Source organism: Pygocentrus nattereri, chromosome 18 (assembly GCF_015220715.1).
Source record: "Pygocentrus nattereri isolate fPygNat1 chromosome 18, fPygNat1.pri, whole genome shotgun sequence".
Lineage (NCBI taxonomy): Eukaryota > Metazoa > Chordata > Actinopteri > Characiformes > Serrasalmidae > Pygocentrus > Pygocentrus nattereri.
In genome coordinates, this window is record NC_051228.1 from 25164252 (window position 1) to 25308430 (window position 144179).

The 144179-nt window shown below is 39.6% G+C and overlaps 6 protein-coding genes and 1 long non-coding RNA gene across 16 annotated transcripts; 3 read left to right on the forward strand and 4 right to left on the reverse strand.

Annotated features, from left to right (window-relative positions):
* Positions 1–14477: 14477 nt before the first annotated feature.
* parm1 (prostate androgen-regulated mucin-like protein 1) lies at positions 14478–21890 on the reverse strand. The gene is made up of 4 exons (XM_017700229.2): positions 21749–21890; positions 20787–21458; positions 17120–17198; positions 14478–14992 (listed from the first exon to the last, which is right to left on the reverse strand). The coding sequence occupies exons 1-4, from the start codon at positions 21795–21797 to the stop codon at positions 14911–14913; spliced, it is 882 nt and encodes a 293-aa protein (XP_017555718.1). The 5' UTR covers positions 21798–21890; the 3' UTR covers positions 14478–14910.
* A 3462-nt stretch (positions 21891–25352) lies between these two features.
* Positions 25353–26093, forward strand: LOC108428841 (claudin-23-like). Its single transcript, XM_017700179.2, has one exon. It carries the CDS (start codon positions 25353–25355, stop codon positions 26091–26093), a length of 741 nt encoding a protein of 246 aa, XP_017555668.2.
* A 5161-nt stretch (positions 26094–31254) lies between these two features.
* On the forward strand, positions 31255–34291 carry LOC108428874 (claudin-23-like). The gene has a single exon (XM_017700227.2). The coding sequence runs from the start codon at positions 31275–31277 to the stop codon at positions 32082–32084; it is 810 nt and encodes a 269-aa protein (XP_017555716.1). The 5' UTR covers positions 31255–31274; the 3' UTR covers positions 32085–34291.
* Positions 34292–36081: 1790 nt separating this feature from the next.
* Positions 36082–39915, reverse strand: LOC108428873. 4 transcript variants are annotated; one of them, XR_001857957.2, is made up of 5 exons: positions 39711–39915; positions 39479–39564; positions 38723–38993; positions 38002–38073; positions 36082–37101 (listed from the first exon to the last, which is right to left on the reverse strand). It is a non-coding gene; the product is annotated as an uncharacterized LOC108428873 (long non-coding RNA). The 4 variants fall into 4 exon arrangements; XR_001857959.2 differs by having other exon boundaries at positions 38723–39000; XR_001857958.2 differs by lacking the exon at positions 39479–39564.
* A 5980-nt stretch (positions 39916–45895) lies between these two features.
* Positions 45896–70652, reverse strand: si:dkey-88l16.3 (low-density lipoprotein receptor-related protein 2). Of its 3 annotated transcripts, XM_017700224.2 has the most exons (53): positions 70584–70652; positions 70063–70182; positions 68838–69068; positions 68632–68745; positions 68274–68393; positions 68053–68175; positions 67759–67962; positions 67462–67630; positions 67175–67343; positions 66709–66931; positions 66468–66587; positions 66160–66378; positions 65736–66056; positions 65417–65635; positions 64063–64230; positions 63622–63870; positions 63332–63547; positions 62959–63219; positions 62709–62876; positions 61991–62206; positions 61729–61905; positions 61352–61555; positions 61094–61261; positions 60661–60855; positions 60216–60422; positions 59841–60107; positions 59349–59564; positions 59044–59196; positions 58689–58958; positions 58318–58533; positions 57786–57938; positions 57392–57658; positions 57097–57312; positions 56592–56768; positions 56306–56509; positions 56060–56227; positions 55266–55481; positions 54749–54978; positions 54394–54523; positions 53996–54189; positions 53606–53792; positions 53169–53384; positions 52785–52968; positions 52456–52657; positions 51961–52125; positions 51633–51836; positions 50218–50767; positions 49502–49627; positions 48592–48699; positions 48011–48247; positions 46811–47120; positions 46141–46276; positions 45896–45967 (listed from the first exon to the last, which is right to left on the reverse strand). In XM_017700224.2, the coding sequence occupies exons 1-53, from the start codon at positions 70648–70650 to the stop codon at positions 45941–45943; spliced, it is 10377 nt and encodes a 3458-aa protein (XP_017555713.2). In that variant the 5' UTR covers positions 70651–70652; the 3' UTR covers positions 45896–45940. The 3 variants fall into 3 exon arrangements, with proteins under 3 accessions (XP_017555713.2, XP_017555714.2, XP_017555715.2); XM_017700225.2 differs by lacking the exon at positions 60216–60422; XM_017700226.2 differs by lacking the exons at positions 62709–62876; positions 62959–63219 and having other exon boundaries at positions 61991–62159; positions 63501–63547.
* A 618-nt stretch (positions 70653–71270) lies between these two features.
* LOC108428852 (coiled-coil domain-containing protein 17-like) lies at positions 71271–81794 on the reverse strand. Of its 3 annotated transcripts, XM_037547262.1 has the most exons (14): positions 81561–81794; positions 80369–80459; positions 79715–79840; positions 79482–79584; positions 78826–78991; positions 77847–77960; positions 77574–77719; positions 75838–75972; positions 75616–75752; positions 74814–74899; positions 74093–74308; positions 73291–73513; positions 72892–73002; positions 71271–71941 (listed from the first exon to the last, which is right to left on the reverse strand). In XM_037547262.1, the coding sequence occupies exons 2-14, from the start codon at positions 80369–80371 to the stop codon at positions 71798–71800; spliced, it is 1710 nt and encodes a 569-aa protein (XP_037403159.1). In that variant the 5' UTR covers positions 80372–80459; positions 81561–81794; the 3' UTR covers positions 71271–71797. The 3 variants fall into 3 exon arrangements, with proteins under 3 accessions (XP_037403159.1, XP_017555687.1, XP_017555686.1); XM_017700198.2 differs by lacking the exon at positions 81561–81794 and having other exon boundaries at positions 74093–74254; positions 80369–81323; XM_017700197.2 differs by lacking the exon at positions 81561–81794 and having other exon boundaries at positions 80369–81323.
* On the forward strand, positions 81477–103641 carry smad2 (SMAD family member 2). Of its 3 annotated transcripts, none has more exons than XM_017700221.2 (12): positions 81477–81508; positions 81790–81893; positions 84314–84765; positions 91764–91853; positions 92519–92712; positions 93011–93145; positions 93358–93432; positions 94245–94298; positions 94458–94670; positions 97495–97632; positions 99093–99237; positions 101409–103641. In XM_017700221.2, the coding sequence occupies exons 3-12, from the start codon at positions 84527–84529 to the stop codon at positions 101530–101532; spliced, it is 1407 nt and encodes a 468-aa protein (XP_017555710.1). In that variant the 5' UTR covers positions 81477–81508; positions 81790–81893; positions 84314–84526; the 3' UTR covers positions 101533–103641. The 3 variants fall into 3 exon arrangements, with proteins under 3 accessions (XP_017555710.1, XP_017555711.1, XP_017555712.1); XM_017700222.2 differs by having other exon boundaries at positions 93358–93420; XM_017700223.2 differs by lacking the exon at positions 91764–91853.
* The last annotated feature ends 40538 nt before the right edge of the window (positions 103642–144179 follow it).

Genomic DNA, 144179 nt, shown 5'->3' on the forward strand with positions numbered 1-144179 from the left:
TGTGATAACAGTAGCCATATGTATGTCAGTGTTAACATAAGAACAACAGACCCAGCCATCACCATGTCTTGGGATGTCTTAAGACATTATGAAGATGTCTTAGGACATCTTGAGGCATGTCTTAAGAAATGAAGACTTGTCTTTAAGCCATTTTTTATGAAAATATTAAATGACTTTGCTTACATCGCAATTCCAAATCATGGAATTCCCCTCATGTTTCTGTTGCATTAGAAAAGCATATGGAATCAGTGAAAATTCATTTGTGAGTTCAGACCATGCCTTCAACCTGGTGGTAGTATGAGGAAAGACTCTTATGCAACTATTTTGTTATAAAATAGTTGCATATAATAATATAATTCAGTGCTTTTAAATACCTTTTTTATAGAAATTAACCCTTTATGTTTTAAAAATGTGTTTTCTACAATTACTATTTTACAGTTGCTTTGTTTTTTAGTGAAGGTATGATTTTATCAACTTTTAAAATAATAATAAGAAGGAGAACAATAATAATAATAATAATAATAATAATTACACATACATTACAGTAATGTAATTTTAAAGGATTTTGGAAAATCACTATTTTCAGTTTTGCTTTTCCTTGTTAATCTGTTAAAAATGTAGAATATACTTCTACATTCAAATAATTTACTCTGCTGTCGAAAGCATAGCTTATGAAAAAGCATCCACATAGCTTTCAAAAAATGTGTTAATAAAGGCATGTTTTCTGCAAATGAGCAAAAGGCTGTGACTGACTCTCATTGTAACATTTACCAGTGGAGATAAATGAAAAGTTATTCTACCATGAACTTCAATGAAGGTAAGGTAAATGGCTTAAAAACTGTTTTTTTCTTTTGCTTCTCTAAACACATTTCTGCAATAATCAAAAAACAAAACATACAAAAAAAAGTACAGCAAGCAAAACCTTAGTAAATGTTCTTATGGTAATATCACACAAAAAAACCGAAGATTCCAGCAGGCTGTTTCTTGAGGACGTACATGTTATATTCTGGTTATATTCTACATTAGGGAGTGCTATGGGAATCCTGGTAAGCCTCTGTTGTAATTTTCAGTTTGGCAGTACCACAGGAATATCACACTCATACCACAGGACTTTTTGTAATGGACCACTCTCTGGTCTCAGCTGAACTGTCTTGAGACACAACCTCTCTATGTCTTAAGACAAAATTATGTCTTAAGTTATGCCTCCTCTTCAAGACACACAAAATAATCACTTCTGTGTCTTAAGACATTAACTTTTATGTCTCAAAACAAAGACAGTGTCTTCACTCATACGTGTTAAGACGTTCTTGAGATGTCTTGACATAAGAAAATGTCTCAAGACATCTTATAAATACTGTCAAGCCATCTTAACACACAGTGACAGCTGGGTATGAAAGTATTAACCCAGGTACACTAGTACAATGAACCTGGTACAATTTCTTTATTTAAAATAGCCTAAGTCTGTGCCCATTTGAACTGTTAGCGGTATTACTGTCTTTGGAATATAAGCCATTCCATCAGCCATGCATTTCTTCCTGTGGAGTGTTTAAGAATATTAGTTTTAGATGTTGGTAGATGTCATTTACATTACAATCATGCTCTAAAGACAGGCTTTTTGTCCGACAAACCATGTTGACAAGCACACTACTGTCCCCTACTTTGAGCTCCACTTTCACAAGGCCTTGGGCTGGTTTTGTAATTTCACACTCAGTTTGCCTCCAGCCTAACAATTCTATGTTTCCACCCATATTTACCCACATTTTCTCATGGTTGTCTCCAGATGTTCTTGTCACGAGACCACTAAAGCCTGAATTCTACACTTTTGCAAGGCCTGCTAACAACAGCTAAGAATAGCATGAAGTCCATCATGATCTGAACTGATTTATGCTGGTTTATGCTGGTTTATATAGTCACCCAGTATGGTCATTTTGGTTGACCAGCATACCAGCATCCAAAATACAACTCATGATGGTTTGCTGGCGACGAGCTAAGCTTGTGTATGATGTTTTTTCTAGCAGGCAGTATTCTATACAGTGTCAGAAACCACATTCAAGTCTGCCTTAGATTTCTCAACAACTTGACTCAGTTTGAGGTATGCATGTCATGATTTGTGCAAGCAGTTTGCACAACTAACTGCTGACTATAAATTTCCATTACCATTATATGAGCCTCAAGCCCTAGTGCGAAACAAAAGAAACAAGCTTAAGACACTAAACATGCCTTGATCAAGCACATTTAGAATGAAGAAGAAAACTGTGTTAATGTGATTTTTGGCTGAACTGTTGCTATGTGCTTTCTGGCAGGGCTCAAAGGAGATATTTTATGTAATATATCCTAAAGCATATGACATGTGTGTGTGTGTGTGTGTGTGTGTCTCTGTCTGTCTGTCTGTTTTGGTATGTTCTTTGGCATTGGCTCAGACAGACAGAGGACCAACTCCTATGACCCAAAACTACATTTCCTTTACCTAAAGGGACATTTAGTAATGATTTTGTTATTTACTATCCATTATAGATCTACTACAACTACCCCAATGGTACTGCATGCACATTGCCACCTATTGTCATCAGTCTGTCAAGGAGGACTCCCTAACCCAGCAGACCTCTTACCTTCTCCATACAGACCTCAGCAGCTACAGCACTCCCCAGTGGCCACCATGAGTGCATTTAGTGTTCTGAATAAAAATCGCTATATCTATCTAGATCATCAATATTGCTCTAGGGCAATATTTATGTTGCATTTTTCTGAATCTCATCAACATCAGTAAACATTAAACAATAAGAATAATTAAATCTTTATAGGAGCTTTAATTTATAGGTTCCTTCTGTACAATAAAGAATACTAAAACAAGTGTAACATACTCATTAGTATATGTTCGCGTTCTGCCAAAATTAACCTTATATTCTATATCCTTACATAAAATTATATTCTGCTACTTTTTGTATATATATATATATACCATCCATCCATCCATCCATCCATCCATCATCTTCCGCTTCTCCGGGGTTCGGGTCGTGGGGGCAGCATCCTGAGCAATGAAGCCCAGACCTCCCTTTCCCCAGCCACTTCCACTAGCTCCCTGGGAGGGATTCCGAGGCGCTCCCAGGCCAGCTGGGCAATATAGTCACGCCAGCGTGTCCTGGGTCTTCCCCGGGGTCTCCTCCCTGGTGGACTTGCCTGTGACACCTCCCAAGGGAGGCGTCCAGGAGGCATCCTAACAAGATGCCCGAACCACCTCAACTGGCTCCTCTCGACGTGAAGAAGCAGCGGCTCTACTCCGAGTCCCTCCCGGATGACCGAACTTCTCACCCTATCTCTAAGGGAGAGTCCAGCCACCCTGCGGAGGAAACTCATTTCGGCCGCTTGTATTCGCGATCTCGTTCTTTCGGTCATTACCCAAAGCTCATGACCATAGGTGAGGGTGGGAACGTAGATCGACCAGTAATATATACCACACACACATATATAATGTTATGTGTAATACATTTACCTCATTACTTCCTTTGACAAGTAGACTACATTTGTGGTTAGTCGAGAATTCAGAAAATTTGATATTTGACTAAAGCTTTATTCACTGTTCACTGTTTATTCACATCACCAGCCCTTTATGCTTAAACCATATAACATTCAGATTCATACAGTCAATGATACAATGAGCAGATGGGATTTTCTGCATGAATCTTAGTGACCTACAATGTGCTAATAATAAAGAACCTCTAAGGTGCACACTGTAGAAAACTCTGCCCCAGTTCTCATGCAATTCTTTGAATGTTTTTCAAGTTCCACACTTATCCTCACCCATCCCTAATTACTGTCTTTCCATTTGTGGTTTATGTTACACACATAAAACGTCACAGCGAGGTCGAGCAGAGGAGGAGAAAACAACTCGGGTCACATCAGGACACACTAAAAACATTTTTAAAGGAAATGCTGACACCTGCTGATTAAACACTTGTAGTGACAAAATATTGTGCCAGTATGTTGTTGAAGGTCAGTCTTTCATTTCTTTACATTAGAATCATCCCAGATAGCAGGCACATTTGGGCCTAGTCTGTGCCACTTTTGGCACTTATGGCTCAGTTATGGCACCGGCAAGTGCTGTATGGGCCAAATGTGGGACAAATATCATGAGCTGGAGTTGACTTGGGTTGCGCGTGTCTTGTGCAGGCCAAATGATCTTCTTGCCTCACAGTGCTTACCATCCACACATCCATGATGAAAATGAAAGGTGATTGTACTTTTGCTGTCAGGGTACCATCTCACACCGAGGAAATTAGATCATCGTCTCTGTCAACTTTGAAGGTATGTTTCAAAAATAATTTTTATACAATGGCTTTCATCTAAGCAGATAGATTGTAGGTGGATCTGTGATAAATTGTCCTGGTCCATGTAACATGAACCTGTTTCCATCATCCATTTTCTAGGTCTTGAGTTGGTACCCAGCATGAACAAACTCTGAACTGAATTCCTCTGGCACTCTTTTGGTAGATAACTGACATCATTCCACCTGACACCTGGCATCCTTCAACATTGAAATGTTGTTGAAATAATATCAGTTCCAATGTTGAAAAAATGCTGAAACAACATGCAACAACATGCTGAGCTCTTTTGCTGCACAGGTGTGTTTTTTATTTAAGATTCAGGTTAGAAAGAACAAAATAAACTGAGAAGAATAAAAATAAACAGACTTAAGGTCAGAAGATGCAGAAAACATCGTTTAGTAAAAGTGGGAGATGGTTGGTGGTCTTCCTCCTGCCAGCGCTGGTTCCCTAAATAAATCAATAAATAAATATTCATACAGAGTCAATTTAAACAATGGTTGTGTACTAGGTTGTGTGTACTTGTGTTCTAGAGTGGTTAATCTGTACATACTGGTGCTGTAGAACTCTTTTCCTGCATAGGCGTGTTCTATATTTAAGATTCAGGTCAGAAAGGACGAAATAAACTGATTGAAGATCAGAAGATGTCCGTTTGGTGTAGCTTGATGGTCTTCCTCCTGACAGCTCTGCAGTCATAAACGAATTAATGAAAAAATAAATAAATAAATGTTCATAAAATATTAAATAAAACAACACAAAACTAGAGTAAAGCTAGAAGAAAGATTTGGTGTTGAGTCTACTCAGGTTCTAGTATGGTTATATACTACGTTGTATGCACTTGTGTTCTAGAGCTTCTAAGCTGCACACACCTGTGCTGTAGAATGCTTTTCCTGCAAGGGTGTGTCTTAAAGAAGGATCAGTTCAGAAAGGATGTAGAACAGAAGATAAATATAAACTGAGAAATTGAGTAAAGATGCCCATTTGATGGAGTTGGGAGATGGTCGATGGTCGTCCTCCTGTTAGCGCTGGCATCCTCACACTCTTTTGTCAGCTTTTTACTGCCAGAGGCTTCTGTCTTGGTAGGAAGTGGGATGTTTCTGGCCTGCAGGTCTCTGAGGTGTGACAGTCCAGGTCTTGGTTTATGCAGATCAGGAGTGCCGGCTGGGTTCTTGCCTTTGTTTCTCTGCAAGGCTTCTAGATGGTTCCAGCAACGTGGCCCTGCCGTGAAGGTGGTTGTGGGTGGACAGTCCGGGAATTGGGTGCAGGTCAGCTGTGAAAGTCACTTCCCTGCATTGTTCCTTTTTAACAGAGCTTATGAGCACTTGCTTGTGGTCATCAGTGGACAGCTGGCTGCAGGGAGAGGAAGTGAGTTCAGTATCCTGAGGTTTCACACCTGTGTCATCACTTTGTCCGTTAACGTCCTTTCCTTTCTCAGTCCCTCCATTTTTTCCAGCTCCTGATTTGATGAACAGTCTGAGGGTTCTCCTGAAGAACCATTTCTTCAGTTCCTTTCTCTGTCTCATCTTTCATGAAGTCCAATTCCGGTCATGCAAGATTCTACTGCGGTGATCCGCACGTTCTGAAGCTCCACCTCTGTAGCAGCTCAGGAGTAGAACCTTGTGCAGGAGGATGACCACCACTCAACGCTTCTCTTTCTTCTCCTTCTTCACCTTCTTCCTCCCTTCAGTCATGTCACTCGATCAGTTAATGTAAATTAAGCTTGTGAAACTCATGCAAACAGCTCAAGCCTTGATCTTGAAATGAAACGAAATGCTCTGTGTTTGGAGTGTTGTAGACATTGGCCACTGTGATGTTACAACAAGGCGTAGCATTTCGCACAGCCCAGGGGAGCATCTGCTGTGATGGCATCGAGGATGTGAACTTTAGGTGTATTTGTGACATTACTGTGCTCTGATTGGCAGAGCTTGCTTTCCATACTGATTATGAAATCTGAGCCCTTACTGTGACTCTTATATACAAAATAAACCTTCATTTAGAAAAACAGCTTCAGGAGCTCAAACAGAAGAAAAAGAATCACTCAGAAAATGAAATATGAACAGTGTAACAGTGAAAGTTAATGTTAATACCATTACTATAACAGAGCTGACAAAGCAGGGTCTGATTAAAAAATGCCAGAATAAAAATGAAAGCCCAAATTAAAGATATATTCACTTTTGGATGTTTATCAAGAAAGTCACCACCAAATGTGAGAATTGTTATTATTATTATTATTGTTGTTATTATTATTATTATTATTATTATTATTATTATATGAAAATTTTAAATTATTATTATTATTATTATTAGGTGTGTGTGTGTTACTCTGTTATATGTCTTAATTTTATTTTTGTGCTTGTGTTGTTTTTTTTAAAAGTGTTTTTTGTCTCTTGAGGTTTTTTTGGGACAGGTTAATTTAATAATAATAATAATAATAATAGTAATAATGATAATATAATGATTAATAAGCAACAAATAAAACAGAAAAGACTGAAAAATAAAGAAAGGAAGATTGAAACTTTGACGACTGAAACTCAATGGTAGAGACGAAAGAATGAAAGGAGAAAGAAGAAAAAGAATGACAGGAAGAAGGAAAGAATGAAACAATGAAGGAAAGAATGAAAATAGAGGAAATAATGAAAAAAGTGAAGAAAAAATGAAAGGAAGAAGGAAAGAACTGATATACTTGAGTGTATTGACTTATTGCTATAGTCATAACTAATGAATGTTGTGTTGCTAGCGCTCTGTCTGGAACCGCATACTAGCTCACTAAACAGTGTGTAAAAACAGGGCCACGAATGTGAACATAAACCCTTACTATTCAGAAACATCTGTATCCTGGTCACAAACTTCACAGGCCATGCAATGTCTAAAAATTCAGAATCTTATGGTGTGGACCAGTGTTGCATCCAAAATCAATGGCGAACAACCCTGGAACTATGGAAAGTGAAAAAGGTTCAGGAAATTTTTATGTTACGTGGCCATTTGTCAACCTTTCGACTGTACAGCCTTTGTTGAACTTTTTTGGTTTCCATTGCTGAATAGCGTTGATTTCTGTTAAGTGAATCCAGCTCTTGTGGACCTGATTGTAGGGGGGGACATGAATTTTGGGGGAAATTAATCTGATGCTACTCCATGACACTCCATCAGAGCCAGTTTATGAGGAGCCTGGCCACTTCCTGTTTCCCCATTATATCACAAAAATAGCTGCTAAACACTAGAGGGCGCCATGGGGCGGGTCCTCAATGAATGGCAGTAAATGGAGCTCAACAGCTGAAAATGAAAATTGTTTCTAATCACTCACCCAGAATTTCCTTTAATTTTAGAAAGTAGAAGGAGGTATTTGACTAAAAACCAGAGAAAACTCACCTATATGTTTTGTTTTTTTTCTACAGCAAATCGGTTTTGGGCAGCAGAAGGCTGGTGTTACTGCCAGTGAGTACTGATTGGTTGGTGCGCGGTGCAGCTCATTGGTTGTTCACGCTCATTGACCTCATGAACATCCATGAAGCCTCCATAAGGGCACTCCGAGCAAGTCCAAAGTGAACTGGTTAAGATGGAGCATTCGAGCAAAATCATAGTTTATAAATGCTTCAACATCCATCCATCCATCCAGTTTCTAAGCCGCTTCTCCGTCAGGGTCGCGGGGGGTGCTGGAGCCTATCCCAGCAGTCTTCGGGCGAAAGGCAGGATACACCCTGGATGGGCCGCCAGTCCATCGCAGGGCAGACACACAGACACAGACAGACACTCACACTCAGGGGCAATCTAGCATGTCCAATTGGCCTGACTGCATGTCTTTGGACTGTGGGAGGAAACTGGAGAACCCGGAGGAAACCCACGCAGACACGGGGAGAACATGCAAACTCCACACAGAGAGGACCCTGATCACCCACCTGGGGAATCGAACCCAGGCCCTCCTTGCTGTGAGGCGACAGCGCTACCCACCACGCCACCGTGCCGCCCTAATGCTTCAACATTTCTAGTGTAAAAGAATCCATTCTTTTCCTGAACACTGAGAAATATTAAATATTTTAACACCATTGTTAAATTTGAAGAGCATTTGAGTTATAGGAGTTTAAAACATAAGAAATATATTTAAAATATAAATTTAAAGTATAGTTATAGGAGTTTAAAATGATGAGACAAACACAGGAGTGAGGTGAGCCGCCTGACCTTGTGGTTTAGACACAACAATCTTCATCTGAACATTGAGAAGAATGTTGAAGGAGATCGTTGTGGACTTCAGGAGAATGTGCACCCACCATGCTCCTCTGGCCATCAACGGTGCTGCTGTGGAGAGGGTGAACAGCACCAATCTCCTGGGCATGCACATCACAGAGGACCTCTCCTGGGCCAACAACACAGCATCACTGGCCAGAAGGGCTCATCAGCGCCTCTACTTCCTCCGAAAACTGAGAAGAGCCAGAGCCCTAGCCCCCATCATCTTGATGGAACCTTCTACAGAGGTACGGCGTCTGCACCATGTCCTGCCACAAGACACTCCAGTGCATAGTGAGAGCAGCTGAGCAGATCGTTGGCACTTCCCTCCCTCCCCTCCAAGAGATATACAGCTCCCGTCTCGCTCGAAAAGCCCTCTGCATGGCAGGTGATCACACTCACCCACTACACAGCTTCTTCAGCCTGCTGCCATCAGGGAGAAGACTGCAGAGTCTCCAGGCCAGGACCAGCAGATTGGGGGACAGCTTCATCCACTAGGCTGTCAGGATGCCCAACTCTCAATGCAATTTCAGTACACTGTATGTCCTGTACATATTGTAGTATTGACAACAAAGCTGACTTGACTTGACTTCACTAAAATGACTGACCAAATCCCATTTGCTGTTTAAAAAAGGAAGCATACAGGCAAGTTTTCTCTGCTTTTTTAGTGAAACACATCCTACTGCTTTCTAAAATCGAATGAAAGTTCTGGGAAAGTGATTAGAAACTATTTTAACTTCTTGTTTTTAGCCATTTAGCTCTATTCACTCCCATTCAATGTGGACTCGCTTGCGGGCGCCCCCACACATTTTGCTCCGTCACACCCCCATGGAGTCAGCCAGTGAGAGACCTTTCATTTGAACATAGAGTCAATGCCCAGAAAACAAGCCTTTCTTCACAGATGAGTAAATTCTAGGTTAAAACACACAATGTAAAAAACTGAATTTAAAGAATTTCTTTCAAAGAATGCAGATATATTAGTATAAGTATATTCAATTGAGAAAAACAGTAAAATACTTCTCCTTTAAGGTACACATTTGGGCCTTAAGCACTATTCTGTACCTTTCAAAGTAGATTCACACAGTATTTTCTATTCTGACAGCGTGCTAATTACTTGGAATTACAAACATTTATGAAGCTGCACAGTTCTTGTACATAAGAATCAGATTATACATTTTTCTGGCACCATCCCTCTTTTATACTGTTAAAGACACATTGAAAAGTAGTGTCCTGGTGTAATTGTAGTTAGCCTTTTATTTCACTTTGTGTTTATTTCAGTAACTGCGTCATGTTTCACCACTTCATGTGTGCACCGCTAGAGGACACATGCGGCAAGAACAACAGTGTCAGAGGAACAACAGCCACATGTGTCATCATTACGGCTATTAGGCTCTTTCCCTTCTGCACCCCCTCATTAGTGTTGTGAGTTCCCTCTGTGTGCTTTAACCACCCAGTCAGGCCTGTTTTCACTAATGTGTGCACGTTCACTGGGTGCTCATGAGAACAAATGCATTCCACAGAGCATGTTAACCCCTTAGACTCTTATACCTTCAATGGAAATCTAAATGGTTGGGTTTTAAACGCTTTTATGAAATTTATTGCATTGTTAACGCATGATATTGTTCCCTTGTTTGACAAAAATAATCTTGACTTTGACATCAAATATTAACCTGTACTTAAACCCAAACTACATGGGATTATTATTGATAATTCATTGTATTTTCTTTAAAAATGATGCTATTTTTGATGGTGCACTCTTATAAACAATTGGACCTGCGGTTGTAGGAAACAACTTTAACTGTTATGGAACTTCTGAGTAACTTCAAAAAGTTTCTTCACACTCATAGATCTCATTACATTTTCACCCATTTATTGAAAGGTTCTTTAGGGATCTGAACAGGGTTCTTCTGTGGCAATGCTCAAAAGAACTCTGTTGGCACTTTTATGGTGCCAAATGTCTCAGGTATCAGGACATAATTTTTAATAACCATTTCATGTAATAACTGTCTATGAGGTAGCTTTTAAAGGGATTCAATTCCTGAGACTTTTGGTTCCTATCATCACCACTGCAAGTAATTCCTTTTCTAGAATGTAGCATTTCACATGAAATCACTCTGAATGACCTTTGTTTAATCACATGAAATCACTCTGAATGACCTTTGTTTAATCACATGAAATCACTCTGAATGACCTTTGTTTAATCACATGAAATCACTCTGAATGACCTTTGTTTAATCACATGAAATCACTCTGAATGACCTTTGTTTATCTTCTTTAGAAAAATTCCCCTTTAAACCCTAGGGGCCTGCCTGTAGGTCCAAACTCCAGTTCTTCGCTCTTAAAGATTAGTTTCATGGTAATTACTGAATAAGTCTTAAGAGGAAAATGTGAACTCCTAATTCTAATAATCTTAATGATTTAAATCATGTTAAAATATCTACCTTATTTTCAGTGAATGAATACTGTTTATCAACTAGAACTTCTTTAAATCTCTTGAATCTAAAGGCCAAAGCAGGTTTCAGTTACCACACAAAAAGGAAATGAAGATGACGGTGTTTTCATACAGGAAAAGCATCGCTTTCTTGCCCAACGGCTTTTGGCTCATCAACTATGCGGTGCTTCAAAATAACCTGTTGCTCCTTTATAACACTGCCCACCTTTTATTTTCCCAGTTGCTCAGAATCAACTCATTCACTATACTTAGAGACTTGCTTACATGTGTTGATGCACATTAAAGCATTATTGAGCACACTTCCAGCATGTGGGCTACAAAAACCTGTTGACGTTTTCATGTGGGTTTGAAACTGTGCTTAGAATCAGGTTGTATGTCAAACAGGAAGCAGAGGTGGTAAATGAGTCAGTAAACAGTGTAGCATGTTCATTGGGCAGAGAAAGGAACGAAACAGTTTCTTTCACAAAACTGCTACAAGCAGCACTGAGTCTATCTGATGGCCAGATGTTGTGACTCCATCTCCTCCTCTTGCTTAGTGGTTTATTTTAGTCTCTAATAACAGCCTTGACCATTTCCATGTGTAATTGCACGCTGTCTGTTAATCCCTATCATTATATTGACAAGCAAATAAAACTCTCATCTGTTCGGTTTTTTTTTTTTGAAGGTTGAAAAAAATTATTCTCAACCGACAGACTGTCTTAAGATGAATGGAGGGCGGGAAAGTGAAGGAACACAGCTGTGATTATGAGTCAGTGATAATACCATGAAGAGAAAAGGACAGGAAGGTGCACATATTTGAGACAGTGAATAAAAGTAGATTTGGAGGAATCAGATCACATTTTCAATGCACACTTGTGCTTGTTTTGAAGGCCCAAAACTGTGAAACATTGTCTCATCTGTTGCCTCCACTAATGTTAAGTTGTGCTGATTAGAACGCCACTATCTACCATCCACTTCAATACGGGTTTTAACAAACCCTCGTCCACTTGGCTTTGCCATTTCTTCTAGGTGGAAATCTCCACATCAACTTACGTCTGCTCTGCACAGCAAAACTTTCAGGCAATGCGTTGCATGCTGTGCATTGCCTGCTACATAATTTCTGTGCAACCTGACAGTTACACACAGAAGTTGTACTCAACACATCCAAATAATCCACTAAAATAGTAGCACATATTTTTTGATACACCATTCTATTCTTGCTATAAAGTGTGATTTACATATTTGCAGAATTGTTTTCATGTATTTTTTCCAACTCTCGTTGCTAATTTACACACATATATATAATCTGCATTTTATCTATCTAGGGTTCTTTACTACATATTTAAGTTGTGTGTATGATAAGTCTTTGAAACTTTATATTTAGGTTACCATAACGATTACAGTCCACTTCATATCTTACTCATTCTGTCCAAAAAAGTGCAAGTTCATCAAAAAGTGCATCTCAGTCTCCCCTTTTGTAATACTTTTCATCATTTTTATTCCAAAATAATCTAAGCTCAAGCATCAAGTGAGGAGAAAATGAATCTGAATCTATGTAGATAACAATATCAGAAGGCTAGAAGAATAAATGGTGCAACGAGCAGGCATTTTAAAAAGCCGTTAGCAATAGCTGGCTGGGAAACCCAGCTGGTTACAGAAACGGCTTTAACAATCTAACAATATGTCATGGCTTAGGAAACAAAATGGAAAGCTACCAACCTGGAGTCACTTGATTGGAGGATGGGTGTTTTGATTGGTTGTTTCATGAAATGAGACACTTGCATCTGTTACAGGATGATTAAAGTGATTTTATAGCCAGACAAAGCAACTATTACATTTTTTTGTATGTTATGTTTAAACGTCAACAACAAAGGTTTCGCCTTACAAATTGTCCTGGAAAGCTGATTAGCTCACTGAAGCTAACCTAGAAGAGGGTGATCAATTCTGAATAAATAATACAGTACTGCTTGATTTTCTGCGCTATTAGTGTGGTCTCTATTTCTTATATACTGTCCTAGAGTATCGGAAAAGCACAATATAAATAAAAATGATGATGATATAGAACAACATGTTAAAAATACACAAGCATGCTGTAATCTGCACAAAAAACAAGGAAAGCTTAATTAAGAGTTAAAACCATTTTAAACACCCAGGAATCACAAATACAATGACAAGTGATTAAAATGAAAATACAATGATAAGTAAACTATTTACACAGGGCACATGTCAATACGCCTGATCATTATTAATTACAACAGTTCCTGACTGGTACATTAAGTAATGAATGACAAAAAAACAAAACCATAAATTAATTTTTAATAACAGAAACAATGCACATAAATGTACAAAAAACATATTTAATATCTAATTCCTGATCTATGCTCCATAAAATCATACCTTGGCAAGCGGCAATCTGCAGGATCCATGCACAAATCAGATTAATGAGGTCTAATACGTCAAACTAGGGTTTTTTCACAGACAGAGAACAAATTATAGGGAGTCAGATTTAATCAAAAGTACTTTATGTTATGATTATGGACCAAGTTTAGTACCCAAATACTGACCTAGTGACACTAGTATATTAAGGTGCAGAAATTGAACATATGAGCGAAAATGGCAGACAAGCATTCAAATTTCTAACATAACTTGCGGTTGCCAAAAAAAAGTTTAAGAAGAAAATAATAGCAATTGAATTATTTTCAGGCTCATTTTACCTGTAGCCAATGAAGGCCAATCTGGCTCAAACTGTGAATGCCATAATAATAATAATAATAATAATAATAATATATTATTCAAAGTATTTATAACAGAATATATCATATATCAAAAAATATATATATTTTTAGGAAGGTTTTCCAGTTTTACGTGTGAGCCAAAATGTAAAACACTCTTTTGTAGCCAATCAAGCTCATTTCATGTGCCTGAGTAGTGGGATAAAGTACTGCCTATAGAACAGGTTTCATGCTTGTAGGTCTTACGGTTTGGTCTGCACGATTTGTTTTAGGAGAGAAAAATTATTTATCCAAACCTGAACAAAAACAGTAGAGATCCAGCACATTTGGGCTTGGACCCCTAATTATCTGTCAATAGTATGAGACAATTTTACTAATAGTAAGAAAATAGAGATAATAGGTACAGTCATATGTAAAAGTTTGAACACCCTGGTCACGTGACATGAAAATAAGCTAACAGCCTCTATAAGGGACACAATATAGTATATTCCTGCAAATTTTACTGCATAGTTTAGCGCTTTAGAGCAAATTTGCTGAGCACTATTTATTTGCTGGGCTAATTATATTGTAAATAAAATGGTAAAATATATTGGATAGAAAATACAAAATAAAATGTGATGTAATTTTTGCACAGGCACGATTTTATGTTTTATTTTTTCAGCCAATATGTTTAATTCACCGCGACCCTGACGGAGAAGCGGCTTAGAAAATGGATGGATGGATGGATGGATGGATGTTTAATTCAGCAAATTAACTGTAATTGTGCATTAAAAAATGCAGAAGTGTTTTCTCTGTAGAGGATGTGTGCATTTTCACTTAGAAAATCAACAAAACATGTAATCCCAAAACCTGTTCAAACCTTTGCATACAACTGTATACTGACTAGATTTAAGATGAGTTCACTCACCAAGATATCGTTTTTTTGCAGTGAATTTTCAAAGTAATAAAAAAACGAAAGCTTTCAATCATTTATCACTTCAAATCTATTGACTCATTTCTAATAAAATCACATTTTACATACCCAGTGATGTGGTTCTATATAACAATCACACAATATCACATTCATTAGAAAAACAGCAGACGGCACTGATTGTCAGATCGCACACCTTCTTCTTGCCCAAAGTAGCAGATGGGAGTAGAAGATTTGGACTCCTACAGTCCAAATGCTGACACCTGCATAAAGATCACTGGAGCAGGGTGAGTTCTACCCTTAGCCCTCAAACATGGGGTTAAGGACATTGCCAACTGATCCATACTCTGTGTCGTCCAGAAGACGGCCGTAGGAAGGTCGCCTGTCACATAGAGACAGAACACATGAGGGCATGGACTACTAGTTAATCTATAACATCATAACTAAAATGTTAGGCTTTTATGACATGTAAATTAACATTGAAGAATGCAACCTATACTGCTATTGGACAGCTGATTGGGACATAAGCTGATAACACAGTTTACTACATGTGAACTTTTAAGCTCTCTAATCGTTCGGGAAACTAATTTGCGTCAACAGAGAAGAAGGAGCTATATAAAGATGGAATACTCTGTCGGTATCATATCAAAACCTCATAACTAATTGTGTTTATTTTTTTGTATTATTTGAAAAAGCCAGCTGCACTTTACATTGGAGGATTTACATTTGTACTTAGTTAAAAGTGGAAGCATGGAGCCTGTGAAAGTAAAAAACTGTACATTAGGGGTGGGTGATATGGAAAAAAGTACAAACTTTAACAATACATGACACATATCACAATACTTTGACATAGACAAAATATGCTAGTTGTATCACTAAAAAATCATCATATTTCCCACCCCTAATCTACATTGCACATACTGCTATATATATGTGTTATATACTATGTATATATTGCATATATACATAGTATATAACAGTAAAAAGTCATTTTCTTTGGTGGCGTGTGATGCAGTGACTACAATAAGTAAGTACTGGTCTCCACACACAGACAAATTAGCATAGCAGTGGGCAGCTTGCACAGCTAATAAAAGAATAAATGAAAATGCTCTGGAACTTGACTGACTGACAAGTAATTTGAATGCCTAAATGAAAATGTAAGTATGTTTTTTTTCCTCTTGGAAATGAAATTGAGTAAGTTGTTTTATCCACTGCATTTTCAGAAACAAGAAATGGCCCAAAGGGTCCAACAAAACTAGCTCTTGTTCATTTTCCACCAGCACCACCATCAGAATGACTGCTAACTGGCTAACACTGCAGCGTCGGGGCAGAGCGGGCACTTTAACAGGCAGCAGGAAATGCCCAGTCCAGCTCTTCCCAAAATGAAACACAGAGAAGGGGTGGCACAATATTTAAGGAGGGTAGACACTTCTAACCACTAGATAACTGCAAAGCCCTCCTAGGACACAATTTAAACCAAGCAACACAGCTAACAACATTAGCAACAACCACAACTGCTACCACAGTCCCTTTTTAAACCAGGAGTGAGGTGTCCCCCCCGAGAGACATCCCCCTAAGCTCCTCATAGCAGCACGGCCAAAGACAGATGCCATAACATGAAACAATATTGCACTGATCTGTATGTACACACTCAAAAAACATCTTCATTCACTCTGAAGAAGAATCAAGCAAAACCTCCATTTGTTTTCCCTTGATAGCGTGAACTAATGCATTAGCCATCTCACTTTATAGTTAGCTTAGCTTAACACTAGCTAATACAGTATGTGTTTTTCTGCTCTTGCATACCCACACAAACGCCCACATTTACACAGAATTACGTGGAGAATTTTTTTCTCAGACAAAAGTAAAAATATGAGGGAAAACATAGATGCTAGCCTAAATGCTGATATTTTAGCGTTAGCTTCCGAACTGGCTTGTCACCCTAGCGAACGTTTTGCATAGTAATTCACACACCGACATAACATTCTAGTTAACATTCTGGAGCATGTATAGTGCTTGGTGATCTTATCTTCGCCTGGACAAGTAAAGGATTTGCTAAATTGTTGCTGCAAGCTTAAGCTGTAAGTGTTACCAAATGCAGAGGAGAGCGCTATCGAGCAGCATTAGGTCCTGCTGGTACCAACCTTGATCAGGTACCGAAAACCATGAAACTGGAACCAATAGCCTACTGGACTGGTAGCCAAAGGACAAAAGCACATTCCCTGTTTTGTGGTGCCAAAGTTTCTAGTACATTATGCAGTGGAAAAATGCCATAAACGTACAAGTATACAATTTGAAATAATACTCAAGTACAATTTTTTTATAAAGCAATTTACATTGAAGCATGAGAAATGGACCAACTGAAATGGCTCAAAAAAATGACTCCCATTAATTTACAGACCATTAAAGTTCAGGACATTTATCCTTCCCCTACAAAAAACATCACTGTGGAGATTTTGTACCAACTGCAATGACTTGCAGTATACTCACTATATAAGACCTTGCTTACCTCATTTTGAAGTAATAGGCTCCACCAAATAAGACTATCACAAGGATAATGAACACGATGACTATGGCTGCGACACTTGCTGTAGAGGAAACACAAAAACAGCCAAAGCATTGTCAACTGACTTCTGGTTAGTTTCAATCCTTAGCATGAGGTTACTGAATGAGTCAAATTCAGGATCTTCATATCTTACATGTTTATAAGGACTGTGCCAAACACTTATCACAATTCTTCTAATGAGCAAGTGGTCAAAAACAGACACATGTAACTGCCAAGGTTCTTTTAACTGATAAACCATGATTTGAGCAACAGAGGTGAGCCAGAGGTTGTAGCGTGCGAGTGAACAATCCACACTGAACCATCTATATAAGTAGAAACAATCATAAATCCAGTAAACTAGTCAAGTCGTAGTAGGCCAAAGTCATTGTAGAGATTACAGAAACAGGTCAACAGCTAACCACTCTGTCAAGACAAAACAGAGAGGCCTACAGTATATACAAACCCAGTTCATATACAGTTGAGACAGTATGTGAAATGTGAATAAACTCAGAAAGCGGTGATTTGTGACTCCACATTGACCTATAGTTAAACAAAAGCAGTACAAAGGTAATATATTTACAGCTGTACCTGATCAACGTCATTGTTTTTGTAAATATTCACCCACTCTGAAATAGATGCCTGCTACATGTTCCAAAAAAAGTAAAGACAGGAGCAATTTAAGACAAAGAATTACTGTTAAATGGACAGAAAACATTTTAAGAGTGATTCTGTAAATTTGCTTGGGTATAAACAGACTATTTGGGAAAGGCTGAGGATGGTTCAAGGCTCCTTGCTTTAGCAAAATTGCATCAGCCCATAGTTCCTCAACAAGTGATTGCAAGGATTTTAGGCATTTTAATCTTTACAGTGCATAGTATTACCAAAAGATTCAGGAAATCTGGAAAAACCTCTGTGCACAAAAAGCAAGGCCAAAAAACATTTACAGGATTTCTTTTACTGATGTGAATAAGATTGTTGTCATTGCATTAAACAATGGCATATTAAGACTGTACTTGGCAGAGTGAAATCCATATGTCAACAATGTCCAGAAGCACTGGCTACTTCTCTGGGCTTCAGCTCCTCAGGAAAAGGACTGATGCACAGTGGAAACACGTATTGTGGTCTGATAAGTAAACCTTTCAGACTATTTATAGAAATAACAGACATCACGTAAAGGACCATACACTTTGTTACCAGCATAAAAAACCAGTGTTGGTCATGGTATGGCAGCGTATTAGTGGGTGCACACAGGTGGTGTAACACAGCGGTAAACATGCTCCTGTCCCAAATTGTTTTGGGATGTGTTGCAGTTGTGGAACAAGCATATATTTACAAAAAAAAAAATCAAGTTCATAGAATAAAACATAAAATGTTACTAATCACTGCTTCCTGTTTTTCATTGGCATTTCGCAAACTGTCCTAACTGTTTTCCTTTTTAGAATTGGGTTTGTACATACACTCATAAAAAGATGCCATAAAGGGTTCCTTGCGCAATGCAATAGAACAACCACTAGTGATTCTCTAAAGAACCTTTCAATAGCTGGTTCTTTTGTCAACCATTTTTGAGCATGTAAAAACAACCATTTTAAAGGTTAAAGAACCTCTAGGAAGGAACCTTCAATTGGTACAGAACCTTTATATGATGTAAAGATTCTTTAAGCCTTTCAAAGGTTGGTCACACTCACAAAAATCTCTTTGTTGGCTCTTTAAGGAACCAAAAGTGGCTCTTCTACAGCATCACTCAAAAACCTCTTTGTGGCACCTTTTTAAGGTCTAATGAGTCCACAGACTAGGAACAGGTGCTGCTGATCATCACAGTCTGTACTCTTGTATACCCACACAAATGTCCGGATTTTCACAGAATTACATGGAGAATAAAACAAAATATTTTTTTCTCAGACAAAAGTAAAAATATAAGGGAAAACATAGATGCTAGCCTAAATGCTGATATTTTTAGCGTTAGCTTCCAAACTGGCTTGTCACCTTAGTGAACGTTTTGCAAAGTAGTTATTCTAAAAACAGCAATTCACACACTGACATAACATTCTAGTTAACATTCTGGAGCATGTATAGTGCTTGGTGATCTTATCTTCACCTGGACAAGTAAAGGATTGTTGCTGCAAGCTTAAGCTGTAGACGTTACCAAACGCAGATAGAACGCTATCGAGCAGCATTAGGTCCTGCTGGTACCAATCTTGATCAGGTACCGAAAACCATAAAACTGGAACCAATAGCCTACTGGACTCATAGCCAAAGGAAGCCAAAGGCTTGCGTGGGGCAGGCCTAGAAGACTGTGGTTGCTCTGTGGTTGTGTCATCCTGACATATGAGGCAATTTAATTAATATTTAATATATCAATAATCACCTAGGCATGTCCTAAGGTTAATCTGAATAGCTTATTTTTTTAATCTTAAATGAGTCATAACAACAAGAGCACAAGGTACAGGTATGGTAAACATTAACATTTGGCAAATGGTTAAAGTTTGAGGGACAACTTCATTTATTAGTAGACAAATTATCTTTTGCACTTCAGGATGTTACTAGTAACAGAAAATGGCAAACTGTGGTTTTCTATGTATTTCTATGCATTTAGCTAACATAGCTTCAACTGCAAAAGTACTAGACTCTAGTTTTTGGCGTTTGTTATCAGAAGAAATGTGTTAATGTCTGATGTTGTAAACAATCTAGGTCACGCTGACATCTGATGTTAGATATGCAGGTTGAGGTCAAAATACTTTGTACTTTTACAGAGCAAATTTGTGGTTTGACATGTTTAAAACTGCAAACAAAGCAATTTTGGGTAACATTTTCCTGAAGTCATTTCCCCATGATATCACAGTACTGGGTAATGGCTCAATAAAATGATTACTGCTTTTACAGATTGCAGAAACGTAACTGTTACAGACAGCCCCCTCCACACCTCCCTGACCCAAATACTGATTATCAAGCCCTCCTGGATCTGGATCAGGTGTGTTAAAAAGTTACAAGGCAGGGCGTCCTCAGGACCAGCATTAAGAAAAGCACAACTGAGGACCTTTCTATTCACTCACCTCCCTAATTCTTTAATCTGTTGTAAAGTGGGCTCGAGGAAGGCTCAGTTCAAATGAAGTATATTATAATTACTATTTTTAGTAGTAGTAGTAGCAGTAGTAATATTAGAAGCAGTAATAGTAGTAGCAGTAATGTGACCTTTGTAGTCTTAACTCAATCATGTCCAAGAACTAAATTTAGTATAATTAGGATAAAAAATTAGTTCTGATTCTGATTTTAAATGATGACATTTTGTATGGTTATACCCTGGAAAACACCCAACAGCACTCCTTTTATTGATATTCTATGACAAGTAAATCCTTTGCTTTAACTGACTAATGAATTTGCATTTTCTTTTGTTTTGTTACAAATAAGTAGTCATATATGACAGAGAAAACATGATAAAAGTGATGAAATCCCATCAGTGTCAAATGTCAGATGTGGACAGGAATGGGTTAGAGATTAAAGTGAACAGTTCTTCCTTCCCTTTAAATTTTGTCTGTAGCCTTTCCATCCATCAGTGTATTTGTTAAATCAAAGGTTTCAGAAATGTCACAAAGTATAGGCCCTAGACTCAAAAGATAAAAATCTGAGGCATTACCTGAACTCAGAGCCTTGGGAGGATGGCTGTTGATTGGCTTACTTGATGTTTTGTGTTGCGTTGTGCTTGATAAAGGTTTCGTTTGCGCCGATGATGTTTTTGTTACCATCTTTGTTGACGTCTCCTGAATAGCTGAAGTGGAGGGCTGAGGTTTCGTTGAAGGAGCACTGCTTTCAGTACTAGAATTCACGTCTTTTGTAGTTGAATTGAAAGATGGTGTTGTGGAGTTCAAGCTCACTGATGTAGGCGCTCCTGTTGTCATGGCAGTGGTTAGATTTGCAGTGTTTGTGCTGTTGAACTGCTCTGTTCCTGTGGTGTGATTTACAGCCAAAGTTGACACAGACTGTGTAGTTGTCCCATTGGCTGTCTGGTTTAAGGTGACATGTTGTGTAGTCTGTGAGCTTTGAGGGGAGATGGTACTTGAAAATGGAGATGATGTAGTTGACTTCTTTGTGGAGGCAGTTGGTGGAAATGGAGAGCTTTCAGCTGATGTTGGATGAGTAGATATCGAGCTAGTCGTGGATGTAGGTTTTGTGGTTTTCGGAGAAGCAGTTTCTGCAGATGAGCTCTCATTTAAGGTTGTTGCTAGTGGTGGTGATGAAGAAGGTGACAGTGATGTTCCCAGGGAATAGGTTTGTGTTTCAGTCGCGCATCCTTGACTGATTATCAAACCTTAAAGAGAGATCATTAGATATACACTTAACTTCCACACAAAGTCTTCAGTATTCATTTTATGTTTCATGACGGGATGGTTACAAAAGCATATCTATAATCTGATGATCGGCACATCCTTACAAAACTACATCAGGTTCATTCTCAATCAGTGACAGTGCTTCAATAAGCAAAGCTCACTATCAACCGTGAAGCTGTCGCCTTCATTATGTCCATCATAAACTGGCCGACACTGGCGTTGAAGTAGCGCGTAGTAACTTTACAACTTCACACTTTGTAGACAAACCTACCTGCTAACACAACAAACGAGAAGCTCACTGCTGGACGACAGTTCTTCATTTTGCGGTCCCGGCGCTGTTGGGCTGCTGTTCTCCTACTGTTGGCTACCCCACGACTGCTGGAGCACTTTGCGCGCTGCTGCGAAGAACAAACTGTCAGTGATGAACCACAATTTCGCTTTCTTTTTTCCCCACCCCTATTTCAAACAAGCCCCGTCTCCTTTTCCAAGCATGGCTAGTTGGATCTGGCGTACTGCGCTAGGATTGGCTGTAAGATTTGACGTCCTGCGCTAGGATTGGCTGAGAGCTCTGGCGTCATGCTTTAGGACTGGATCGTGTAATATTCATATTTTAAGAACTGCACCGTTCTGTTTTATCATTACATGCCAATACTTCAGCAATAGCTTTGTAAATAAAAAAAAAATTACAATACTTTATCAGCCTGGCATCGAGAGAAGTCCATCTTGCTCGTGTTTAGCTGTCAGTGCTTTTCTAAACACATCTTTGGTAAGTAGGGCTTGATAAATCATTTAATGGGAAGGAACATTTGCTTACACAAATAAAGGTGGCAGAAAGAAAGTGTCTGAAAGTAGATCAGGACCCTCGACTAGTATCCAATCCTAGCGCAGTACGCTAAATACAGTTAGCCAATCCCAGAGCCGGTTAGCGCAGGGGGCGTGGCCTGTCCGGAATTACTCAGGCCCAACGTGTTTCCGTCATGACATGTCTCTTATAGAACACGCCAACAGTAAATATAACCTCATTTACTTTTATTGTTCTGGGATTTTATACATGAGTGGATCTTTTGCTTTTTATGTATTTAGTTAACTTTTATTTAATCCTCGCTGAAACCTTGTTGAGGTTACAATCTGTTTTGCGAGGGAGGATTGCAGGAGCAGATAAACAGAGAGTTCACATACATTCATAATAAATATACAGACATAACAAACATCAGGGCAAACAATATATACAGCTGATGCAAAAATATCCACGCAAAATACTGGTTGTATGTGGGTTTTTCGTGGTATATTATAACATAGGCATCATCTTATATAACATGATATAATAATAATAATAATAATAATAATATACAATATACTTTATAATGACCACCTGTAGGAATATGACATAATGGGCAATACTGGCCATACTTTGTAAAAACGTTGAGAAGGCAAAGCCTTTTATAATAAAGTACAAAAAGGTTTTTTTTTATGTCAGAGTCAGCTTCAAAAGAAATCAGTGTTACTCGAATCACCACAAGGTGGAGACAAAGAGCGCTCTATGGGCCCTCAGCTGAAGACACACACGCCAGTATATCATTGTGAGTTATTTTGAATCATTTGTAGGATTTTAAGAAGTCAGTTTTATAAAGATGAAAAACTAAATAATTAGATGCATTCTAAGCAAAGGAGCTGTCAAACTGCTCCATGTGTGACAAAATGAATGTTTCTTTTGTATAATCCTGGCACATGGTTCGAGACCTCTTGACGTCTGGGATGGTGGCCTGGACTGAATGGCCCTCATTTCCTGGGAAGAAACTTTTGCAAGAATAAACAAAGTGGAACATGTGAACAGAGAGTGTCTCATAAACATGTGATATGGCTGTATGTCCATGAATATTTTCATTACTTATTTTTTCATTACTTTAATAACGATAATGATTTAGTCACATGTTTATTACATCACTTTCACATCTTCTGAATTCAAATGTTACTTGATAGTATTACTATGGCCTTTTTGGTGCAGAAAGCTTCATGAACATTAGATTAGTTATCACAGTGATGTTACACTGATAGAAAGGGCTCTAAAGTCTTCCTGGCAAGTCACCAATTGATGCAATGTATTTAAGTCAAGAACATTTCCAGGTATTTTAACTGTTCTCAGTACTTGCATTCCCGAGTAATGGATCTGAATTCAGGCCACTCCAAAACCACATGCAAGGATGTATTTGGGAAACACTGGCTAATCTATGCTAACAGTGTGGACAGATTTAGCAACTTAGCTTACAGAATTGTCACCTGCTTATGTTAAGTCAAGGCCTTGGTGTTACATTGCACAGTACGATTTTGAAACTGGATGTGAGAAAAACCTCTCTGGCTGACATGAGTGCTGAAATAACAAGCAGGTTCCACAATGGTAAACCAACTGCGTCATCATTCCATTAGCCTGGGAAGAGAAACAACAGCGAAAATCAGGTTCAGCTTGATTCCGCGCTTTGTTCTGTCTTGGTACAAGTTTCTTTTCTATTATTTTCTTTAAACTCAAGACTTAAGAAGTGTATTAGAAATATATTAATAACTGCTTAAATGTACAGCGGTTTATCTTTGTATGAAGGTACTGTACCTGAAAGACCAACTATCTGGACTGTCAGGAATTTTTTACAGTTGATCAAACCCATTTTATTTGCTGAGTAACAACCACTGGCATTCTGTTAGATAGCATTATCACGGGACGTAATCCGACTGCCAGAAATGACAGGCATGTAGCAGTAGTTTCGAGACACTTTACAACCATTGACATATGTGCCCAAAATATCTAAACTGAAACTGAACTTTTATGAAAATATAAGAAATATGAAATATGAAAATATATGAAAAAAATATAAATATATGAAATATCCTTCACGGCTTTCCAGACTAGTAATCACAATAAAAATTACACATTAAATTTAGTCAATTTTCACTGGGGTGGGCGTGAGGGTGGGGGTCCCATGTTGAACTGCTAATCCAGCACTAGCTGACTGCTCACTCATTGTAGTGGCACTGATCTTAAACGTAATAGCAGCAAAATGTTTTGTTTAACAAGTCTTCTTCTGGAAATGCTCTTTTTTAGCTTGGTAATGTGCTCTTCCATACATTCATTGATCTTACACATTTTACAATGACATCACAATAAGTTTATTTACATGGACCCCACAAAATTTAGATTTTCAAACATTCATTGCATCCAAGAAGTTAATTAGGGGTCCCAAACCCCCCAGAACCCCTGTATTTTGTACCTTGGTTCTAGAGAAAAACGTGGTGTAGAAAATGTATGTACTAAGCTAAAGGAGAAACCCAAGCTATGGCCAGTAATAGCAATTGATGAGACAGGCCTCAGCGAAAGTTATTACATGAAATGTTTATGAATAGGTACATGGGGGGACAGAGGTACAGGGGGGTGTTGTAAGGCATAATATTGAATTTTTTTAGTTTTACCACTTTTTTATCGTTATCAGCATTACATACAAAAACGTATTCCACAAGAAGCCATTTCACATCACCATTTCACACCTCTCTGAATCACTTTTGTTGACATTTCAGTGAAATTTTGAAAAATCCACATTAAGAGCTAAATTTCGGGTACATCTGGCTCCAGTTTTGTTTTGTAAGCCTACTAAGTCAGTACAGTACTGCTGTATTCCGTGCAGAGGCCAATCACCCCACAAACTACTCTAATACAGACCGGTTCTTATTCCCCAAAGACTGTAACAAAACACTGCTGAAACTGGAGGCGCTTTTCATCCTGGCTGAATAGTCAGTCATGACTCCAACCTACATCCCACTACCACTGCTGTTTCTACTGCTGCAGCAGGTTTATTTCCACAAGTATCTGATCAAATCTTTATAGTCCACCAATGCGCACTCCTGGGATTTTGATTTTCGGGCTGGTCTTGGCACCTTGCGGTTGGATCTTGGACTTGACGAGCACAGTCGCGCCAAGCTGGCGTACAATCCAACATATCACAAAACAACCTGAAGATCTGGTGCTGCAACAAGGACTATGGGACATATGCAAGACCTTCACAACATCCAGGAATGTGTACTGTAACCAACAGGACATTGAATACTTTTCCAACCGAGTGGTCACGACTGGCCAAAAGTTGATGGTGACGTCTCTGGTGGTCAACCTGATTGGTATGGTTGTGGTAGCAGCTGGAGTGAAGTGTTGGAGAAACAGACCACCAGACTGGACTGTGACTGGGGTTGGTGGTTTTCTTATTTTCTTCTCTGGGATCCTCACCCTCATCCCTATTGCGTGGTTTACCCACATGCTTCAAGATATCAAAGCACCATCTACAGATATCCGTGTTGGTTACTGCATCGTGGTGGGCTACATGGGGGGCCTTATGGAAGTTCTTGGCGGGGGTGCCATGCTTGCAGGAATACGTAGATGTTTTGATGGGCGGAACCGTGGAGAGAAGCGCAGCAGGAATACGTTTGGAGCAGTGATAGCACAGAGGGACATTGGGAACCAGAACAGCATGAGCCAGGAACCATATCCTGGAGTTTCCTCTCAAGACAATGTGAACTCCCCACAGAGAAGTCAAGGGAATGGACTGGTCAACACATCATACTCTTATGAGGCTGATTTGTGATTGAGGAGTGAGTCTTGTTTGGATGATGTTTTGTTTATATTGCCTAATGTAGATCAGGGGTGTCAAACTCACCTAGTACAAAGGCCATATTAAAAAACCTCATCAAATCTGTGGGCCAGGAAAAATGATTTCTTTATTTCATTTTTAATTAATGTGGTGCTAGAATCTGAACTGGTCCTTATTTACTTAAAATATCCAAAACCTTCAACAGTAAAAGACAAACACTTGTAGTAGACCTTAAAATATTACATGGACATTTGAAATATTTAAAATATCAATGTCCCCAGGAGCTCGGTCTGTTAAATCTCCCTATTTGCTTGAACTAGTCACCTGGCATCCTTTCGTTGCGAATTCATTGACACTTGGACTCTGCAAGTCTGGAGTTTGCAGGCTGCTGAGCTAATGTTGGGTGTTTATATTGGTTGTAGCTGAAAGGCATTTTGGTGATATGACTAGTGTGGATTTGTGCAGAATTGTGCAGAATTGTGCAGAATTGAGGTGTAACTGCTGTCCCATAGACTGTCGTTGGGATTGGAGAGTCAGAGCACATTATGTTGCAGTGCATGCTGGGGACTGTAGTGTAGCACACTGTGAAACAGGCTAATATTAATAGAAAATTAAAATGCTTTTGAGGGCTGGATAGGATTGTGGGACGGGCCTGGCCTTACCTGCACAACTTGTGTTTGACACATGGGATATAGATGTATAGTAATACTACAGGAATGTCTAAATAATTCATATAAGGAACCTATAATACATTTGAACAATTACAATAGATCACTACGATAGGATACAGATATTATAGGTTACTTATAATTAAGAATGTCTAGACTTACTCGTTGATTAAGGATTAACAATTGATGAAGGTGATTTTAGATCATTGTAGACATTGTAGATGTTGTACAACGATATTGAAATATTATAGTTTCTTATAGTATTACTATAGATCTTCTTGTTAGACAGTATTTGAGTAGCTCGCACACTGATCACTGTCAAACTCTCAAACACCTTATCTGGGCAGCTGTTCATCTTTTCGCTCATTATTACGGTTAGGCCCAAAAATATTTGGACAGTGACACAATCTTCATGATTTGGGCTCTGCATGCCACCACATTGGATTTGAAATTAAACAACTGAGATGAAATTGGAGTGTAGACTTTTAGGTTTAATTCAAGGGGTTGCACAAAAATATCCTATGAAATGTTTAGGAATAGCCACCATTTTTCTACAAAGCCTCCTCATTTCAAGGGCTCAAAAGTAATTGGTCAAATTAAGTTTACCATCAATAAAATGTTAATTTTTAATACTATGTTGAGAATCCTTTGCAGGCAATGACTTCCTGAAGTCTGGAACTCATGGACATCACCAAACGTTGGGTTTCCTCCTTTGTGATGCTTTGCCAGGCCTTTACTGCAGCTGTCTTCAGTTGTTGCTTGTTTGTGGGGTCTTTCTGCCTCAAGTTTTGTCTTAAGCAAGTGAAATACATGGTCGAACAGGTTGAGATCTGGTGATTGACTCAGCCATTGTAGAATATTCCACTTCTTTACCTTAAACTCCTGGGTTACTTTCTCATTGTCCATCTGCACTGTGAAGTGATGTCCAATCAACCTTGCACCTTGTGGTGAACCCTCTGTATTTGCTCTCATGATGTCTTCTCTTTATGTTAGACTGAAATACTGATACACCTACTTCCTGGAGAGTTTTCTTAGCTTGGGTGGATGTTGTGAAGGGTTTTTCTTCACCATGGAAAGGATTCTGCAATCATCCACTGCTGTTGTCTTCTGTGGACGTCTAGGCCTTTTTGAGTCCCTGAGCTCACCAGTGTGCTCTTTTTTCCCCAGAATGTACCAAACTGTTGATTTGGCCACTCCTAACATTTCTGCTATCTCTCTGATGGATTTCTTCTTTTTTTCAGCCTAATGATGGTCTGCTTCACTTCCATTGAGAGCTCCTTTGACCGCATGTTGTGGGTTCACAGCAACAGCTTCCAAATGCAAATGCCACACCTGGAATCAACTCCAGACCTTTTACTTGTCTAATTGATGATGGATTAATGAGGGAATAGCCCATGCAGCCCATGAAATAGCTTTTAAGATAATTGTCCAATTACCTTTGGACCCTTGAAAAAGAGGCAGCTACATTTTAAAGAGCCAAAATTCCTAAACCCTTCCTCCAATTGGGATGTGAATACTCTCAAATTAAAGCAGAGAGTCTGAACTTTAAGCTCATGCTGATTATACAACTGTATCTTGAATATGTTTTGGTAAACGGCTAAAATACCAAAACTTGTGTCACTGTCCAAATATTTCTGGGCCTAACTGTATGTCCATTCCAAAGGACTTCTATATTCTCTGCTGTTTTGTGCTCGCATTCTGTCACCATGCAAATGAAAATAATTATTGGGCTCAATGTAAGCCCACCACACATAGTTTTTTTTTAACAGAAAAAATGTTATTGCTTCCAAGTGTATGACAACTTACTGAACTTGTAAGAGAATCTTGCTCTTTAAATGATATTTTTGACATTTTGACTAGATGTCAGGCTATCTTGAATTAAGTCTAGAGAATTTAGGATAGAGCTGATCTGGAACCTGCCCAAACATTCATGGAAAATGCAGTACAGCAGAATTCTGGAGAACCTGATCCTGGATCAGACTCAAATGATTCAACTAGATCTCTGCTTGGATTTCACACCAATGCAGCTACTGGGCAATGGGCACCATGCATGTTTGTTATCCTCAACTCTAGTCATAGATGAGCTCGGAGGGCTCAATAGTGGCATCTCTGCCTATCTCTAGACCCAGTCCTGGTTGCTCTGTGGTTTGATTTTGAGTGTAGCTTTCAAGCATGTAGATAATATATTGCTTTTATTCTCACTTTCCGAAAGTTGGAGCACATTGCATAGATGAATCACATACTCTAGGCCAGGAGTCGGCAACATGCCACACTTTTATTGCCCTGTTGTGGCTACACAGAAGAATTAGATTTTTAGGTTAAAATAAAAGAATCCTCCTTTGCTGTAAAATAAAGCTCTGCTGTTTGTTCTAACATAGTTTTAACAATTAATGGTCTTAACCACTGTAAATCTGCAAATTCACTAACCTTTAATCCTAAATATGGGTGTGCAGAGTGCTGGTCACCATAGCTATGGAGACAGCAATCTTGCCTGGCTAGTTGCTAACGAAAAGGCGCCATTTAAGGTGAAATGGGAAACTTAGAACAAGAAGCTGATGAATGAGAAGCTGAGTTCGCTAAGAGACATTTTACAAGAGACTATTTCACTTTTGCTGGAAAGTTTTCTGCTGCAGATGTGAGAAAGAGAAAGATATGTTTGTCTTTATTGCTGTAGGAAGCTCAGTAGTACTACTGTTCATCCTTTTCATAAAGGCTCAGTATTTGAACTTGTTGAAAGTTGTCAGGTGCTGATGATACCAACACCACAGATTATTACATAGACCTGAGGGGCTTCCTACAACAAAAACAATCCTTCTGTAAAATAGGAAAATAAAAACTGAAAGTTATAGAACCAGTTAAAAAAGAAGGAGAGAAATGTGAGGTGAGCGAGCCGATACTGTGTCCACATCACGATGATTTGTAACATTTGTATGCCTGTAAACATGGCAATAATATTGCATGAATTGATAATAAAACAAAACTTGGAATATGAAGAATGAATGCTGGTGCTGAGTTTCGAAATGCGTTTCGGGGCCTGAGGGCAGATGCCTTTTCTTCATTTATTTCATTAATTGAATCATCTGCAGTGGACTTTCTGTAGCCTGCAAGCTGCCCCTGCCCACTTAGGAACCTAACAGTCAGAGACCCCTGGGCAGACCAGCTGGCCAGGTCAGTAATCCACCCGTGGATTATAATCTGAATGTCTGAGTTAAAGAAGGTAAAACAAGTTTTAGGTACACAGAAGAGCAGCAATGAATAAAGAACTGACACACACAAACACACACACACACACACACACACACACACACACACACACACATACACAAACACACACACATACACAAACACACACACATTTTCTAAGCCGCTTATCCTTCTGGGCCTCTGGGTAAAGAACTAACAGAGACTTTAAAAGATTCAAGTGCCAGTAAATCTTTCACCTTTACGCTAAAATATACAATGTTGTACGAATTTAATGATGCCACACATTTCCATCAAATCAAGCTTACATCAGTTTAAAAGGATTTTATTACCTCAGCTAAAATTCAGGTGTTGATGGAACAAAATTGAAACATTTTGTTGGAACTGAGCTCTATTTGCATCAACATACACAGCTTTTATCCACTGAAATGCACTTTACAAACCGGTTACTTAAAGACAACACAATTCATTTATTTAATGTCAACATATCTTCAGTCTGTAACTGATATTTTCAGTTTCAGTTTGTTCTGTGAAGTGAACCATGTTGGTTCAGGTTTTCGAGTGGAGAGAAAGAATGAGAGAACAAACAATAAAATACTGTTTTATTGACCGGGGATCTTTCCTTGTGATTCCACAGTCAAAAAGGTGTGAAACTCACTGAGGCAGTACCCCTCTTGTCGCTGGGGTGGTCTTCTCAAGGGTAGATCTCAGTAGCTTCAGTCAGGGAATATAATTGTACAATATTGTAATTTAATGTTTCTGTTCTGTTTTAAAATGTTAGGTTATGAAAAGGGAGAAACGAGAACATTTCCACTGGGGAAAAACTTACTTAGGGTACACAGTTAGACCTTAAAACCACTGCTGTACCTTTGAGGGAACGTTTACATTGTTTGTACCTTGATGAATGAAAAATGTACCCGCACATAAACACAAGAGTCTTTATGTCTAACTGCGACTCTTTCAGGGAGGCTCTCTCGAAACCCGGCTGTCGAAGCCACACTGACCTGAAGAATGATCGAACAAGCCTTAAAGAACTAATGCACTGCTGAACTCTTCACTGAGCTGCTGTCATGAAAGAACTTTGAAAAAAGAAAATAAACGACCAGTGGTGGCTGACCAGCCCAGCCCAGTCCAGTCCAGCTGTCGAAACTGCGCGCTCGGAAGCAGCTTCAGGGAGCTGCGCGCCACACCCCCCGCCGGGACCCACCCAGAGTTTCAGCCTTGTGTTTACTTAAAAGCACCGCGCGAGACAGTCGTAGTTGTTTTCTTTTCTGCTCGCGAGCTGAGCTCCGCGCTGGGACCGACAATGCGCACTCCCGGCATCGTCATCTTCGGCCTGGTGCTGTCTCCGTGCGGCTGGATCCTGGACCTGACCAGCACGGTGGCGCCCAACTGGCGCACGCTGACCAGCGTGTCCGGCCAGTCGAGCGACACGGTGATCAACCAGGGCATCTGGGACATCTGCAAGAGCTTCACCACGTCCAGCTCCGTTACGTGCAACCTGCGCAGCACGGACCAGACCTACTTCAGCAACCAGATCATCACGGTGGCGCAGGGCATGATGGTGGCCTCGCTGATCGTGACCCTCATCGGGCTCGCAGTGGTCACTCCTGGAGCGCGCTGCTGGCGGAACCGACCCCCGCGCTGGGCGCTCACGTCTTTCGGGGGCGTGCTGATCTTCTGCTCGGGTGTGCTGACCATCATCCCCATTGCGTGGTACACGCATTTGCTGCCCTCGCTCAACACCACCACGACCTTCACGAACCCCAGCAGCCCGGGGATCACGGTGGGCTACTGCATCGTGCTGGGCTACATAGGGGGCATCATGGAGGTGCTAGCCGGCGTCGTGCTCTTCGTGGGTGTTTGCAGTTGCTGCGGTGGGAAGAACCGCGGAGAACAGCCTGTAACAATCCCCGGCCCGACCAGGTACACCGCCAGGCCCAGACCCAGACCCAGACCCGAGCCCTACCCGCGTACCAACGTCCCGACCTCCACGAGCTCCAGCTCCAGCGTGTCTTACCCCAGAGAAGAACTGGACTTCCCCAGAGCCAAGAGCCAGTACAGAGGAACCGTGAACCCGTCCTACAGCGGGAAACCCTACGACGCAGATTTGTGAAACACGGTGTTTGTTTAGTGCAGAGGTGGGTAAAGGTAGCGAGAGCCCACCCAAGTAGCAGCCAAAGTGAAATAGTGTCTCAGGACAGAATGAAGTGAAACCACCCTAAAAGCTAAATGAAGTAACCGTATGAAAATTACTACAGAGAGAAGATTAAGACTGTAAAAACTACGAGATTAATATAATGCTGCATACTCCCTTCATAATCTATAATACTGACATAGAATTCTGTAATAAACTACAGTGATCGTCTGTCCGTTTATAGGTTATTAAACTGTCTGTAAGGGCTGTATGTTATGGAAATCCTGTAGAATGTCCTGCAGCATTACTGAAGATCTTTTTCAAAAGTAGATTCCTCACAGACGTTTCCATACTTAACGGTATCAAAAGCCAAGAAATAAAAAGGTGGCACTTTTATAACACTAACTTCCCAAGAGGAACAACGCTTCAGAGACAGACGCAGAAATAAAACTCATGGCCAGGGGTGCCACACCTATTTATTTAGATAAATAGAAATAAAGAAAGTATGTTTTAAATCAGGTTTTAAAAAGTATTTTACAATATTACAATATATTTGGTAATACATACTTCAAAAATACAAAATATGAATATCATCAATGTCCAAAGAAAAACAAGTAACAGGAGATGGCTTAACTTTTAGTGTAAGTTAATGTAAAGAGACTTTATTCTAAGTAATTTGGGAGCATTTTTATTGGTGCATTCAGGGTGAAATTTTCACACAATGTAAAGGAGAACTGCCATGTTCAAATTATGTAGAAAAATAAAAATCAACAAAAAATGGATATGCTTGTTATTCTTTGGACAGAGATGATATATTAAGCTACATAGTTCAAAAAATGTTTGCTTTCTTACTTGGGAGAATAGGGTAAACCGTCTGTAGGCTTTATGAGGGCAGTATAGCAGTGATATTTCTGTCAGTTTACCTATTATAACAAACCCAAGCAAACAGGTTGAGAATGACACACTCCCACCTATACGGTCTTCTTCTGTAAGAGGACTTTGAGTAAGGTTTGTTACATCAGTTAAATAATGTCTCAGTTCAAAGTAAAGCAGGTATTGAGCTCCATATAGAACTGCATGTTAGGTGCTGTCCTTCTCTTTTTGGTCTTAAATATAGAGCTACGGCTCCAAAGAAAGAGGTGTGAACTGACAGAAACAAATGAATCGGAACGTAAAAAATGTGAAAGATTACAATCAGGTAGAAATACTTGAATAGAAAAGTTATCGCCTGGAAAAGGAAAGTACAGACTGTAGTAAGTGGTCCATGCAACTAAGTGAATGGAATTAGTTACTACCCACCTCTGTCTTCCTAAACATCACCGTTGAACTTCCTCTGAACTTTTAAGCCCTTCATCTGAAGGTTTCTTATAACAATCTTTTAAACTGAATGACTGTTTACAGCTGCTTGAGCCACAACTCTCCTCCTGCACTGACCGTCTAATGAGGAGATTGCAGCAGTGGCCGGCATGAAGGATTGAGATTCATGCTTTGAAAGAACATCCGATTCCATAGTGTAGCCTATGCATAAGAGAACCTGTACTAGCAAATCAGTTTGAAGTTATTTATTTTAATGTTACCAAATCCTTTTATAGTATACAACATGACATAATAACACAGATAACATATCACTGCTGTTCAAAAGATCTCAAAAAATAGAACGAGAAGGCAGAAATGTTCTTAAATTTAAAATGAATGTGAAGTGACTTTATTCCTTGTGATTTTGGAGCACTTTTGTCAGTCCGTTAATGACGAAATTGTCATATAAGCCAACAGTTATAAGCTAATGCAACACAGCTGCTGTGTTCAAATGATATAGACAAGTAAAAAAAAAAGGATAAATGGAGCTACATTCTTTGGAGCAGCATTGATATGATGGTCTCTTGATCAGGGAAAGAGTAATTATACTGTATATATGGATCTATATCATTGTGTCTAACTGAGAAGGAACATCTGGCAGACTTAACTATAACTGACTCTCAGAGCAGTTGCATAGTTAGGTTTTCAAAAAAGGGCTAGTCAAATATAGGTCACGTGATGTTTAACTGTCGACTTTAACAATCCTATGATGCTTGAAGCTTTCACTTTGTAAATACACGTTCTGAATGAATTTGAGCCTTGTGGACAAACCTATTACTCAGGTATATTCGTACATGACGGTGTAAATAAATATTCATCTTTAAAATGTGCAGGTTGGCTTTCTTTTAGTTCATGCACGGAGATGTTGCTGAATGACTTCAGAGGATCTGTATTGCCCAAGAAAACAAGAGTAGTAACCATCCTACATGTTTAATCCAGTGCAGCAGGTTTGACTGGTATTTTTGGTGCGTCTCCACCTCAAGTACTGAAGGAAGTATGCCCAAGTTATGCAAACACAAAACTTGTCTTTCTTTTTAGTTCCTCATACTTCAACTTGTGATTTTTTAAAAAGATATAAAAACAATTTAGAAGATTTACAAGTGTTTTTCCACACACTCAGTATGTCGATCGCTCTACAAGTTAATGATCTACAGAACACAGCATTTGTGCTTTAACTACAGTCAAATCATTTCAGATACTATAATGTTGATGTTTTAAAAATATTAATCATGTTAAGAATGTGCTTTAAGCTGTAAGCGCTGCCATGTTTCTCTTAGAGTTTGTTGGTTAGTACATTGTGTGTTCTTGAGGGTGGTGAACCTCGCCATATATATATATATATATATATATATATATATATATATATATATATATATATTTTATATTATACACACACACATACATATATACATATACACACACACACACACACACACACACATATATATGTTCAGTTCACAGGTAAACAACCACACTAATAAATAAAAGTCTTTATTGAGAAAAGTACACATTTATGAAAAAAAATGTATCTAATATGGTCCACAGCCATGTTTTAGCCATGTGTTAAAAGAGCATCTGATAAATCTGCTTCAGCATGAAACTTGAATACAGTGGACTGTAAAATTCTAATGGATTTTAAGTAGTTTTTTTCACAAGGTTTAAATGAACCACAGTGGATCAATACACTGCTGTAGTTCATCATTCCAGAGAATCAACCTACAGTACTGTGTCAAGGTCAGAGGTCACCCTACATTTATTTGATTTCCAGTCAAAATGGCCTTTAAGTACACGTTATTCACTTTCTCAGGAGATATTTCTGAGGAGATTAGGTATAAAATGATTTACTTGCACAAAGAGAAATCAAAGGAATGAATGAATACACAAACACAAATACATTATACATGTATATAAAAATCCCGCTGCTGTCAGAACAAAACCTTGTATCTCCAAAATAAAAACTTTACAGGAGAAGGAAAAAAACTTACTTTACTTTTAATGTAAGTCAATGGGACCAGACTTTTTAAAATGTTATTTTGGGCTGTTTATTTTGGTCCATTCATCATAAAATTTACAGTCAATGTAAAGGACAACAGTCATTTTCAAATTATGTCAAAAATTGAAAATCAACAAAAATGGATATACGAGGTTTGTTCTGACAGCAGTGATATACATAACAGAAAACTGAGCTATAGAGGAACTGGAACTCCTAACAACTGAGCAAGACCTGCTAGACCACCAAAACTGTCACCATGACTTTGTCATATAACTGTCACCATTGGATAACTGGTACTTCCAATGTGAGAAGGCCACTCAACACTAGTGGGCTTAAAAGATGTGCAGCTGTCAAGAAGCCATTACAGAAAAAGGGAAATAGACAAAACTAGAAGATCTGCAAATTAGCCAAAGAAGCTGCTGGTGTTCTCAGAACAATGTTTAGATCTCAGCATCACAGAATGTGTTGGTGATAACTTGGATGGTGAGCACCAGAATATGCAACCAACTGCTAAGCCTGAACTTTAGAAGTGTGGAAAAATATCCCTGCAGGTTTCTTGGAAAACCTGCTAAAAGCAAGCCTATTGAAAAGAAGGGAAGCTGTAATAAAGAGTGGACTCACTAAACATTGAACATACAAAGTAATATTTATTTGTTGAACCTTCTGTATCTTTTTTGTTAAATATGTTTTCTGCTACATTTCTCTTTAAATAACTTGACCAGTTAAACTTGAAATTAAAGAAATGAAGGGTGGCCTTTGTACTCTGTAGACGTCTTTTGAACCGACCAGTCAGGTTTGAAGCTGTGTAAGGACAAAGCACTGAAATGCTTGGCATTTTAAAGAGACTAGTCACTCCACACTCGTCACAAGCATTTGTCTCCCTCACTGCCACATCAGTATCAGTGAAGCAGCACCTAGCAACAAGACATCTTTAAAATGACTCTGCTATTGAATTCGCAAGCAGTATCTTTTTTTAAGAATTTGGTTGTACCACTTTCAGCTGCAAGTTTTGCAAGTATGAGTTTTGATTAGTGTACCTGAACAAACCTCCAAAATAGGGATGGGCAATATGATGACATATCATGATAAATAATGTCTATATGCTTTTCTCATTTTTTATTGTGGATGCTGCCAGTACTTATACTGACAAACTGCAGGTTTTATTATAAAGAGAGTAAATTAGTCTTTCATCATCTTTAATCACAAATCATTTCAGCTGTAACAAAATGGGGGGATAGATTAGCTTCAGAGATAGAATGAAATCCTAAAACTTAAAGCTACAGTATGTAATATTTTGTGATTTGGAGACCTCTCTGGTGGAAATGAGTAATTGCACGCAACGTGGGCTGTGCTTTGGACCCCTTCCCAGAGTGAATGGATCTGAGGATGTGAGTGAATTATCTACTATTGTCATCCATATAATGTTAATTTTGCCTTTGAGCACTAAACATTGAGCCAGTGCGTGTAACGTTCATGCATAAAGATGTATAATGTGGTCCCTTCCCTTTCCTTAAATAATAAGTGCGTGGTGTTTTGCTGTAGGTCACCAAACGAGACACATTTCCAAGCAAGTGCGATGAGCGAAATGATGCAGCAGATGATCTGTTTTGTTGAGGTGGATGTTTTATACTGTTGGGCTCTTATTTCCTGTTGGGAGAGATAGAGGAAGTGATCAGCGAGATAAAGCACTGACTACAGCATGGAATACAACACAAGTGACTGCAATACTGCCCATAGAAGCATAGATCTATAGATCATAGATAGTATGAGTGCTATGCACGTTAACTTGTCTTTTGCAAAACAATATGCACTGTAAATCAGATACAGTCAAGTTTTACGCTGTGAAAAAGTGAATTATAAATTAGACATAAACTAAATATTGTAGCTGAAAGCATTTAGGGGACAACGGAGCACACCCTAACAAGGGGTAAAATTATCACATTATGCATTTATGTTGGAAAGCTTATCCATCTCAAACAACCTAGAAGTACATTGAATTAAATGTGTTTGCATTTTACCAGACTTTTTAGCAGCTCTTACACAATTAACCCCACCTATGTTTTTAACTCTCAAACAAAGTTTGCGTTTTCATTCAACACAGATATAAAGGTTACTTGTATATTTTAAAAAAAAGTCTGCAAATACTATCAAACTTTTTACATGCTCCGCCAAGATCTGTGTGTATTAAATTTGTCGTCGAAGAAAATTGCTTGTTTATGTCCTGGGGTCTGGTTTTGGCAGTTGGTCTTAATTTGGACTAGTTGACTAAAATATTAAAGCAAAATGAATGTTCTTTATTGGAAATGCGTCATATCATGGGATCATGGTGTTTGGTTACACCTCTATAAAGTAAGCAGTGGCCTTAAGCAGTGCCAGCAAACTGTTCTACGCATGCACACCTCAAATGTTCTGGTGTGTCTACAAATAAAATGTTGCCCGGAGCACAATATATGTCAGTGTGACTATATTACATGTAGCAAGCGTATGAGCCCAGGTCTGTACCTTCTGAAATATTGTGGAGAAAATAAGGAGTTAGTGATGACTAACCTGTTTCACTGTTGAAGGGAATGAAAGTCTCCATTTCTTTTCAGGGCCTCCTTTGCAACAGCTGCCTCCTCCCTATGAGCACAGTTCAAATAACAGATCGTCCATGATTGCGCTAAAAGTAAAAGAAGAACCCCACTGGTTCCTTCCAATTTCCAATGTGTGTTTTTCTAAAGAATCCTCTCTGCAAATATGAAATTTAAACTGGAAGTACCTTGTCAGAGAAAGACGTTTTCGGAGCAATGCCGTAGAAGAACCACTTTTAGTTCCCAAAAGAACTTTACAGTGAAAAGTTCTTTAAAGCATCGTTCTCGTAAGTGTGATGTGTGAGCGCGAAGAATTTTTTTAAGTTTAAAGTTTAATGAAAATGAAAGTCCCCCCAGTAGAACTGTACATTCAATCCAAGGGCAATTTAGAAACTATTGTTTTTAAGTGTGGAACCGTATGTCCAAGCCAAGAACCATGTAGGCATCCCTACTTATTTATGAATGTAGAACCACATGCCCAAGCCAGAAACTATTTAGAGACCTGTATTTTTAAGAGCGTAGAACTGTACATCCAACCAAAGAGCCATTTAGGAAACTTCCATTTTTACGAGTGTAGATCTTTTGTCCAAACCATTTAGGAATCTTTACTTACAAGACTGCAAATGTGCAGAAGAGAGAAAGACAGAAACAGGCAGGCAGGCAGGCAGACAGACAGACAGACATCACTGAGTTCGTACCTTATTTGTGCTTTTCTCTTCTGTCGAAAATACGCAAAGAGGAAAGCCACAATAATCAAGCCAGCGAGGACCCCCAGGACCCCCAGTGTGAGCGGAACAGACAGCCCGCCGTTCACCGTCTCCCTGCAGGTGTCCCCCCTGTAGCCCAGCATGCATTCACATGCTGGCAAGCCATCCACTGTCACACACTCGCCACGGCCATTGCAACGTTGAGCACCGCAGTCCATCAGTTGCTGAAGTTTGGCGGTGAGGCTAGGCATGTCACGCTTTCCTAAAAGCTCAACAGGGACAGAGAGACATGTGAGGAGAAACTTTTACTTTCAATTCAGTTTTTGCATTTGAGTAAAAAGCCATAAGTGTGAACAGGTTCAGTGCAGCACCAAGCATTTCCCAGCTTTTCCCAGACAGTTACATAACACTGACGGCTCCTATCCTATTCTTAACATTCTACACAGGTTTAGTAAACATTACACATGCTGTAATATATTTATTTTTCTAATGTGGAATTTATGTACACATTTAAATAAAGTTAACCGAATATATTCCTTTTTCAGTATGTAAAGTACTTGTAACCCCTGTCCAGTAATAAACAAATCATGGCATACAAAACCCACATTATGGCATCTCACACAGACCTGTGCAGTTTATCGTAGCCAGTGGCTGTGCATGATTTCTAAATGAATAATGTGGACACACCTATTACATTGCAAATCCCACACCATTAAAACCACGTCCAGCACGATAAGATCAACATACCTGCAGTGTATTCAGTCCCTGAATATCTCCTCGTCTGAGTTATGGCACCAGCATAACTCAACAAGACAGCAAAGCTGAAGCCAAACCTTATAAAAAAGCATACGCACCGAGGCACAATGTGTGTAGACGCATCAATCGGCCAGTCAGGTTCAGCAAGAACTTCACAATCTGCTAAGTACACAGCAGACTATAAACACAGCACACTAGGAATACACCTACAAGCTGTACTCACCGGCGCTCAAAGTACAGGGTGGATATATCAGGGCACTTCCCAGGTGAAAGTGGTAGTCAGCACCTTGTGAGAATCCAGCGTGAAGAGAGCATGGAAGAAAGCGTTTGTGAGGGAAAAACAGGAAAAAAGAAAAACAAATGAAGGAACAAGCCAAGTCTTGAATTACTCCGAACAAGGAAGGATCAAGCAAAAGTCCCCTCCCTGTTCCAACGGCGCTGTTTGTTTTCCCACACATATTCAGGCAATTGAACGCCAATTGGTGGGTAGTATCCCGCGTCCTTCGCCAGGATTGGCCAGAAGTTCGTACTCACGCGCGTGCTCTGTCTTACTCACCAATTCCAGCGCAGGGGGCGGGGCCTGTCCGAATAGAGGTGGGAGGAAAATGCTTCATTCCATCGCTGTGGGCCAAGGAGCCACCCAGCATACCTGCAATCTCAGGTGAGCTTCTCATCCAGACATGCCAGACTCCTGTCTAACGAGGCGAAGACTGCGCGGGTAGAAGCTTTTCTACATGTAAAGGATGCTGGAAGTTTACGTTGCCCAGACTGGGTTCTGCGTCTCACAGCAACCCAGTGTGCTAACCATTCAGTATTTCAGCCAAAAGGTTAAACATTTGACTTAATGCTACAGGCTAACAGGATTGCTAGGTGGAGAGCATGCAGCAGATCTGAGAAGTTTTATCTATTTATTTATTTATTTTTTTAAAAGTAGAATTCACTGCAAAACACCTGATGAACTTCACTCCCAAAAAAGAAAAGAAAAATGATTTAGGTTTATTAGTTTTATTATATATATATATATATATATATATATATATATATATATATATATATATATACACACATCTTCTTCTTCATATATATATCTTCTTCTTCCTCTTCTTTTTCTTTCGGGTGCTCCCTTTAGGGGTCGCCACAGCGGATCATCTGCCTCCGTCTTGCCCTATCCACTGCCTCCTCTACTTTTACACCAACCATCTCCATGTCCACCTTCACTACATCCATAAACCTTCTCTGAGGTCTACCTCTTCTCCTTCAACCCGGCAGCTCCATCTCCAACATTCTTTGCCCAATATATCCACTATTCCTCCTCAACACATGTCCAAACCATCTCAACCTGGCCTCTCTGGCTTTATCTCCAAACTGCTCCACCTTCACTGACCATCTGATCTGCTCATTTTTAATCTTGTCCAGCCTTGTCACTCCCAACGAAAATCTCAGCATCTTCATCTCCGCCACCTCCAGCTCAGCCTCCTGTCTTTCAGACAGAGCCACAGTCTCCAAACCATACATCATAGCAGGACGCACTACTGTCTTGTAAACCTTCCCTTTCACTTTTGCTGCTATCCTTCTGTCACACATCAGCCCTGACATCCGTCTCCACCCACTCCATCCTGCCTGCACCCTCTTCTTCACCTCTTTTCTACACTATCCATTGCTCTGGATGGTTGACCCAAGATATTTGACCTCATCCACCTTTACGACCTCTACTCCTTGCATCTTCATACATTATATATATATATATATATGTGTGTGTATATATATGTGTGTGTGTCAACAATTAAGTTATATGGTTTTAGGCACAATGCAGGCAGCCAATCAGAATGGGTCATTTATATACATCAGTCTTAAAGAGGAATTCCACTGATTTTTCTAAATTTCTGGTTGGGATGTAAACAAGGTCATTCAGATTTGTTTGATGTGAAAATGTTTGATTTGTAGAGACGCTTTCCGACTTAGATTTCTTTGCAGTGGTGGTGATAAGAAGCAGACATCCTGGTGTGTACAGTGCAAACATAACCAGTTTATTTACTATCCAAAATCACCAGGGAACCTACACTTTTAAATTTTTAGATATTTATATAATATTTATATAATATGTTTATATAATATGTGCTGCTAGTGATGATAAACAGTGGCCAATCTGAAAAATAACTTTCTTTGGGCACTGTTTTGTCTTACAACAACCTTTTTTTAATCACAAAACTATGGTGAAACAATGTCTCCGGCATCAGGCAATGTGTTCACAACCTTTCCGTGTTATAACTTTCTGTGAAGTAGCTTTTAGAGATGTTAAACTCTTCAGATGTCTGGGTCCCACTACCACCACTAGCAACAATTTTACCTTGATTGAAATTATTTTGTGGAAGCTTCTGATCATAAAAACCATGTTTGAAAGTAGTTTAAAATATCAAAACTGCTTGTATGATAAAATATGTGGGGTGATATAAAACATCCAGCCATGTTTGAATTGAAAGAAAAAGATGGAAACTTACTGGAAAAGTATAATATGGCTTAGAAATCAGTAGCTTATACCCTAACTTCTTCCAGCTTCTATATGGCGATGTCTTAAACAAGACTCTAATTCACTTTACTGCTTGATCTACATCCACTGAATGCCAGCATGACCAGTTGTATGAAATAGACAAATGGGAAGATAAATGGACGATCAATAAACAGACGGACGAGCTAGCTTGAGCTCACTTTTACATGCTAAGTTAGCTTTCTCTTCATAAGTCTGATTAACAAAAAGAGACCAAGGAGCAGTTTTGTTACAACTGTTTGGGTGGGACAAACTATTTCAGCCTTGTGATTGGTGGGGATACTGCTTAGATAAGCATTACCCAACATTAGGACTGCCCAGTTTACGTTCAAAGAGGAGTGGAAGTGGAATGTTAAACAGAACATACATGTGTTTTATGTGCCCACAAGAACAAGATCAACCTACCTGACCTAACTTTAAGGTCCTTTTTTATATCACTGCTGTCAGAAGAAAAATGGAGATACAGGTTTTGTTTTTTCAGTTTTTGACAATTTGAAAATGGCTGTTGCTCTTTATATTGGGTGTACATTTTCTAAAGAATGGACCAAAAGAAATGGTTAAAATGACTTACATAAAAGTAAAGTAGGTTTTTTCCCCCTTTTCCTGTAAAGCTATCATTTTGGAGATACAAGGTTTTGTATATATATATATATATGTATATATATATATATATATATTTTTTTTTTTTTTTTTTTTTGATGTAATGTCCTTAAAACAAGTCAAAATGAGGCTCAGTATTGTGTGTGGCCTCCACGTGCCTGTATGACCTCCCTACAACGCCTGGGCATGCTCCTGATGAGGTGGCGGATGGTCTCCTGAGGAATCTCCTCCCAGACCTGGACTAAAGCATCCGCCAACTCCTGGACAGTCTGTGGTGCAACGTGACGTTGGTGGATGGAGCGAGACATGATGTCCCAGATGTGCTCAATCAGATTCAGGTCTGGGGAACGGGCGGGCCAGTCCATAGCTTCAATGCCTTCATCTTGCAGGAACTGCTGACACACTCCAGCCACATGAGGTCTAGCATTGTCCTGAATTAGGAGGAATCCAGGGCCAACCGAACCAGCATATGGTCTCACAAGGGGTCTGAGGATCTCATCTCAGTACCTGGCAAATGCCAAGCGTCCTGCACAGTGATGGGCTGTGAGCACAACCCCCATCTGTGGACGTCGGGCCCTCATACCATCCTCATGGAGTCAGTTGCTAACCGTTTGTGCAAACACATGCACATTTGTGGCCTGCTGGAGGTCATTTTGCAGGGCTCTGGCAGTGCTCCTCCTGTTCCTCCTTGCACAAAGGTGGAGGTAGCGGTCCTGCTGCTGGGTTGTTGCCTTCCTACGGCCTCCTCCACGTCTCCTGGTAGCGCCTCCAGCCTCTGGACACTACGCTGACAGACACAGCAAACCTTCTTGCCACAGCTCGCATTGATGTGCCATCCTGGATGAGCTGCACTACCTGAGCCACCTGTGTGGGTTGTAGAGTCCGTCTCATGCTACCACGAGTGTGAAAGCACCACCAACATTCAAGTGACCAAAACATCAGCCAGAAAGCAGAAAGGTACTGAAGTGGTCTGTGGTCCCCACCTGCAGAACCACTCCTTTATTGAGTGTGTCTTGCTAATTGCCAATAATTTCCACCTTTGTCTATTCCATTTGCACAACAGCATGTGAAACATGTGAGAAAAGTGGACAGTTTGATTTCACAGAAGTTTGATTTACTTGGAGTTATATTGTGCTGTTTGTGTTCCCTTTATGTTTTTGAGCAGTTTTTATATATATATATATATATATATATATATATATATATATATATATATATATATATATATATATATATATATATATATATACACACACACACACACACACACACACACACACAACAAACAGCGATATTCACAAATATCATTTTGAATTTATGCATGTTAATCTTTATTTCTCCATTAACCATGTTAAGAATAAAAAACTAATTATAGTTTAACAGTTTACTTGGTTGACTTTGGCATGCTGTCAAATCCAGAATATCACTTATTTCATAACAATTCTATGACTGTTCAGAGTCTCAACTCTTTGGAGATGTAGTTTTACTGACATTGTCACACAAGAATAAACGCACCATAAAACCGTGCGTGTGTGAACTACTTTGATTTCTGATCTTTATGTTGGATACACAGAACATTCTAACTCACACCACACAACAGAAGTTCAAAGAAACAGAAGTCTTTGCAGAGAAAGAATGTCAGGTGACCACTCAGCCAGAGGCTAAAATGAAAAGGTTACACCCTCCCCAGGACTGGAACAGCAAGTCTAATTATATTTCACCCATGTAGCTTCCCCACACTTCAGGCTGCATGCCAGATTACAGAGTTGGTCACCAGTGCCGTGACTGTGGTGAAAAAGTTTGGCTTTGCATGACTGGACAAGACCTGTTTTGTATGACGCTGCACTTCAAGATGGTTAGACAAGATAGAGCACAGGCTGCACACAGCATGCAGTAGGGAAGTTCAGTATGTACTTGGCTGAACAAGCAAGTTAAAAACTGAAGTATCTGCTGTGTAATCCACACTATTATGAACAAAAAGTGAAAAATGTGCCGTTAAATTTCTACTGCAATTATTACAATTCTGCCCAGTATGGTAGCTTTTACAAGTCTGTCGGACAATGCAAGCGTGGTCACATTTTTCTACAATGTAAACAGTACCTTACAGCTTGCCCATAATAGTTCAGGCAGTGTATTTATAACTGCTATTAGTGTACAAGTATTATAGCCAGTTCTGCATTAGATATTTGTCCTAATTGCCTATGATAAGTATAGTGTAGCATGTTTTGCTAAGGCTCAAGTAGTAATTTACAAATTCACTATAGTACAACTTATTTTGTGCAAGAGGTTCATGTACTGCAGCACACCAACAACCTTTCATTAGTCTGCTTATAGTGCTCACCTTTCATACTGCTTTATCAACAGTGAATATTTAGAGTACTTCACAGTTTAAACAAAACCTTTAAGAACATGTCCTGTGTGGAAGGGGCCTAAAAAAAAAAAAAGCTTAGAAGTCACAGTAACTTTCTACAGCTCCAACTGGTGGAACCTTAGATTGTGGTCCAGTTCCTCCATCATTAATGAATCCACCAACACTACAAATTGTTCCAACTCCTAAAGTGATCAGTGTTTATCCATGTTTTGCCTTTATTATAGCTTCCATTGTTTTGGGGAGACTTCCCCCCCAAAAATATGCAGGGACATTCTTCCATGCCTCCAAAATTCAGCCATAGAAATTGGTTATATTTTCTGCTTCTTAATCCAAACACATCCTGACCTTTGGAGTGCCAAATTCAATGGGCCTCATTCAATGACTTCCTATATTTTTTCTTAAATTTGTCCTAGAGAAAGGTCCTAAGAAAAAAAAGTTTTCTTAAACCACAGAATTGTTTACAGCTTTGTTGCTCTTAAATGTAGTTTGTTCTTAACTAAAAACAACCATCAAATAAAACATTGGTAAATGTGAGAATCTTCATGAAAGCTGCACAAGTGGGTTTTAAGAAGAAATTTCAGTAAATGATCTAATTACTTCCCTTTTTCTTTTCTCAGTAATAGCTTCTTAAGAGCTACACATCCTTTCAGACCCATAGCATTTCTCATTGGGGAAACATGCTAAAACAAACCATAGGTAAGATATCTGAAGCTATTTAATTTAATTTATTTATTTTTTAAACTTCCCCCTTATTTATGGAGGAGGATTTTCTACCTAACCCTCTTAGGAGAATGGAAAAATTAAATGATCGTTAATCTCTTGGTTTTGCACTGTATTGTAATATCTGCCTGGTCCGTGACTGGTTGTTCAAATAAAAACAAATACACCAAGGTTTCTGGCCAGGTTATATCCTTTACTTAAAAAAAAAATCTTAGATTCAGTTCACTGATTCAGTTGCTTTTTCCTGTGGAAGAGAAGACACCACATAACAGAAGGTTATTCAAAAACAGACAACTAAACAAATCAAAAGAACAAACAATATAGTATCAACCATTTTACACCATATTTAGTTACAGCTTAGACTGAAATGAAACGATGAGTAACAATAACATACCACTTTAGGAAAAGTGAACATACCTCCTCTTCAGGGTTGTAGAGTTCATTGACAAAGTTTTGAGGGTGAGCTTCAGGTTCCTCAGGTTCCTCATGTTCCTCCATGTCCTTCATCAGAGTCTCCTTGTCAGTGGGCTGCCCATTTGCTTCTATGTCTCTTCTGTAACGAGAGAGCCAGAGAGAAGAAGCAGGACAAGTCAACAAAATATAAAAACAATCAACAACAATCAATAAAAAACAGCCAGTAAGAAATTACTTGGGCAGCAAAATGAAGCCTGTAAGCAAAAATGAAGCCATGCAGCCTGTAGGTGGGCAAAAGAACAATAGACACTTTGGTATATTGTGTGTTGTGAAAAATCACAACTTCCATTTTCTAAAGTTTGACAAGCACAATGCACAAGTAATGCCATATTTAGACAATTACCCCCCCCCCCCCTCCCATTCACTGATGTACAGCAGCATTACATCCAATTAAGCTGGGTCTGTTATACCTTCATGAACTTCTACCATTGTCGGACACTGAAAAACCAAAATGGGAAGCCTCTTCTAAACCTTTTTAATTAACTGTAGTTGTTCAGGTGTTGTGGCTACAGCAATTTAATGTGACGACAGCATCACACTGCTCATCTCTAAACTGACCATTTCTCCTGTTCATCTGATGTGGCAAGGCTTTGAAACAAAACAGACTGCATACCTCCTCTTTAAAATCACAGCAGCAGCGATGACTACGGCAATGATGAAGAGAACGGAAAGGACAATAGGAGCACTGCTGGATCCTCCTTCCTGACAGTACGTTCCACTGTAGCCCTGCATACACTCACAGCCTGGCTCCCCCTTATTCATCACACACCGACCTCTGCCATTACACAGCTCAGAATTGCAGGACTGACCGCCCAGCGTGTGTTCCAACACTTCATTATCCTGAGGTGAGCCAGCAATACCAGCTGAGCCTGGAGCAAAAGGCTTTTTGTGTTCGAAACCTGACTTAACCTTCATGTAGGCACCTGAGAGTGTAAAGAAAGGAATATCAGTCAGGCATATGGTCACTTGTGATGGGGCTAAAAGTCACAACCTCAACAATGTTGACCACCAATTATGTGCAGCAGCATAAATATAAATATTTGAACAAAAAAGGTATGTGCACTGGTGCAAGGGGTTTTGCAAGTTGGATGTTCTGAGTCAGTCACTTAGTTTTATGCTCCCAGATGTCCTCTAAATGGGTGTATTTTAGCAGAAGTTAGCTGGAACAAAGCCTGCGCTGTGTGGCATGTTTGGTCTGCTAAATAAAACCCTACAATCCCAAACACCACAGAACAGGTTCGATTTTGTCACTTGATTTTTGCTCTTTAGTTTTTATGATCTTAATTTGTCAGCAGAGCACTGCTTAGTCAATCAACCTTACACTGTGGTGATTGCACTGTTTATGTCTGTAGCCTGCTTGCTAAGCTAAAATGAACTAAACCGCAGGGATATGCTGCTTTTTCACCATGCTAAGAAGTCGAAATGTGTTGTACTGCCATTGGTGGAGGGTCCAAAGTTGAGTGCACTTTTAATCAAATAAAATAAAAAAATAAAAATCCAGATTTTTAGAAGTTAAGAATTTGTAAAAGTTTAACATTAAGACAAGTAAATTGAAACTAATTTTAGTCTCTGCACAAATTTGGGTCCATGCCAGCTTGGCTGCTTGTGGTAATAAAAGCAAAATTAGCACATGTAAATATTTCAAAGACTACTTATTTTTAAATAAACTTGTGCTGATAATTTGTAATGAAATGTTACATTAGAGTAAAAATGCAAAATAGAAAGATTTACACTACTGAATGTAAGGGCAGGCAATTCCCATACTGGTTCATCCTTAGTCAAATGTGTACGAAACTGCCAATATTAAACTTACAGTCCTCTTCATCTGAGCCATCATGACAGTCTGGAACTCTGTCACAAAACTTGATACTGGACAGACACTCTTTTCCATTTCTGCATGGCTTACTGCCTGCTGGACACTTCGGACTGGATACACATTGGCTTGTGTTCACGACGAGGTAGCCCTGCGTACAGTGGCATGTACGCCCACCAGGATATGCTAGACACAGCTGGCTGCAACCCCCATTGTTTTCAGCACACAGGTTGGATCCTAGTTTCAAAGAAGGGGTGGGACATAAGCAAATCATGTACACATGGCTTCTTTGATACATTAAGGCAGAGATAAAGAATAGCTCCGCTTACTATCAGGTTAATAAGTTGTATGCAAAGTATTCATTTGCTGAACTAGTTCTACAGCTGAAGTTATGCACAGATAGAGTGGCAAGAAGAGCTGAATTAAAGGAGAGGCCTAAATGTGGCTCTGTTTTGTAAGCTTGAACTTGTTCTGCATACCAAACACTGTCTCTTTTCAAGCCTTTCACAGAGAGGGACAGAAATAAAAAAGGAACAGAGGAGATGACAATAACAGATGTGAGCAGTGCACCATGAAGATACCTTTCTGGCTGTGTTTGTTGAAAGCTTTCAATGCAACAATGTTTGTCTGCACTTCAAACCACATCTTTTTAGGCTGGACGCCATCACTGTACCACACATTGGTTGTGCCTAGAAGGAATTCAAGTAATGTTAAATTCAGAGTTGACAAACATCTGAAAGAGGCATTCCACCCAAATTTTAAATATTGTATACTTCAATGTCAATTGTCTGTGAAATGGCCAGTACAAGAATCTTTGTTTGTTCACAAATCGTTGTAATTGGAAGCAGACATCCAAAGCATTTAATGGCTCTCAAAGCTATGCCCTGATGAAATGTTTTTCAAACTAAAATCTTTTTTAAATGTATTCATGGCAGAAAGTTGTAAGCATGTTGTAAGACAAAATGAAACCCAGTTAAAACTTTTCCCCCTCAGATTTGCCACCAACATTACATGTACAAACTCTGATCATGTAGGCATTTTGGATAGCAAATAAAACGGCTATATTTATGCTATGAATATTGCAACCCCTGGTTCCCATTACCACCATGGAAAAAAAAAAAAAAGTCGGCAAGTTTCCCTTTAATATTTTGTTTTACATCAAAACAACCTGAACTACCATTTTTGATCTTAATGATTAATTTATTTTTTCAAAATTTGCTTAATTTAATCAGGAATTTCACTGATTTAAGTTTTAATAAAACTGTACTCTAATCACCGTCCTGGAATAACAATGTAAAGTCTAGTATTTCCAATATGACTAAACCCTCTTTTTATGAAGAAAAAAAAAAAAAGAAAGGTGTCAGATTTATGATACGATTAAGGTACCAGGTTAATGAACGCAACAACGTAAACATTACACCATCATGCCATCTGCTGGTATGACCAAAGAATTGTATTTTATCAAAGAGTAACAAGTGCTATAGTAATTACCGTTGTAGAGTGTGACCCAGAAGAGGATATTCTCGCTTCTGGCAAAAGAGACAATTAAGGGAGGTCCAGTTTTATACTCTCTGTAATTGGAGCCATCAATGTCCACAGAGGCAATCATTTCAGCAGCTGGAGAAGAGAAAGAAATGAGTACAAATTCTGGGAAATGCACACTAGATGCTGGTGCATCATATTGAAACCACTGCATGCATGTTCCACACAACAGCAAGGACATTAAATGTTGTGGGAACAAAAATAATTTGCCTGTTTATTTAACAGTATGACAGTCTACATTCTGTGGAATTGACTGACTCGCACAAATTTTGCAATATTTGATTTTTTTTTTTTTTAAATCAACTGTGTGCTTTCCTGCAACAGAGAATTATGCATGTCTCTCCTCTATTCCAGTAAATTTATAACGATATACAATTTAAAAAAAACAACAATATACCCTCTTACAGGAAGCATGTGGGCTTACTTCTGGACACAGGAATGTTTACTAATGTCCTTTGGAGGAAAACTAGCATCTTCCATTATACTGCCATATTGTGTTGTCATTCAATTTTATCACAAACTTTAACAAGCTGTGGCTACACTATCATGTCTGGCCCCATAAGACTTTAAAGCCTTGCAATAATGCACATTGAATACCTTTTGAAATTATGTTTTAACATTTAAAGCAGAAGTGCTACCAAACTAACAGTGCACGTTAAACTCACCAATATCTGCCCAGTAAACTGTTGAGCCCTGGCTGGAGAAGGTCAGAAACATAGGCATCTGTGTCTTTTTCCACAGCACCATGCGATTCTGGCCGTTCATAGAGCTGCAGTCCACCTGTGGCAGGATTTTGCCATCTCCCACCTCCACAGCTGTAAAGCACAGCCTGCCTGTCGGTGGGTGTAGTGCAATGGAGGTGGTGTCCTGGAGATTAGCCTGCACCACCATGGTAGTGTACTTCCAGGTGGGTGAGGAGACGTAGATCTGGGGCTTCTTGATGCTGCTCCAGTACAGGTTGTGTGTGATCCAGTCCACAGCCAGAGCAGTCACTATATCTTCCAACAGCTGCAGTGGATTGCCCTCAGGCACGAGGCCCGATTCTTCTAGTTTAAGCTTGGCCACAGAAGACTGGCTGGAATCTGATAGGTACAGCATGTTGTCTTGGAGGACCAGGTCTATACCTGTAGCTCCATCTATGTCAGGAAGAGCCAAGGCACGGTGTTCGGGCCACTGCTTTAATCCAACCTCCCCATGCAAGCTTCTGGTATAAATCTACACAGGAGAAATAATTTTACATTAAAATAACAATGGGCCTATGATTTCAAGGATTTGGATCAAAATGTAGCCGACTACCCTAAGAACTGCTGAGCTAATAATGGTAGATTCTGTACAATTACAATATAGTATAGCTCAGCTCAAATGTTTAAATACTATGGGAGCTAGACAATTTATTGGGGGGTTCATTTCTAAAAATTAAATAGCCATATTTGCACAGGCCCCGCGACCCTGAGGGAGACGCGGCTTAGGGGTGTGTGTGTTTATTTGCACAGGATAAAATGTCAAGTAACCCAGATTGAAATCAGTGAATGTGTGTTAGGCAGCGTCATCTGTGTTTATTGGCTGAAATGGAGTTTAAATTGAGTTTAAAGCAGAAATTCGATTACTGTGTGACAAGTAAACTCAAATACCCATTATTTGATTAACCAAGTGAACTTATCCATCTGAATTAAGTGATACTGAATAACAGAACAGTGAAGAGGGAGGGGAATACTGCACCATTTATTATTGTTATAAATAAATGTCACTATGCTTTTCTGTGCATATTGTTCATCAGTACTTAATGAACACTGATCAACTATGTGCATGTTACAATGAGAGGGTCAGTTAGTCTAGTTTAAATAGATTCAGTACAGTACAACGTGAAATATTCATAGACTACACCCCCCCCAAATCAACAACCCTGTTACAACTGAACACTACCACAGAGAATCATGAATTAAATTCAGTACAAATGTATATTTACTTAAATTATTGTACCATCAGATGTAAAACAAGTTAGTTTAAATATGGCATTTTAGTTCAGGTTAGGCAGAACAAAGGCAACAGATTTATAATTATTTATAAAAACTGTTTGTACCTGAGTGAGCATAGAAGGAGCAAGCATTAGGAGGAATGAAGAGGAATCTTCAATTGGGCTACAAGTGACTCTATCCTCAGCCAACAGCAGCCCAGCTGGGCAGCGGCATACTGCCTGTAACCCTGGGTTCAGCAGACACATGTGGGAACACCTGAGGCTCTCACAGGGTTTAGACAGCCTAGGCTGCATAAGTGGGTGGACAACCTGAAGAATACAAAAGACCGTAACTAAACATGCATGATACTGTACATCACATTTTAAATTTGTGTTCCTAACAGATACAGGACAGTTTCACAGCTGTAAACAGTAATGGAAGGTAAATACTTACTCTGAGCCCAAACGGCTGACCAGCTCTTTTTAGAATAACTGTACAGTTCTTGCCACTAGTTTTGTGAGCCCCAAGAATTGCTTGCCTCTGGGTGTCGGACCAATATACCATGTCATTAAACACTGCCACAGAAAAAGGGCTTTGGATCTCAGTGAGCTGCAGGACCTTCACACAGGAAAGAAGGTTAAGAAAAAGAATTTCATTGCATGGACCCTTGGTCAGAAGGTGTAAATTTGACTTAAGATTCCATTACAGCTCTTAAAGGAACTAGTCAAAACATTGACACTAATTAATACTCAAATTAATGTACCTGAATCACCAACCTTAAATAAATGCATCACATTGTATCAACACTTTCACACCTTGAGAAGTTAAAGGGGTTCACAAGATTTTATACTTAAGATTAACCTTCAGAGCAAAGTGATCCCTCACTGATCTTAGAGTAATGATTCTCCTAGAGAGACTTCTCTAGGAAACAGACAAAGCTCCAATTACCCTGATGTCCTTTCCATCAAGAGTGGCTGAAGCAATATGTTTGAGCTTCTCATCCACCCAGTACATTCGGTCAGTCAGAATGTCCACAGCCATGGCCACAGGCCAGCTCAGACTGTGGCGTAGCACCACATTCCTCTGTGAACCGTCCATGCCAGCACACTCAATCCGTGGCTCACTGCCAATCTCTGACCACAGCATCATCCTGAAATATACCAGTTCAGGCAATAAAGCGGTTTAAATAAGGAAGGTTTTATATACATCACTTACATTAACAAATGTTTAACAAATGTGTACGTCTTCTATTTATGTGAGGAAGGACCTTTACTCACCCTTTCTGTGGTAGTAGCACCAGAGAGCGAGGCTGCTCCATGTCTTCATCCACAATCACGATGTAGTTCTGGGGCTTCACTACACTGTTGCCAAGTCTTACTGCCAAAATCTGTCTAGCAACACCATCCACCCAGTACAGGTTCCTCCCAACCCAGTCCAAAGCAATGGAGTCTGACTTAACACCTAGTAATGGATGAGAATGGGGAACAAGAATGCAGACTGAAAGGGCTGAAGTACTGAATTACAACACAAAACACAGAAATCCAGCTTAAAGTACCCCACTTCATTAAATGTAAACCCTACAATGCCAACCAAAAATTATAACCAGAATTATGCTCTGCTTTTAGTGAACAAATGAAGCAAGTGTAATTTGCGTTTCAGACCTTTAACAAGTGCCTTGATGTTGCCCTTGTCTCCATGGACAGCAAATTTGATGCTTTCTTCCTCCAGGCTAACCCAGAACAGTTTCTGGTCCATAAAGTCATAGTCCAGAGAAAAGATGGGTGTCTGCCCTGGAGGGAGCAGTATTTGGAGATTGCCGCTCCGCAGGCCCTTCAACAGCAGCTCAAACTGCACTGCAGCCAAAAGATGGGGCTCCTCTATACGTAGCATATAATAAAGAACCAGATTAATAGTGAACGACCGACCACTGTTTGAATTTCTAAAAATGTATAAATCCACATAATGTATATAAATTGTGAAAGCAACAATTTGGCAGGTATATATGCAAGTTATCACCATCATATCAAAACACAAACCTGAGCCGATGTGTGCACTGAACTTGGGTTTAAATGGTTTAAATCACTGACTTTGCACCTACTTGGGCTTTTGCATGTGCTGCCATCTGGCTCCAGTAAGAAACCTGGCTGACACTGGCACACATAAGAGCCATGCGTGTTATGGCATGCATGGCTGCACACAGGAGGCCGAGTATCCTTGCACTCATCTATATCTACGCAAAATAAACCATCCGCCTGGATCTTAAAGCCAGCCCGACAGCCACACTTCTAAAAGAGTAAGGACAAGACAAAAAAACAAAAACAAAACACACATTCTTTAACATCTTGTCTCATTCCCTAATCATATTACCGAAATACTTGTGCACAAAAACTTATTCACATAGACCTTAAGCAAAGAAAAATCAGAATACAATCTTAGTCAGGTCACTTAGAGCCAAATCTTCTATAAACATGCTGCATAAATCACTAACCGCTCCTTGTGGAGTACTGATACAGTAGTGTTCACATTGTGGCCTTCGTGAGCTGGAGCAGTTATTGACGAGACACCCCAAACCCTCGTCAGAGCCATCCCGACAGTGAGTAACACCATCACAAACCAGCTCAGGGTTCACACACTCCTCATTTATACACTGAAACAGGTGAGTGGGGCATTTCACCTTTCCACCTGGACAAAAACAGCAAACTTTACTTGCATTTTCCTTAAGGGATAACAGTCAGGCACCTACAATATGAAATGGCTTATAACACTGGCCTTTGGTGTAATGTACCAAAAAGTCTTAATTTCATATTACAATGCACTATGTCTATACTGTGCAGGCTTGCCAAACAATGGCGTTGTAGCTGCATCAGGAACAGAAAGTTTACTTACATCCAGCTTCATCACTTTGATCTTTACAGTCCTTTGTGCCGTCACACCTCCAAGATGAGGGAACACACTGAATTTTAGATGCACACGACCACTGGAACTCCCCACATTTCAGCACAGATGAATTGCAATTCTAAAATAACATTCACAAACAGATCAGTCTTTGTGGAATCCTGAATGACAGCACACAGTGGTCTTGTGAAACAGCATCTTTTGGGAAAATCAGTGTGGTTTCCCAACAAACCACAAAAACATCCTTAACCACATTTCAGATTTTAAATGTGCTAATAAAACAAATTCCTGCTGAAAAAAAGAGAAGTGCTTAAATGAAGTTGAAAGAAGCCAAACTGGTCTGAACCTGTTCATCAGAGCCATCAGTGCAATCCTTATGACCATCACAGAACCACTCCTTTAGAAGGCACTCATGGCTATTGGGACAACGGCCCTCCAGTGGGCAGTGTGGAGGTTTTTGACAACCCTTCTCATCAGAATGATCGTGGCAGTCTGCATGACCATCACAACGGAGCTTTATGGACACGCACTGGCCACTGACACACTGAAACAGCCCACTCTGACATGGCTTTGGTGCTGAAAAACAACAACTATTTTAGTGATACACAAATGATGTAGGCAACCCTCTTCAAGAATCTGTGAAACCATAACTATCAAAAAAATAAATTATATGATTGTAATATGTTATGAGGTCAAGTAATTATGCACTATTCCTTTTGGTCCATTTACCATAATGTGTTACAATATTCTTTTAAGTGTTGAAAGAAATACACAGGGGTATCTTGAGCAATAAAAAAAAAAAAAAAAAAAAAATACATGGCAACAATAGCAGAAGTGGAATGTCAATGCCTTCTCAAACTCACCACAGCCCGTCTCATCTGTACCATCAAAGCAGTCTCTCTCTCCATCACAGACAAAGCTTTTAGGCAGGCAACGGCTTCTGTTGTCACAGTGATGGTAGCAATCCTCAGACAGTTTGAAGCAGTTCATTTCATCTGAGCGATCCTGACACTGAGGAATCCCATCACACACCTGCTTCATATCTATACATTTCCTTCCATGAGCACACTGAAAACGCCCTGATGGGTCAAAGGGAAACAAAAATAGTCAGTCATTCTCAGTGCTCTCATGTTGCACTGAATTAAAGTTGAATGAATTTTACCAAGACATTTGATTGGCTGATTCATGCAAGATAAAAGGCCCGATCCCATTTCACATCTGGCACTTAACTACTTAGCCCTTACTTTGCACGTTCACACCTAGGGGTAGGCTGTCCTGATATTGAGAGAGTGTGTTAGGGTGAAGTGTTAGTCACAGAGGTTTTTCAAAGACTGGAGTGTTTTGAGGGAGATTTTAAAAAATAAAATTCAGGCACCAGAACTGCTGCAGAAAGATTTTTCACAGTGGTGGTGATAGGAACCAGACATCTGAAATATTTGGGGCCTAATACCCAACGCATCACACAGAAAGTGTGACTATGAAAACAATGTGCTGCCTGATGCATGATTTTGAGATCCACTGGAAGTGCAGTGCACTGCATGGCAAAAATAGTCCATAAAGGAAATGTATTTTTTTTTTTTCAAATCACCTGAACAAATTAATGATTTTAGGAAAAGGAGTGGAAACCCACTAATAAACTGACTGTGCCAACATTTACCTTTTTTACACTGCCGTTCACAGTCCTTCTCATCTGAGCCATCCTTGCAGTCCTTCTCTCCATCACACACATGGATGTTGAGGATACAGTCGCTCCCATCTCTGCATGGTTTGAAGCCCAGAGGGCACTTCAGGGTTGAAACTCCTGCTGCTATACGTCCACTGTTGACTAATTTAGAAATTCAGAAATTAAAAATATATAAAAGGTAAAAATAAACAATGGACACTTCATTACAGCAGAACATACAGCAGTTTCTTTCATCTGAGCCATCTCTACAGTCCATTTTCCCATCACACAACTGCTGGCTGGTCAGACACAAAGTCCCGTCATCACAATGCAGAGAACAAGTAGGACAGTGCAGCTCATCTGAACCATCAGGACAGTCAGCATTGCCATCACACACCAAAGCCTGCTCTACACATTTCCTCCTGTTCTTGCACAGGAAATTACCTAAACAAGGAACAGCATACAGTTAGAACCCATATCTGGAATGGAGATTACATTTGAGAGACACACCATCACCACATATTACCTGGATCTGAGCATGCATGTAAACAAAAGAGCTCATCAAATCCATCAGGGCAGTCCAATTTCCCATCACACAGCTGAGCCTGACTGACGCACAGTGATGTTCCTTTACACAGAACAGAGGAACCTGTACAGCTGATTTTAGTAGAGAATCTGTATGATGGAACTTTAGTGGTAGGAGCTGGAAAAAATTAAAGCGAGTTAATTGAAAGAACATTTATTCACACACAACCACCTCATGCTCTGCACCTTGCGTTTTCCCCACTCTACACACAGAAGCAATTTAATTAAAGCTTTATGTATCAGACATCGGCATCAGCCCACAGTTCTCATATCTGTGCATCCCTAATACCAAATGAAGGGTGTCTGCTGTAAAGAGGTGTGACTTTCAAATCAACTTAGCAGTTTTACTGCATTTTTATTGTATTTATTTATTGCTTTAAAAAAATAAATAAAAATGCCATGATAGTTGGTCCACCCCTTTTATGCCCATTCACAACAGTACTCACGGCAGTTGGCTTCATCAGTGCCGTCCACACAGTCATTCTCTCCATCACACAGGAAGTTTGCTGGAATGCAGCGAGTCGTATTGTCACAGTGATGGCTGCAGTCTTCACTGCGTGTAAAGCAGTTCATTTCATCAGAGCGATCCTGACATTGAGGAGTCCCATCACACACCTGCTTCTTGTCTATACACTTTCGGCCATGAGCACAGTGGAATTGATCTGGGAAAGATACAAGTATAAGTGTTTTAAAATAAATATACATGAAATACAAAAACAAGGGAAAAAATGCTGTCATTACCTGTTCTGCACTGATGCTCACATTCCTCTTCATCAGATCCATCTTTACAGTCCACCTCTCCATCACATACATGACTAAGTAAGACACATTCAGTGCCATCATTACATCGCTTTGTGCCCAAACGGCACCTCAAGGGAGCCACCAAGCTGGTCTTTGAGGCAACAGTAGGGCAACCCACTTCATCAGAGCCATCAACACAGTCACTGTGTCCGTCACAGACAAGAGACCTTTGAACACATTTCCTCTTGTCCTTACACAAGAAGTCACCTGTATACAATAATGAAGGGTAAACATCAAGAATTAAAATCCACCTGGTCTGGTTGCAGATTTTGAAGTTCAGGGGTGTGTATACAGGCTTTAAAAGACATGTATTTTGTCCAAACACTCCCATTACCTCGCTTCGGACATCTTTTGAGGCAAGACTCTTCATCGAAGCCATCTGGGCAATCACGCTTTCCATCACATACTTGAGTGCTAGAGATGCATAATTTCCCCCCTCGACACAAGACAGAGGGGCTATCACAGCTTCTGACCTGGGTAGGGTAGCCTAGACAAGATAAGATTAAGATATTATAAGAACTTAGTCACTTAGGCCTCATTTATTTTTTGTCTGCATAGCTCAAAGGGTCCATGTTCATGTCCTTGTGTGAAGTTTCAGGAGTTCATAAATACATGTGACAAATTAAAGTGAGAGGTTAAATATCTTCCAAAAGTTTTAATTTTTAGAGAAAGTGTAGTCATCAGTATTATATCTAATTCAGTAAATCGGTCAGAAACACACAAGCCAAACATAGAACAGGAAGTAGGGTATAAGCCAATTAAGCTAACAGGACATTTATGCATGGATCTTGGGAGGGGTGGGGGAGATGAGAAATTTTTAGAATAGAGCCCTGATTATTTTTTAAAGCAAATAAAATAAAAATAACCACAGTCCGCTTCATCGGTGCCATCCACACAGTCTCTCTCTCCATCACACATGAAATTGTCTGGAATGCAGCGGGTCTTGTTGTCACAGCGATGGCTGCAGCTTTTTGTGCGTGTGAAGCAGTCCATTTCATCAGAGCGATCCTGGCACTGAGGCTTCCCATCACACACAAGACTAGAATCTATGCATTTCTTTCCATGAGCGCATTGAAACTGCCCTAAAAAAAAAAAAAAAAAAAAAGGCAGAAAGAAAAAGAAAGAAACAAAGAAAGAGTAATGAAGAGGAATTTCACTGCAATATATACATAGACCAAAAAAATCTGATGGAAAAAGGTATAACCACCAATTGCCTGATTATACCCCCCACCCTCACCTGCTCTGCAACTAACATCACAGTCCTCTTCATCTGAACCATCCTTACAGTCAACTTCTCCGTCACACACATGACTATACAGGATACAGTCGCTGCCGTCCTTACAGGGCTTTAAGCCCAAACGGCACTTCAATTGAGCTGGAAACGTGGTGGTGTCAGTGGCAACAGTGGGACAACCCACCTCATCAGAGCCATCAGTGCATTGAAAACGGCCATCACAGACCTGATTCATGTCAACACACTTCCGCCTGTCTTTACACAAGAAGTCACCTGGAGTACAAAAGTGTAGTAAAATTAAAAAAAAAAAAAAAAAAAAAAAAAGATGAATTAATATTCGTTTACTGAAATGCACTACCATCATAGGGGCAGTTCTTAATACAGGGTCTCTCATCAGATCCATCTGCACAATCCTTTCTTCCATTACAGAGCTGTTCCTTGGAGATGCACTTTGAGTTCCCCAAGCAGGGTACAGAAGGGCTTTTGCAGTGGGAAAAAGCAGCTGGATTGCCTGCAGACAATTAGGACAGAAAAAGGGAATAGGATGTGCAAAGTTCAATCTGAAATGGAAGTGGAAAACAAGCTCACGAAGTTTTAGCCATCTCAGCAATACTGACAAAACTGAGTGCGGGGGAAAAAAAAAAGCCAGTAGAAAAGACTTGCCACAGTCAGATTCATCAGACCCATCCCAGCAGTCTTTCATTCCATTGCAGATAAAGACCTCTGGAATACAGCGGCTGTTTTGGTCACAGCGTAGGGCACAGCTCCTTGTAGCTTTCCAGCAGTTTGCTTCATCTGAGCCATCTTGACACTGATTAGTCCCATCACATACCTGCTTCCTTTCTATGCACTTTTTGCCACGAACACATTGAAACTGGCCTGAGAAAAAAAAAATGCTAGTTATTACATTGCCTGATGAACACAAAGCTATCAATGTACCCACTTCTAACAACTACTGTGACATGAACATCTTGCGTACTAAAGCAACATGTATATGCAATTTTCTTAAATAATTCAAACACATGATGAAAAAGCTGGCCTAACAAACATTATAGCTTCCTGCAGCATCTATGGAAATGTGGCATTTGTATAAAACTATATGTATATACATTTTTACACACACAAAAACAGCTGCTCCATTTTGTCACATCTTACCTGGATTGCACTGAAGGTCACATCCCTGTTCGTCAGAGCCATCCTTACAGTCCATTTCTCCATCACACACATGACTAAGGAGGACACAGTCACTGCCATCCTTGCACAGTTTTGACCCTAAACGGCACCTCAAGGGACTTGCATAAGTGGCCTTTACAGCAACACTGTGGCAATCCATCTCATCAGAGCCATCAGTACAGTCAGGTTGTCCATCACAGACAAGATAACTCTTAACACACTTCCTTGTATCCTTACACAAGAAGCCACCTAGTAAAAACAATACAGCACCCATTCTGTTAAGACTGGTTGCAATCCCTCTCCTTATTTTAGTGAAAAGTAGACCAGCTGTACATTATCCACATTTAAAAACATTACCTGTTTTTGCACAAGAATCCATACAGGACTTCTCATCAGAGCCATGGGGACAGTCTGGCTTTCCATCACACAGCTGACTCTTAGAAATACAAACTAACGTGCCTTCACACAAGACCAAGGGATTTCTACAGACTGGAGTCTGAGCAGGTAAGAGTGTTGACACACCACTGGAAGATATTCCATTTACCACATTTCCACTTGGTCTTGCTGTATAAACATTCAAAAAACATTTACAAGCCAGTCATTGTTTATAATAATTAGGAATCTAATTATATTAATAGTTACTTGAGTAACCGTCTGATTAATTTACTTTACAGTTTTGTTTTTAAAAAGAATTCAAACAATTAAAAAAATTTAATTTAGCACAGTGCTTCCCAACCTGTTCCTCAGGGCCCCCCAGATGGCCCACATTTTTCCTTCATCCCTATCCCATCATAACACTTACAACAGTCTGCTTCATCGCTGCTGTCTGCACAGTCTCTCTCTCCATCACACAAGAAGTTTTCTGGAATGCAGCGGCTCTTATCACAGCGATGACTGCAGCAGTTCACTTCATCAGAGTGATCCGGACACTGAGCAGTCCCATCACACACTTTCTTCCTCTCTATGCACAATCTCCCATTTCCACACTGAAACTGGCCTGATGGTTACAAGGAAACAGTGAAAGTTACAAGCTTCACAAAAACCATGTCCTTTCCCAGCACTCTGCTCTACACTAAATTCTAAGCAGCTGTTATTAGGAGTAGGCAATGGCAAATACAACAACTCTGGAAGTTAAGATGGAACTGTGTTAATCTCTACTCAATGAAGACAAAGTATAAAACTTTACAGTAGTAACTAAAGCTCTAAATGCTAAGTTATGCAAAGTAAATCTTAACCTTTTTCACATTTGCGTTTACAGTTCCTTTCATCTGAACCATCCTTGCAGTCTTTCTCTCCATCACATACATGACTGTTGAGGATACAGTCGCTTCCATCCATGCATGGTCTGAAGCCCAAAGGACACGTCAAGGATGAAGCTTCTATAGTCTTTTTGACAGAGTTGACTGCAAAATAGAAGCATTCAGAAAATGTAAGAAGAGTGGTGAGAGCTTGCTATAAAGGAATGATGTACAAGATTGTGACCAAGACCGTACAGCAGTCTCTTTCATCCAAGCCATCTCTACAGTCTACTTTTCCATCACAGAGCTGCTGGCTGGTCAGACACACAGTTCCTTCATCACAATGCACAGGACAAGTGGGACACTGCAGCTCATCTGAACCATCAGAACAGTCGGAGTAGCCATCACACACAAAAGCCCGCTCTATACACCTTCTCTTGTTTGTACACAGGAAATGGTCTACACAAGAAAAAGAGAGAGAGTCTAAAAAAAACACATTCTACCATACTCAAAAACATGTTAAAATAGAATAGCCCCATTAGGAGTGCATTCAGATTCAGCAATAATCTCCAAGAACAAAATGTGTAGAACGGAAACGCATCAAACAGTCAGAGACCTCTTTCATACATTACCTGGATCTGAGCATGCATATAAACAGAAAAGCTCGTCAAATCCATCAGGACAGTCCAACTTCCCATCACACAGCTGTGACTGACTAATACACAGCGATGTACCTTCACACCATATAGACGGGCTTGTACAGCTTGTTTCGATAGAGGGTTTAACTGAAGGAGCTGGCACGGTAGAAGCTGGAAAGTTACAAATAGCATTAATCATAACAAATGTGCAATACAAAATATTTTCATATCAGCTGGTGTCCATTTAAAAACTCACAACAGTCTCTCTCATCAGTGCCATCTACACAGTCTCTCTCTCCATCACACAGAAAGTTTTCTGGGATGCAGCGAGTCTTATTGTCACAGTGATGGTTGCAGTTTTCCGAGCGTGTAAAGCAATTCATCTCATCAGAACGATCCTGACACTGAGGAGTCCCATCACACACCTGCTTCTTGTCTATGCACATCATACCATGGGCACACTGAAACTGGTCTGGTGGGAGAGAAGAACAGAAATGAAAGACATTTGATAAGAGGATGTTATTAGGATTTTAAAATTGATTAAAAACAGTTCATGTTCAAAAAAGCACATACATGAAAAATAGACTAAACTACATATTTTTGCAGGGGGATGCAAATTTTTAGAAACTGCTCAAGACTAGTTCAGATTCAACACATGATGATGTGTATTTGGTTTGGCTTTGACAGAAAATTTCATGTCTTTTTGGGGTCAGACCAAAACTTCAGGGAAGATCAATACTCTCCTCCATTTATTGCACTTTTCTCTCTTCTGTGCTCATTAAATAGCTTGCAAGTTCAACAAGTCATGTCAAATTAGAGAATTCACAAATGTGCAGAACTCTAAAATCTCAACCCATCAATTCTTTATTTAGATTATACTACAAACATTGTGTTGAACACAAAGTTCTGCAATAAACATGCAAGGCTCTAAACCGTTCAAAAGGAGTTTACACAATCCTGTTCCAAATCTTTACCTTTTTTACAGTTGAGCTCACAGTTGCTCTCATCTGAACCGTCCTTGCAGTCCTTCTCTCCATCACACACATGACTCATAAGAATACAGTCACTTCCATCCCTGCATGGTTTGAAGCCCAGGGGACACTTTAGGGATGAGGCTCCTGCACTTTTGCTTCCTTGATTGTCTGAAAAAGACATTTAGAAACCAAAAATGAGTCCTGTTCAACATTTCCTAACAAAGAATTAACATTTAGAAACAGACCGTACAGCAGTTAGTTTCATCTGAGCCATCTCTACAGTCTGTTTTTCCATTACACAACTGCTGGTTGGTCAGACACACCGTGCCTTCATCACAGTGCAAAGGACAAGTAGGACAGGAGAACTCATCCGAACCATCAGGACAGTCCAGTTTCCCATCACACAGCTGAGATTGATTGAGGCACAATAATGTGCCTTCACAAAGTACAGAGGGCCTTTTACAGCTTGTTTCAGTTGAGGGTTTATCTGAGGGAGCTACCATGGCTGAAGCTGGAAGTCACAAGAAAAAAAAGAAAAAAAAAAAACAATTAAAAGGGATCCAACAAAAGCACAAATGAGTGTCTGATAATATACATTGGTGTTCATAAGACACCATACTCACGGCAGTCTGCTTCATCAGTGCCATCTACACAGTCTCTCTCTCCATCACACAGGAAGTTTTCTGGAATGCAGCGAGTCTTATTGTCACAGTGATGGTTGCAGTTTTCCGAGCGTGTAAAGCAATTCATCTCATCAGAACGATCCTGACACTGAGGAGTCCCATCACACACCTGCTTCTTGTCTATACACTTTCGCCCGTGAGCGCAGTGGAACTGATCTGGGAAACGTTAAGATGATTTCACATGCATCCTGTAAACTGGACATCATAAAGATCAGTTCTGTACTACCAACCTGCTCTGCATTGATGTTCACATCCCTCTTCATCAGAGCCATCCTTACAGTCAACCTCTCCATCGCATACATGACTAAGCAGGACACATTCACTGCTGTCCTTACAGGGTTTTGAGCCCAAACGGCACCTCAAGGTGGTTCCAATTGAAGTGGGGCAACCCACCTCATCAGAGCCATCAGAACAGTCACTGCGCCCGTCACAAACAAGAACCCTTTCAATGCACTTTCTGTCCTTGCATAAGAAGTCACCTGGACGAGAAAGGATTTAAAATTTTCAATTTTAATTTCAATTGATGTTTGACAGATGTTTTGCATTGTGGATGCACACGTGTATTAAACTTGTAAACGTGTTATTGAATTTCATTCGTTTGCTCCTGCAACACTCAAATTACCCACGGATCAATAAACTAAGTGTGCCAATCTCTCCTTTCTTTAAGTTACCTTGTTTTCTGCAGATATTTTCACAGAACGTCTCATCTGATCCATCAGGACAATCTTTCTTTCCATCACACAGCTGGATCTGTGGGATGCAGACTGATGTTCCTCTACACAAGACATAGGGGCTGCTACAGGTCACTTGAGTAGGAGACACATTCCTAAAGCCTTCATCTAATGCAAGAGGGGGTGAAAAAAAAAAAAAAAGCTTTACCAGAAAAGACCAGCATTACCTTCCATACTCCTTAAGGAAAGACAGTATACTCTCCTTTATGGGTATTTCTTTAATAGCTGACATTTATAACTTAATATTACTACTTTGTCTTTAAAATGTTAATAGTTACTTCCTACATTTCTGTCTTGCTCTCCTTATTCTACCTGCAGGTCTCTTGGATTGCCTTAAACGCTTTTCAGAGACCCAGGAGAGCTTTAAGTGGCACTGTGCATTCTCTGAGTCAGCCCCAATACTGCAGAACAATCTACACACTCAAGTCCTCTCGTTCTTAATTTTAAAACTGCTTAAAAAGACCCATCTACACTATATTATAGCAACCCTTTTTACCATGTGATCACATGTTTCTTTTAGCATTATTTCAACCTTTGTGATATTTTATCTACATGTCTATGTATTTTGCCCAATTGCAGCACTCCTTTGTTGATTTTAGACATGCTTTACAATATGGGTATAACAAAGTATTATAACATACAAAAATAAGACCGGTTGCATCATGGACATTCAGCTACATCATAGAAAAAATGGAAATGGTATTAATTTGGGTGTCTAAGACAGGTGCAAGTGATTTTTTTTTGTGAAGCCTGATGTCTCAATTAATGCATTTACTGTTTGTTTTATTATATTTCCCTCAACTACAATTGACATCTTGTTCAAGATGCTCAAACCTACCTGGTGGGGGAGTGGGGGGGAAAAAAAAAAAAAAAAAAAATCACTGCAGGCAGCTTATGTATCAATTGTGAGGCCCAACACCAAAGTTCACAAACAACCAGCACCAAAGAACTCGCATTCATGTTCATTAGTAAGCTGTGCAACAACTTTATCATTTGCTTTGTTTGAATTGTGATCAAAATATACTGGCAATATCAAACCATGAACCCAGCACTGAAACCTGATCAAAACATGAGCCAAACGTGTTGTTACGCCCCTACTTTTTGTAGCTTAAATTGACCACATAAGCCCACCAAATTGGTATAAAGATGCAGAGTAATCTGTGCTGCAGGTTAACTTAAAATTTAAGATGGAGTAAAGCTCTTCCATCTGCTTGATTAAAACAAAGTGCACTAAGGTCTAAGGGGGGGGGGGGGGGGGGAGAAAAAAGAAAAAAAAAAAGCTAGCTTTACTGACCTCGCTTCACTTCTTTCATAGCTATGGTAACTCCAACTACACCACTCCCCACACCGACCGCTCCAACACGCGACCCATCCTGCCGTTTCCACAATGTGATGATATCATTGAACATGGTAACCATGAAGGGCTCATAGGCAGCTACAATCTGATCTGGAATAGTCCATTTTTTACCAGCAGAGTACTTCCTCATCTTTAGAAGACTCAATACTTGCAGCTCTAAATCATGAGGGAAATATGGTGTGATTAGTCAACAGCATGTGTTTCATATCAAGGTGGAAGTTGTACATTTTAAAGATGGTCTGGAAAAAACACAAACCATTTTGAAAGTTCCAAAGGAAGCTGTTCGCTTTTCTATCCAGCACAACATGGTTGACACTCTTCTCCGCAAAACTGTAGATGGCCTTTGCACTCCCACCCATCAAGCCTAGCTTCATATTGATGATCTGACCACCCTCCAGCCAGTACAACTGGCCTCGTTGCCAATCCACAAATACATCGTTTATCTCTTCACTGGCCTGGTACAGCTGCTGAGAGATGCTCTCATCGGGGAGTATAATGTGTGTGACTCCAATAGAAAGATCATCACAAGACACCCAGTACAGATTTCCAGTCTTCTGGTCAACTTTGACAGTGCATGCTAAGAAAAGCACAATTAATGCTCAAGAACTTTAGGTAAATTAACAATTAAAATGGACAGAACCATTATTTGACCAATGACAAATACTAGACGTGCTACATACCAGGCTTCAAAGTTGAAATATATTGTGAACCATCTTCAGTGAAAAGTCTAGCCTTCACATGACCTGTGCCATTGGCCCAAATCACCCATCCTCTTTTCCAGTCAATATCAAAAGTCTGAATGTCCTCATATGAGGTGAAGAGAAGAGATTTTACAGGACCCTCTGCTGTATACTCCATTGTGTATATGCTTGTTGACGTTGCATAGGCAAGGTTAAAACCTGTTATGTTGAAGAAAGACAAAAATTAAGCACTGCTCAGCTTCAGCATCAAGACATCTCAGCCAGCGTACACAATATATACCACATACTTTCACATGAGCCCTGTGCCACAGGAAGCTTCTCTTCGGGGCAAGAGCAGGTAAAACTGCCACGACTGGCTAGAGAGGGCAAGCAAAGCTGGCAGTTTGACTTCCTACATGGAGAAGAACCTACAGCACAGAAACAAGTGTACTTCAGACAAAACGCCCTAATAATAATAATAATAATAATAATAATAATAATAATAATAATAATAATAATAATAATGCACTACTGCTGAAATTTGTTTACCTCGAGGCTGCTGGAGCTCATGATATACTGTTACGATTGGCAGTGCTGCTTTCAGAACAAAACTCTTTTGGTCAGGCTGGGCTTGAGGAGCTTGCCACAGACGCTTGCTGTCAGACCAGTAGAACCAGCCACTGAACACAGCCAGGCTCTGAGCAGACCTTCCATTAAAGAACTCTTGAAAGGTATGACGTCCTGTACCATCTGTTTTCACAGTTTCAATTGACTGCAACACACAGACTGAGCATTAAAAAGACTTTCATTGCGGTAAAAAAAAAACAAAAAAAACAAACAAAAAAAAAAAACGAGCATTTACTAAAACTGCTTTTGTCAAAATGCAAGGAAGCATGAAAAATGTTTTATTTCATAAAATCTTTCATGGAGAAGTCCTAGGCAACATTTCTCTCAGCGCCAATATTATAGATTGGCGATTGGGATAAATTTACAGATTTAAGTAAAGAGCACTCACCATTTTGAAATCGCTTATCCAATACAACCGACGGGCTGCCACATCCAAAGTAAGGCTTTTCGGCAACTGAGCAGTTACAACAATCAGAGTTGTGCGCATAGAGCCATCCATCCCAGCTCTCTCAACAGTCATTTCATCATTGGGTCCTTTGTTAATCCAAAACAAGGCACTACATGGAAAGAATGAAACGGTGCTGAAAAATCATAGCACTACAAGGACCAGAAGGAGGCAGTAATGCTTTAATTTACAGCTGCAGAGACTTAACACATAAAACTGACAATACATACCTTTCAAGTGGCAGAAGGACCAAATTTGATGGGTCTGTATCTTTGAACATAACTATGCCTACAGCACTACCATCAAATGCCCCTGTGTGAATGCTTTTTAGTAAAAAGTTGGACCAATAAAGTTGTCCATGGAGCCAGTCAACAGCTAGACTATTAACTCCACCATGTCCTAAGCAAAGAAAGAGTATTAAAGATCGATTAAGACTAACTTATTCAGACAAACTACAAATGACGTTGGAAGTGCTATTCTCAGTGAACCAAATAAATGCCTAAAAATGTCTTTGCAACACAGCTAACCTGAATAAAGCACTCTACTCTTCTGATCTTCAGCCTTATAGATGTTCCCTTTTCCATCAGCCCAAAAAAACAGGTTCCGTGCAAGGTCAAATGTCAGGGCTACAGGGTCACTATCAATCGCAAAGAGGGTCTTGTATACTCTGGATTTCACACTGATTAATCCAATGAATCCCTTCTTGGTGGTAAGAAGCTTGGTGACATTTCCTTATAAAAGAAAAACAAAAACATTAAACAGTTTGATTATTAAAAACACAAGACAATAACAACAATTAAAATTTAAATCTGAGAAAGTACCTTGAGCTTGACACACATCTTCCTGAAGTTTAAAACCTGAGTAACATCGACACCGAAAAGATCCTTTGGTGTTAACGCATGTGTGCATGCAGGGCCCATAAGGCTGAGCACACTCATCAATATCTATGGAACAGGAAAAATGTCCTCAGAGCAGCACTGGGTAACACACAAAGCATAGTTCATGCTTGCTTGTCATACTTCAGATGTCAGAGTGTGTCTACCTTCACACTTTGCTCCATTTGAAGAAAGCTTCAGCCCACTAGGACACGAACACAGTGCTCCCCAAAGCTGGTCAGTGCATGTGTGACTGCAACCACCATTTCTGACTGCACACGTTTTACCTAAAACGGGGCCAATAAATGAATTAATAAATGACAAAAGGCCATAGTTTACCACAGACCCTCAAAGAAAAGTTTATTTTTGTTTCTGCATCTTCATTTTTAATATAAGCAAACTACCTTATCCCCACCCGCCCCACCCCACCCTGCAAAAAAGGCATTAGTGTCATTTTTGTGTGAAGAACACCTCAAAGTAAGCCTTCCATTTAAACTGAAATACAAACATAAGACACCACTGTACCACAGGTAACTGGCTCATCCCTCCCATCAGAACACTGGGAAACGCCATCACATCTCTCTCTCTGGGTCAAACACATTCCATTTGGACAGCGCACACTCAGATCTCCACAAGGCCCTGACAAGATCAACACACAGTAACGTTCATTCAACAGTATGGGATACGTACAAACAAGATCTAAATTGACCACATGTTCCACAGCAGCTCACCACAACCCTCTTCATCTGAGTGGTCACCACAGTCATCCACCCCATTGCAGCGGAGCTCATGGGGGATGCAGATCCTATTCCTGCATGTCCAGTCACCCAAAAAGCAGCCTGAGCTTTGGTTGCAGTTGAGTTCATCTGACCCGTCGCTGCACTGGGGACGGCCATCACACACTGCTGACTTGGTCACGCACATGCTGGCATCAGCACACTCAAAGTCCTCCTGCGGGCAGGCTGTAGGGACCACATATGAAGACATTGGGGCACAACTGACATCCTTAAGACTAAAAGTGACAGTGAAGTGAGGGACAAATAGATGGAAATTGTGTATTCATGCCAGTGTCCAATGTTTTTCCATGTACATATCATGCAGTGGTGGACGAAGTACACAAACCATGCACCTGAGTTAAAGCAGAGATACCCAACATAAAATATTACTCCAGTAAAAGTATGTCCTATTATCATCATTTTTGTAACAAGACTCTTGCTTCATTAACTCATTTTAGGTGAAAATACTCTAGTGCCACTCTTGGTAAACAGTCACAACTACATGTGTGTACATATTTCTAAACTGTGGTCTATTTAAACAAAGTTAGGTTAGCACCATCATTTAGGTTGAACAGACACCCCCAAAAATGTATGCTGTTGCACCGACACTGTGTGTTTGCACTGGGTGGGTTTGTACAAGAGGCCAAAACAAAGTGTTCTTTCATTTCGACATGTTACATTTTTATACACACAAACCAAAATGAACAGATTTCTGATAAAGTAGGAGTTAAACGCAAGATTAGACTTTGAAAAGTAATGGAGTGAAAGCAAAAAGTTGCCAAAAAATGGAAATAAAAATGGAAATACTAAGCAACGTACAGAAACCGAAAAAAAAACTACAAGTACAGTCATTTACTTAGTTACTGTCCACCACTGATATGTACCACAATCATTCATTAAAAAGTAAAGAAATCTGACGTTATCTACTTTGATCAACACCCCTAAATATAAATATCAGCATGACACAAAAAGCACAATTAAAACGTGCTCCAAACTGCGGTGACCTGGAAAAAAGGTTACCAGAACTTAGAAAAATAGGAAACCCTAATAATCGATCTGAGGTGTGTAGGCAATACAGCTTTACATTTCAATAAACTGTTAAACATTCTAGCTAGTTTTAAATGTTGTACTGAAACGCTGTCATTTGGGTTTGGCTCTTAAAGCACACAAACAGACATACAGCAGTTCATCTCATCGGAGCCATCCAGGCAGTCCCCACTCCCGTCACAGCGCCACTTCCGAGGGATGCACGGACCATCATCGCACTGCCAGTGTCCATTCCCGCATTTCTGAGCCACACCTGGAGAGCGACACATTTATCCTCAGTGAGAACGCGGCTTTAACACTCTGGAAAGTTCGTCGACATCACACCAGTAAAACTCTGGAAACCTCGTCTACACCAGGTAGAAGCGTTTTGGCGCCAAAGCCATTTTCTTTTGCGCGCGCGCGTTTGACTCTGGCTTAAGGTTTAATTAGCAAATTTTGTTAAAATTTTACAGCTTTTTACCGACGAGTTCTCCATAACGAAGCGATTCCTTCAGTAATTAAAGACGGAATTTGTTTGGTTAGAAATTGGCTGCTGTTCGAGGGGTCGCACTCGAAGTCACGCTTCACACGAAGACAGACTTCTCTCTTATCTTTATATTGCGTCCTCGGTTACATGATTTATATTTACATCGGGATGGCGTGGAAAACCGTTACCTGTTGCTAATAATATATAAAAAACTGCGGTCAGTGTAGAGACAGGCAGCAAGGCCATGGCCACCATAAGTTTTGGCCAAACACTGTTCGACCAATCAGAAGCGGATTTATGAGTTCACGCGCCAGACGCGTCCAATCACGCACATGCGATGAGGGGGCGGGGTTTAAACTCGAGCCCCAATTGAGGCCGCGCTCTGAATGGTTCCCTCTTTAAGTCAGTTTAATTTAAGTCGCTTTATTCATACTTTTGCGTGTTCTACTTGTGACTTTAATTTCGCTGCTTTTATTTGTTGTATTTTTATTTGTTAGTCTGCTCTTCTTTTTTGTTGTTTTTATTTTGTCCTGTGAAGCACTCTGATCTGCACTTCTACTGTATGAAAGGTGCTATGTAATTAAAATGTTCCATTTAGCACCGATAAGGGTTCTGCTGTTGTTACTGTGTCAGTTACTACCGAATCTTCAAATCTTGATTTAAATACTAAACCTTTGGCCCAAAGCACGTAATTATATTTCATATTTAGATCATTTAATTGTCTGTCCCTGCTGTTCTTTCTTTGATCCCTCCATCCTGCCATAGCAACCCACAGATTTTGAGAGTCCTCGAATTTTCAGCTAGAGCAATATCTTGGCATAAAGATTAGACTGTTAAGCTAAAAACACACTTCATACTGACAGCACTTACTTCATTCATTTTTAATGAGGAAATGTTTAATGAATGCTAAGGTAAACACAATATAAACGTAATAAACTACATGAGACACAGAGCTTGAAACTATATATACATACATACACATAAATAAATCACATGTTGTGGGTGCATACATTCTGTTTTCTCATCAAACCATCAGTGATGTCATTATAAGTTATTTTTATGATTAGCATAAATCATTTAGAGGGAAAAAAATTAAACAAAAGAGTTTAAGGACAAATTGGTGTCCCAATATATGAGCTCTTTAAATTTTAGGTGCATATACGACTGCAATTATGCAGAAAGTAGACCTAGAGTACCTTTATTTAAAGGTAGCAAGTAGAAACGGTGCTTTCATTTGATTATATGTTATGTAATGTCACTTTTGAGCCATCAAAAATGCATGCTTTAAAAGTCATTAAATTTACAGTAATTACTGCACACAAGACAGGGATCTCTTTTATAATAAATGATGAGCGAAATGCCGCTGTGCTTCCTTTGATTTGCAGACAAAAGGTCCTGTTGGTCACTCAGGGTTATCAAACAGTCCTGTTGAAGGTGGGTCCAGGCTCTGGGTGCAGGGTGGTATATAAACCTGAGCACTTTGAACAGCTGGAGTTTGGACAGGTTCATGAGAGTCCTGCCTGGAGAAGTGGTGCCTTGCAGTTGTCTGCATATGAGAAGAGGAAATACCCAGTTAAGGAACACTATGAATTTAGAACATCTTATGAATGACCCTGCTGATTAGTTCAATATAAAGCCTCACTGGGACCATCATAAAAGCTGCCCACATCATATTCATAGAGAGGATAATGTATGCAAGAACCAGTCACGAAGCTACAAAACATATCATTCCTTTCATTCCTTTGTTTTTGCCACTGTAGTTTGAAGTGAATGAACCCCTCATGTACTTACAGTGAAATAAGATAATAGTAATATATAGTACGATTTACAGTGTTTTACATCTTCTTAACGGCGCTCTTGTGAAAGGAATGAAAATGAGGCGGACAATGAACGAAAGCTAGCAAGGTCCAGTTAGCATGATCTCACCACTGTTTGCAAACATCTTCCCGCTAACCTTCATTTATCGTGAGTATCATCAACACAGCAGGCTGAAGTTTCTGTTTAAGCTAACACCAATGGGAGAATACTGTTACTCTCAAAGCAAAAATTGCATCTGTGGTACTCTTTCTGGGCATGAAACCAAACTGCTGCTCACTGATCTGAACCTCTCGCCTTAGCCTTGCTTCAACAACTCTTTCCCATACCTTCATGGTGTGGCTCATCAACTTTATACCTCTGTAGTTACTGCAGCTCTGCACATCACCCTTGTTCTTAAAAATGGGGACCAGTACACTGCTTCTCCACTCATCAGGCATCCTCTCACTCTCCAGGATTTTGTTAAACAACCTGGTTAAAAAGTCCACTGCCTTCTCTCCTAAACATCTCCACAGGTATGTCATCTGGACCAACTGCCTTTCCATTCTTCATCCTTTTTTTTCTTAACACATTCCATATAGAAATAAGCAGATAACAAGACTGAAATAGTAGATACAGCTAAAAATATGAACATACTAAGCCAAACTAATAGAACAGTTGATTGAAATTTCAGATGCATACCACAGGAAAATATCTGTAGATGCCTGCAGTGTAAATGCTGATTGGAACAGCGCTCTGAATCTCTGCATCTCTTGCATTCACAATCCTCAGGTACAGATCTGCGTTGTCCAGCTAGAGTAAAGAGCACATTAATTTATGTATGATGCATCACCAGTCAATGCTGAAAATCAAACGATTACAAAATACTTAAATTATGCCTCTAATGTTAAACAAATATGAAATATGGGCATAAAAACAACTCAGATAAAGCATCTCAGATAACACCTCATGGTTCATTTGTCAAGGATGTGATATAAGGTGATGAACAACACAATACACTCTTATTCTGAGATACTGGATAAATATGGCCCAATAACACATTACCAGTGGTGAATTGATAGAAATTATGTTTGCATAAACCTGTGGAACAGTATTGACTTCTGCTGTTGTCATTGAGGGTTTGGCTGGAAGGATGCGAACAGGTATTTTCCATCTTCCACTAATGATGCGATTGTGATGGTCGAAGATATCCAGCTTCACCCAACCCCGTGGAGCTAGATGCGTAACTTCCTGTCCATAGATATCATATCCTCCCGAGGCCTGCACCTGCATCACTAGAGAGGCCGATGGAGCAGGCTGGACCCTAAGTGAGGTAGAACATCGTAGTCAGACATAATTTGTACACAAATTATATTTTAATTTTACTTTTGGTTGATTGCCCTAGTTACATCCCTTTGAAATTACTTTTGCTTTTTATAAAACATAGATTTAAATAGTGCAAACTCAACATCAACAGGTGTGTTTAGAGGTTTGATTCAAAATGTCATGTTTTCTGAGAACAACAAGAAATTATAAAATAATGAATAAATATGAGGCATTCTGGATAATGAATTCTGGATAATGACAAGCACTTTTGTAAGTCGCTCTGGATAAGAGCGTCTGCTAAATGCCATAAATGTAAATGTAAATGGATAACATTGTAACTTTATTCTTAACGTTAAACAGTTTAATATTAATGGTGATATTAATATTAAACTCAATTTTAGAATCACCTACAGCTCTAGTCATCAGTTAATTTCTTAAAGTTTCCTACTATTTAAAACGTAGTTCCTAGTACTTTAAAACTCATTTTATACCTTATATGCACCCAAAGAAATTTTATATTATTGAAACCATTCATTCCAGACCATTGAATAGTAGTGTACTTGCTGTTTACACTTACTCTGGGACCGCTTGCTTGGAGGCGAGGACTGCTTTTTGTCCTTGATTGTATCGAGAAGGGTGTGTGGATAAGATGAAGGGCTCACAGTAAACTGGGGGCAACACAGAAGGACTCCCCAGACACTGCTCTCCACTGTATAACCCCACCATTAAGCGACACACTCTGTATGATGGACATAAGCCTAAGAGGAAATCATAAAACACCACGAAACCTGCCCTGCAACAGCAAAACACAAGAGATAAAGTGGATTCTTCCATGTTCGTGCCTAGGATTAGCATCACTAAATACTGGGTTGCTGATTCATTTAATCACAAATTACTAGTTTGGTGAAAACAAATTCATAGTTCCCTTTACCAGAAATGTAGCTGGTCAAACAAGACATGTTCAGTGTCTGAAATTTTCTTCTTTGGTTCTGAAGTGGAGCTACAGTGCCAGTATAACTAACAAATAAAGGAAGCTTTTACCCAACAATTAGGGTTGTATGTTGTGCATGCATAAAATATATTTTTCTCAAACTGTGTTGATATTTTATGTAAAAGTTACTGTGTATGACAAAAATGGACAAAAGTACTGACAAAACTGTATAAGCTTCCATTATCCTCTTAGCTCTACTGCAAACTAAAGACACAAGCATGTCTTTGCTAATGGGCTACATTTGGGGTAGGGGACATATATGGATACGCGATTTTTTGCCGGTTCTTTTATTGAACAAAATACAAACATTGGGTCATAAGGAGCAGGACTTAAGCCCTCTGATACATCCATGGAGTATTTGGTGTAGGGTGGTGTCTGTAATCTGGGTTCCTCCTAAGAAGATCAGAAGAATAGTGGCAGTAGTATGACATGAGAAAATGCACAAATATTGAAGTCCTATATGCAAATTATGTAGAATCCTATCTTAAAGATACAATTTTGGTTTAAATTTGTTCAACTTTGTTCTCATGCATAGCTAAAAGTATATTTTTTCCTATTCTAACAATATCCAGTTTCCATTTTGTCCCACTTAAACACATTTCAAAGATAAATTATTTCATGTTATTTCAAATTATCTCATAAGCCTTTGTTATTCCATATATATATATATATATATATATATATATATATATATATATACACACACATGCTTACACACACATATGTTTTATTCAAATACCCACTTATGTAAACAAACTACATGCATCTACATATGCACATATTTAAATAACCTCCCTCACCATCCCACAGTGCCTCCCTCATGCGAGTCTCTGATCTGAGGGCAACACTGAACATGGTTTAAAGCAATGTGCGTTCAATAATTTAGGCATACAGTTTGCATAATGCTAAACGTAATTTTGCAATACTGGTGACAATAAGCTTCAATTGCTAGCTACATTAGCATCATAGCTTTAATGCAAAACTAAAGAAACAAACTTCAGACACCAAACATGCTTTGGCTGATTAACTTAATTTGGAGTAAGCAAATTAAACTGTGTAAGCTTGATTTTTCAAACTGTATATCTATACTGACCAAAATCCATACTGACCAAAGGAGGAAAAGTCGTTAGGGTTGGTTCCACCTTCCTGCTCCTAATCATCTTCCTCAGATGATTAATCTCAATCTCATTTTTCAACAGGTCAATGTCCATCTTCATACTCCTCATCTCCTGTTCACTAGGTTGATCTAAGGAAAACAAAGTCAAAGCTCCTGTTTCACCCAGGACTGCTGCAGGCAGGATTATGCAGCTTTTAAAGGGCTCAGATCTTACAGTCTGGAGTTTTTCTGGTCATTGCAGATCTTCTCTTTCTTAACTGCAGTCTCCTGATTTCCTCCTCCAAGTGCTGATTTTTGATCTCAGTGGAGATGAGCTCTCTGAAGAAATCTTTCTTATTGTCCTTTGGCTCTGTGTTACAGAGAGCACATAAAAATGTTTATCGCAAACAAAATGTACAATATTGTAAAACTGTTTTAATTGTAAAGTTTTAGTTGTTTAGTAGTTATATATATATGCACACAACCCCAATTCCAATGAAGATGAAAACAGAATACAATGATTTGCAAAGCCTTTTCAACTTATATTCACTACAAAGACTAGATATTTAAATGTTCAAATGGATAAACTTTATTGTTTTTTGCAAATATTCACTCATTTTGAATTTGATGCCTGTAACACGTTCCAAAGAAGTTGGGACAGGAGCATGTTTACCACTGTGTTACATCACCTTTCCTCTTAACAACACTCAATAAGCGTTTGGGAACTGAGGACACTAATTGTTGAAGCTTTGTAAATGGAATTCTTTTTCAATGGGAGACAGGTCTGGACTGCCGGCAGGCCAGTCTAGTACCTGCACTCTTTTACTACAAAGCCACGCTGTTGTAACACGTGCAGAATGTGGCTTGACATTGTCTTGCTGAAATAAGCAGGGACGTCCCTGAAAAAGACGTTGCTTGGATGGCAGCATATGTTGCTCCAAAACCTGTATGGACCTTTCAGCATTAATGGAGCCTTCACAGATGTGCATATTACCCATGCCATGGGCACTAACACACCCCCATAACATCAGAGATGCTGGCTTTTGAACTTTGTGCTGATAACAATCGGGACAATCCTTTTGGCCCGGAGGACACGACGTCCATGATTTCCAAAAACAATTTGAAATGTGGACTCATCAGACCACAGGACACTTTTCCACTTTGCGTCAGTCCATCTCAGATGAGCTCGGGCGGTGTTTCTAGGTGTTGTTTATATATGGCTTTTGCTTTGTATGGCAGAGTTTTAACTTGCACTTGCAGATGGAGCGACGAACTGTGTTCACTGACAATGGTTTTCTGAAGTGTTCCTGAGCCCATGTGGTAATATCTGTTACTGAATGATGTCGGTTTTTAATGCAGTGCTGCCTGAGGGATCGAAGGCCACAGGCATTCAATGTTGGTTTTCTGCCTTGCTGCTTACTTGCAGAGATTTCTCCAGATTCTCTTAATCTTTTGATGATATTATGGACTGTAGATGATGAAATCCCTAAATTCCTTGCAATTGCACATTAAGAAACGTTGTTCTTAAACTGTTGGACTATTTGCTCACACAGTTGTTCACAAAGTGGTGAACCTCACCCCATCCTTGCTTGTGAGCCTTTCAGGGATGCTCCCTTTATACCCAATCATGACACTCACCTTTTTCCAATTAACCTATTCACCTGTGGAATGTTTTTTTGAGCATTCCTCAACTTTCCCAGTCTTTTGTTGCCCCTGTCCCAACTTCTTTGGAACGTGTTGCAGGCATCAAATTCAAAATGAGTGAATATTTGCAAAAAACAATAAAGTTTATCCATTTGAACATTAAATATCTTGTCTTTGTAGTGTATTCAATTGATTTTATTCCATTTTAGTGGTCTATTTGTCATAAAATGTTCACACATTGCAAAGGACAGCTGGCGTTCAAACAGTGGAAAAAATAAAAAGAGTTATGAGGTTTTTCTATGACTTGGCCCTTGGTTATGAATGTACTTGGCCCATGTTTTGTTCTCTCAGTGTGATAGGTCTTGGGGAAAGGCAGAATTTCCACATTGAGGGCTTCATTTAACAAGTCCTGCAGCTGAGCCAATATGTGAGGATCCTTCCCACCGTTCTGGAGATAGGAGAGACGGAGAGTGCTGCGGAAGAGATTATCAGATTGCAGGGATCCATTTAGATAAAGCTCTGTTTTATTTCATGATTCAGGCCAAAGCAATGAATCCGAAATATGAATTTATCAGTGATCCTCAAATGCATATGCATTACCTGATTTCTGAGGAAAGGACTCCGCCCCCATAAACAGGCACATAGGTTTGTGTTACTTCCTCTCTAGTCTCAGGTATGAGCAGGTGTGGGTTGCTGCTTTGGAGAGTGTCTCGCCTATGACATAAGGTGTGGGACATGTTATTCACAGAAGTTTAAAGCAGCATTGAGTTTGAGGATTTGGAGACCTCTGTGGTGGAAATATAGAGCTGCAAGGGAAAAGGTTTTTGTAAAGTTAGCTGTGCTGAATAATCCACAGATGATTAATCTGGAAGCATTAGGAGTCCGGCCCAGAAAGTATGTGCTCGATAGTTGGGCACTTTTGAACCTAAGATTGTTACATCAGCACGTAAATACATACAACCATGCAAAAATAACCATCAAATTGAGCACTTTGAATTTTTTAACTAGGATTTTAGGCTTGCAGCAAACAAAAGATACTAGTTTTCCTCTATTGACTCAGTAATGCTACTTCTTTTAAAAAAAAAAAACATTTTATATAATACGGCTTTTAAAAATGCTCGAACCTTGAGCCCTGCTGATGACATCCCATATAAAGAAAAATAATGCACGACTACCCTTATTAACACATGGAAATGACTAAGTAAGATGTGGGAATGAGATTATTAAATTGTGGTCACAACTTAATAAAGCTTAGGAACTTACTAACCTGTGGCCATGCATTAGAATCTTGTTCCCATGCCTTATTAAATTGTGGCCATGCATTAGGATCTCATTCCCATGACTTATTAAGTTATTTTACTTAATTATGTTGTTCTCATGCTTTACTACGTCATGATTTTTATTCATACAGGATGTCATCAAAATAATAAACACACGTTAGACTTGCTTTTACTTAATTCAGGTCTCTAGAATTAAAACAAACATACACATTAGAATTACTTTAGCAAGCCTTCTGGTCATCAATGCATAAACATTTAAGAAGGCAAATTGTAAAAAATTAAAGGAAATTCTTTCAAACCCTTTAGAGGTAACTGCCGTAGGTTCAGTGGGATCGTGCTGTAGGTGATCTATGAGGGACTCCAGTAGCGTGGTGTTCCTCTTCTCTTGCTCTTTCAGCTCTAAGAGCATTTTCTCTAGTTGAGCCACTTTCCTGTTTTGAACTATGAGCTCCTGCTGATTAATCTCTGCAATCAGTAAAGAAATAAATTGCTGTTGTTGGATCAAAACCTCGTATCTCAAAAACTTTACAGGAGAAGGAAAAATATTTCTTTGCTTTTAATGTAAGTCAGTGGAACCAGACAAATAATTACAGTAATTTCCAAGTAATTTTTTGTCATTTCTTTTGGTCCATTTATCATGACATGTACATACTGTGTAAAGGGCAACAACAAAAATGGAGATACAAGGTTTTCTCTGGACAAAAGTTGTTGGCAGTTATAAAAAACACAGCTTTCTCTGGTAGTGTAGCTCATACTACACCCAATATACATATGCTTTTCATTTTTGGGATTACAATTTAACAATGCATAAGCCAAACAGACCTGATTTTAAAGTAATATTCTGTTAAATGTAATAGTTTTCCTCTTTTTTAGTTGTATGACATTGTTCTGTCCAACTGCATAAAACATTTCAGTTATATTTAGGTCTAAACATGTCGACTTAATGCATTATTACCTCTTCTTTGCTTGTTCCATTTTTTGCTGTCACTCGATTGTGGTGCCTGACGCTTAGGAATCTCAAACAGATCTTGAATTTGTGGATGTGTTCTGTCTGCTGTCTGTGCAAATTTATTTACACAACTCTTTATCAAATGAACTGAAATCACTGCAATTTAGGCATGTGGAGGCAATCACAATAAAAGGGGAGGCCATAAAACATTTGTGGGGCTGTTTATGCGTGTTTCTTACTGGTTCGCTGTTGCGTTTTCGTAGCTCGTGCTGAGTTGTTGTGTCTAAGTTCTGCTGGCTCCTTTGGGTTCCTTTATTATTCCTTTCCTGCTGATGTTTCCTTCGCAATTCCCTGATCCTCTCACCCTGTAGGAAGCTTTTGCAGTTATTATTTCAGAATAACAGCTGACAAAAAACATGTCAAAAATGCATTTATATTCCTCATATGCAAGTTATACTAAACCTACGTTAAACACATGAATGAAATACATTAAACACCATAACATTTATTATTTCTTTGACGTGAACAATTTATATCATATAAATCCTGTTAGAATTAAATCTTTTTACAATAACTGTAAAACTATAAAAAGAACATTTTCCTTTCCTTATACAGTTGCCATTTTGGAGATACAAGGTTTTGGTGTTCTGACAGCTACGCTACTCTACTCTACTCTACTCTACTCTACTCTACTCTACTCTACTCTACTTCTAAGTGCAGCCCAAAGGCCAAGGCATGGCTTTCTTTCCTTTCTTTAAAATGTTATCCATCATAGTCAAAACATAATGCCAAATATCTACCCTCACAGAAAGCAATGCATATCAACATCTTCCACAATACTTCCAGTGTAGTTATCACACCCAACCAGCACGACACATTTCAAAGAACAGTACCATGGTTTGAGTAAAATCAGACTCCTGTGTCTGATGATCAGCATCCCCAATACAGAACCTCTCCTTATGCTTCGCAAGAAAATGCGATGATCTGAAAGACATATTACATGTAGAACAAACTAATGAATCCATTAAGCTCTAAGTAACTCCGTTTTGTAAGCAGAAAAGCTGGCGTGAAAAGTCAATCTAGGCGCTTTGTGTACGGAGCTGCTCTTGACAACCACGACACAGAACAAACGCCCCCTGGAGGACGCGCGCGAAATAAACTGTTTAGCGTTCCCATTGCACTATAGTTTCAACGTAATTTACAGTTAAATGATTTTGTTGTCTTTTACGATTTCCTATAAATAAAATACCATCTGTAGCGACACTTTTCAATCTCGAAAGCCGATACACACATTCCTGCAGAGGTTCACTGACATCACTGGGGCTTACTAAAATGTTCGGTGTAGGCTACTAGAAGATAGATGTGAAAATTTGAAGAAGACTGCAATGCACATTAAGATGAAAAACATTTAAACATAGTTCACTGGGGGCTTTCTCTTTATTGTAAGAGTAATCGCATGGTACATTGAAAGCACCGAGCACAGGCCACATCACGAGTTGCTTGCAGCCCTATTTATTTCTTCTTTGTTGAATGGCGGAGGAATACGCTCGTTGTTTTTTGATGGAGCTGTAACCCAGTTTGCAGCTTCTTTCCTCCGTTCAGCTCTGTTTGTGAAGTGAACAGACGGACGGCCGCGTCGGCGAACCACAGCCTGCGCCCTGGAATCCGAACGTCACCGAACGAGTGATGAGTCGGAACGACCAATACAAATCGCGCTCCGTTTTGCATAATTAATACTGGCGATGATCGACGTCGAACTTAAACCAATAGAGGAGGGTCGTAGGCGCATGGGCTCTTCGTTTAGACCAATAGAAACGCGAGGGCGGGACATACCGCTTTCCGTGCGTTAAGTTAGGTTGTCCTCATGAGAGAGGCCGCCGTCGTCTGCTGTTGTAATTTGGCCACAGAGGGAAAGAAAATACAGTTTAAATCGATTTTTAGACACTCAAGAATAGACATAAAACTCGGGTTTGGCCGTGGAGTGTATATATATGTTTTTGCGTCTGCATAAAACCCGACCACTCATTGTTCAGGTGAGTTTTTCCCCCCCGAAAATGTAAACTGAATCGTGAACACGTCTCTAACCTGTTTATTTTTCTGTCAAACAAAGTGGCGAAGGCTGCGAGCTTAACTTAGCGGTTTTTCGGGCTCCGGCATCGTCACGAAAACGCACGAACACACCTCCTTCATCGCTAAAAAACTACCACAGCTCCCTCATTCACTTCGTTTACAAAAACCCCTTAAAATGCTCTTGTGTTTTTAATCGGGGCCGGTTCCAGCTGTATTCAAGCTCCGGGTTTGTTCTCGTTTGTAGCCGCTAGCATCAGCCCTCTCTCTCGCTCCGGGGACTCGGTCGGTCGGACGACGCTTTCATGCAGCCATCCAACTCCTCCATCTCCATCAGTCTGTCTGCTTGAGGTAAGTGCAGTATCTACAATCCTTTTTAAATCAGGGAATGGATATTTAACTCTTTTTGCATCAAGCTAGCGATTGCTAACGCTGCTTCGGCATTAGCCTGGACGAGGCTGAAGTCAGCTTCTTATTCGAATTTTCCCGTTCCACCTTAAACGGTGCAGCGCTCATTATTATAAAGCCTGGGGCTCAAGAATGTAACTGCTGCACCATTTAAGGTGGAACGGGAAAATTCGAACAAGAAGCTGGCGGATAGGAAGCCAACTTCAGCTTCGTTTAAGCATGGCCTATTGGGTATAATTTTTCGCTACCCCGCTACCGGTTTGTGGGTTTTGATTTGCTGTCTAATCGAGTGTAGAAGTTTGAGATGGGCTTTTAATCGTTAAGCTTGGTGTACTTTTGGCATTACCTAGCATTATTTACATGTCTGCTGTTTAGCTGCATCTGTCTTATGCTGCATGTCTCCTACACAAGTCAGTTTTGTGTAAAGATGCTCGTGCAATAATCGGTATAGACCGTTATAATTGAAAGGTTAGTCGTTGAACCAAATGCCATCACCAGACCTTCCCACACGCTCCACTCTCCAAACGCAGCATAAAGAGATTAATTAGGCACTAGGCTCTCCAAGACGAGCCATTAGCTCCACGGACTTAGTCCTGAAACAGTTGTATTAGAGGTTTTTAATGCTGAAATTTGGCTCGCTGCAATGCTCACATGCACGTGTCCTGCTTTCCACGACTCTTATGAAGTGTATGTGGTACCCCACCAACTGCTTGAAGTAGAATTCCAGCTATTGTATTGTATCTATGTATTGTCTAATTTTCTATAATTTAATCGTTGAGATGTAAACAGAATTATTCGGAGTGATTGGATGTGAAATGGCGTCTTGCAGAACAATTTGTCGACTCAGGTTGCTTTACAGTAGTGGTGATGGGAACCAGGTGTCATGATGCCTACAATGCAAATATACGTTAGCCATTTAATTTACCAACCAAAACCACCAGTAAACCACCACTTTTTTTGTTTTGTTGAAAAATGGTAAAATAGTGGTCAGTCTGAAAATAAGTTTTCTTTAGGGAGTGTTTTGCCTTGCAGCATCATGCATGCATGTCTTTGCCATCACACTTTATAAAAGTATATGGTTGAGGCCATAATGTTATTTCAGAGACATTATAAACACCTCAGGCAACATACTTGGAACTATATTGTGCTGTAACTATGAGGGAGCTTTAAGGCATTGGACATTTCAGATGCCTGGTTCCTATCACCACTACTGTGAGCAGTTCAGACTCAGTTTCTCAAGAAAGCATTTCACATCAAACTGCTCTGAATAACATTGTTTACGTGTTAATGAACAATTAATTATAAAGAGAATTTTGAGAAATTCTGCTTTAAAATATGGTCACTGGTTTCCACTTATGCCTGCTCATCAACTAGTGAAGTGTTTTAGCTTCTAAGCTTCTAATTCTTGAATGTGTGTGTTTTAGGGATGGAAGACAGCAGTAATTCGAATGCTGATGCTTTGTTATTTTCGTTTATATCCACTAATTTTTCCATTTATTTGGTCTCCAGCAATGTTTTTGCTGGTCATTTGGAAAGCATTCTTTCTTCATTGTGGCTCGTTTCCGCTATGATAAATAAGCTTATGGCAGCAAGGCTCTCTCTGGGAATTGGCCATTTTGTAAAGCTAATGCAGCAGCCCTGGATTCCTAATGTTTACTTCCACTTCCTCATGTTCACAATCACCATTTAACAGGCAGTGAGGTCAGAGGACATCACTGTCACTGCTGCCTGCAACAAGAAAGGCTGATCTTATCTAATGGCATGGTGTGTCTCCTTCTTGAGTGGAACCAATTTTAAAATTATACTGGGAAATGAAAAGGCTTGCATGCATGCATTCCCTCTCCATGAATCAAATGTTGAACTTTTGGCTTGCATTATCTGTAATCTGCTCTGTGGTCAGGCTTGTGCCCCCAAGAAACCCTGCTTCTCGTTCTTTAGAGAAAATACTGCTGCACTGCTTCATTAGTTCACTTGCAGCTCTTTTAACTAACCCTTTTAATGTATTGTTCATAAGAAATGTGGCTTTGCTGCAGTTGCTCTGGCTTAAAGCAAATCTAGTAATTGACAGAAATCATAGACCACTTGAACTAATTATTTTGCTGTTGCCTGCAGGATACCGTTAACCAAGTTAGTTTTGCTCCTCAGTTTGTTGAGGTTGCCTTAAATGAACCTAATAACCCTTTTTGTTTTATTTGTCTTTGCAATGCATGTGAATTGGTAGCAGTAGTGTTCTTGGCATCTAGGTTGCAGGGGTGTGCCTCGGGGTGTGGGAACAGTATGGAGGTTCTCCTCTAATCCCCTTTGAGCCTGTGTTTTGCACGGTCTGTCATCAGACTTTTTGATTTCTGTTTTTCTTCACTCAGGTAACCCCTCGCCCCCTCCCTTCCCTGTTCCATCTCCTAAGCGCCTCTTCCCGCCCCCTACCCCTCCCCCCCCACTAACGCTCCCACAGAACCCTAGCCCAGCGGCCCTCTTCCTAAATCCCTGTTAGGAAAGCAAGTTTCTCGCCTCCTTCTGCATCTGTAACCTACCTGTCCAGGAGGGGGCTGACCAAACACTTGCTTGAAATCCCAACGATGTCGTCCATCTTACCGTTCACCCCTCCGGTGGTGAAGCGCCTGCTGGGTTGGAAGAAATCTGCCAGTGGCTCGGTTGGAGCGGGTGGGGGCGGAGAGCAGAACGGCCAGGAGGAGAAATGGTGCGAGAAGGCTGTGAAGAGCTTGGTGAAGAAGTTGAAGAAGACAGGCCAGCTGGACGAGCTGGAGAAAGCAATCACCACACAGAGCAACAACACCAAGTGTGTGACCATTCCCAGGTACGCCAAAGTCAATGAGAACGCCATCTCCACGTAAACACACACCTTTTCATGCCTTCACACACCTTTTCAAGCCTTGCTTTCTTCCCCTGCTGTCATGCAGTTTGCTTGCTCATAGCTATCAAAAAATTATCCCCCTATGCTTTGAAAAGGTAATTCAGAAGTTTTAATTGGACATGTATTCAATCCCAACTGGCGTATTAATATTGCCTTACTTTTTAATTAAATACTGAGGGTGCACCTACCACATTGCCATTGCTTTATTTTGTTTCTTTGTATTGTGTCTGTACAACCCATCCACGCTGTATTCAGTTCAAGTCTGTCAGTTTGACTTTACTTCTCCTTGTACCTTTCCCATTTCACCTTATCTGCACTCTGAGGTTATCATGTTGAGTTTTCTAACCTATCTAGAGTGGAAGGCTGTAATCTGAGAGTGTTTAGACACAACACATTTGAATCCTTGTGTTTTACCAAAAAAAGCACATTATCAGTGTTTGAGCTAATTAAAAGAAACATTCCGTTCTTGGCATCTTGTGTCAATTAGGCATTACTGACATATCACACATTAATATTCATTAGAGATGCATGGTAATCTTGGTGATAAGTCAAGATTAGCTGAAAATTGCTTAAAAGATTGACAGGCATCGGGCAGATGTTTGCATTTGGCTGATGTTTCAGACCAGTAATTACTTAATGGACTCCGGAAAAGCAGAATGTTTAGGCGACGCTGAACTACTGTTGTTAAATTATTTATTTATTTTTTTATTATTAAATAGTTTGTGCCTTTTTGAGACCCATGATCGTTTTTCTTCACTTATCGCTGAGTTTAAACTGCAATCCAGTAAGCGATCAATAGCTGGGTTTTTATTCTAACATTATTTAATTTGAAGTGAATTCACAAAAAAGCAAGTTAAAGAACAGTTTTAACAGCCCTCTGTTAATTGTACATGGCTGTAACCCTAACAGTGTGGAGTTGGTGAGTGGGCTCAAGGGCATTGGCCCATTCAGTGAGGGCTGAAGCTGCTGTCCTGCTTTGTCACCCACTTAATCTGTAGGAATGTCCATAACATCAAAAGTGCTCTGATCATTCCTGTTATGTCAACACTTATTACAAAAATCTGTTTCCATCACAGACTTTCGCATTTCACTTTTATTGATAAACGTTTCACCTCATTGTTTTTTAATCTCTGGCTTTTCCATCCAGTTTTTTCCTCCGATTAAAACATTTTTTTTTTTACTCAATCTTTTTCACGAAATAGGTGGATGGGAAAACCCACAAGTTAAGTTTAGGTTTCTTTGAAAAAATAGAAACACGTATAAGTTTTTAATTTGTGCTCAACTTACGAATTATAAGCTTAACTTGCATATGAGATCATGAAATTTGTCAGAAAGGAGAAAAAGCCAAAATCTTAGGCGGTTCATACGTGAGCTGGAGTTTACAAAGGTACCTTTAGTGCTGGAGCCTATCCCAGCAGTCTTTGGGCGAAAGGCAGGATACACCCTGGACAGGTCGCCAGTCCATCGCAGGGCAGACATAATCCATTGAAATTTATTTAAGTTGTACTGACTCCACACACCCCGTCTCGTCTCCAGGCATTTTATTTTATTGCTCTGTTTTAAAACATTAGTTTATAAAAAGATGCAAATGTCTACTTTTCCACTAGGAAAAACTTATTTAAGGTACACAACTGGACCTTAAAACCACTGTTGCACCTTTGAAGGTACACTTACATTGTTTGTACCTTGATGAACGAATCATGTACCTGCATAGTACCTTTATTTCTAACAGTGTACAATACTTCGTAGGTCAGTCATCTTTAAGATTTTAGTTACCCTATACAGCAAAGACGACCCATGTCAGCTGATTGGGGTGCTTTAAACTCGTCAAACTTGGGAACTCATTCACCTTCTTTCTTCCCTTGAGAGCTTGTCTAGAGAGATTTCACAGGGTGGGAAAATTTACTGCCAGTGTGGATTTTTTTCTGCTCTAATCAGTCTGCTAACCTTGGAGATTGGTGGGAATGGCTGAAGACATCACTGTCTGTGCTAGTTCTCCTGTTTTGTAATAACTATCTCAAATGCCTCCCAATACAGACTGACCCCTTAGTCTTTATTACTATTTTCCGTTTTACACATGCTTATGGTCCTGAAAATAATAATTTTTTTTTTTGTGTGTATAGGTGCTTTTACTAAATTAAAGTTTCATATTTTGAAATTGTGTTGCTTAAGAACAAGAGGATTTAATTTAAATGTTTGTATGAGTGAGAAAAAAATATGGACATCTCTAGCAAGACATTGGTGGAAAGAAATATTCTCTCCCCCACTCCCCACCAGCAGACCTATTACCTTTTGTGGATGAATGCACCTACTGTTGGTTACCACACTGTTAACCAGATTTCACTTTAGGGTTTTGAAATGAGCACTCAAGCCTGAATAGTTTGATTAATGGTCTTGAGTCTAGTATGTGCTGAATGCTGATTTTCAGCTATTTGTGGATGGTAAATGTTTAAATTCTCTTGCTTAATCTTATTCAGATATTATTCATGAAATAGATGGGGAAGTTTGCCATTATAACCGTCTTAAACTAATTTTAATAACAAGTATGGTGATGGATAAGCAAATTTTCCCCTGATAAATTTGAGGACCCATTTTATTGATTTTTTATTTTTTTTTTTTTCTTTTCTTATTTGGATAATCTATCTCAATGTCAGCTGCAGCTGCTTCCCATTTGTTTCATTAGTCGTTTGAAACTTGGGCAATTGGTGGGATTTTGCTCACATGTAGTCTGCTAAACGCTTGCACGCAAGTGTTGAATCACAGACGTGTGTGCTTATTCACTGTTTTTGTTTGTTCTGTTTTAAGGAAAACAAACCCTTATCTGTGATAATGTAACTTCCGGTTGAAGCTCCTGGCAGCCCCTGCTATCAGGCCAGGTCCCTTTGAGAAGAAGCACTGATAGGGTATCTGCAGACATGCCTTCAGCGAGTGCAGAGAGTTAAAGAGCATTTTTTCCATCAACTCTCCTAGTGAGAGTGATGAGGTTGCATTTCTAAAGCTTATTGATTGTAACATTAGCACTCCATTGTCTGGCTGACTCTGTGTGGTGGTATTAAGACCCCGTTTTCATCCACTTTGATAAATCCCCTGAGAAAGGAGACTGTATGTGCACGTATAATTCCATCAATTGCTTATGAAGGAGGGCATAACGGTCTCCAGGTCAGTATTTACGTAGAGCAGATGACATTATCTTCTAAGCAGACAGGATATCACATCAGTCCTCTAATGGGGGGGTTAAGCAATGATGACAAAAACCAGAATACTGACAAAGGAAACTATTTTTTTCCCTAAGGATAGCTATTTTGATATTGATTAAGTAGAAATATGAAGAAAAAATAGTAAATTTTTATTGATCTCAAATATAAATGTATTGGCCAAACCATAAGAGAGATTTTTCATGTTGAACTTTTGCTCAACTTAAACTAATTGTTAATACCACTGCTTGTAGAATAGCTTATTGTACAAGAATTATGTACATATTTGAAGGAAAGCTGGCTTTTCTCTAAATGTTGCTGTGTTTAGGTTATCACAGCTTTGCACATAAGCATTCGGCATTTAACTTTTAGCCCCCAAACCCCATTGTTATTTATCATGGAACAAAGAGCACTATACATTAGAGACCCTCGCTGAAATGATGGGTTTACACCTACCTCTTACAGGATTATGGAAATGACAACTTGGCGTGCGTTCAGAGGACGCAACCTGAGGAGGAGACGCATCAGCCGCATTGCTCATTTTTCAGCCATCATAATTCTTAGATTATAGGCTGAGGACATATGGTTCTCTCTGATGCAGTGGTCTGCCCCTCTACTTTAATCTCTTCTGGGATCAGTTTTGAGACTTGGCATTGAGTTGGAGAAGTGGAGCGCTAACAAAATGTTTTCTGCTTAAAATAACTTGTAGTTTTTTGTAAATAGTTATCCTATCTAGAGAGGAGCAATTGAATTAAAGTCATCTTCTTTAGGTTTTATCCTGACTGTTATAAGCATGCAGAGATTGTTTTGGAGTTGCTTTGGCCTCTTGAGACAATAGGCAGCTAGCAGATGGGTTCTTAGTGGTTGAGAGGGGTTGGGGTCTCTTGCACTCCAGGGAACTGGGGCTAATTCCCAGAAAATGTGTGTCACAAGTCTGGAAATTGGACGTTCATTGATACTGTTGGTACAGTAGGCTTAAGTGCTCAGTTCAACCTTAAGTATGCAGTGCTACAGCTGTTTTGTTAAGACTTAAGCGGTTCTAAAAATGGCATGTTTGGAGTAGAACAGTGTATTGCATAGATTTGGGTGACTACAAATAAAGAACACGCATTCTTGTTAGCACAAACCTTTTAATACTATAAATATTTTTTTCAGATGTGGGTAGTCCACGTTCAAAGTAGAAAAGAGAGATGGTGATATAAGCTGCGTCATTTTAAGCAGCTCTGTGTATGAAGTAAATCGCTTTTGTCATGATGGTCATCGTTGATTATACTGGAATAAGGGAATGAGCATATTTGAAATATCAAATAATGATTGGTCTCTTGGTTCGGAAGAGTGATTTTGTTAATGTAAAGTTTGTATTCTGCTTAGCAACTCTGTGTATTCGAGGAGATTGTTGAGAAATCTTTCAACTACTGTGATGTTGAAACTAAGCCCCCTTTCCCTAACACAGCTCATTTCAGTTAATGTGAACGTGGGTAGTTTCACTTCTTTGCTGGACTTTATTTTTGATTTTGCCCTTTGCCTCATTTTTTTTTTCATTGCCATGCAAACACCAGCACTGTGATAAAACATTGTAAGCATACAAACATTTGTTTTGGGTACAGTGATTGAAAAAAGACTCATGAAGGAAGAAGCATTCTTTTATTGAGTGTACAATTTCTTTTGGTTTTTATGTAGTTTATTTGCTGCTAATGCCTGCTACTACAGCGCTCAATGATGTGCTCTTTGATCACTGCTTATTGTTCAGAAAGATCGTGGGCTGGGTTTGGCCAGATTTTTATTCCTCAATGACCTGCCTGTGAGGAATAAAATTACCCATCAATTTATCAAGCTTTTCCCTGCCACATCATAAAAAGTTAATATTGTGAAGGAGAGGGACACATTGTATCCAAAGCAGAGTATCATTCAATATCTCGGGTAACGCCACTGCATGAGCGTCACCCTCATTACTCTTTCACTTTCAGTAGTATTGGATTTAATACTCAAAGTTTGTGGTAATAACCAAGTAATAGTAACCAATTAATTTTTCACTTAAACTCTTCTTAGACCCCCCCCTCTATTGGCTTTAGATTCCAGAAGGTAATTTCCTAAACACAAGTTATGTATTCTAATCGATTAAAGTTTAAGATAGAAAGCACCACTGGTCGTCATTCTGCCCCCTAATATAAGGCCTCAGTAGTGATGAAAGGAAAGACATTGAAACATTATCACTGCTGGCAGTATGTTTGGGGCCAAATCCCCTTTTATTATTGTCTCACCCAAAATAACTGCACTGTACTTTCACTATTAAAATCCTTATTAATAAATAAGCCAAAAAACCTGAAATGTGACATTTGAAGTTCTGTTTTTGAAAATGACAACTTAGAATTTCAGTTTAACCAACCTCCTTTTCTGCCATGTCAAATTTCTGTTTCGTTCCACCCGTTTGTTTTAGAGGGCTTATTGATTACTGTGGGAGCTCACTGATGGGTGGCACTAACAAAAAAAAGGGGGGGAAATCAGAGTCAGAAAAAAACCTCAGAAAAATTAAGCATGATCGCATCTCAGCCACGGCAAAGAGCTACACATGCCAAAACCGCATTTTCGCTACACACACCGCGTAACATTTGATTTCAGCATTCAGTCCAACACCAGTCATTTGACTTTGCGTTGTCCTCTAACTTGATGTCATTTAAGCAACAGTTAGCTACAACAAAACCTGTGCTGGGATGTAGCACATTTGACCTGCTTTCTCCCAAACACTACAGATCAGGTTCGGTTTCAGCTTACTGCCACTCCACTTTTACAGACTCAAACGTCTTTCGTCTTTCCTCCATTCAGTGGTTGCTCGCTTGCGCACACTCTTATTTTGATCATTAAATTATCTAAACTTCTGTCAGTGTATTAGTAAACCAGGATCATGAAAACATTTGGGGTGACAAAGCTTTTGGCATGCTAGCAAAGCTAATGCTAACCAGTTCCTCCTAGTTAGCAGCACTGTTTAACATTTTAGCAATTGTTCGATAGATAGCTTGAAATTTATTGAATGATTGTTTGAAAATCGTGAACTGGGTTTACTTGAATCAAATTTAAAAAGCGTTATGAGTGCCACATTTCTCATCTCTGTAGAATGCTAGGAACAGAATAGAGATGTGCAGAAAATACTTGAAGACGTTTGCTTTTACTAACTACACCATGTCGTTTTTTTCAACTTGATATGCTTGAAATCAATGAATTACTTTTCTAGATATACAGGAATGATGTCTTAAACTTTTTCAAAGGTTGCCCAAGGTGTTGCAAATGTCTAACAAATTTTGAATGAAAATGTAGTATTTTTAGAAAGAGATCATACTGTTTTCGACTCATTCATGTCCTGTGCTGCATGTTTAAATGTTAAACTGTCTAATCCAACCCGCCATGAAAACTCTTAATGTTTCCTCAACTCACTTTAATTCCATTGTAATGTAGTGGCTGAACGGTAACACACTGTAATTATTGAAGTACATTTGTCAGTTTTTTTCCCTCATCTCATTGTCGTATTGTGGTTCGTCCATTTGAGTGGCTTCTTTTATTTGAGGTGAACTGCATTGCAGCCTCCAGACGCAGAACATCTCCAATAAAAGAAATAACACCTTTTATATCCCACCATTGTACATCATCTTGGTATTTTTGAATGAATCATGCCCCATGTTTATCATTTTTTGTTTGTTTGTGTTTTTTGTTTGTTTTTTTTCTTTTTGTTTTCTTTTACTTTTCTGTGCACAGCAATTGCTCTGAAATTTGGGGACTGAGTACACCAAATACGATAGAACAGTGGGATACCTCAGGCGTATACAGCTACCCTGACCAAACCAGGTGACTATCCTCTCCTGTCATTGTGCTGCACTCACCCGTGCCGTGGGATCCGGTCCACGCAGGTTCGGAGAGAGAGCGCAGATGCCTTCCTGTTCTCTTCCTCCAGGGGCTGTGTATTTCACTTTAATTTTTCAGGCCTTTCTTAGTGAAATTAATCTAAGTGAAGGATTAAAATTTGAGATCTTATTTAAAATGCTAAAAATTAGCTGAGTTAAACTTGTTTAGTTTATTGTTTAGCACGTTTTTCTTATTCATACACTCTCATCCTCTTAGGGACAAGCTTAACGGTAGTTATTTATTTGTACTTGTACTATTAAAAATTACTCTTTTGGTACTTGACAGGCTTGTTTTAGGTCTCAACCAGATCTCTTCCCTCTCTCCATCCATGTTCTTCTTCCTCTGACCATTTGGCACGTTCCCTCTACTCCTCTGTTTTCTTTCTATCTCTGTTTTTCCCCCTCTCTCTCTATCTCTCTCTATCTCTCTCTATCTCTCTCTATCTCTCTCTATCTCTCTCTATCTCTATCTATCTCTCTCTCTCTCTCTCTCTCTCTCTCTCTCTCTCTCTCTCTCTCTCTCTCTCTCTATCTCTCTATCTCTCTATCTCTCTCTCTCTCTCTATCCCTCTATCTCTGTCTTTCGTCTCCTGTGTGTGCCCGTGCCAGATCCCTGGACGGCCGTCTGCAGGTGTCTCACCGTAAGGGGCTGCCTCATGTCATCTACTGTCGGCTGTGGCGATGGCCGGACCTACACAGCCACCACGAGCTACGCGCCATCGACACCTGCGAGTACGCCTTCAACCTCAAAAAGGACGAGGTGTGCGTCAACCCCTACCACTACCAGCGGGTGGAGACACCAGGTGCAGCAAAGCATGCTTTAAATATGTTAGATAGCTTCAAAGAACCAGTTACGATTCACAGTTCAAAAGAGTGTTGCACTAGTCAGGCTCCTGAATTTTAAAGGCTTTACCTTGTACATCTAAAGTTTGGGGATGAACATATACAGGAACCTAAACCTGCTTAGCTTTTAATGGCAATGTGTGGAAAATGCAACATGTAAACATTTGTGCAGCATTTTCCAAAAGCAATTGTTCTATTATTGTAACGGTTTCTCTGATTCTTACCTAATGCATTGGTTTTGAATGCTTGCTTTTGTAGTCCTTCCTCCTGTCCTAGTGCCAAGACACACGGAGATTCTGACTGAGCTGCCTCCTCTGGATGACTACACCCATAACATTCCTGAAAACACCAACTTTCCTGCTGGGATTGAACCCCCTAACAACTACATACCAGGTACCCAGCATGCATTTTTTTTTCCTATGGTATCTTTAACTGAAATCGTGTATATACACGAAACGTGTCCTCATCCCACATCTCATCACATCCGTTTGTATATTAGCTGGTTACAGAGGAACTGCAGCATGAATTGTTGTCTTTCATGCCAATGTGCATATGCAAAATGTGGTAAGCGTGTATTTTGTGTGGTGTTTTTGGTCCATCCACAGAGACTCCTCCACCAGGCTACATCAGTGAGGATGGAGAGACCAGTGACCAGCAGTTGAATCAAAGTATGGACACAGGTACATTCCCACAGTGTCTTTAACACTACATGGGAATGGCTCTCTGTGTGTGGGTGTGTGTGTGGGTGTGTGTGTGGGTGTGTGTGTGGGTGTGTGTGTGGGTGTGTGTGTGGGTGTGTGTGTGGGTGTGTGTGTGTGGGTGTGTGTGTGTGGGTGTGTGTGTGGGTGTGTGTGTGGGTGTGTGTGTGGGTGTGTGTGTGGGTGTGTGTGTGGGTGTGTGTGTGTGGGTGTGTGTGTGGGTGGGTGTGTGTGTGGGTGGGTGTGTGTGTGGGTGGGTGGGTGGGTGTGTGTGTGGGTGGGTGTGTGTGTGGGTGGGTGTGTGTGTGGGTGGGTGTGTGTGTGGGTGGGTGTGTGTGTGGGTGGGTGTGTGTGTGGGTGGGTGTGTGGGTGGGTGTGTGTGGGTGGGTGTGTGGGGGTGTGTGTGGGGGTGTGTGTGGGGGTGTGTGTGGGGGTGTGTGTGGGGGTGTGTGTGGGGGTGTGTGTGGGGGTGTGTGTGGGGGTGTGTGGGTGGGTGGGTGTGTGGGTGGGTGTGTGGGTGGGTGGGTGTGTGTGGGTGTGTGTCTTTTAGCCAGTAAAGCATTTCATGCTCTTACTGTGATGGCCTTATTCAGCTTTTGCTAAACTCTGATGTTTAATATTTACATTATAGTACTTAAAAATAAACATTTGTGCCCAATAAAGTCAAATAGGATTGAAAGTAGAAAGGAAGTGTGGGCTTATTTTTATCCCTGTGGTTCTTTGGAGTGTAGGCGCTCAGTTTGTCTTGGAATGTGTTGAAGTGTTAAAAATACATTTTCTGTTTTCTTGGCCAGGCTCTCCTGCAGAACTGTCGCCGAGCACGCTCTCACCCGTCAATCATGGCATGGGTAAGGGCAACCTGTTACATCATCTTCCTGAACCCACGCTGCTTTCAGTGCTCTGCTCAGATTTAGCAGTATGCATTATGAATGATCAGAAATCAGTTTTGAGCTTAAGCATAACTTTATTACATAACTTGAGACCTGTATGTCTTATCTTTATTGTAGATCTGCAGCCGGTGACCTATTCAGAACCTGCCTTCTGGTGCTCCATAGCCTATTATGAGTTGAACCAGCGGGTGGGGGAGACATTCCATGCCTCACAGCCCTCCCTCACCGTGGACGGCTTCACAGACCCCTCCAACTCGGAGCGTTTCTGTCTGGGACTCCTGTCCAACGTCAACCGCAATGCCACTGTGGAGATGACCCGCAGACACATAGGTATACACTTGGGCCTGTATGGCTGTTGTTGTTGTTGTTGTTGTTGTTGTTGTTATATGTTTTATTTGTTTGTTTATTTATTTTTAAATTATTGAACCAAATACAGATTTAAAGGAGCTAAAAATTCAGACTGGCCAATATTGTTTTGTGGTCAAAAAAAGATTTCAGTAGTCTTATGTGGCCAAACGTGTGAGGACACCCCTCTTAATTATTGGGTTCAGGTGTTTCAGCCAAACTGCTAACAGGTGTATAAAATTAAGCACATAGCCATGCAGTCTCCATATACAAAGATTGGGTGTAGAATTGATCATACTGAAAAGCTCAGTGACTTTAAATATGGCACTATAAGGTGCTCTTATTGCTAGATCTGCCTTGGTCAAATGTGAGTGTGGCACAGTAGCATCTAGATGAATTAACAGCTCAGCCATGAAATGGTAGGCCACCCAATGGTAGAGTGGGGCCAGCAAGTGTATAAGCATGTAGCACGTGACAATGATCCGTCCCTGTTGCATCACTAACTACAGAGTTCCAGGCTGCCTCTGAAAGCAAAACTAGCACAAGAACTGTGCCTCGGGAGTGTAATCTTAACGTTGCAGCATACAAAGACATTTTAGACAACACTGTGGCAACAGTGGGAAAGCCCTGTATGTGTATGTGCCACTGCAAAAAGCAAGCTCCATAAAGACATGGTTTGACAAGCTTTGTATAGAGGAATGCAACTGTACAGTGCTTGCAGAGCCCTGACCTCAACCTTATTGAACACAGTCAGGATAATTGGGAATGTTGCTTGCAAGTCAGCCTTTCTCGTCCAGCATGAGTGCCTGACCTTACAAGTGCTCCAGGGCCAATTCCATATTAACGTTCCAAAACCCACAACCTTTATGTCAAACAAGCTCTTATAAATGCAGTTGTCTGATGTCCACATACATTTGATTAGATTGTGTGTGTTGTTAACTGTCATATTATTCTCACTTTTCTTTGGTGAGGTTTCTTAAGCTCATGAGTAATAATTCTGTCTTAATTCCTATTCAGACAGGATTAAACTTACATGGGGTCCTGCAGTGATTTCCTCTCTTACAGGTGCTTTTTGGTGCTTTCCTTGTTTTTATTGCCATCCAGGTTGACTCTATTGGTGTTTTTAAGCCCACCTCCTATTTTAAAAAAAAAAAAAAAAACTCACCAAACTCAGCAGTGCTCTGATCATTTTAGTTCTGTCCAGATATGCATCTCTGTGTTTTTCCAGGCAAATGTTGCCTCATGTTGGGGCAAAAAAAGATTTTTGATTGCTGCTTCTACTTGCCGAAACAACAGAAACTGGATGGTTTTGAAGATTAAATCAACCATAAACTTGAGTGGTGAAACATCAACCCCACCTGGGTATCATTATCAGGAGTATAAGAATCATTGTGCAAAGTTAGATTCTGCAAACTTGTAGCTGCCATTGTAATTGACCTATTAACAAGTATAAAGGGGCAATTGCAGTGGCAGCTACAGATATGAATCTTTGTCTTCAACTTTTCAAAAAAAAAAAGTTCTCTAGAAAAAATGACTTTGTCGCTCCATTTCTTAAAGAGCTGATGCTCAGTTCTGATTAAAATAAAACACAAACAAAAGAAACTCACCCTGTGGTAGTTTCATTGCCATGTGCATGTGAGATTTTTACAATTGAGGTGTTTTTTTAAAAAAAATTGAAAAAGGGGTGCAGATGGCTCCTGATCAAGTAATCCAATTTGAATGGGGCTTTAAGTAGCGTTGTAATGTGTAAGACGGATGTACGAAGATAGTTATCTTTATTGGCAGATAATTGATAAAAACCCAATAATTCCTATCGGACAAAACAGGTGTTCCAATTTCAGATATTTCAAAATAAGCTTTGGTATATTTATTGAATTCCAGAAAAGCAGAATGTTTAAGGCAGGGGTGTCCAACCTTATTCACAAAGGGCCAGTTTTCATTGCAAAAAAGCAGATCATCACCTGATCAGTAATTTAAAGTCTGATTGGGCTGAAATCAGGTGTGCTCTCTTTGTCTGGAATGAAAATCTGCACCTGCACTGGCCCTTTGTGGATAAAATTGGACACCCCTGGTTTAGGGGATTAGGGTATGCCACGCTCCTGGCTTAGAAACTGCATTTTATTAATTTTAGAGTTCATTCACCCATCCAGATCATTGACTTCAGGTGTTCCAATCACTTCCGTGGCCACAAGTGTATAAAACCAAGCACCTAGGCCTGCAGACTGCTTCTACAAACATTTGTGAATGAATGGGTTGCTCTCAGGAGCTCAGTGAATTCCAGGATGGTAATGTGATAAGATGCCACATGTGGCACAAGTCCAGTCGTGAAATTTCCTCACTACTAAATATTCCACGGTCAACTGTCAGTGGTATTATAGCAAAGTGGAAGCGATTGGGAGCGACAGCAACTCAGCCACAAAGTGGTAGGCCACGTAAAATAAAGAGCAGGGTCAGCAGATGCTGAGGCACATAGTGCACAGAGGTCACCAACTTTCTGTAGTCAATCACTACAGACCTCCAAACCTTCAGATTAGCTCAAGAACAGTTTGTAGAGAACTTCATGATATATGTTTCCAAGTCCAAGCAGCTGCATTTAAGCCTTAAATCACCAAGCACGTTGCAAAGCGTCGAATGCAGTGGTGTAAAGCGTTGCCACTGGACTCTAGAGCAGTGGAGACGTTGGGCCTTTCACACAGATTACGCAAACAGGATCAGTAAAAGTGCTGTTACCAAGGAGAAATGGTTCCATCCCAGTAAAGGAAAGAAATGGACTGATGTGTTGCAATGCTGTTGTTGTTGATGTGTGCAGGCCGAGGAGTCAGGCTGTATTACATTGGCGGAGAAGTGTTTGCTGAGTGTCTTAGTGACAGTGCCATCTTTGTTCAAAGCCCCAACTGTAACCAGAGGTATGGCTGGCACCCTGCGACCGTCTGCAAAATCCCCCCAGGTAAGCTGCGTGTGCCCATCCAGCCATGGTTTTATTTAGAGACTTTTCCTTCCTCTCAGCGCTACTCAACCTGGGCTTGTGTGTGGCTGTTGGTTTAAACAAGCTAATGTGAATAACACGATTAACATTCTGTCAATCAAGTTTTCTTGCCCTGATCTTTTAGTCTGACAGTTACTTTAAAATATTATTTAGCATGTTCATAGCGTGACTCTTTACTTTTGACCAACATGTGAAGTAGCCTATTCCTTTCTCTCCACATTGTATTACTGCTAATATAAGTGTTACTGCTTGAGCTGGACACTTTAAATGTGTTACAGAAGATGGCTAGGTTAACAGTGGCATTATAGATATTACAAGTGCCTGCTGGGCTATTTTTGTTTTTCATTTTATAAAGTGTTCACACCACTGAATATGAACTTTATTGCTGTAAGTTGTGGTTTGTCACCTTTTACAACCATTGTGTAAATAGCCCTAAAGGAATAATTTTTTTCTTTGTTCATTTTATCATAGTTCTCTGTGCTCTTTGAAAGACAGCAGCTGTAAAAAGTATAAAATGACACATTAATTCAGTTTTAACCTTGTCTTCCTCTGTAAAGGTAAATTTGTGATTTGTGTCGATGACCACTGATCTCATTGTAAATTTTCACTAGCTAATGTGATTTTCAGTATTATGTTGGTACAAAACTACCAGTGGTTAAAACAGGTTTTTTTGCTGCAGCTCTCTGTCTTAAACACAGATATTTTAAGCTTTTAAGACATTTCCTTAACAATTGGTTCTTTGGTTCTGGATTTTGGCTGTCTCGCTCTAAATATTATTGGAATCAGTCAACCTGATAGCAGTATGCTTAACAGGATGTCGTCCTTTTAGTCCCCAAAAGCCTGTTAACATGAGAGAGGACCAATACGTAATGACAGTCTGCTGAATTAGTCACTGAACGAAATTTACTACTGTAGTATGTGATGTTGCATTGCTGTTTTACAGTGTTGTCCCTCTGAAACATCTATACGAAACTGCGCACATATATATATATATATATATATATATATATATATATATATATATATATATATATATATGAATGAAATTTGTTAGGATATATATATATATATGAATGAATGAATGAATGAATTTGTTAGGATTTGCTGCTCATTGTATTGCCACATAGAGCAAATGATCCACCACTCATTCACCCAGCCTTTGTTTTCTGTGAGAGGGAAATATGGCGCAGCGGCAGAGATTGAACATTTTTGAATATTCCGAGTGGTAGCTACAAAATTGAAGAATGTGTAAGTGAACTGTGAAGAAAAATGCAGATTTGTTTAATATGTCTTCTTTGAGAAAGCATTGGAACTGGATTGGGGTTTACATATAACTGATCCGTTAAAATGGCCTCGATCTGCTCCAGTTCTAATAGTTCAATTTTGGACATCCCTGTTTGATGTTATATCTTTCTTCCCAGGCTGTAACCTGAAGATCTTCAACAACCAGGAGTTTGCTGCCCTCTTGGCCCAGTCAGTGAACCAGGGCTTTGAGGCTGTATATCAGCTGACCAGAATGTGCACCATTCGCATGAGCTTTGTCAAAGGCTGGGGTGCTGAGTACAGGTAGGGATGTTGATAATCAGGTAGTAATTATAATGTGATTTGTTTGTTAACTTTTGACCTTTTATTGAAATGAAAACAGTATAAAGACATTTCATGTTTCAACTTTTGTGAAAATATGCTCATTCTGCAACTGATGTTTGCAAAAGGCCTCACTCTTTACGAGTAGGGATGCACTGATACTTATACTGCTATCGACCTCATAAAAATTCACTAATACCAACATTCGATAACGGGTGATACCTGTGACGTAAGCCTAGTGTGCACTACCACGCTGATGATCAAATAACTCATGCTCCTCTCATAGAGAAGTGTCATTGACTCTGTGGGATTCGGATGCAAAGCTGTCTGTCACTATAAACATTCCTTCTTGGTATGTATTCTTGCTGGACGATGGCAGCGAGTACTAGCCAGTCAGAGGCAGACTAGGGAGGGTCTATGCAAAATGCTGGCAGGAAAGGCCTCGGTATATTGCTCTTCATTCACCTAAACTGAGGAGATGAAAAGGACTGAGGATTCTGCCGTATGTGAGGTCAGTTACGTTTATTCTATTAATTTCATCAGACCACAAAGATGATCAATAACAGTCGGAGCCAGTCGGCCGCTGTATGCTCACTATGCATGTTGCGTAGGGCCCTGCAAAACACACAAGGGCCCCCTGCCCCCCTTGTTTCAAAGATGGGCAGATGAACCGAAAATGTGTATGAGTGAATTGCGGGAACAGCCATCAGGTAAACTTGTGCTCTCTCGTTTCAGCATTTGATGTCGGCCAAAAAAAAAAAAGACTGAAATACAGCTTTTTATTGCATTTTATTGGCAACAAGCTGCTGTGTTTATTAACTGTAGCTCGGAAAAGATAATCGTGTCCCCTGTAAATGTGTTCTTATGTGTGTGCACTCAGTGAGACTCGCAGCAGCAGCCTCTGTAGACAAGAGTCCAGTCCAGACAGAATATTGGCGTGATGACACTCCTCATAGGTGCAGTTTTTCTAAGGTGCCGTGGTAGAGAAATGTGAAAGTGTCAAATTCCAGTATGTTGGGTTTTGTGACCAATAATAGACGCATTCCTTGGTTTTGGACATCACACCCACATTGTATTTAATCTGATATTGGGCTGATGCAGATTGGTTTGTGGCTGTTTTTCAGTTTTTTTTACCCTTTACCTGTTAGCATCTCTGATATTATCAAAAGATTCAGGGCATCTGGAAAGAGCTTTGTACACTGTCTCAAACCCTTACTGAATGCATATGATTGTCAATCCCTCAGCCTGCACCGCATTGAAAAGATGTTTTTCTGTAATTGTGATAACATGGGCTTAAAAATACTTTGCAATAGCCTTTTTGGTAAACCCAGTTTGTTGCTGCATCTACAAATGCAGGGTAAGATTCCGCAGAAGCCGTATATAAACAGCATCCTGAAACACCACCAACTTCTCTCAGCTAAAGGTCATCTCCGATGGACTGACGCAAAGTGGAAACGTGTATTGTGATTTGAAAAACCTTACAAATTGTTTTTGGAAATTGATATATTGTTCACCCCCAATTTTATCATTGTAAAGATCAAAAACCGCTGTCATGGCATGGTGGTGTGATGGTGCCAAATGCATGCGTATCTTGACCCTCATTGTTAAGTCCACTGTGCATAGTCTGCATGTGTTACAACTTTGTGGCTTTGTAGAAACCGTGCGAGAGCTAGACTGGCCTGCTTGCAATCTAGAATGGTTTCCCACAAAAAATGTTTAGCGCATTATAAAGCACAATATACAACAGCGGAGACACCAGACTGTTACAGCCAATACAGCAATTTGTGTCCTCCGATACCAAATGACTACTGAACGTTATGTAACACGGATGTAAAAACCACAACCTTTTTGGATTATGTTGCAGGCATCAAATTTGGAATAAGTGTGTACATTCAGCAACATTAAAACAAATTAATTGAAACATTTGGTCTTTGTACTGTTTTCAATTGAATACAGGTCAAGAAAGATTAGCAAATTATTGATTTTTGTTTTTATTTGGATATTACCTACTGTCCCTTCTTTGTTCTTTGGATATTTGTTTGTAATATTTTTTGTTAGTAAGGCCTTAATGTGTCACTAATTGGTTTGTGAAAGATTTTATGTACCCAAAAAAAAAATGTGAACTGATTCTGACGTATGTGTCTTTGTGTCAGACGGCAGACTGTGACGAGCACTCCGTGCTGGATCGAGCTGCACTTGAACGGTCCACTGCAGTGGCTAGACAAGGTTCTGACCCAAATGGGCTCTCCCACTGTCCGCTGCTCCAGTATGTCCTAATCACCAAGACAACGACCCCCACCCTTGAAAATGACAAATTCTACAATCACAACAAATGACAACTTAGAAGAACAACAGACTTGCTATAATCCCCCTCATAGTACTTGTCTCTCGCTCTCTATCTCTCTCTTTATCTCGCTCTCTCATTCCTGACGTTCTCACTGTTCGGAACTGAACATGGCACTTGCTGTCACATCAGCTTCATGCACCTTTTAATTCTTTTTTTTTTTTTTTTTTTTTGGTTTTTTCCCTCCTAAAATCCTCAATATTAAATGTATTAGTGATAGAATTTGAAATGTATATTGATTTTGATATATATTTTTTTCTTTTATTTAAATGAAGACCAGGGAAGGTGTTTCTGTAATAGAGAAGTACCAGAAGACAGCTGATAACTTGGCACAAATGTTTCAGTAAAGCATTCCCTCCCCTCGATGAAGTGACCACACAAACTTTTTGCCGTAAATATTTCTTTTTTACTTTTGCTGGCAAAAAGTCATATTCTTTAAGCTTGATGTCATTGCTGAGACTATTCAACAAGATCAAAGTTTTATTGTACCTAGCCCCTCCAAATCTTCAATTCTTGACAGTATTGCCAAAAGACACCTTAATCATTTACAATGCGCCCAACCACTATAAAAGAATGTTGCCTTTGTTTTGAAGTGTGCTGTTGTATGGCATGCTTCTTTTTGAAATATAACGTGAACAGATAGGAATGTTTTAACAAAAAGGAAACCAAGCAAAAACAAAAAGGAAAAAAAAACCTGGACCAATTTTTTTTTTTTGTCCCCAATATCTGTAGAAGCCCGTATTGCCGCTCCCTGCTGCCGTTTTGTTCATTAGGTGAAATGCTCACTAGATCGCCGTGGAGTGCTTTTGGAGTCTGGTTTCCTTTTCTTAGAAAACGGTTTCTTTTTAAGTATGAGCAAAAATAAAAAAAAAAATGATCACACAATCCAAATCTTTCAAAAAAAAAAAATTCCAACCTTTTAAGCTTTAAGTGTTAATAAAGTAGGTTATTCTTCACAATCACAAGATTTTTTTCCTTTATCTTTCTTTTAGCTACTTTTTGTATTTTCATGTATTTTTATATATAAATATATTTAAAATCTTTAATGCTCTCTTCCTTTTTATTAGAATTGAATATTTTTTTAGATCATGCCCTCTTTTTAACGCAACATGGCTTCATAATGAAATGTCCTATCATACGAAAAAATTGTTAGTAGAACTCTTTCATGAACAGTATCTTTATATTCTCCTCTGTTTCCAGTTCAAGCTGTTGTCTGAACATCTTGCCCCTAATATTTACCTACCTATTCATTTTTTTAAATATGCCTCTGGCATGTTTAGGTTGTTTTTATTTCTGTTGTGGTTAGGAAAATCTTTTTCTTTTTTTTCTTTTTTTTTCGGCTTCTGGACAAGACACTTTGCCTGCACTGGATGCTTTTCCACAACCTATGGTTCTTCAACGAGGAAAACATCTACCTAACGTCAAATGTTGCAGAAACATGGCAGTGTTCTATTTGCTTGCAATTGGGGAAAAAAGACTCTTAAAAACGATTCGCTTCTTACAAGGAGATTTGTGCAACTTTAGTGTGTGTGCTCGTTGTACAACTTACTAATGACTGTGATCTAGCTGTCTGCCTTTCTTTACTTGTTGTGACAGTGGCAAGATGTTTGAAATATCCATTCCCCTTCTCCTACCTTTTGTCTCTCTCTTTAGTTTCGTTGATCTTATTACACTTGCGATTGTACTTTAAGTGCAACTAGTATGGAGAAGACAAAGTGATCATGGCCTGTGTGAAACCTGAAGCAGAGGCCATTAAGACACTGGGAACATTCTGCTTGCCCTTTTTGACTGGGTGTGGAGAGGATACCAAATAGAACTGTTAAGTGGCCCAGACATATATGCATATACAGTATATGTGTATATATAATTTTATTTTACTTTTATTTTCTTTTTTGGCAAAGCATTTAACAGTTGGTGAGCTTATTTTACCATTAGAGAGATGTATTGGTAGGACGTGAACGTTATCAGGCGATAAGCTTTTCAGGCGTGTTGCATATGCAGACTTCATAAATACACTAATAAAAAGTTTTAATTCTCATGAATGTGCTGTTTGACCCTTCGTCATTTTGCCTTTTTTTGTTAGTGGCTCATTAGATGCATATCATGTTTTTGCAGCTAAAAAACTATAAGAAATTATTTGAATTTGCTGTTTTATTATAAAACCAACTTGATAGCAGATGAATGTATAAAATGTCTTTCCACATGCTAATTTTGTGCAACTTCACATAGAGTAATAGTAGGACACCAGAAAGTAAAATAAATATAAAAAAGTAGATGAGTCCAGAATGTTGAACAGACCTGAACAGATTTATGATGTTGAGAATTTAATAAAATTATCTACAGGATTCATCATATTTCAGAAGTGGATATCAAATCTTACAGCAGGTAGCTTGACTGAAAAAAAAAAAAAAAACTACTTGAGAATAGGTAATAGACTGGATTTTTAATTTAATTTTTTCTTATTTGCAGAATTTATGAAATATTGTATAAAGCAAATAAGACGCGAATAGTTTTTAAAGTTTAAATCCATATTGTGTAAATTGTTGCATATAAAGTAACACTGTTTACATTTACCAGACACTCATCCAGAGCAACTTACAACTTGATCATTTTACACAGGTAGGTGATGTTAGGAGTCTTGTCCAAGGACTCTTATTGGTATAGTGTAGGGTGCTTGCCCTGGTGGGGGATTGAACCCCAGTCTACAGCGTAGAAGGCAAAGGTGTTAACCACTACACTATCCAACATTGCAAGGCCAAACTGTTTTCTGTCCAGTGTGCAGGCCAGCGGCTCTAAAGATTCACACCCTTTTATTTAGATAGATGGATGGATAGATCAGTGAGCAGCAGTTTGGTTTCAGGCCCAGAAAGAGTACCACAGATGCCATTTTTGCGTTGAGAGTGTTGGTAGAGAAGTACAGAGAAGGTCAGAAGGAGCTGCATTGTGTCTTTGTGGATCTAGAGAAGGCATATAATAGGGTGCCAAGAGAGGAGCTGTGGTACTGTATGAGGAAGTCTGGTGTAGCTGAAAAGTATGTTGGGGTGGTGCAGGACATGTATGAGGATAGTGAGACAGTGGTGAGGTGTGCAGTTGGAGTGACAAATGGTTTCAAGGTGAAGGTAGGGTTACATCAGGGATCAGCTTTGAGCCCCTTCTTGTTTGCAATGGTGATGGACAGGTTGACAGATGAGGTCAGGCAGGAGGCTCCATGGACCATGATGTTTGCAGATGACATTGTAATTTGTGGTGAGAGTAGAGAACAGGTGGAAGAGAATCTGGAGAGGTGGAGGTTTGCACTGGAGAGGAGAGGAATGAAGGTCAGTAGAGACAAGAGAGAATACGTGTGTGAATGAGAGGGAGGCAGGTGGAAAGGTGAAGATGCAAGGAGTAGAGGTCGTAAAGGTGGATGACTTCAAATATCTTGGGTCAACCATCCAGAGCAATGGACAGTGCAAAAAAGAGGTGAGGAAGAGGGTGCAGGCAGGATGGAGTGGGTGGAGACGGGTGTCAGGGCTGATGTGTGACAGAAGGATAGCAGCAAGAGTGAAAGGGAAGGTTTACAAGACAGTAGTGCGTCCTGCTATGATGTATGGTTTGGAGACTGTGGCTCTGTCTAAAAGACAGGGGGCTGAGCTGGAGGTGGCGGAGATGAAGATGCTGAGATTTTCGTTGGGAGTGACAAGGATGGATAAGATTAGAAATGAACAGATCAGAGGGACAGTGAAGGTGGAGCAGTTTGGAGATAAAGCCAGAGAGGCCAGGTTGAGATGGTTTGGACATGTGTTGAGGAGGAATAGTGGATATATTGGTCAGAGAATGTTGGAGATGGAGCTGCCAGGTAGAAGAAGAGGTAGACCTCAGAGAAGGTTTATGGATGTAGTGAAGGTGGACATGGAGGTGGTTGGTGTAAAAGTAGAGGCAGTGGATAGGGCAAGATGGAGGGAGATGATCCGCTGTGGCAACCCCTAAAGGGAGCAGCCGAAAGAAGAAGAGATATATCTATATAGATAGATAGATAGATAGATAGATCTATATATATCTATATAGATAGATCTATATATCTATATATCTATCTATATCTATATATCTATATATCTATATCTATCTCTATATATATATAGAGAGAGAGATGCAAGGAGTAGAGGTCATATATATATATAATATTTATATTATAATTATATTAAAATATATATATATATATATATATATATATATATATATATATATATATATATATATATATATATATATATAATACATTTAAAAATAGATTTAAACCTTTGATCACAGGACCACAGGATTCAGTGATCGATGTGTTCTGACTCACCTTTACCATTAGGGGGCGCCAAATGCTCAATAATCTGAGCGTCTTCGTCCAATTACAGGTTGAATTGAAATCGTAATTAGGGTATTCTAATTTCGTTTCCTTAGACGTTCAACTACCATTTTAACAAATTCAAACTATATTAAAAAAACACCTTTAATTTTCTTCAGATGGATTTGCGCTGGCGGTTTCCAGCCCTGTTGCCACAAAATACAGAAACCCAGAGACTATTCTGGGGAGGCCAAACACGCACACACACGGCATCTTGTGTTTTTCACACACCAATAATCAACTATACCGGCACGATGAACTTTTCACTAAATGATCAAGTAGTGATGGGCTTTATTTGTAGGAGTCTGGTAGTAAGCAGAGCTACCGGTCACAATGCCTTTGTGCTGCATTATTGCTAATGACCACCAGGTGGCGGAGCAGTGTAACGTGTGTTCCTGGTTAGTGCATAAAACAATTAGTTAATGTAATTGCCCATTAAGCTGTAGCTTTTTTGCTAAAAGCTCACTAACCGCGGTGTCGTTAAACATCTCTCACACATTAAAGCCTGTTTTCTCCGAGGTCGGGACTTCTACTCCGTGGTTTCTCCATATCAAACGTTTTATAGGCAAGTAATCCTACATAATTTATGTGACACATCCAGTCTTAGCCTGGTTAGACAGCAATTCACATCATGGCCTGATCCCTGATGGCCGGTTAACGCAAACTAGAAAACTTTCCCAAACGAATGGACATTTACAGTGGACTTACAGGAAGTGTAATCAAGTTTTGATGTAGGTTTCTTGGAAAAGGAAACAAAAGGAGGTTTGTTTATTTGTGTATATATAGATATGTCTGTACAATACAATGAACAATAAGCTGTCTACAGGGCTGGCTAGTAGGCCTAGCTATGCTAATTTATGTAGCGCAGTCGTTTAGTAATCTAATATACTTGTAGATGAAGTATATGATACCTGAGTAACGCTGGTATCATATACTTTATCTATTGTCCAAGCTTTCTACAGGAAAATAGGAATCCTGTAGAAATTCCCGTGGATTACTGCTGTCTTTTTCATGAGGAAGATTTCCAGCATCTAACCTTACACACTTATAGCTGTTATTTTTGTTTACCAAGAATTAGACCTAATTTTCATATATTTCTGTATAATTGTGATTTTTTTTTCTTTCTTTGCATTTAAAAAAAAAGTGTAATAATTTTTTTTACATGAGAAAGAAAACACCAATGTAAAGCCCAGGGTTACTGCAAAGTAAACATGATGGATATTAATATTGATATGTTGAAGTAGGAAAACAAGTAAAGCCACGGGGACAAGATACTCTTCAAAAAAACAAAAATTACAAAAGAACCAGAAATGGAGTTGTAATTTTACCCTGTAATTGTGAACTCTTTTCTCTTTATATCCTTTGATAGAGCATTGTCTGGAGTTAAATTTGTGCTGGTGTGCTGTCTTTTTCCTTTCATTGATTGGGAGAAAAACCTGGCATGATGGGAATAGATGGGTAACATTTCCAAAACCTATGTTGCAGAATTATGAAGGATCACATCTTGGTTTACAAATCCACCACATCACCAAGTCTCATTTTGTTGATCCGTGGTATCAGAGGGATCCCAGTTGTATAGTAAGCCTTTATAGCCTTTTGCAGAAGGCCTGGCTCTGGCAGGATGAAGTAACTAACTCCTGCCCCTGTATTGTCTGTGGGCAGGAATGCATGGTGAGGTGGGCCTAAACACAATATTGCCCTCTATGTTGAACTCACTACATGAAGCAAATGTGCCTGGACCATTTCTTTACATTTTACCCCTCTTGAGCGTACACAATGGCCTCACCTTTGTTGCCATCTTGGCTGAAGCACTCAGGGGAAACCTATTATCATTTTTTGGCCTTAAGGAAAAGAAATCATGTATAAGTTATGACTCCTAATTAAAACATCGTCCTAACCTATACTTGACCCCGCATGTTCCACAATGGGTTCCCCAGATGCTTTTGTGTGATGCCCTCTGACTTGTCCAGTGTGAAGTGTTGGATGTCTTCTAGAGGCCTTTTCCTGGTTCTTTGGCATAGGTCTGGAGCGGTAACTGGAGCACTGAGGCCCTGCGAAAAATTAATTAGGCCCAAATGAGTTTTCCACTCACTGTAAGCACTGACAATGACCAGGACATGCAGGACATTGGAGGGTCAGGTAGATACCCAAGCAGTGACCCTGGAGAAAGCCCAAATTTTATACAGGGTGTATTTGTTTTAGAAGGTGACTCTTAACCCTAGAAAAAGTATTAATAGAACAGCTGAAAAGCAACTGCTTTGAATTAAGGCACTTAAAAGGCTACAAATCATTGAAAATTTTCAAAGGTCATCTCAGTGCTAGAAGGGGAGCAGACTGAGAAATAGAGGACAGGTCAAGCAAGATGTGTCGGGGCGGCAGTTCTTCTTATGGCCACTAGCTGGCGGCACGTGAGGCGAAATAGGCCACTCTTGGCAACAGCTGTGGTGGTGAGCTGTGATTCTGCAGTGCTCTTCATTGGCATGGTAATTAAAGCAATTAAACCGATTATTACCGTTTTCCTAATGAAAGCTTTTCCTTGCCAGTCAGATTGGCTTTTATTACAAACAGTACTACAGTGACACCATTTTGGCTTTATTAGCATTTTGACTGAGCCACAGATTTATTTACTTAACGCTTTTGATACAGGGAATCAGACATGGTCCTGTCGAAGTTCAGGTGGCCAGACTGATGGTCAGTGGTGTGTTATGCTGTGAGATCCAAAAGCACCTGAACAATAGTGGTCAGCATGAGTGATGGGAAGAGATTGTGGTTGCTATGACCTCATCTTGACCTGGATGTGGTGCCACAGAAAAAGAGGTAAGTGGCCATTTAACTGCTGTTGTTGGTTTGACCTCAGGGGTCAAGTGATAGAGTGTCGGCCTGTGAGAGGCTTTTGGTAATTTTGAAACAAATCTTCAGCTTCTGAAAAGTTTTTAACTAATCTGATTTGAAGTCATGGTGATAGTTTCTAGGATAATGTAATGCAAAGTTATAGTTGTTGCCGCTATGGTTCTCATAACCTGCCATAGGTCTCTGTGGCATCCACAGGATTATATGAAACGTGTATATATGTATACATTTTTTTCTCTCTCTCTCTCTCTCTCTCTCTTTATATATATATATATATATATATATATATATATATATATATATATATATATATATATATATATATATATATATATATGCACCAATTTTACTGTAAAATTTCTATTTTGAAAAAATAAAACATAAAATATTAAATGTATGATAACTTTTCCAAAGGCACATTTTTTTCTTTTTTTCCCAATATGTTAAATTCAGCAAATAAACAGTAATTAAGCATTAGAATGTGTTCATTTATTTTCACATAGAAGGACTTTTTCTTAAGACCTTTCTTGAGAACAAATAAAAAAAAGCTTGATATTGGTGAATGAGGCCTAATGCCAAAGACGCCTTAAATGGCTAATGAGTTTTCTAGGTTATAGAAAAAGCCCTCAGGGGTCATTTTGTGAGGATGATGTCAGGGTGGGCAAGCTTGGCATGGTGTTATGCAGGAATATCCAACTGGTCTGACTGAGTCATGTTGAGTCAAACGTTATTGAAACAGCATTTTTTACTACTTTGTAAATGTAGATGCAAAAAGTATGCACTGTAATAGTTCTAATTTCTTTAAAATGGCCTACATTTAACAGTTTTTATGTGACCATTATATTGGTCATCAGCCACACTGCTCTCTGAATATCGGCATTGGCATCGGCTCTGGAAAAACCAACAGGTAAAACCATCTTAACTATCAGAAAGAGAACTCAGATGGTGTTTTGGGCCCGTGTCATGGTGATCTGGATACAGTGATACTTTCAGGAGACTCACTGCAGTTAGTGACCGATGCTGATATGAAGTCTGTCTCTGAGCGTGGTTTGAGAAGTGGCCGATTTGGAGCCTGGAAGACATTCTGAGTCGCAGCACAGTGAAGGCCCACCCTTTCTCAAACACAGCCCTCATTTGTAGGCTGTTTTCAGAAGTAACACCCTCACCATTCACCGCACCCCTCTCCCACCTAAAGAATTACAGGATGGGGTGGGGGAGTTATAAAAAAAAAAACTGTTTCGCTTAATAATTGATGTGCTGCATTTCAATCAATTTTACCACGGCGCTAGGCTAATTAAGGGTTGCCTCCGATTCCCGGGGGTAATTTAAAGACGGCACGCAGAAAAGAGTTGATTCTCTTTACTCTCTTTCCCTCCCTCCTCTCTCTCTCTCTCTCTCTCTCTCTCTCTCTCTCTCTCTCTCTCTCTCTTTCCTCAATTCATGGGAATTTGCTATTTCTGGAAGCAGAGATGGTGGAGTGACCCGTCCTCCGTGTCCGTCTCCCGGGGCGTCAGCCTAAATGCAATTAATACAGCCGCTTTACCGGCTGCTAATTATTAAATGACAAAAAGAGATTATTTTACACCAGACTAATTTAAAGTTCATAGATGATTGTTTTAATTAATTAAATAAGGGAAAAAGTACACTTTAAGCATGACTAACGGCATTTGCATACCAAGGTAATAATTAGCCACGCCGATGGTTCTCACCTAGTCAGGCTACTTGGAGGAGAGAGGCTTATTAATGAGAGCAGCTTAGAAGCATTTTCTTTGAGTATTTAACAGTAAAATTAATAACGGAGGAGCTCAATTAAGGGAAGGGGGAGCCGTCAGATCCTTAAATATACCGACATGCCTCCTCCCTCCAAAATCCGTGCCTGAGTCAGACGAGTTGGCGAGGCTGTTGTTTACTGCGCTTTTGATTTCAGATTGAGTTTCTGTAGATACTTCAAGGCCAGCTTGGTCAACAGTGGAAGCCTGCACTGTTTTGTTTATTCTGGCGAAGAGACTGAGCAGAGATTTATTGTCAGTTGCAGAGACACAGAGATACAGATGATGATGAAGAGGGTATTTGCCGGTCAACGAAGGACTGGTTTCACTGTGAGAATTACACCCCCCGCATTGTTATTCAGCATAATCACCATGCAGGAAGTGCTCACTCTCTCTCAAATCAGGACACAATGTACTGAAAGTAAAGAAATGCTCCAGTGTTTTTTATCTTTTTTTTTTTTTTTGTAGAAGGACTACAATGATGTTTTCTTGCAAAGTTAGTACCATCTTTTAGAAATCAGACTATGATTGGTTGGTTCCACTGTCACTTTTGGCTGTTTAAAAAATGTGAGTCCAAACCTTTTTATTTCACAGTCATTAGGCCTTCTCTGGAGGCCTAGAAGGCCCTGAGGCTTCCCTGTTACAAAGTACCATATTGCTATTATGGTGCTAAGCCTTGTAATATTGATGTAACAAGGTTAAAGATTGGCCTGCATTATTTTAACCAAAATTATTTACCATTGTTGGATTAATACGTTGGCTCAATCAAAGCACCCACAGACACTCATCTGGTACATGTGCTGTTCTAGATGCTCACAGCACACAGTGAAATTATTAAAGCTTGTTTGCTTAATGCAGCCCTTTGCAAACTGTGTGTCTTCAGTGTTTAAACTTTAGTATTAAAGAATCTGCAGCCAATCTAATTAAAAAGTAAGTCAGCAGGAGGGAGAAAGCTCCATCTGAAGTGGCAATGTGAAGCGCGAGCTGATACAGCTGATCCGCGGCTCTATAGAGAGAAAGAGAACAGAAGAGGCCGAGGTTGGAGTGTTGATCTATTCCGCGTGCAGCGAGGCTATTGAGAAGATGAAAAAGGGAGCCATGTGTGCCTCTAAGCATTGCTTCAGGAAGCTTTGTATTTGTTTGTTTAATTCTCTGTCCTCTTTCTCTTGAGTGGAGGAGAGCCATCCCCTCAGCAAATGGGAAGAGGAACCAACAGAGAATTGGAAGAAGACATGAAAGAAAGTATCGTGCAAGAAGGAGGGGCAGAGAGAAGAGAAAGGGGAAGAAGGTGGTAGCAGGCCTTAGTGGTGGCACCAAGGCCTTGAGAAAGTGAGGAGGTCTCAGGTGTTAAAGGACCCTCCCATTACTTGGTGCGCAGTTACAGGCACACTCACTGTGAGCCGGACCACTTTCCCCTACTCTTCTTCACCCTTTGCTGAGAGGATGGCTTCTTAAGCTGTTTTCATGTGTTGGACGCACCTCTGCTCATGTTTTGCTAATTAATCTCATTCATTCTTTTTAGCTGAAGGAAGAGGAGTGTACTTGGTCATGTAAAGGTGTCTGGTGAATAATTTAAGTACAGTAATCCTAATAAACTGCAGGAAATAGTTGGGTGACTCAAAATGTAACGCATTCCACTTATTTGTTCAAAGCTTTGATTTAGCAGGGAGCTCACAACCTTACCCCAAATGTTCTTTGTCAGCCAAGATATGCTTAGTGTCTTCTTTGGTTTTTGCACTGGAGCTCTGAGGCTTATATACAGTAGCTAACAAGTAATAGAAGCTTATAGCCCACCAGTTATCACTGCACAAACTACATGTCTAAATCATCATACACTATCCTCAAACCATATTAAGGGGAATTCCACCCCTTTTTTAAAATTTCTGCATAAATCAACCATTAAGATGTATCCAAAACCATTCCAAACCAAACCAAAACCATTGGTTTTATGTGAAATGGTTTATTGTAGAGAGACTTCAACAGTTGAAGTCTAGCCATTTCATTTACCATTGCTTTATAATATAACCAGTGATTCTACACATTTTCTGTGCTTGTAAAGTTCTGTTTTATCTTACAACACCTTGCAAGTATCTTTCTGCCATGAATGGAGTTAAAAACATACATTTTAGGACAAAATCGAATCATAAAAGCAATGCTTCTGGCATTAGGTAACGTGTTCACAGTATTTTCATGTAATAACTTTTAGCAAGGGAGCCTTCAGAGGCATTAAATGCATTAGACATCCAAGTCCCAACACCACTATGAATACACTATGAATGATTTTGTTTGCATCTCAACAATTTAATCCTGCAGATACTTTAAAAAATCAATAGAATTCTCCTTAAGTAATCTTAAATAGCCTAGGTTCTGATACTACATGCAGTTGTCTATAATGATGGACAAGAAGAGACACCAAATATATCTGATTTCATCAACTACGTTTAAGGTAATTGAAAATTGTGTATTTTTTTGTTTCTCGCTGAACTGCCACTTTAAGCCTTGAGCAAATTCACTGCAAACCCATTATGGGGAGTAATTGTACTGTGAGATTTTTAAGAGGATCACAATTTTTTTACCCTGTACATTTGAAGTAGAGTGAAATATTTTTTTATATTAGGCTCCTGTTTAGATAAACTTGTGTCTAACATTGTCTATTCAACAATAAACTACTACAATACTACTACAGCCTAAAACTGCAGTGTAAATACGCTTTGGTTTGTGGATGTTGGCTTGGTCTCCGTCTGTTTGGCCCAGCTCTTGGCCTACAGCAGGTGAACACTTGTGCTTGCTCCAGGAAGTGCCAGGCTTTGGACAACCCGTTACAGCCCATTAGATTCAATTAGCAATGCAGTACCTACTGAGCTGAGTCCAACACGCATCGGCTTGAATATTACAGTGTGGAGGCTTCACATTAGCACCATTAGCACTGTATTAAGAGGCAGTACAGGAGAATGGGATGTAATTCATGTACTGGTATCACCTATAAATTTAGAATTAAAAAAAATCTATAAACGTATATAATCTAGATTCTTTATTGTAATTTTGCTGTATGTTTAATTATCGTTGCATAATTACATAACCATAGTAATTATGTAGTTCTGTGTGAAAGGGTCGCGGAGGGGTGCTGGAGCCTATCCCAGCAGTCATCGGGAGGAAGGCAGGATACACCCTGGACAGGTCGCCAGCCCATCACAGGGCAGTGCGTGAAAGTCAGAGAAGTTATTCATTTTTTTAGGATGATAATGATGATAGATGGTAACCCATAAGGAAAGAGAAAGTCGAAGGAAAATAAATGAAAAACCAGGAGGATTATAAAAGTATTTAAATTATTTCATTTAAAAGCTTTGAGAGATGCTTGCTTCAAATAAGAAAAAATTCACAGGTGTTTCTGTCAGTCTTTCCAACTGAACGCTATGGTCTGAAAGGATGTGCAGCTGTCAATAAACCCCATTATAGACATTTACAAATTAAAGAAGCTGCTGGTGTTCTCAGAACAATGGCCTGACCATCCCAGAGTCCAGACCTCAGCATCACTGAATGTGTTTGGCATTAGTTGGATCAGGAGAAACAGAAAATACAACCAACTTCTAAGACTGAACTTTGGAGGTGTGGAAAAATATCCCTGCAGGTTTCTTTGAAAAACTGATTGCCATTTTAACTGGAAAGTAAAATAATGTAGGTTAGTCTCTGACTTTTGCATAAGACAGTATGTATGTGTTTCAAGGCACATATGCCATGCAGGACCTAGGATTATAAAAACTTTTTGCGTCTATGTTTGTTTTTTGTTGTTTGTTTATTTGGTTTTTGTATTTTAGGAGTGTGACTGAAACGTTCAGCTTCATTTATACATAGACATTATTGTTAGTCCAATACGTCACCTGCATTCTGCATGATGTGTATAACATGGTCTTTACAGTGTGGCATGGATACACACCATACAGTGCGATGTGTGATATATGAGTGATATGAGCAGCGAGGCAGGCCCTGGACGCTCCCGTCCTGTGGCTGGTCGGAGGGTGGCGGTGACCCCAGGCGGGGCCGGGGTGATGACGGATGGGCAGGCTGTAATGGTGGGGGCGCGCGGCGGGAGCCCCCAGGGCAGCGCAGGCCCTGTCCTGTCCTCCGACCGGCCGGCCGCCTGCGTTATTGATGCACCCGCCCCGGGGGAGGGGAGGAGGGGGCCGTGTGAGGAAGGGAGGGGGGGATTGTGGGAAATGGATGCACACAGGCGACTCGCCGTTCTGTCATCAAACAATGGGCTTGTGAAAGATGGCCAGCGCTCAATATGATCAGTCATCTGTTGATCAAGATGTAATGTGGCTCAGTTTCGTCTCGCTCTCCTTCTTGCTCTCTCTTTCGCTCGCGCTCTCTCCTGCTGGAGTTTTTAAGCATGCACTCGTCCCTTTGTCTTTTTATGTGTCTTTGCTTTGACTTCTCTTTGTTGTGTTTGTGGCAGTGGTGTGTGAGGGAAGTCTCTTATGCCTGTATTCTTTACATTAGCCAAGACCGTTGAATGAATTCATGTGCTTGTGCAGAGATGTCCCACAAATTGTTGAGCCCTGTGCAAAAGCAGCCTCTGTGGCCCCATTTTCCATCTCTTAATTACAGTGAGCATTTGTTATGCATGCAAAATTGCATCCTGTGCAAAAGTCACAACACACTATTTACCAATATTCCCTTAGTTATGACCTTATTAATTACACATAAATGTAAAATTGTACACCAAAACAAACTTCTTAGTCCCGTTCCCTTCAAGGCCTCCTTGAGGCCTTCTCTAACAAAACCTGACCAATACGAACATTTTGTGACATGCTTAACAATCTGATAACATTATATAATATTATGGAAATATGGGATATAATACCATATAAAATAATAATGACTTACATAAACAGAAATAGAAGTTCAGTATTAAACAACGTTGGGGTAGTTAATTAAGAAAGGTAAGCCGTTACCAATGACTTATCACTTCTCTGAAACCGTAATAGGATTAGTTTCCTTATTATGTCCTGAAAAATTAGTTTCAGTAAACATTATTTAAGTAAGTTACTCTCGAAAACCCATTCATATCAATACCAACTGGAAAGTACAGCAGAAAACCTAGAAGCAATATAAAAAGCAATTCCCTCAAACTAAAAACAGCTGTTGTGAATGAAAATCAAGTGTGGCCTGTTTAGGTGAGGTTGGGATTCTTACTTCTTCTGCACACGGATTTAGCAATATTATAGGGATTGGACTGACGTTTGTGCAGGTAGCATATGCACACACAGTTTACAGTCATGTGCAAGTTTGGGTGCCTCTCATCAAATGACATGTTTAATTGATTTTTAACAACACATCCTCTATCCTCTAATGTGTCTTACAACACATTTTATAGTTTACTTTTTTCCCTTCATGATGAAAGTGGCAAATAAATAGAATTTATACTCTTTTGCAGAAAAATGCCATGTTTAATTTTGTTCCCTGTAGAGCATGTGTTAAACTATTTTCACTTATAAAAAAAATGAAAACGGGTAATCTGACCAGGGGTTTGCATATGAATGTATATACAAGGACTGGCATGGATACTGTATGTAGACAAAATCTAATAAAATATTAGGGGTGGCGTTTCCCTAAACTTTTTGTTGTCTTTTGTGGTTATTTTACATCAGTTCTTTTCACAGAATTTTGTCTTTTTAAATGTCATGCTTGTCTCCTTTTTAACGTATTACATGTTTTAATCATTATGGTGTTTTGTGCTTAAAGTGACCAATTCAGCCTGTATTGCTGTAATAGAAGTCAGAAGGTGGTGACTGAACTGTTAGTAAACTTTGTAAAGTCAATGGCTCAGAGGCATCTGTTTGTTACAATATAAAACAACCCATTTCTGATCAATATGGCAACATTTGTGGTATTCTGTGTAATTTGATGTTTAGCTTGACCATGTTTTCTCTTGCATTGTTCGTCACCTAATTTTGCTTTTTTATACTTTTTGATATCTACTTTTTGAAACCGAATCACATCAGAGCAGGGTGTGGAAACTTTACTTACAAACCTAGCCAATACATTTCTTTACATATTAGGGCTCGTTCTCAATGTAATACCGAAACGTAAGTATTTCTACACTTCAGCACTTTTCAGCATCTGGGTGCCAGTAGGCATAATGTAGACATCTGATTGGCTGTCTAAATGAAATGTTATGAGCAAATCTTAACATCAGCGCTTGTTAGTCTGCTATGGACAGTAAATGCATCCACTTCCAGCAGCTCACACTCAATTCTACATCCACTTTTGTATTCCTTTGGGTTTTGAAATCAAGGAATTGGTATCCGTATCAAAATCATTTAAATGGTAGTGCTTATACTGATAATTCTGCAAGATCTTAATATCAGTTTATATTATTGGTCACCAGTATATCGGTTGGGCCTTACGAGGTAGTCAGTTCCACTTTTCCTCCTGCTGTGACACTCCTGTGCGTGTATTTCTGAAACTCTCTGCCTCTACCACTCTGCCTAGGATCATATAACCGTGGCTGCTGAAGATGTAATGCACCCAAACAGCCGGCATTCATGTGGTGAGAAATGCATTTGCTCAGAGTGAGGGGCTTGAACAGCTCTGCGGCCTGACCGCACAGCCTCTGTTTAGTCCCCCCGCAAAATACATAATGCAGCAGTTCTGACCACTGACAAAGTATTTACGCTCCTCCATTGACCACACTTAAAAAGGGCCCTCAGCTTTAAGCATCCGCAGTCAGCTAATGCAGAAGAGTCTTGATTAGCTAACGAGAGGCAGCCCAGGTCCTGGGTGCCATGCCTGGAATGTCTGACAAGCTTATGATCGTCATTATAGCAGTGGCACTGATGCATGAACTCTTCTATGATTGCGGTGTCTACTGCCATCACAGTAGATGACAGTAGTGCACTCAGACTGCTACCGAAGGCCTGTGAGATTAGCTCAGAGAGAAGGCCATCTACAACAGTTAACCATCAACAGCAGAGGTGTAAATGTCTGACCTCGCAATGATTTCATTCAGTTTCGATCCTTTAGGAAATGCGTCCTCAAATCCCAACTTACAACATGATTAAGTTCGTTTGTTATCCTTCAGGAAAGGATTCAATGCACCAAGATATTTTAATGTCATTATGATTTGATTCTGATTCATTAGGAAATGATAAATGATTCAAGCATCATGAACTCTCAAATTTTGCCACATTTTGATTCAGTTGTGATTCATTAGGAAACAATGCAAGGCATAAAGACTTTCTAATTACATTATGATTTGATTATGATTTTTAGGAAATGATTCAATGCATCAAAATATTTCTAGTGTCATTATGATTTGATTCTATTTCTTTAGGAAATGATAAATGGTCAAGCATCATGGGATCTCATATTTTGCCACCATTCAATTTGATTCGATTATGATTCTTTAGGTAGCAATCCAATGCCAAGAGCTTTCTAATTTCATTAGAATTTGGTTAAGTTTCTTTAGGAAATCTTTCAGTGCATCAAGAAGTCTCAGATTTTACAATGATTCATTTCCATGATTCCATTTGATTACAAAATGGTTTGATTTGATTCTATTCATTTGATGCGATTCAGAATTTTTTTCAAACATATACTGAATATCCAAATACAGTGATGGAATAAAAGACAACAAAAGTAATGTTTACATTTGACAATAGATAAACAATATATGAATAAATGTTATTGTAATCGATTGTAACCTTTACTAACAGTCTCACCTTCAAATGGATGCATCAATACATTTTTAAACCCTTGATCACCCTTAAACGCTTTTGCAACACTTGCGTCCACTGAACGCGTGCTGAGTGCTCTCTCAGGCGGAGAGTCCTAAGGAGCGCTAAAGAGGTGTATTAGTCTGATAGCTGTCACTGCTGCTGGGGCAATATTTGCCTTTTTGTCTTGTAACGTTATCTGGCTCTTTAGAGCTGGAGCCTGTGCCTCTGGCTGACCCCTCTGTCTGACCCTAGTGTAAACACCATGTCATGTTTAGCCCTCTTAAATAGGCCTGGCGCTCATCAATGTTTTATACTGGGGTAAATATCATATGCTCTTCACTTATTTACATCCGCCCAAGGAGCTCTGAAACCCTTGTCCACATGAAATATTCATTATCATTTTAGCAAATGCATGTCTTTGTCAATACTGCTGGGTTTGGGTGCCCACCCTATCCCACTCTGCCGAGACCCCCCCCATCCCGGATCAGAGCTTTATGGCTGCATAGATGTGGCAACTGGGAGGTTACAATGAATTACATTAGCCGAGGTATCCTCTGCGCCTCGTCGGCACAAAACTCGATCCGACTTTTATGGAGCAAAAATGTTTGGCGCTATTTTATTTTTGTCAGGAATCAATGGGATGCTGAGACACGATGGCACATTAATTTGATTTCTGGTTATAACTGTAGTCTTCTTCTATGGTTGAAAAAGCTAGTTAATAAAGTGGAGAAGAATCAGACAGGGGTTTTGACTGGAATTAATACTGTACTTGTGTTGTACGGTACATTTATTTTACAAAATGTTTCAGAGAAATATGTGATTGCATGCAATTGCATTGTATGCGTATAATGATAGACTAAGTAAGCATATTCCTTTGGAGTTCATTGTATTCTGTTCTTATTAAAGCAGATACAGCCTCAGGTGTGAGATTGGAGTCCATGAATACAGTCTGTTTAACATTCAATTAGTTTTAACATTCAGCTCTGTCTTCTTTTTCATCTTTGTTCTTTCATGTGAGAACACTCTTCAGCACCTTTTCACCCTGTCAGTCCCGTGGGCCTTCTGTTCTTTGATTTTAAATCTGAAAAAGTGCAATTAGATTTTTCTTCTGCATTCTGTTTAACCCGAGAAGAAACACATGCAGTCATCCTGTCTCTTTCATTTCTTTCTTTGATTCGTGTCAGAAGAAAACAAATAAATATCACTATTGCCACACACAATAAAGCAGATCCTCTTTTTCTACTCTCTTTAAAAGGGTTTCAAGGGTTCCACATGGTAAAATGGTTTTTCAGATTGATGTAGAACCCTTTTAAAATCTTTTAACCAAAAGCTTGTTCTGTAGTTATAATCTTGACATCATAACAATAAAAGAACCCTTTTTTGGTGCTAAATAGAACCTTTTTTTAAAAGATACCGTTTTGAACCATTGTCAGCACAATCTGACGAACCATTTTGCCATGCGAAGAGCCCTTTAAGCATGCACATGGTTCTTTAAGTGTTTATTGTTCTATATAGAAACACTGTCTTTACCAGAGACCCTTTGAAGAACCATCTTTTATGAGTGTAGTTAAAATATAAGGATACATAAAGTAAAGTGGGAATACGTAGTTCTTCTTTTTCCTGACCAGTACTGACCAGTTGGACAAGCACATTATTCATGATAGTATATGAAGCAGAAATACAAAGATATATGAAAATGACTAGTAACTGCAGTGAAAAAGGTAACATGTTTGCAAAATGATGTTTGTTTAGAGTTGTTCACAGTAGCGGTGAAAGGAAGCAGATGTCTGAAGCGTTTAATGCCTCTGAAATCTGCTCCACAGAAAGTTATTTTATGAAATGGTCTTGAATATGTTTTCAGATACCCAAGACATTGTTTTATGACAGCTTTGAGAAAAGGCTTTGGCCTTTAAAATCTGTTGATGGCAGAGAGATTCATGCAGGGCGCTTTACTGCAAAACAGTCCCCAAAATAAGTTTTAAAGATTTACCCCTATCTTACTGTTACTGTAATTACACATAAAACCTCAGAATACATGTAGGTTAACTGGTCATTTTGAATAATAAATGACTATATTTGCGTTCTAGACATTGTAACCTCTGTAAGTAACCTCTGTAACCATTGTAAGTCAGTAAGTTTCTTTACTCTGAAGCATTTTACATCAAACCGCTCTGAATCACTTTATTCACATCTCAGTTACTGAATTATGCAGAAATTTTGAAAATATTGGAGAAATTCCCCATTAAAGTGACCTAATCATAAGGCCTAAGCATTTATAAATATTTATGCAGATTTATGTCAGTTGTCATGACAAGCTGATGTAGGTGTCCTTATGAAGAGCAAAGAAAGTTCTGCAAGTGCTGTAAAACTGTCTGTGTTAACCAGTTTTAAAGTTTTTACCTCCTACATTCCTCCACTTTACATTGCTCTACTAAGACCTCTGACACCATGTTAGACCCTCTCAGCTCATCAGGGTGGCTTGTGGTACATGGTAATTGTGCATTAAAATGTACAGAAATGTGTTCCCTATAAGTGATACTTTTTTTTTTGATCCCACAAGCGGGGAAATTCCACCTCCGCATTTAACCCATCCGTGAAGTGAAACACCACATACACACTAGTGAACACACACACTAGGGGGCAGTGAGCACACTTGCCCGGAGTGGTGGGCAGCCCTATCCACGGCGCCCGGGGAGCAGTTGGGGGTTAGGTGTGTTGCTCAAGGACACCTCAGTCATGGACTGTCGGCCCTGGGGATCGAACCGGCAACCTTCCAGTCACAGGGCCAGCTCCCTAACCTCCAGCCCACGACTGCCTATAGAGAATGTGTACTGATTTTCACTTATTGCAGTGCTGGTTGAGTGTGTTGTTCAATGTTAGTGTGGCTCTGAAAAACAGGAAGTGTCCAAATCTCGACTAAATTCTGCCAGATTTCCCCGCTCTTGGGCAGCTCTGCTGCGCTCTCAGGGGGATGTGCGTGAGCCATGGATTCAATGATTAGAAGAGTCACATACCGCACGCCTCATGATGGAGTGTCAGCTTGCGTCTTCACACAGGAGAAAAAGTTCGCTCTCGCAGCTGATCTGGGTCCTGTTGTGTAATATGTTGTGCAGTGTGTTGAGACTATAAGTCCAGTAAGGAAGCTGATCCTAAAACTACAGATAATGACAATCATCAGACAGTTAAAGTGCTCATATCTTGAAAAAACACATTTTCTGAACTTTTTCAAAAGAAGTGAGTTTGACTGTTAAAATTTCAAATATAACATTCACTCCTCAATCCATATGTGGAAAATAAGCTGCAGAAACAGTCAGTTTTAGATTCAGTGTTTCTGTGATGTCACAAATACCAACTCATTTGCATACATCCACATATTCAACTTACAGTAGCTTTGCCCACTTGTTCACATTGAAGTTCAGTTTAGCCTGGTCTGCTTTCTGAATGAGGCAAAATACAGTGCAGCCAATCATTTACATACATACAAGACTCAGTAACAGAAACAGGAACAGTAACATTCAGCAGCTCACAAACTGATCCTAAGAATTAAAGAACTTGCAGCATAGAAAATATGTCAGGTGTCAAGACCAAGCACACTGGTAGGTTTAAAAGACCTCCATGCTGAGGACATTTAAAGAGACTTAACTCTCTTAACTCTAAGAGACTTAGATTTTTTTAATTTGACACCCCTGATATAAGGGATAAAGAACAGTTTTAAAACGATCATGTGATACTTATGGCTTCTTTTTAAATTAATATTTAAACCACATGCAAGAAAAATATAAGAAATTGGCCTTTACAATGCAGCCTAATATTGTGAAAAATGAAAGGGTCTGCATTTTATGTGTCCACCTATAATGTCTGTGCATTTATTTACCAAAAACAATCATGATAAATTTTTCCCATCTCTCTTTATCCCTTAAAATTAAACAGTATTTGTTACTGTGCCTTTAAAACTGATGAATGTAAATGAGCTCTGCTCTGATTGGCTACCCTGTATTATGTCTCATTTACAAAACAATCCAGGTTGAAACACTCCTTATAACTTCAGTGTGAATGGGTGGAGATTAATTGCTGTAGGCTAAATAGCCTATTTCTAAGTATGTTATATATTCTAATTATGTTTTTGTGACATCACAAAAACAATGAATTTAAAACGGGCTGTATTTGAAGCTAAGTTTCCACATATGGACTTTATGGACTGCGGAATGAATGATATGCTTTGCAACTTTAACAATGTTTACGTACTTCATCAAACTCTTCTTTTGCAAAATTGAGGAAAATGTGGTTTGACGTGAAATAGACCCTTTAAAGTTTTTTTTTACCTCCCAAATTTCTCCACATTCAGTTGTTCTATTAAGATTTTTGACTCCAGGTTAGCCCTCCCACCTCATCAAGGTGACTTGTTAAGGACGCGGCCATTGTTCTTTGTTAGGCTCTGCTCTTTTTCCTCCTAATAGCCACAGAAACGGCTGATGTTGAAGGAGCAGGCCAGGCTGGCAGAGCGAGTTCGCGAAAGGCACGTGCTGGAGTTGAGCATGACTTTGTCTCTCAGTTTCTCCAAGGTAATGGGTAGACACGGTGGCAGTCTTCTCTGCCCAGGGTGAAATAAGATGATAATAAGAGAAAGGAAAGCTATTACTGTCGCTGGGCTTTCATTATGCAAATGATATTAAAACAGGCCGCATGGATGGCCCCTGGCTACAGGCTAATCTCCATGCAGTGATTACAATGTGTCAAACTTAGTCATTTTGATTATGACATGTTAATTACATGCCATGTTTTCACCTGCACAGCTGATAGGTGCACTCTAAAACAAAAAAGGAGACACATCCACACAAATATCAGTTTTGGAGATAAAAAGACAATTAATTATTAATTAATCAATTAATTGTGAGAACTTAGTGATGTAAGAGATCTTTGGAGGGTTTTTTTTTTCATTTATCAGCACTGGATGAATATACTGTTAGGAAGTAAGTTGCACAATTTATTGGATTTTTAAAAAAATTTTGATTTCATATATTTTTGTTTTTAGTCAATAAAAGCAGGTATTCTTAATTTTTGGCCATTTTTATTTTTCTATTTTTTCTGAATTTCAAAATACCAGTTGGTGTTGTGATAAGATGTTATAATTCTCATATAATTACATGATAATGTAGCACATTTGGATCCTTTTAAGTCATTTGTTTGGAATAAATGTAATTTTATTTTGTTGAAAACATGGTTTCATTTTTCTTTAGCATATACTGTCATATGCTGGTCAAATACATGTTTTGTTGGTTTTCTAAGTGTAACTAAGTTAGCACATCCTTTACAGGGAACACACTTAAATATGACTTTTTTTTGCTCATTTTGCTCATGCTGACTTTAACATGTTGTAAAATATAAAACAAAAAAAAGTGTGCCATAACTTTTGTGCAGTTTTTAATACCCCCCCACCCCAATATTTCAATTTCAGCAAATAAAAAGTGTGTTCTCTGTAGAGGATGAATTCACTTACTTTCACTTTGAAAATCAATGTCATTTGACTGGGGTGTCCAAACTTCTGAATGCGACTGTGTGTTGAGGTACATTCAAACAATGAAAGTATTACAAGGTTTTAAGTGTAAATAATTCTCTGTTTAACTGATAACATTTATTTCTGGGCTGAAGTTTGTTGACACTTCAGTCCTGGCCTATGGCTCTTTGTAAATTATGATGTCCCATTAACATGTCTTTAAAACTAAATAATTAAGTAAATTAAATAATTTATTTCCCATTTTCAGTCATTTAAGTGAGCACACATGCTGTAGAGAAGTCCTGACGGTCAGCTGCTCGTCCCCAAACGGCAGCGGCGGTGATGGACCACCGCGCCCTGCTTCCATTCCCACTATTAGGAGCTGTAGAGACCCATTGTGTTTATTCATCTGGAGATGCCAGTTCTAATGGAAGCCTCTCTCATTTGAATGAAGTGGTTAGGGCTAGCTGAGTGTTCTTCAGCCCAGCATGAGCTGTGGACTCTGCAGCCAATCTACTCCGCTGATTGTTTATGTGCTTTATGCCACAAATCCTCAGGGATTCATAAATATTGATTGGAGGCAGAAAATGGATGGAATCCTTGTAGCAGATCCAGGCTCAGGGAATACAGTCCATTTTTCTGACGAGCTCAAGACCACACACAATGGGACTCGTGCTTCAAAAATTGTTTTTGATGTTGATTTCTTTTTTTTATTTCTTGGAGCCACTTTTCTTCCTTTTTTCCTTTCTTTTGTCTTTGCTAGTTCTGACACTGTCAGGATGTACGTTCTGCTTGTTGGGTTGCCAGATTCTTGCCCTGTGGATATTGATAAAAATAAATTGTGGCCTGTTTAATTATGAATATATTTAATATTTTGATTTTTTTAATTAGGCAGATTTTGTTATTTCATTTGATGCTTGGGCAGATTAATTAGTTTGCCTTGCTAACTAAGAAATGTTAACTAAGAAATACTAAGTATTTTTTTGTTAGTATGGAAGAATATCCAAATTGTTTCATCACTTGGACTCCTTTTTGTCACAGGAAGTGGCGAGTCTCAATGATTGGAGTAAATCCAGAAGGAACCCCTCTGGGCCTGGTGTCTGAGTTGTGTTTACGAGCCACTTTATGCATTTAAAACCACAGAATGTGCTTCTGAACAAAGCTTTAAGTGTGCTGTAATGAGGGTGAAGAGGTTTGTTAAAAGGTTCTAATGTGTAACAAAATAAATAAATAAAGAAAAAGCTGTCTGGATAGATAAGTAGATATAATTAGAAATCTAGTTACACTAGTTTTATTCAGTGGAAAACAACTTTAACTTCTTTTTTTTGGGATCTGCAACTTCCTCTCAATCAGCTATAACATAGTGTCTAAATAATAATTGTCAGCATCAATATAATTGAAACATCACCGTTTTTATGCCAAATCAATGGAAATCAATGAGCATTTATAAAGTATATGTGGAAGCACTGATTCCATGTCAATAACAATAAACATGTTGTGGATGTTTATTTCCCTTCAGAAAATGACATATGTTTGTGGAAAATTAGATTTATATTGCTGCTATTGGAACAAAAACAAACTTTTTTGTCATTTTTTGACATAATTTAACATAAAAAAACACCAGCTGTACTTTACCGTGTGTCATAATTTCATGTTGAATGGACCAATAGAAATACTTCAATGTTAATTGAGAAAAAAACTGACATCATCACCTACTGAATGTTTTTTATTTCTTCCGAAAAGTGACCGTTTTGTAGATATAATTTTTTTGTCTGACAGTGACTCTATATACATATTTGTAAAGTAATAATTTATATAAATAGAAAATAAAAACTGCTTCCTTTTAATGTAGATTTAATAAGAACACCTTTGGGTGTGTTTTTAATTAACTGGCTCCATTTTTCATGTTTTCTTTTTTTTTTATGGTAGCATAAAAGATAAAAGAAGCGTTTAAAAAGAAAAACAGTTTCAGTAATGCACAGGTACATTTTTAACCTAGATATTGTTTTGCGTGTGATCTTAGGACAGAAACCCTCTTTTTTTCCTCATGTTCTTTATATGTTAATTTCTACAGACAGTTTACTTGACCCAACAGGGCACTGTCAGCTTTAGTTTAGAAAGACAGGCGTCCCAAAAATCTCTCCCTTCATAAGCAAAGCCTGCAATTTTCTGCCCAAGGAAACCGAGTAGAGAGGGGAAAAAAGAGGACAACAACAACTTATTCAGTACCTGTCACCTCGTGTTAATAAATAAGAATCTCTTTTTCCAAGGGATGGTGTTGTCTGCCTGGCCGGCCAGGGTGAGGTGAGGTGCATGCTCTCTAGATTAAACATCTTGTCTGGTAAGGCAGCCTCCTAATGAATAGCAATAGAGATTCACTGTGTTTTAATGAACAAGACACTGCTTTTTACAGGGCGCAATTTATTGGGCCAATTCCCCCTGTCCGTCAGAGCGAGGCCCGTGCCGCAGCCCCCCTGCCCCGCTTGCTGCCTCACCTTGTCAGAGTGAGGGTGGGGGGAAATTGGGCGAGTGGCTGGGAAACGGGCCAGGGCCTCTGACTCAATTTACCTGCTGACATCTCTGATCTCGCACACAGGATCAGTAAGCAATCCTGGCAATGAGATGCATGGAAATTAATTACTCCGTTTGTGACCCCAACACACGCACACACAGATACACGAACACACATATGCGGCGTGTCGGCCCACCCCTCTGGGCCGTTGGATCAGTTTACATACGCTTAATAACAGGGCAGGGTGCCGCTGACTGTGCACACAAGCAGACGATGTCTGAGTGAATGTGACATGCCGGCCCACCCACTTACACTCCCACCAGCCCCTGGGTCACCCGCTCTGGGAGATTCTGGAGATGACAAAGGCCGGCCCATTTACCTCTACAGCAAAACAATGAACATGAAAAAAAATAGTGCTTTAAATTTACATGATTCAATTGTGTCAGTCAGGAGTGTGCAAAAGTTTACATGCTCCTTGTCAAATTTTGTTTTGTTGATTTACAAGGAGAAAAATACATCTGTGAGTCCAATAAACAAATATTTTGCCATTTTAAAACAGGTGCTGTTTTTCCTTTTTATCATAAAACTTGCAAAATAATAGGTGCCCTAACTTTTGCAAAGGCCACATGTTATGCTTTTTTCTTCCTATATGTTAAAATCAGCAAATCAACAGTGTACATGAAAATTTCCCAGCAAAGGATGTGCATCTCGTTTTCTTAGCTTTATATATATATATATATATATATATATATATATATATAAATAAATTTATATTTACTTTTTTTACATTGTCCCTGTCCAAAGAAAAGCATGAATCTCAATTTTTGTAAATTTTTATATTTCTGCTTCATTTGAACATGGCAGCTGTCCTTTACATTGAAAAATAAACAGTAAAAATGGTAAAAAGTTCATGATGAATATTCTCTCCTGTAAATTGTAAATGTTTTTCTTTAGGAAGAAACAATTTAAAGTACTGCTATACTTTTAGAAGTTATTTAGTAACTAATATGATTTTGAATGGTCAACTTTAACTGTCAGTTTTCCCCATTTCTTGTTATTTTCCAGTTTTTTTTTCACGTTAGTTGTTTATTACAATTTATGACAATCTGATTATTTGTAGGAATGTTGCCGATATCTCAGTTTGAGACTAATTTTGGCAGGTCTTCAGTCAGCTGATCTAACAGTTGTGCTGTGCATCACATTGTCATTTGTGCAAGGAGAAATTAGTAAAGGAAAAAAAACTATAATCTAAGAAAACCTTAGATGGACTATTACGCAGTGAATTAGATTTATGCTAGATTGCATTTATTAATATATAATGAGTGGTGTGTGCCATTAAAATGGTGAAAAATGTAATAATGTGCCCTAAATTCTCAAAGCTTTTCTCTGCTTCTCATGTAGTCCGGACTTTTTATTGTAATGTGTACTTTTAGTTTAATTGAATGTGGTTGTAATATTGTGACATATGGCACTAGGATTAGCCTTGTTTTTATGTTTTGAAGTGAAAGGTTGAAGAGCTGGAGGAAATTGTGTCACTAAAGAGGATGGAGAACTGCCAGGGCATGATACTGTATGTCACAGTGTAACATTAAAACGCAAATGGAAATTTACCTCCCCTCGTTGACCTTGAGTTGGACTTGCCGTAGACGTTAGGTCACGTGACTGACAGTGCTGCACACATCTGCGATCACATTCTTTGACACACGCTCTGTTTAATTATTCACCTTTCTCACACCATTTAGATTTGTGTGAAGAAAGGGATTCCTGTGATATGAAGGTGTGACCCCTAAAGGCTACATTTATTAGCTATTTAGGTCAATTATATAGTGCAAAGCAAGTTGTTGGCGTTAACATACAGGCTGCTTGCATTGTTAGGGGCTGATTTACCTGCCTTACCTGAAGGCCCCTCATAGATGATTCTAACGGGCAACCTGAGATTCAACCTGAGTTCATCGTTACTAATTCATTGGCCAGACATCAGGTCAGCTCTGTGTTCACATTACACATGACACTCGGCTAGCAAGGCCGCGGTAAACACCGTCTGCGTCTGTCATCACCGCAAAGAATCTCCAGCCTCAGCCAACATCTTTCCAGTCACTGCCATCCAAATAACACCTCTTAGGTTTGTCGTCGCTCACAAAGCTGTGACGTCCAGTCAGAAGATGGCCATCCACCTCTGTGGATATGTGGCTGGCATCTGAATACTTCTTGCCAACATTATAAATACCTACCTTTCAAACGCTGCCTGTCAAAACGAGCACCTTCCATCATTCTGAAGACTGTCATCCAACTACGACATGTCTGATGGAGCAAGATACGGTTTCAGCTGCTGCTGGCATCAGGTTTTAGCGTGGCATGTGAGAATGTGGACAAGAAAGAGAACGAAAGGGAGAGTTTTACTATGTGACTGGAGTGTAATTACAGCGCCACCTTGCTCTAAAATATCGCTTTCTCCAGTCATGAATTAGCCATCAGCTCCATCTCTGAAAGAACCAAGCTAACGGTCAGGGAGTCAACCGAGGAGGTCCAGCTTGGTATTGTTTCAAGTTTGGAGGCCAAAGTTCAGTTGGTGAGACAGTGATTCATCTGAGGTGGATATTTGATGCCACTAAGGGTAATTGTAATTCCACATTTTATCAATTAGATGTTATTCAAGTGAAAAAAAAAACACGTTTAATATGTTACTTTTCTCCCCAGAAGTGAGCATTTTCATGTTATTGTTTTCCTCTTTAATGATTATGGATTTGTTTTTGGAACAAATATGGAACTGTTAGAACTTTAGAGGCTCTTATTTGAAGGCCATTAACATAAGGACGTCATTACACATGTATAAGCATTGAACAATAATTGCATAAAATGAATAAAATATGCATTTAATAGCATGCTTATAATGTAGTACTTGACTATTTATGAATGGCTAATGCAATGTTAGTCAAGTTGAAAACACCATATCAGTTTCATGGAAGAACTTGATTCTCTTAAACTGAAGTGACAATTTCCATACATATTTCCCACATTTATGGATATAATTGTACATACACACACCAGCCACTTTATTAGGTACACCTGTTCAATTGCTTGTTAACACAAATAGCTAATCAGCCAGTGAGTTGGCTGCAACTCAATGCATGTGTTTAGGCATGTAGAGGTGGTCAAGACAACTTGCTGAAGTGCAGACCGAGCATCAGAATGGAGAAGAAAGGTGATTTAAGTGACTGTGAATGTGGCGTGGTTGTTGGTGCCAGACGGCTGCTCTGAGTATTTCAGAAACCGCTGATCTACTGGGATTTTCATGCACAACCATCTCTAGGGTTTACAGAGAACGGTCCAGAAAAGAGAAAATATCCAGTGAGCAGCAGTTGTGTGGACGAAAATGCCTTGTTGATGTGAGAGGTCAGAGGAGAATGGGCAGACAGGTACGAGATGATCGAAAGGCAACAGGAACTCAGATAACCAACCAAAATCTCTGAGGAAGGTTTCCAACACCTTGCAGAAAGTATTCCACAAAGAATAAAGGCAGTTCTGAAGGCAAAAGGGGGTCCAACCTTTTACTAGCAAGGTGTACCAAATAAAGTGAGTGTATATGCACTACTTTTTTGAGAAAAAGTAAAAATACCATTTTAAAAAAAATATTATTTCAGTAACAGTAGATTTTCTAGACAGTAGAAATTGTATTGGAAAGGCTTCATAGCCATGAGACAAATGATTGTGGCTGTAGTTTAAGGGCCTTAATGTCATTACAGTGTAATTTACTTCATAAAACATCTTTTACCATCTATTGTTCACAAATACTCGTCTTGCTTTATAAATACTTTATTCAGTGCTTATTCCTGTTATGAACTCTGAATGAATTAAAAATCCTTTTCTCAAGGAATCTTTTCCTCTCCTCAGGTTTTAAGAACTGCAATAGGAAAGGCTCATTTGACTGGCATGCAAAACATGCAATCACAGAGCATTTAGCACAATGTCGCAATGAAAGCATATGCAAATGCATAAGGATATCATGTTTTTCTGTGACCTGCAGTTTCAAACATCGGATGATGAATGCTTCCTTGCTGAGTGACTAAGCCTATATATCTCTCTGAAAGGGTTTTTGGTGCATTCATATGTTACTGCTTGCTATCAGCATATTTAGAACTACCAGTATTCAGCTTGACGAATTGTGGTTTGTTCCCCATTTGACTGACAATGGCAGTACATGGAAGCACGAATAGCTAGAGCCTGTTTAAATTCTCAGTGAGAGGTATGATATAAGAGACGTGGAATTTACCATGCAGTTTACATCAGATAGCCTATGTAACTCTGAGTACCAGAGGCTAAAACATACAGAAGTATAGCAGAAAAAACTCTTTGGCCACGCATATCTCACACCTCAAACCGCAGCGTCTGCAAGCTTCTAACAAAATACTTTTCACAGATGTTTAGAAGACTTATAGTTTTAAAAAATGTGTTAAAATTGACAAGCCAACTTCTTGACTACCTTTTTGACTGACAAGTTGAGTAAAATGAGTTCAGTAAAAATGAGTAGTTGTACAAACCCTATGTCTAAGACAGTAAGCCTGTGTTCTTCTACAAGGTATCAATGCATTTACTGAAAACAAGATCTTCTTATTATGTTTCACTGTTTTTGTGTTTGGTAATGTTTTTACTAGTGAAATCACACAAAATGCACAGAAAAATGGTCTTAAATAATTTTCCTGGCTGGCCTAAGACTTTTAAACAGTACACTAAGGTCCAACAATCAGGTCTAGTATAAAGCTGACAGGGCCCACCTATGCGTGAGCGAGTGCGTACACGCGTATGCTCCGGCGAGATTCCCCTGGCTAGTGGAGCTTCGCTCACATTGTGATGCTGTAACATGAAGCAATTAACCTAACAGCGAGTTCCCCCCACCCCTCCCCCCTCCACCGGCGAGGGACCCAGGGTTAATTGGCAGCTTGGCTTAGACAATTTGCTGGAATCTGAGGATGGGTGTAAGGGGCCACACTCTGCTTTGTAGGAATCCATGAGGCACACGTACATCACACACGTCCCCCTGGAACAAGGGCTCTGTAGATGACGTCCTTCCAAGCAACAATTTACCTCAAATTACTCAATTTTAAACATGTGGCACAAGGACAAGCTCTTGTTTCCAACCTGCTTTAGAAATTTGCAGTGAAATTTTGCTGTGTGGTTAACAGTGATGCTGTTTTATTGGTCAAAATGTTTTATTGTTCTAGTCAGAGTGCAGTTTAGATGTACTGTATCTAGTAATAACTGTAAATTCAAGTAACAAAGGGCAAGAAACACTTAAGCTCTTTTTAGGTATATTTGTTGTTTTAATTACTCATACAAAATGGAAATGATTGGTAAGCAATGCAACATGAGAGGGAGTGCAGAAAAAGCAAATGGACACTGAAGGTTGGATCATCACGGCATAACCAAATCCCAGTTATGATGTTATTTCTACTAAAACAGTGTTCTTTTGATTTAAATACAACACTTTGCAAAGTAAAGAAACGACTAAAGCAAAGTACATTCCCAAAACATTATTTCACTAAATTAAAAAAGGGAAAACTACACACTTTACAAACAGAATATTTAATGTGTCCACCATTTTCCTTCATAACAACTTCTATATTATCTCCATACCTCCAACGTCACATTTTCTCCTTCTCATGGGTAGATAATCCAGGTGATACCAAACACATTCAACAATATTGAGGTCTGGATTCTGGGGTGACCAGTCTCTTTTTTCTGTTGCTTCTTTGATTTGATTTTGTTCTTTTTTGGCTACTTCCTTTTCCCAGTAAGAGTTTCTTGGCAGCTACACATCCTTTCAGGCTCATAGTGTTGAGCTGTCTTCTCACAGTGGAAGAATGGACAGAACCAATTGTGGATTTTTTCAGATCTGAGTGGAGCTTGATTTTTTTCTTCTCTCATAAAGATGAAAGCTGTAAGTTCTGTTTATCTGAAGGGGAGTGTTTTGGTAGTCTACCAAATCTTACATGGTTGTGAAGAATTGCATTTTTTGTGTAATTTTTAACTCCAATCTGGGAAATTCCGTTTTTTTTTCAGTTTTTTCCTTTTCCCCTTTTGTTCCAGTCTGTAAGTCTGAGGCAGTCGTGGACTGGAGGTTAGGGAACTGGCCCTGTGACCGGAAGGTTGCCGGTTCAATCCCCAGTGCTGACAGTCCATGACTGAGGTGTCCTTGTGCAAGACACCTAATGCCCAATTGCTCCCCAGGTGCCATGGATAGGGCTGCCCACTGCTCTGGGCAACTGTGCTCACTGCCCCCTAGTGTGTGTGCATTCACTAGTGTGTATGTGGTGTTTCACTTCACAGATGGGTTAAATGTGGAGGTGAAATTTACCCATTTGTGGGATTAAAAAAAAAAAGTATCACTTAAAATGCTTTATAGCAAATCAGATTGTCTAGCTTTTAATAATCATGCACAACAAAGTTTTTCCAATTCAATATGAAGTGTCAGTTTGTACTCATATTACCTGCTTTGTGATCGTGATCATTTTGACTTGACTACTAGTGCTGAGCATTGAATAACACATGCCACTGCCTTTCAGCTTATTCATCTGACACATGTAGTTGATGATCACCGTTTATGTACAATTGCTTTAGCATGAACCTCTCTCCTCTCTCTCATCAGTCATCTGCTGCACTTGCTGTCAGAGCTAATCTGTGCCTGGTGAAATAGATGACTGTTAAAGCACTGTGTTTAACTCTGGCTAATTGCTGTTTAATGGATTTAGCTGGCATGTACAGGGCCTCTGCTTACTGATTCAGGCTATAGAGATTAATGCCAATATTTATACAGCCAGTATATAATACTGAAAATTCTGTTGTAAGCCAAATGAGCTTTAGGTTCAAAACTCATGTAACAAAATCTTAAAATTTATTTATGTTTAATTCTGTTTCTGTGTTTGTATCACATATCTAAATATTACATAAAAAAACACTTGGGCCCATAAATATTTAGAAGTTATGTGGAACAAAGGTGGAACAAGAGTCGAATGAAGTTGTTATTTTAGCCGTCTATCAAAGCATATTGAAGTCATATTGGAGACTTCTAGCTTTAATCTGAGGGTATTTACATTGAAATCAGGTGAACAATGTAGGAATTCCCCCTCCACCCCATTCTAAAGGGTTCAATAGTAATTGAACAAACTAACACACATTAATAAAATTGTTCTTTTAAATACTTTATTGCAAATAATTTGCAGTCAATAACTGCCTGAAGTCTAGAATCCATGAGCATCACCAGTGACTGGGTTTCTTCTTTGGTGATGCTTTGCCAGGCTTTTACTGCAGCTATCTTCAGACTCTGCTTGTCTTAGGGGCATTTTTCACTTTGGTTTTGCCTTCAGTATATGAAGTATCTGAATAATTGGACTGTGTTCACATGAATTACTTGGTCATTGCAGAACATTCTGCTTTTTTTGCATCTTGGTTTGTTCCCATAGTACATTTTGGGTCTGTCTGCAATGTGAAGCATTTGGCTAAATCTCAGCAGATAATATGGGCCTCTACACTTCAGAATTCATTCTACTGCTTTTGTCAGCAGTCACATCATCAATACATACAAGAGAACCAGTTTCAATGGCAGCTATACATGCTCATGCCATAACACTACCTCCACCATGCTTCACAGATGAGGTGGTATGCTTTAGATCATTATTAGGTCCTTCCTATTCCTTACTCTTCTCTTCCCATCATTCTGGTACAAGTTGATCTTTGTCTTATCTGTTAGTAAGATGTTTCAGAACTGTACAGGCTTTTGTTAGACATTTTTTTTTTACAAACTCTAATCTGGTCTTCCTGTTTTTCTCTCCTCTAATTAAGTTTTCTCCTGATTTTTGACTCTGACACTTAACTCCTTGAGAGTATTCTTGATCTAGCTGGCTGTTGTGAAACATTTTTTCCTCACCAGTGAAAGAACTCTTCTGTTATCCACCACTGCTAGTGTTTCTGAGCTCACCAATGCATTCTTTATGTTTTCAGATTGTACCAAATATATTATCTGATGTTTTTGTTCTCTCTCTGATGGGTTTGCTTTGATTTTTGAAAGCAACAAGTATTCATGCCTGGAGGGAAGGTTTGTGTGATAGAAGCTGACCCTTTAGTTGAGCTAATAATAAATCTAACACTATGCAGCGCAATGTTATGCTGAGGAGGACTTATCTTGAAAACAAGGTCTTTGAAGAAGCGTTACTGAAAAAAAATCATCATATTGTAGTGTGCTATTATTTGTCTTTACACAGAACATTAAATAAAGGGTATTATATATATATATATATATATATATATATATATATATATATATATATTGTCACTGCTGGGACATAACCTTTTTCCTTCAAAAAGGTAACTTTACAGGGGAATATATACAAGATCAAACACAGGCCAAATTCCCTGCCATCCATCATTATGAGAATCACTATAAAATTATGTAATGACATGACAAAAGGTTGTTGAACTGTATCAGGAAATCAGGAAATGGCTACAAGAAAATAGCTAAACAGTTGTCGATTTCCACTATCAGTGCAATAATGAAGACACATAAAATGACTGGAGTTAAGAATAGCCATGCAGAAAAGTATTTCAACCCCAATGTGAAGTGTGGTAGTGGATCTGTGATTCTCTGTGGGTCTGTTTTTCTTCCAAAGGCCCTGGACAGTTTGTTACATGGTGAGGACAAACGTCATCAAGTACAGAAAATCAAAACCTGACTGCTTCAGCCAGGAAGCTTAAACTGGGCCATAGTGTGGACCTTCCAGCAGGACAGTGATCCAAAGCACGCCTCAAAATCATCACAAAAATGGTTCAGTGACCACAGAATTAAAGATTTTGATGGCCACCCCTGCCATGTGTTTTTCAGTCTTAAGTATTAAGCATTATCGGAGCAGACTAAGAGCTGTTATCTTTGTAAAGGGAGGCTACACACAGCATTAAATGAACCTCCGTTACCCTTCACATTGTGTTAAAATTTAATGATGAATGAAACAATAAATATTTTCCAAAATTTCTTCTTACATATTTTTATTATCCATCCATCCATCCATCCATCCATCCATCCATCCATCCATCCATCCATCCATCCATCCATCCATCCATCCATCGATCCACTGCCATCTGCGATGGAGTGGCGACCTGTCCAGGGTGTATCCTGCCTTCCGCCCGAAGACTGCTGGGATAGGCTCCAGCATCCCCCCGCGACCCTGACGGAGAAGCGGCTTAGAAAATGGATGGATGGATGGATACATATTTTTATTATAAAAACATAAAAAATGTTTTTATATTAACTTCCATTCAAATGTATATCGCTGTTGTCTGAAGAAAACCTTGTATGTCCATTTTTGAAAATGCCTGTTGCCCTTCATATTGTGTTTAAATTTCTTGACTTATGGACCAAAAGAAAGAGACATTATAGAGATGCGTTTTCTTCCAACAACAGCAAAATATATACTATGACAAATGCCATATTTAAGTTAGTTTCCTCTAGAGTCTGTATTAACTTAGTCACTCAATAATAAAATGTAATTTGATGTAATTTGACCAGGGGCTATTTTCAATAAACTGTATATATTATAAACATGTAATCTCTTGCCTTGTCGTGGCAGAAGGCTTGTGTGGTCTAGGGATATTCAGAGCTTAGTCGATGGGAGCAATATGCTCCTGGTAGGGTCTCCCAGGGCGAACAGATCTGGAGTGAAGACCCAGACTAACACAATCCAAAAAACCCACCATGAAAAACAGGCACAGAATACCGTGTACCCTGCCCGGGATAGGGTCACCGGGACCTACCCCTGGAGCCAGGCCTGGGGGTAGTGTCCCTTGGCGAGTGCCTGGTGGCCAGGCAGCCCACGTAACCCGGCCGGGCTCAGCCCGAAGAGGCAACGTGGGGAGACCATGTGGGCCCACCACCTGCAAGGTCCAGCATGGGGGAGAGGTGCAGTGCTGCACAGGCAGTGGGAGATTACAGAGGCCCTTGTGGCAGAAACTGGCTCTTGGGGGAAGGAGCCAGAGCTTGTGCGGGAGGTTGAGAGGTACCAACTAGATATAGTTGGGCTCACCTCCACCCACAGTGTCGGCTCTGGAACCAAACTCCTTGATAGGGGTTGGTCCCTCTCCTACTCAGGGGTTGCCCAGGGTGAGAGGGGCCGGGCAGGAATGGTGATACTCACAAGTCTCCGGCTGGCGGCCACGCAGTTGGTTTTTGTCCCAGTGGACGAGAGGGTCGCCTCAATGCGAATTAAAATTGCAGAGAGGAAAACTCTGACTGTTGTGTGTGCTTATGCACCAACCAACAGGTCAGAGTATTCTGCCTTTTTGTCTGTTGACTCAGGAGTGCTGTATTCGGCAAGGGTGGAGAAACTCTCACTTCAAATGAGGATATTGTTGGTTGGTGGAAGGAGCACTTTGAAGAACTCCTTAATCCAGGAGACATGCCTCCCTCACAGGAGTCAGGGCTGGAGGCCTCTGGCGTGTCAAGCTCCATTTCCCTGGTGGAGGTCACTGAGGTAGTTGGCAAGCTCTTCAGTGGCAAGGCACCGGGGTGGATGAGATTCATCTGGATGCTTAAGGCTCTGCATATTGTGGGGCTGTCGTGGCTGACGCGCCTCTGCAATATTGCATGGATCTCAGGAACAGTACCCTTGGACTGGCAGACCGGGGTGGTGGTCCCCATTTTTAAAAAAGGGGACCAGAGGATGTGTGCCAACCTTCAAGGTATCACACTGCTCAGCCTCCCTGGGAAAGTCTATGCCAAGGTGCTAGAAAGGAGACTCTGACCGATAGTTGATCCTCAGATTGAGGAGGAACAATGTGGATTCCGTCCTGGCCGTGGAACAATGGACCAGCTTTTCGCAGATTGTTGAGGGGGCATGGGAGTTTGCCAACCCAGTCTACATGTGCTTTGTGGATTTGGAGAAGGCTTACGACCGGGTTCCCAGAGATATCTTGTGGGAGGACCTCCAGGAGTATGGGGTACCGGGGCTACTACTCCGGGCCATTCGATCTCTGTACTCCCAGAGTGAGAGTTGTGTTTGTGTACTCGCATTAAGTCAGACCCTTTCAGTATTAGCGTTGGGCTCCGGCAGGGTTGTGCCCTGTCTCCACTCCTGTTCATGATATTCATGGACAGGGTGTCAAGACGTAGCCAAGGTCAGGAGGGCATTATGCGTGGAGGCTGGAGGGTCTCTGCAATTTCCAGACAATGTTGTTCTTTTGGCTGAATCACATGGATGCCTCCAGCACTCACTGGAGTGGTTTGCAGCTGAGTGTGAAGCAGTTGGTATGCGGATCAGCACCTCCAAATCTGAGTCCATGGTCTTAGCCCGGAAAAGGATGGCATGCCCACTCCAGGTAAGGGGAAAGGACTTTCCCCAGGTGGAGGAGTTTAAGTATCTCGGGGTCTTGTTCACGAGTGATGGGAAGAGGGATCGTGAGATGGGCCACAGGCTGGGACAGGCGGCAGCAGTAATGCAGTCACTGTACCGGACTGTAGTGGTGAAGAGGGAGCTGAGCCATAAGGCAAAGCTCTCTGTTTACCGGTTGGTCTACATCCTGACCCTCACCTATGGTCATGAGCTGTGGGTAATGACCAAAAGAATGAGATTGTGAATACAAGTGGTGGAAATAAGCTTTCTTCGCAGGGTGGCGGGCTACACTCTATTTGATAGGGTGAGGAGCTCGCCACCCGGGAGGAGCTCGGAGTAGAGCCGCTACTCCTCCGCATTGAGAGGAGCCAGCTGAGGTGGTTCAGGCATCTGATTCGGATGCCCCTTGGACGCCTCCCGGTGGGGGAGTACCAGTCACAGCCTACCAGGATAAGGCCCCGGGGTCATCCTAGGACCCGCTGAAGGGATTACATCTTTTTTTTTGAGGTCCCTGGGAACTAGCTGGACGAAGTTGCAGGGGACAGGGTCATCTGGGATTCTCTGCTCTCCCAACTGCTACCGTGACCCTATCTGGATTAAGTGGTTAACAATGATGATGATGATGGTGATGATGATGAATCTCTTGCTTACTTTTGTACATTATGTACATGATGTACATTTGAATCAGTCAAATTCAAAGCATCACTTTGTCAGTGTACTGTACTTTTCTGTTGCGCTACATTCTTCTCTTACCTCCTGCAAATATCATGCACTTTTATCGAAGGGAACATGAATCCGTGTAACATTTGCATCTAGGTTGGCTTTTATCAAAGCTGTATGCTTGGTTTATGCTTGCGTCACTAGGTTACTGGTTGTGAATGTAAATGTAGTGGTCTTTAGAGCATTTAAATGTAACAGCCAGTGGAATAATTATGTTCTCTATTGTAAAAACATGTTATAGACACCCTTACATGCAATAACAATATCATAACAATATCGTTCCTATTTAGAGGGCATTGAAACCCCAGTGGAAATTATTGGCGAGCAGTACTGCGCTGTTTGGATGGGGGTTTTGAATCACATTTGGATCATATGGAGATTTTCCAGTTAACCTGCCAGATTTCCAAATCCCCTGGTTGTTGGTGTGCAGAGGGAAGCAGCGGCTGTGGCTCTTTCCTCATTCAGGCGGTGGCCGCTGGAAGCATGGGGCAGGTCTGAGGGGGTTGAACACAGTTTGGCCTGAGGCAAAGCATCTCTTTCTCTCTGTCTCTGCGCTCTCTCTCTCTCTCTCTCTCTCTCTCTCTCTCTCTCGCTCTCTCTCTTTCTTTCTCTCTCTCTCTCTCTCTATCCCATTTGCAGGATACCCTGCTGAGCCCCATCAAGCTGTAGGTCTGAGTACTAAATGGGGGGAGACTATGGAGAGCAGTATTGTATTCTGTCTGTTCTGCTCTCAGAGGGGGGAGGAGGAGAGGGGTTTGTAAGATATGGTTGAATTGGCATTGGGCCAGTTCATGTCTTTGTGTATTATGGCCGTTGTTACCTGCATTCAGGTTAGATCATGATAGTCCCATGTTCCACCAGCAGTGCCACCGGGAAAAGTGATAGAACGATTCTATGGTTTGTTTTAATCTTGTTTTAGCTTGATTTTTTTGGTTTGACAACTTTAATCTCAATTTAATTTAGAAAAACATAAATAATAATTCAAATGTAAATAAAAATTTTAGTTGACTATAGAAATATATAATGTTTAAAAATATGTGTATTTTTTTATGTTGTAACGGTTTTTACAGTTTTCTTGCTGCGGTCATCCTACCACTTTTCCCTAGATGCGAATGAAAGAAGAGTTCAATGCAAAGTCCATAATCTCACATGCAGGACCGTTCAAGTTTCAAAGCCCCTGTCAAAATGTTAACACATCCTTTGAAGGGAAAAAATTACATAAGTCTTCTTCCTGAAATTTTTATAACATAGTGTCTGTTTAATTGCTGAGTTTAACATACTGGAAAAAATAACTTATCAAATATTAACTGTGCCATAACTTTTGAACCTGCCACATTATAGGCTTTATTATTATTTTTCAGCATGTTAAATTCGGCACCTAAATAGTTTTTTTTATTTTAGCTGTTTTTCCTGTTAGTTATTTTCATTGGTTTTCTCGAGATCTTGTGATATTTGTTATCATCATGACGCAATAAATCCCATTAAGACAATGTCTGTTATGTCATGTTAATGATATATATAGCTTGACATCTTAAGGCAACAGCATTTTTTTTTGCTGTGATTATGACATAAATATCACAAGATCTTAAGAAAACCAAAGAAAATAACTCAGAATCATGTAAAAAGTAAGGGAACCAAAAACCTGCAAATCCATGGCTCTCCATCTCTCCATTCTCACATATTTATTGTTTAAGACATCATTTAGCTTTAAACACTGAAGTGCTATTTTGTTCTGTCAAGTCATTTTCTGAGCAGTGAGCAGCTACAGCCACCAGCTCAGACTTAAGTGGAATGAACAGTTAAGCTACTTGCTCTTAAAATCAGCCATATATCCAACATTTTTGAGTGTTTCTTTCATCCTTAATATTTGTCAGAATCAAATTCTTTCATTCTTGCCATTTATCTGAGCCAGAATCTAAATTCAGGGATGTTTCCACAGTTCAGCTCTGTTTTTTTCACTGCTGCTACTGATTCAGTACCTGTTTCAGGTATTATAAGGATTACCCACAATCACCCCAGTCTCAGAATGGTTTTGCCCTGCTCACTGGGCCTCGACCAGTCTGCAGCAGTGCCGTAATAAAACCACAGCCAGCAGTCTGGGAGTAATTAAGTGACTGATGCGCTGAAGAAGTCTTCACAAAGATGTAGTAAATTGCCCATTCATTACCAGAGCGCCATGGAAGGAGAATTCCAAATAGACAATAGAGCCTATAGTAATTCAATCTAAGCTTGTACTTACAGAAAACAGTGAGATAATGAACTGCTGGATTACACGCAGAGTATTGAGCCGGGACGGCTGTGGGGGGAGTGGTGGTGCAGATTTAGGGGAGATGTGGAGGAGCATTAGCGGCTTGCGCACACACAGACGCTGTGCTAATATTGTCACTCAAGCTATGAAAATATCCCTTTGAACGTCGCTTTGACTCAATTGGAGTTTGCAGCGGAAAACCCTCAGGGGACAACATTAAAGGTATAGTTTGTGGTGGGTAGAATGAGAGAAAAAAAAGGGGGGAGTCAAGGGGGGGATAGGTTGAAAAGAGAGCAAGAGAAAGAGAGAGAATGTAATTTATAGGCGTCTGAGGAATAGAATTTATCATAGGATCTGCTCTATGCCGCTCAATTGATATGTAGTTGATTTCAAAAAACACCCCTCAGGCGCCCACTGGGGACACTTTTAGATTTTACGCTTGGATATATCTGTTTAACTCCCCATTTACCAAAACAACGGCGTTAAGGGGGGGGGTCCAGGGTGGGGGTGGGAGTGTGGGCGGTTGGTGTGCAGCCCCCCTCTACCCACAGCGTTAAAAAAACAGCCAAAGAAGAGGAGAAATGTGTTTTTGTGTCATGGTAATATATCATCCCGTGAGGCATGCGTTATGACATTTGTATGGATCTAATTAAAGAGAGGTAAGCAGTGTACAATCATAGAGCTGATGAGGCAGATATACCAGTAATGATGCACAGAACTCATGTTCATGGTTTTGAATGACTCACCACTGACAGCTTCCCTAGTTTGCATATTAACTGTTATGTAAATGAATAAGTAATAATAGTCATTTGCGTATCTATACATAAGATACTTTTTGTTGGGAGGTGCCTGTCCCAAAATCTAATCCCTTTCATTTAAAGTGGACTTAAAAGATGCCGACTGATCATGAGATTAATTTCCATAACATTTTAGTTTGTGGGCAGAGGCTTATTTTAGCCAAACCCCTGTTTTTTAAGCAGGAGGTAAGACTGCATCCGAGTCCCTCATGGCCACATGGTGAGCCATGAGATCCCATTGTTTTTTAAGTAAATGTGTCCCAAAGTCTGAAAATCACTGTGAAATATGAAATATTGTCACTACAGAAATGAATTAATGAAAAATATTATAATTTTATGTGTATACAACTGTTCAAAGCTGTGTTTGCTAGTCATGTACTAGCTAGTGTTTTTGAGTTTGTCACTACTGAAACAGCCAACAGTTCATATATATGTGTGTGTTTCTTCTTCTTCTTCTTCTTATTATAAGTATTATATACTTATTATTAATACTAATTATTATTATTATTATTATTATTGTTGTTGTTGTTGTTGTTGTTGTTTTTGTCGCTGCTACATGCTGCATATCACAATAGTACATTACAAAAACAAATAAATAATGTATTTGAGAATAGCCTTGCAATGGACTGGTGACCTGTCCAGGGTGTATCCTGCCTTCCACCCAATGACTGCTGGAATAGGCCCCTCCACCCCCACCTCACGACACAGAAGGATAAGCAGCTTGGATGGATGTGGATATTTCTGAATAATTTATATTTAATAGATGCATGTTATCACAGAAAAAAAACACAATTAAAAGCTGAAATCAATATTTAATAACTAAAATAATCACACAGTATCACATTTCTCACATTTTATGGCATTAGTAATCATAGTCTTATCCATTGTTTGTAGTAACCCTAGGCTCTATTCTCTGCATTGTTCATATAACTGATCCTAGACAGACTTATAAACACTTCAAAATGTAGCTGTTGGTTATTTTCAGATACACTTCTTTTCATTTCAGAATAAAATGCAGTGATGAAACACGTGACACGTTAGTGCCTCACGGTCCAGCCCTGCCTAGCTACTTTTCCTGAGATTGACATCTCATTAGTGTTGGGGGTTCATCTAGAGTGGCAGGAGGATAACTTGAGCTGTTATACGAATAAATATATAATGTCTCCTTTTTTATACAAGGTGAAGTGACCCTAGCACTGGCTATTGATTTGTGGTGACCGCCCCGTGTCAGTCTGGCCTGTGACACTTCAGATCAGAGGGCATTGGTGGAAATCAGGTTGGTGACACTGGTGGCCCAAAAACCTCTTGGAGCAGTTTTTGTTTAGAAGGCCAATGTGATTCTCGCAGATTGATTGGGCTGTAGACGCGGCCCGCTTCAACAACAATGCATTTCAGCTGCCGTAATGTGAAAGCTGCCAATACTGCTGATTCAATCAGAAGTGGCTTTTTGGCGGTTAAGAGGGGAGGGGACCGAGGGTCAGATCGATCTATAAGGCAGTTTCATTGAGTTATTATTGTTCTGGACTCGTGTAATGTTGGTCAGATGCACAGTAATGATCTAATTGTCATTCAGATGTGATCTCTGGTTGAGGTCACTTGTAACCAAAATCATGGAAACTCAGAATGTGCCACAGAAATGTAGTTATGCAGTGAAAACTAAAAACCCATAAGAAAAATCAAACTCAAACTATTCACAGTAATCCAAACGAATAAACATCCCACGTGTTCTCTATTAAGTCTAGATGGTTTTCTTTGGGTTCAAAGACCAGATTTGAGACTGATTAAGGACATCACTTGATTATGTTCTGTCTGTACCCACTACCTTCATTCATCTTCTGCTTTCAACAGTCCCTAACTTTAATTGACTATGGGCCCAAAGATGAAGTACCTTTATAAAGATGAATCCTGCATTTGTGATTTGTGCATATGGAGGAGTAATGACGGGGAGATATGGTGGATATGGGTGAGCAAGACTGAGAGTACATGGCATATATATGTCTATGAATAAATAAATAAATAAATATATATATATATATATATATATATATATATATATATATATATATAAAACTTTGCCAGTGTACAGCTTGTATAGCAGTATAGATTTTCTGTCCTCTGAAATTAACTCAACACACAGCCATTAATGTCTAAATAACTGGCAACACAAGTGAGTACACCTGCCAGTGAACATGTCCAAATTGTGCTCAAAGTGTCAATATTTCATGTGGCCACCATTATTATCTAGCACCACCTTAACCCTCTTGGGACTGGAATTCACCTGAGCTGCACAGGTTGCTACTGAAATCCTCTTCCTTTCCTCCATGATGACATCACAGAGCTGGTGGATGTTAGACACCTTGTGCTCCTAGTCCTTCCGGTTGGGGATGCCCCACAGGTGCTCAATTGGGTTTTGGTCTGGAGACATTCTTGGCCAGTCCATCACCTTTACCTTCAGCTTTCTCAATAAGGCAGAAGTCATCTTGGAGATGTGTTTGGGGTTGTTATTATATTGGAAAACTGCTATGAGGTGCAGTTTCTGAAGGGAGAGGATCATACTCTGCTTCAGAATGTCATAGTACATGTTGGAAATCATGTTTCCCTCAATGAGCCGCAGCTCCCCAGTGTTGCCAGCACTCATGCAGCTCCAGACCATGATGCTACCACCACTGTGCTTGACTGTAGGCAAGTGACATTTGTCTTGGTACTCCTCACCAGGGTGCCA

Bases quoted from the DNA above. Each gene is read 5' to 3' on its own strand.
- parm1 (XM_017700229.2), bottom strand. From the start codon at position 21,797: ATGAAGAACTGTCGTCCAGCAGTGAGCTTCTCGTTTGTTGTGTTAGCA. The intron at 21,459-21,748 runs GTAGGTTTGTCT...TCTCTCTTTAAG, and splicing joins CTCGTTTGTTGTGTTAGCAG to GTTTGATAATCAGTCAAGGA. The intron at 17,199-20,786 runs GTAATGCCTCAG...TTTCCTCTACAG, and splicing joins TCCCAAGGCTCTGAGTTCAG to CAAGTGTCGCAGCCATAGTC.
- LOC108428874 (XM_017700227.2), top strand. From the start codon at position 31,275: ATGCGCACTCCCGGCATCGTCATCTTCGGCCTGGTGCTGTCTCCGTGC.
- si:dkey-88l16.3 (XM_017700224.2), bottom strand. From the start codon at position 70,650: ATGGTGGCCATGGCCTTGCTGCCTGTCTCTACACTGACCGCAGTTTTT. The intron at 57,939-58,317 runs GTTATTTTTATT...TATCTTGTCTAG, and splicing joins CACCGATGAAGCGGACTGTG to GCTACCCTACCCAGGTCAGA. The intron at 55,482-56,059 runs GTAAATGTTGGC...TTGACCCATCAG, and splicing joins TGAACGGCAGTGTAAAAAAG to GGCGTTTTCAGTGTGCTCAT.
- LOC108428841 (XM_017700179.2), top strand. From the start codon at position 25,353: ATGCGCACTCCTGGGATTTTGATTTTCGGGCTGGTCTTGGCACCTTGC.
- smad2 (XM_017700221.2), top strand. From the start codon at position 84,527: ATGTCGTCCATCTTACCGTTCACCCCTCCGGTGGTGAAGCGCCTGCTG. The intron at 93,146-93,357 runs GTACCCAGCATG...GTCCATCCACAG, and splicing joins CCCTAACAACTACATACCAG to AGACTCCTCCACCAGGCTAC. The intron at 99,238-101,408 runs GTAGGGATGTTG...TCTTTGTGTCAG, and splicing joins GGCTGGGGTGCTGAGTACAG to ACGGCAGACTGTGACGAGCA.
- LOC108428852 (XM_017700197.2), bottom strand. From the start codon at position 80,500: ATGGATTCATTAGTTTGTTCTACATGTAATATGTCTTTCAGATCATCG. The intron at 79,585-79,714 runs GTAAGAAACACG...AAATTTGCACAG, and splicing joins GAAAACGCAACAGCGAACCA to ACAGCAGACAGAACACATCC. The intron at 73,003-73,290 runs GTTTATGCAAAC...TCTTTACTCTAG, and splicing joins AAGTCAATACTGTTCCACAG to CTGGACAACGCAGATCTGTA.